The 108,102-nt window shown below is 47.4% G+C and overlaps 2 protein-coding genes across 3 annotated transcripts; both read left to right on the top strand.

The window, feature by feature from the left end:
- The first annotated feature begins 310 nt into the window (after positions 1–310).
- On the top strand, positions 311–58,955 carry PIP4K2C (phosphatidylinositol-5-phosphate 4-kinase type 2 gamma). 2 transcript variants are annotated; one of them, XM_048490936.1, is made up of 11 exons: positions 393–525; positions 8,081–8,174; positions 15,254–15,351; positions 18,536–18,632; positions 22,856–23,002; positions 25,459–25,605; positions 35,539–35,577; positions 39,732–39,845; positions 49,050–49,305; positions 55,476–55,579; positions 56,915–58,955. In XM_048490936.1, exons 2-11 carry the CDS (start codon positions 8,172–8,174, stop codon positions 56,993–56,995), a joined length of 1,086 nt encoding a protein of 361 aa, XP_048346893.1. In that variant the 5' UTR covers positions 393–525; positions 8,081–8,171; the 3' UTR covers positions 56,996–58,955. The 2 variants fall into 2 exon arrangements, with proteins under 2 accessions (XP_048346892.1, XP_048346893.1); XM_048490935.1 differs by lacking the exon at positions 8,081–8,174 and having other exon boundaries at positions 311–525.
- A 4,163-nt stretch (positions 58,956–63,118) lies between these two features.
- Positions 63,119–101,768, top strand: DTX3 (deltex E3 ubiquitin ligase 3). The gene is made up of 5 exons (XM_048490501.1): positions 63,119–63,646; positions 80,480–80,554; positions 87,577–88,310; positions 97,140–97,388; positions 99,778–101,768. Exons 2-4 carry the CDS (start codon positions 80,542–80,544, stop codon positions 97,254–97,256), a joined length of 864 nt encoding a protein of 287 aa, XP_048346458.1. The 5' UTR covers positions 63,119–63,646; positions 80,480–80,541; the 3' UTR covers positions 97,257–97,388; positions 99,778–101,768.
- The last annotated feature ends 6,334 nt before the right edge of the window (positions 101,769–108,102 follow it).

The following is a 108,102-nucleotide window of genomic DNA, read 5'->3' as shown; positions in this document are numbered from 1 at the left end:
AAAAAAGACCTTCCTTATAGCAAAGCGGGGAATAAATTACATCATCCTCCCAGAAGATAGTCCCAATTACACATCACGCTGTCATTTCCGACATAACTCTGTCCAATGTAAAGCTTCCAATGTAAAGTACAACGTTTCCTTTCAGGCGCACAGTGGTGCCACTCTGCTCCTGTCCACCAATGGGGACTAAGGAAGGGACGGCCCTCTGCGCCTGTAGACCAATAGCAACATTCCTTCGGGCTCGAGGGCGGGGTCGGAATATCAAGCGGCGCGTCTCTCCTGTTGTGGCTCACTTTGGCGTCACGTGGTGGCGGCGGCAGCGGCATCAGCTGATCGTCGCTTCCGTTGCCGGCGGCCAGGCTGAACGGCGGAGCGGGGCTTTCTGCGGCGGCCGCCATGGCAGCCTCGGCGGGGCCGGGGACGCGCACCAAGACCAAGAAGAAGCACTTCGTGCCGCAGAGGGTGAAAGTGCTGAGGTCGGCGGACCCGCTGCTGGGCGTGCTGGCCTGGGGCATCAACCATCAGGTGAGCTACACCCATCCTCGCGTGCTCACGTGCGTGTCAGACCTCTACGCGGGTCTGCCTTCTGCAGGAAATGGTCGGCGCGTCATCTCGTGGCGGCTCATCGTCTGGATCGAGCTCACTGGGAAGGAGTTTTGCCTGCCTTTCCTTGTTCCAAACTTATTCATTCACACCCCCGCCAGCCGAATCTACCTCAAAGGGTTGTGGTGAGGAGTATATGGGGGCATGATGAAGTAAGTTATATGTAAGACCGTTTTGCTGCCCTTCCTGGTTCAGGCTGGAGATGCTGTAGAGTGAAGTCTAAGAACAAATGAGATGTGCTTATATCCTGCCTATCTGCCTGGATTTCTGTTATCGTGTTCTTTTCCTTCATGCAGTTAAGAGTGGCAGATGCCGATCTTCCATTCATTCTTACAACAACAACCTTGTGAGATAAGTTTGAGAGAGAGAAGCTCACCTAAGGCCACCCAGTGAATTTTGAGGTGTGGGGGTTTGAACCTGAGTCTCCTGCATCCTGGTACAGCATCATAACACTTGCATGGCACTAGCTGTCAGTCAAAGCACTTTAGTCAGTTTACAATTCATATGGTGAATAATTGTTCCCTAGATTTTTTGGAGTGTTTGTGATCATCAAGTCCTTTGTTTATATTGCTGTTTGACTCAAGTCCTCTCGCATCTTAGAGACAGCAAGAGTTTCAGGGATTGCATTGGATATATTGTGTGGTTGGTTCTGTCATAAACTGCTTCTGGAGTCTTTGACAAATGCAGTGGGATAAAAAAACACTTCGAGTCTGCAATTATTAGACACCGAGCCAGTTCTGTTTGACACTATCTCTTTTCTTTGTCCCTGTTCTCCTCTTCCCCTTCCTAATGCTCTGACAACTGATGCAGGTGGCATAGGTCCTCTTCTCTCCCCTCAGACTTGAACTGCTCTTAAGCATTGTTCACCTGCTAAATCGATCACCTCCAGCCTGATACCAAATTCTACCTCCTTCTTTGTAGAGATTAATATTGGGATCTGGCAGAAGGAATCTTTGACAGGTGTCCGTACAGAGAGGTCAGTATGTGACTGTGTAGTCTCACACTTCTCATCTTTTCTTGTAACCACTTTCTTTCCCCTGAGGCTAATAATGGAATCAACCCTGGTTAGTACTTGGATGGGAGACCACTACTAGGGTTGCTATGCAGAGGAAGGCAATGGCAAACTATCCATCTATCATCTATCAATCTATCTATCATCAATCTAATCTATCTGACTTTTTATACCGCCCACCCCTGAAGGGCTCTGTGAATTCCTCTTGCCTTGAAAACCTTACTGGGTTGCCATAAATGACTGTGACTTGGCGGCAGTTTACATATAAATACGCAGAAGTTTCTCAAGGTTGGAATGAGGCATTACTGATTGTAAGGCTTAAGCTACATGTATCTTTCCTGTCCTAGAGCTTTCCTATGCAGTGTCCATAATTAGCCCCATATAGGACCAGAGAAGGGAGGAGAAAAGGACTCCAACCGTTGTACCTTGCTTTTCTCATTTTTTAGAAGAGGAAAAATAATATTATTTATTGGAGAGCCATTGGCAGAATGGGTCAGATACACTTAGAGAACTCGTTTCTTCAGATGCTCAGGAATACCTCATCAGCTCTACCAGCATGGCCAATTGGCCATGCTGACAGAGCAGGCCGGGATGGGTAATTGCGGTTCTCCAGATGTTCTGGAGAGCCGCAGGTTCTACAATTCCCATCAGCCCCTACCAGCATGGCCAATTGGCCATGCTGACAGAGGCTGATGGGAATTGTAGTTCCTGAACATCTGGAGAGCCGCAGGTTCCCTACCCCTGACTTAGAGGGATCAACTCCTCCTGATACTTCTCGGTCGCTATAGCTGATAATAATAAAACAACATCTCGTGCCAGCCCTGTGTGGGGCACAAAAGTGGCAAAACCAGGCCACTCACCCAAAAAGTGGAGGTCTTTACATACTTGAAGGACTCTGGGTTTTCAAAAAGTCTTTATAAATTAACCTGAAGAAAATCCTCAATGAAGAGACTTGATGAGGGTTGTGCATGCTCCAGGAGAGAGGATGAGAGCAGAGGAGTGTCAGTTCAAGGGAAATGGGGGCTGATAACTTGGGAAATTTTGGTGGCTGAGATTGTGAAGGCCTTGAGTGGGGATGTTTCCAACTCGTTTCTCCCCTCCTGTGATTTTTAAATTGTATCTTCTGCTTGCATCAATTTAATACTTGATGTTATCTGCCTTTTAAAAAAAATAGTGTGTCAGATTTCTGTTTTGGGAGGGTCATCCCCCAGCAGTACTCAGAAGTCACAGGATAAAGGTGAAATATTGAAATATTGCCCTTAACCTTTCGTTTAAACTGCCTGGAAATTTTGTCTGTGATTGCAGAGTCATGCAAGGAACGCTTTCACACACGTTGAATAATGCACTTCTAGTGCACTTTGTGATTGGATATTAACTGCATGAAATGGCAAAATCTGCTTGCAGATGATCACTGAAATACATTGAAAGCGAATTGAAAGTGCATTATTCAGCATGTGTGAAAGCACCTATGGTCTCTTCTGTGCGGGACCCTAATTTTTAGTTGAAAGACCTTTGCTGGCACATAGAGCTAATGAATCTCAAGTTGTTTCCTTCCCAGAATGTTTGCACTGAACTCACGTCAAATTTCGTTTGCTGTTTTCCCCCTTCCCACCAGTGTACTGTACTGAGCATTGCTCACCCAGTTTCCTAACACATTCTTGACAGGACTGAAAAGCAAGAGAGTCCTCACTGGATGTGGTAGTGGAGGGTGCTGTCTAGTCACAGCTACCTTAAGCTATCCCTCGTGAAGTTTCAAGACAAAAGCCTAACTGAGGTGGTCTGCCATTGCCTGGTTTTGTGTAGCACCCCTGGACCTCCTTGGCGGGCTCCCATCCAAACACTAGCCAAAGCCTAATCTGGAGGAACCGGGTTTGATTCCCTGCTCTGCCACTTGAGCTGTGGAGGCTTCTCTGGGGAATTCAGAGCACTCCAATACTCGCCAGCTGGGTGACCTTGGGCTAGTCATAGTTCTTCTGAGCTCTCTCAGCCCCACCTACCTCACAGGGTGTTTGTTGTGAGGCGGCAGGGAAAGGAGATTGTCAGCCCCTTTGAGTCTCCTACAGGAGAGAAAGGGGGGATATAAATCCAATCTCCTCCTCCTCCTCCAATCTCCTCCTCCTCCTCCTCCTCTTCTTCTTCTTCCTCCTCCTCCTCCTCCTCCTCCTCCTCCTCCTCCTCCCATGTTTACCTTTTGAGATCGGGCTAGCCTTCTGGATCAGGACCCTTGTTGGGTACGCATAATAAACAGTAATCACTGTCTTTGAATATCCTCTTTCCAACCCATAATCTTGCCTAGCATTTCTAAAAAAATGTTTTGCTGTTGACTAGAAACTGACCTCTTTGAGGATCTCCTGTTGAAATGTCATCTTTCTGTTATTAATATCCAGGTTTCTTACCCCTCAAGGGATTTTGAGCTGGGTGTTACTTGCCAGGTTTCATTTTGCAATACTTACCATAGAAATACTTTGGCTTTTCTTAGGAATTTATAGTTGGTTGAGGTCGACTGCCAGTTGTTATATTTATTTATTTCCTGGTTTCCTCTACAGCCCATTTTCAGGGGTTCACTGTAGTAAGAGCAAGCCATACTTTGGCAGCCACCTCACCCTATAAGTAACAGAAATTTTTTTAAGCTGCCTGACTCTCTCCGGGGAAGAAGAGGAGAAGAAGAAGAGTTTGGATTTATACCCCCTTTCTCTCCTGTAAGGAGACTCGAAGGGGCTTACAGTCTCCTTTCCCTTCCCCGCCCGCCAACAAACACCCTGTGTGGTGGATGGGGCTGAGAGAGCTCCGAAGAGCTGTGACTAGCCCAGGGGTCTGCAACCTGCGGCTCCGGAGCCACATGCGGCTCTGTCGTCCTTGCACTGCGGCTCTGCGTGGCTTGGGTCCTCTCAGCCTCCTTCGGAGAGTCGCCCTAAGGTTTAATGGGAAAGAGTCCCCGTTCCTAGAAAGGCACAGCCCGAGACTGCTATCCCAAGCCACTTCCAGCTTCCCTGTCCCAGCTGCCTGGTTGGCTGATGCCGGTGATGATGGTGCGGGGCGGGGGCGGAGCACTGCTAGCGTATCCTCTTGAACAGGTGAGCGGCGAAGGGTGGGAAATGGGAGGGAGTTGCAGGAGCGCAGATTTTCACCGCAATCCTAACCTCAGTCCGTCCCCCTTGAATGGGGGGTCAGGGGTCGACCCTGCTTTGGGTGGCCTTATTTCCCCCTCCCCGGGTCCTTCTTGGGGGATAGGACCACAGGGAGGACCGCAGCAGTGCCAACCTTGGGTTGCAGACCCCCCAGCAGCCCCACTGAGCTCCAGGGGCTTTCCTGGCTGATGGCAGTCTGGCTGAGTCCAGGTGAGAAATACGATGTCAGGTTTTAAAGGAGTTATTACCTGCAGCCCTGCAAGGTTGCACTCATTGGGGCTATTTGATGGGGAAGCGGGAGTGGGTGGGAATTGTTTGCTTCTGCATTGCCGAGGACGGCAGAAGCGCATGGGGAAAGCCTTGCACGTGGATCTTGGCAGGTTTACTTCAGAGTGCAGTGGAGGGTAAGCTTGTAAATCATGGAAGGGAGGAAGGCCAGGATCATCCTCAGCCATGGTTGTCGCGGGTTGCCAACTCCCGGCGGGCAAAGCCCAGGACATTTGGGGGTAGATTCTCAGAAGCTGTGGCTTTTGGGACCAGGGCAGGGGCCATGCTCAGTGAGGAGTATGGCTGTCGAGTCCACCCTCCATGGCAGACATTTTCTCGGGGGGGGGGGGAGTTCAGCCCCCCCACCCCTGGAAGTTGACAACCCCATTAAAGGCATCAATTTTGATCCACCATCCAAGTGGAATTTGAGGGGGTTCTTTTTGGGGGGGGGGCATAATCAGTGTCTTTCAACACAAGAAAAGAGAAATGTGTGAAACGGGGGTTCTATTGCTGGTCATTTGAATCATGTACAAAACAACAGGCTTTTTACCCCAACCCCCTTTTTTTCTTTGATGGGTAAAAATGGGCCCCAAAGAAGGGAACGTCTCCCTGCATGAGAATATATACAGTGTTATCTTCATTTTAGATGTCAAAAAGTATTTGCAGCTCCAAGTGTTTTCTTTTCCGTGGAAAATGGGTCCAAATGGCTCTTTGGGTGTTAAAGGTTGCCGACCCCTGGACTAGCCCAAGGTCACCCAGGCTGGCATGTGTTGGAGCGCACAGGCTAACCTAGTTCCCAAGGTAAGCCTCCACAGCTCAAGTTGCAGAGCAGGGAATCAAACCCGGTTCTTCAGATTAGAGTGCACCTGCTCTTAACCACTACACCACTGCTGCTCTCTATGGGGGACCCATATGTTTCTTATACCCTCATTCATTAAGCATCACTACTATCCTGATCAGCCACTAGTGATTATATAACAATCCATCCTATTGGGAAAAGGGCTTTGATTGTCCTCTGGCAATGGGCATTGGCCAACTGGGTTCTTATTTGGGTGTCTTCAAAGATGTCGTAATGATGAGAAGATGAGACTTAGTGGGAAAGACAGTAATACCAAGAAGAACTGAAGGCAGTAGGAAAAGAGCAAGACTCAACAAGAGATGGATTGACTCAATAAAGGAAGCCGTGGCGGCGTTCAGTGATCAAGGCTGTTAATGATAGGATGTTTTGGAGGTCATTAATTTAGGGTTTGCCGTGAGTCAGAAGTGACGCGATGGCGCATAACATGTGTAAAGATGCCTCCGTGGTTTTCCCATCAGTTGTGCTTCATTGACTCTTTGAGTTTGAAAATGTTTTGACAGTATGTTTCCCAGGGAACTCAAAGAGATGGAAACTGTTTTAGACTATGCAAGCTCACCTGGAAAAAGCCTGTACTGATTAAACAGAGTAAAGAGCCAGTGTAGTGCAGCAGTTAAGAGCGGTGCCCTGTAATCTGGAGAACTGGGCTCAATTCCTCACTCATTCAAATTAAGCCTCCTGGGTGGCCAGGCACAGTTCTCTCAGAACTCTCTCAGCCCACTCAGAGGCTGGGAATGGCAAACCACCTCTGAACGTCTCTTGCCTTGGAAACCTTGAGTCACCATGAGTCAGCTGTGACTTGATGGCCTTTTCCACCCGCAACAACTGGTGGTTCTGTAATTTCTTCTCTGGAGTTTTATTCCATGCTCCTTAAGGAAAGGGACGTAACCTTTCACTAGTGCCTTGAAACACGTTTCCCTGTACTTTGCTTTCTGTGGCTTGAAATCCTATGCGGAAGTGTCCTGTGAACCTGCAGTATTTGTTTCTCAGATATTTATGCTGCCGGGTAGTTCAAAGTAATTTTGACTATGCAATTAAGAGTAAAAATAATTTTCCTTTGTAATGGGAGGGAAAGGTATTTATCCTTGGGCGCAGAACGCAGATTTGAGTTGAGAGCTTCCAGTGTGAATTCTTGGCAGGGAGGGTTGCCAGTTCTGGGTGGGAGATTTGGGAGGGGAAACTGGGGAGGAGAGGAACCTCAGAAAGGTACAGTAGGTGGAGTCCACCTTCCAAAGGAGCCGTTTTCTCCATGGGAACTGATTTCATAGAATCATAGAGTTGGAAGACCCCAACCCAAGGGCCATCAAATCGAACTCCCTGCAATATAGGAACATATAATTCAGTGGTTCTCAACCTTCCTAATGCCGCGACCCTTTAATACAGTTCCTCATGTTGTGGTGACCCCCAACCCTAACATTGATCCATTTCACAGATGGAGAACACTGATGCAGAGAGTCTTAGGCGACCCCTGTGAAAGGGTCGTTCGACCCCCAGGTTGAGAACCACTGATATAATTAAAGCACTCCTGACAGATGGCCATCCAGCCTCTATTTAAAAACCTCCAAAGAAGGAGACTCTACCATGCTCCGAGGTAGTGTATTCCACTGTCGAACAGCTGTTACTGTCAGGAAGTTTTTTCTGATGTTTAGGTGGAATCTCTTCTCCTTTAACTGGAACCCATTACTCCTGGTCCTAGTCTCTGGAGCAGCAGAAAACAAGCTTGCTCCCTCACCAACATGACATCCCTTCAAATATCTAAATATGGCTATCATGATTTGGTTGTTGGGAGGTGAATTGTAACAGTGGGAAACCTCCAGGTGCTACCTGGAGTTTGGCAACCATAGATAGACTGATCAAGTTGGGCCCTAGTGTTGGGTTGCTGCCCTAGATTTGCTGAGAGGCTCCTTTCTGCTGGTCAGAAGGGCAAGGGTGGCTTAATTGGGACGCTGCAGGTGTATTAATAGCACAATGAATTAAAACATCTGAGCCGAAGCCGCAATCCCCGTAATATAACCGATTTTGTGGTGAGCGAGGTTTCATTTAAGCTGCGAAAGGAGGTCACCCCCCTGAGCCCTGGATGGAAAGAGAATTAACTGGTGTGTGGTGGACAGTAATTGCCTCTTTGCCTGAGATTTGTCTTGGTCTTAACTAGACAGTCTGCATTCCAGCCTTCGCCCTTCAACTTCGACTGACCCTTTCTCCCTCTGATTCCAGCTGCTTTATGACCCCGAGAGTGGGGAGGGGAGTTTTTGAGCTCCGGTGACTCAACACCAGAATATTTCGGATTCTGGAATGAAGGAGGCTGATGGTACGTGGGCCTGGTAGCATGCCCTTCTGTCTCGCAAACTGTCGTTGTCGCTGCAGGCGGAGTTGCTCGGTGCACAAAAGCCAGTTGCTTCCTTCCTTTTTATCCTTCGGTGCTTCCGATGCGCAGCTGCTAAAAATAATATGCCGTGTGATGTGTTTTCTTTGGGGGGGGGGGGGGGTGCTGAAAAAAAAAAGAACTGGCAAAGCTAAAATTGCCTTGGGCACCTTGGCATCTTTCACCGGTCTGGACGGACGCATGCTAACATAGCATGCATTGAATTGATTTCTCTGATTCTTAAAGTGCCTGATTTTGCCCTCGTAACACTATGTATGCATGGCTGTTCTCTGTCTGCTAATTGTTGGTCATCACTATTTTTGGTTAGATGGTTTCCATTTAGAACTGGCTTGTTAAACCACTAGCATCACTGCATCATTTTACTGTTCTGAAATCAGCATTGCTGTACACCGGGAGTAGCACCAAGGAAACAGAATAATTGTGGCTGTAGCACTTCTGATATACATGGTATCATACAGAAGAAGAAGAAGAAGAATAGTTTGGATTTATTTCCCACCTTTCTCTCCAGTAAGGAGACTCAGGCTTTCCCTTCTCTTTCTTGGAAGCACCCTTCAAAGCAGGTGGTGATTATTCTTAAATCAGAAAAGGGGCAGATCTTATCCTTGGGTCCCCTGGGCTGGTTGGCATTTTATCCTTCATTCACAAGCTTAGCAATTCTCCATCTGGAGGATTGCATGACCCTGTAGGGAATGTAAACTCCCAGGAAAGATCTTGCAGCAAGCAGAATTAAATACTTTTTATCACCTCTACCACCCTGGCAGCAGCTATCTGGTCTGGCAGCTTCTGGCCCTGTAGACCATAGGTGTCAACCTTGCACCCCTCCAGACGTTATGGACTACAGTTCCCATCATCCCCTGCCAGCATCATGCTGGCAGGGGATGATGGGAACTGTAGTCATAACATCTGGAGGGCCGTGAATTTGACACCTGTGCTGTAGACCATCTCTTCTCCCCCACTCCCACCCCTTCACGGAAGAGAGGTTGTCTGACTGTCTTACCTTGTCTCACATCTAACGCCTGTGTTGGCTTAATGCTCCATTGGAGAGATCCTTATGCTACAGCACTGAACTGTGAATGTGTGTGGCCTAGCACCATTGGGTTCAGGAGCTTGGAAAGTGGGGAACGGGGTCTGAATTTGAAGAGCTTGAGGCTCTTCTGTGGAACCTGATGGAATGTTTGTACTTCATCTTTTTTTAGTCAAAAGACTATTATGAAGATGAAGAGTTTGGATTTATACCCTACTTTTCTCTTCTGTAAGGAGACTCAAGGTGGCCCACAAGCTCCTTTCCCTTCCTCTCCCCACAACAGGCACCTTGTGAGATAGATGGGGCTGAGAGAGTTCCGAAGAACTTTGACTAGCCCAAGGTCACCCAGCAGGAATGCAGGAGTGTGGAAACACATCTGGCTCACCAGATAAGCCTCTGCCACTCAGGTGGAGGAGGGGGGAATCAAACCCAGTTCTCCAGATTAGAATCCCCCTGCTCTTAACCACTGCACCAGTGGTGGCGAACCTATGGCACTCCAGATGTTCATGGACTACCAGATTTCATGGGAATCGATAGTCGCAATGAACATCTGGAATATGCCATAAAATTATACCAACACCATGCTTAGCACCAATGCTTTACACGCAAGCTTAGATGCAACTTTTGGTCTCGTAAAAACTCAACTTTCAACCTTGCCGGATGCTAGTGAGGGATGTTTTACTCTAGCTTGCGGCTGTGTCTGCTACGTCAGTTTATGGACTTGACTTGGTAGGTCGGACCATCCGTTCGCCAGAAGGCTCAGCCAGTTTCTACTCTCTGAAGTGTTAGTTGAACATACTGTTATGTCTTAATCATCAGGTGAGCAGCAAGGTAAAAAGCAAGGTTTCTTTACACGGACGGCTTCCCCAGTAATACATCAGGCAGAGAGGGCGAAACTACGCATAAGCTCACTTAAATATCACGCTCTCGGCTGACGTCACCCCTACAACTACGAAAACCTCAATAGCTCAGTACACAACACATATACACCTTTCAACAGTGGGCCTTTCCCCACTTACCGTAAGCCAGCTATATGCGCCAGGAGAAGTGGCAGCAGGGTTCACCCTCCTCCCCGGCGAGGCTGACCCACAGCGCCTTATAGCCCGCCCGACGCTGCATCATCGCTATGGCGCGCGCAGCAGCATCCCAGAGCGCTCTTCCGAACGGTGCCACATTATTGATGACCAGCCCGCACAGAAGCTGGCGGAGTGCGTGGGGATACCTGGAATTAGCGTGCCTGGGATGCCGCGCGCTGAGAGCAGCGTGCGGCATAGGGGGGATGGAAGGGAGTGGGGAAAGGCCCAGTATCTGGTGGTTTTGCTGCTGATTCTCTTTTCTCTGCAATACACTGGTCCTGGCAGGTTACTGCCATGGAAAAGTTGTTGCAGGTGGCTCTATCTCTAGATCCAGCTGGTTTCTTTCCAAGAAAGCAGACATTTGTAAAAGCTATTAAACCCAGCAGGGACTCTTCAGTTCTCAACAAGGACTGGAGTATTGTTGGAGAGAGAATAGCCTGACTCTGGTGAAATGAAGACGGTCACCCTAAGGGTGTGAGAACTTTGGAAATTGTTAACACCTCTTTCAAAAGAATGTGGTAGAAGAGCAATAGGTTTTAAAAAATGCCATCTATGGAAGATGGCGTTTTTATATTCAAGAAGTGAATGTGGAATGCCTATCGCACTCTGTTAACTTTGGTAAAAATTGTGGATTTACAAGCTCTGCTTTGCTTACAGTGTACATGCTGCATTTCTTCAGGAGCAAAGAGAACCCGCAGAGCATGCATTGGGTTCAGAATTCAGCTTCCTGAGAATCCGGGATTTCATTGTTAACAGAGCACTTTTCCTGTCCATAGGATTGCAAAAAGCGTGCTTGAAAGCACATGGCTATTTATTGTTGGATGCCTTGGAAGCCAGAGAAGAAGCTCAACCAGATTTCCCGTATATTTTGCCTTGGGACTTCAGTCTCTTGCACCTTCCCACAATTAGCAAAGCAAGGGGGGAAATAATGCAAAATAGAAAATATGTACAGTGGAACCTCAGTTTTCATTGCCTTCAGTTTTCATCAGTTTCGGTTTTCATCGTTTTTTTTCAGTGAAAAATTAGTCTTGGTTTTCATCAATTTGCAATAAGGTGCAGGGGTTTGTGGAGAAAAATCACCCGGACAAAGCTGTTTGCGAGGCCATGTCTATACCAAACTTGTTTAATGTTTCCAATGTCTTGCCGAACCATTTCAGACAAATCTTAAAAGAGGCGTCAGAAACGAAGACCATCTTTGGACATCTTTGCAATGAGTGCGACATTGAATTCCACTGGCTCTGAAGCTGGTCCTAGTGTTATTGTTTGTTACTGTTTTCAGCATTAAACACTATGTTTATTCACCAAAAAATGTGTTTTTGGTATGTTTTTTTGAGTGCCTAGAACGGATTAATTGGATTTACATTGATTCCTATGGAAAAGTTTGCCTCTGTTTTCATCGGTTTCGGTTTTCATCGATTCTTTTCGGACAGATTACCAACGAAAACCGAGGTACCACTGTAATTGGGAAAGAACCAAGCCTTGTGGCAACAGAAAGTGCCTTCAAGTCACAGCTGACTTATGGGGGCCACAGTAAGGTTTTCAAGGCAGATGTTTGGAAGTGTATTGTCGAAGGCTTTCATGGCCGGAATCACCTGGGTGTTGTGTGTTTTCCGGGCTGTATGACCGTGTTCTAGTAGCATTTTCGCCTGACTTTTCGCCTGCATCTGTGCTTCAGAGAATCCTCTGAAGATGCCAGCCACAGATGCAGTTGGTTTATGCTTCTGCACCAATCCAAAAAGTTTATCTTTGCTAGAAATGAGGGAGCTTCAACTTTCGAAGTGGTGGTTCCGTATTGAAAAAAAAATCTCCTTGGGTTTCTCATGGGAGTCTCTACATATGCTTACCGCCACGGAAATTTATCATCATCTAAAGATCAGACTGTACGACCAGGAATACCAATCTCTCCTGAGTGCTGCACAAAGCTCCTGTTCTCCTCTATACTTTGGGATCACACCCCCGAAATCTAGCCCTGCTATATATTTAGAACAGCTTGTTAATTATAAGTACAGATGGAGTCCACAGAGGACCAAAGGAGCAAGGTGCAACTCCATTTCCCCTCTGTTTGTCGTCAAGGTCGTCTCCGTAACATCCCACGGCTGATTGTTGTGGAATACTGTCCCCAGCCTTATGGACTCAATCCCTCTCATATCCTGCTTTACTGTTCGAGGTATAATGATATTAGAACCGATCTGGGAGCTTTACTCCCTCTAGAAATTATGTTTCTCTCAGACAAACTAAAAATGTCTAAGCTATTGAACAGCCCTAATGTAGAAATTTCTGAAGCAGTTGCTACATTTTAAATCCATGTTCTACATGATATATAACAATGATCCTGTTTTTGTACTTGGAATGTATGGTACTTCTGGTTTATGCCTAATAAAGGTTTTTGGATTGGATTGATTGGAGATGCAGTTGAAACGTCAGGAGAAAATGCTACTCGAACATGGCCATACAGCCCGGAAACCACGCAACACCCCACTGTTTAGAGGTGATTTGCTATTGCCTTCCTCTGTGTGGGGAGAGAGTTCTGGGGGGAATTGTGACTGGCTCAAGGATGCCCAGCAGGCTTCATGTGGAGGAGTGGGGATTCAGACCCAGTTCTCTGGACCAGAGTCCGTGGCTCTTAACCCCTGCACCACACTGGCTCTAACTGAGCTTTAGTTGTATGAAATTTGGATGGGCCTTAGTGTAGAATTTGGCTGCTTGTGCAGAATTTCCATGTGTTTAGAAGTAGGATAGAAGCAAGGATATGCAAAAAAGGATGTGTTGAAAAGTCAGGGAGGGGGGGTCTCTACCTTTGAGCTTTTTAACCACCCTGATTTTGATGGCCCCAGGAGTAACTATGGATGTGAATTTGAAAGTGCCTTCATTGCCTTTCAATATGCTCTTTTGACATGCAGATTCTCCAGTGGACGTGGCAGGTCTCAGAGGGCATCTTACGCCTTATACTTTTTGTAATGTGCATGCATGGAGGGGTGGAATGTCCCTTAAGCAGGAGGAGTGTGGTTTACAAGTTAGATTTCTGATGGGACTTATGATCCTCTAACGTGTTTCGTTGTTAGGTGTGCTGCTTTGGCATTCTGTGAAATAAGATGTGATGATATCCTGGCAAGCTTAAACATCTCTTGTGAAGCAGCTCCAAGTTCTCACCACTTTAAACCATAGCTTGAAACCCATTCTTGTTAACTGCATTAAAATACATTTAAATGCGCAGCTTGGGGGTGTGTGTGTGTGTGTGTGTGTGTGTGTGTGTGAGAGAGAGAGAGAGAGAGAGAGAGAGATGAATATGTACCTTTCACCATTTTAAAAAAATGTGACTATATGATGAAAGCAGAGCAACCTTTTACATCTCTTGATAGTGGCTTGATTGTCAGGTAGTATTTAGAATGGGAATGAAAGCTTTAAAAATAACACATGACTTGGAATGTGCCATAGTCTTCTTCAAACACTGGAAGTGTTTAGTATAGCTGTGGTTATAAAGAAGGATTATCTGTACTAGAGAGAGAGAGCTGCTTGTGGATGTTAATAATAAAAGGGTTCCTTATCTTTTGGAAGTACGGCTTGTTCTCACATCTGTTTACATACAGAAGGGGGCTCAGCTACCAAGTGTGAATTCCCTTGGGCCTAGGGACAATCAGGTTTGAGCCCCTCCCCCTCCCCCACCCCTGGTAGATAACTGGGTTATCTTAGGCCCATTAACAGCCTGTCTGCCTAACCTACTTCTCAGGAGGGGTTGTTGCCACCTCCGGGTTGAGAAATACCTGGAGATGTTGGGGTGCCCGCTGAAGAGGAGTTGGTTGGTAAGAGTTTTTTTTTCTCAGTGGAATATAATACAATAGACCCATCTTTCACAGTGACTGATTTCTCTAGTGGACTGGTCTGGAGATCAATTGTAATTCCAGGAGATTCCCAAGCCACCACCTGGAGGTTGGCCACCCTTGTCTGAAGTAACAGATCAGAGGGCTTGGACCAGGAGAATGAGACAGCAGGCTGTGCGATTCTACCTTTTGGTGTACCTTTGTGTGAAAAAACCATCTCCCCGCTCATAATAGAGTGCAGCATGGAAAGGAGTTCTACCTTCCTTCCTGCTTGTTAGGCAGCTGTCTGTTTGTGGGGAGGTTTTAACCTAGGTCCGTGGTGGCGAACCTTTGGCACTCCAGATTTTGGATTACAATTCCCATCAGCCCCTGCCAGCATGGCCAATTGTGTGGATTGTGTGGCCAATTGGCCATGCTGGAAGGGGCTGATGGGAATTGTAGTCCATAACATCTGGAGTGCCAAAGTTTCACCACCACGGACCTAGGTAAATGTTCCCAGTAATGTGGGTTATTCTACCACCTATCTCAGTGGTGGTGAACCTTTGGCACTCCAGGTGTTATGGACTACAATTCCCATCAGCCCCTGAATTGGCCATGCTGGCAGGGGCTGATGGGAATCGTAGTCCATAACATCTGGAGTGCCAAAGGTTCGCCACCACGGACCTAGCTTCTTTGCCGCCTCATTCCTTTGCTGCTTGCTACTTGCTGAGTGATTTGTCTGTTGTATTTTTTTCTGAACCAAAAGCATCTCTTCCCAAACTTGTTGATGGGAGGATGTTTGACAGAATCTTTGCAATAGAGAGAGAGAGAGCAGAATACCGCCTGATCTTGACATTGGGGTGCTGCTGACCCTGTACAGCTGCTTCTCCAGGTGTTCAAACACAGACCCAAGAGTGAGAAATTTAAGTCAGTTTTTACCTCAGGGGTGTTGATTCTCTGGATAAATAAAGGCTTCCAAACCGTTTATTGGGATTTTGCCTTTGAGAGCTATAGTCGAGGGGGTCCCTGTAGGGGCACTGTGGTGGACTGTCATTATTTCCTGCCAACGGAGTCAACTGTGCTCTGCTTCTGCTTCTTCTGCTTCAGGTCAATGAGCTGAGCCAGGTCCCGCAACCGGTGATGCTGCTCCCTGATGACTTCAAAGCCAGCTCTAAAGTAAAAGTGAACAATCATCTCTTCAACAGGTGAGGAGCTGCTGAGGTCTGAGAATGTAAGGCTGGAGGGCCTCCAGAATCCTTGCTTTGCCTGAAGGTTCTGCCCCATCGTCATGGGCAGGACTCTGTCTCATTGAGGTCCTGGTGTTAGAAGAGTTGTGAATTGGATCTGCCACCGTTAGGCTTGCGTGTCATGTATTCCAGCCACAGGAATGTGGCTTCCTGAGGTGTACTGGTGGGGAATGGCGCCCGGGGCAACACCTGCTCCGGGCGTCCCCGCACCTCACTTGCCTTAGGCAGTGGTCCCCCGCACCTCACTTGCCTTAGGTGGTGGTCCCTGCCTGGCAATGCAGGCTGGAGCAGCCAGGCCAGGAGCCTGCATTGGGCTGCTCCTTGGCCCGGCCCCCGCCGGGCTGCTCCTTCAGGCGGGGCCGGGCTGAGGGGCGGCCCACAGCAGGCTCCCGTCCCAGCTGCTAGGAGCATGTGATTCAATGGGGGGGGGGCGCGCCCTGGGTCAATTGACAACCCCTCCACCCTGTCCCTCTGGCAGATACTCAACTGGTGGCTTCTCATGCATGTATGTGGCCTTGTCCTTTTACCCTGTCATCTCCTTTCTGTGTGTTTCCCAAGACCTGTTGGATGTGTCCCTTGGCTTCCATCAAGCATCCAGTGACTGACAACCCTGACTACATTTGTTTGTTTGTTTTTGTTTTAAAGTCCTGCCCTTCCATCCCAGTTTGATTATTCAGGGTAGTAAAGGGGAGCCTAGACAGTTGGAATACCATTTATCGAGATCCCCAACACAATGTCCATGGCATCTGTCAATATGTTAGCTGGTGCTCACTGACTTCTTCAACAATGCAAAGAACTGTTCCTGGCTTTCCCGCATTTCATTTGGAGTAGCCTAGGAGTTATCATCTTTATGTCTACAAGGAACACATCCCTTTGGAAACAGCTGCCTCCATCATAAGAACATTCTTGGCTGAGAACTTCTTGACATCTTGTAGAACCTTCCAGTGGTTTCCGATTGGATCCCTTCCCCCAGCGGCAACCATTTTGTTGTCGGGCCCACTTCAAATGGCCCTGTACGGCCATTTGAAATGTATGGCCATATGAAATGGATTTCATATGCTTGGGAGGCTTTATTGTGACCAACCACTGCATTTTATCTCTCCATCATGAGAGCTAGAAACTTTTTAATAGAATGGGAAAAATATGTACACTTGACAAATAGTTTCTTCACAGAGGTAAAACATGATAACAAGAAATAACGGAGTAGACCTGTCATTGCACAACTGTGATCCTGGGTTAAAAACACATGTTCTGTATACCTAATCAATGCACAGAAAGCAGTGAGCACTGAACTTCCTCAAGATCATGTCGTTCAAGATACTTTTTCTTCCTGGTCAATACTTTACTCATAAAACGTCAGGAAAATATCTGTCTGCGGGATCAGACCAGTGTTCTGCGTAGTCCATCATCACAAAGTGGCCAACCAGCTGTCTTGAAGAGCTGACATAGAGGCTTTCTCCTGATGTTCAGAGGGTTTTTTTGCCCCTGCTTGTGGAGGTTTTCTCTTCTCCTGGTAGCTTGTAGTCATTGCTGGATCTCTCTTCCATGATCCTGTCTTTTAGAGCCAAGTGTGCTCAGGGTGATCACTACTGAATTCCATAATTCAACTGTTAATTGAGTAAAGAAATATTTCCTTTTTCTCTGTTTGAAACCCATCACCTATCAACTGCATTGGGTGCCCTGAGTGAGGGAGAGAAAGTTCTCTATCCTCTTTCCTCATCCCATACATAATTTCACAAACTTTAATTATCTTTTTTCCTAAACTGAATAGTCTCAGACTCTTCAACCTTTCTACATAGCAAGGGTGCTCCAACATCTTAATTACTTGGTTGCCCTTTTCAAGATATGTTCCTGGCATCAGGGGGATTGCATCTGGGTGATTGAGATGCATTCCTAACAATTTATTATTTATTATTATTATTATTTTATTAGACTTTTATACCGCCCCATCCCCGAAGGGCTCTGGGCGGTGTACAACATATAAAATGCAATGTAAATTAAATAAACATTTAAAAGCAGCGATAAAATTTCCCAGTACGTATTCCAAATATAAAAGCTCAAAATTTAAATTTAGATTTAAGATTTAAGGTGGCGTCCAGCGTTCCAATAATATAAAATCCCTCCCTCCCCACGGTAAAGAGAGGCATAGCAAGTCTCATTAGGTGATTAGCGGCCCAAATGTTAGGGGCCAAGGAAGGGGCACCATTAGTGGCTGGTTCCTCCAAAGGAACATCTACATGCGACCCTGGTTTTCCTTCGAACCCCTAAACTCTAATAGTTAACAGTGAAGGAAGCCTTTTCTCCCTGACTAATAGTGGATCCAGTCACATACTGCTGGAGGATTATGCCATGTGGTACAGGAGGCTAATGGTGAGGAGATTATGGGCCATGAGCCACAGATTACTGAGATAATGCTTAGATTGACTGGGTAGCTATTACTTTGGTAAAGCCTTGTTCCCTTGTCAGCCTGGCTTTTTAATACAGAAACAAGCAGGGCCTGTGTGTGATAGTGAGTTCTGACAAAGGTGTTCTAAGGGTGAGCTTGTCTCCTAACCAGGAGAAAACAAAGCCGTGGGCACATGAAGCTGTGGGAAGAGAGTCCTGAGGTATATTTGTACTCTTGCTTTTCTCCACAGTGACACCCAAAGTGGTTTAGGACATGGGTCTCCCCTCCTCCAGTTTAACCTCCCAGTAATAACCCTGTAAGGGAGGCTAGACTGTGAGAAAGTCACTGGGCCTGTGGTCACCTAGTGAACTTCCATGTCAGAGTAGATACTGGAACCTTGGACTCCCAGATCCTAGTCAGTTACTCCACCCACTAGTACCTCACTGTGAGAGAGCTTGAATGGTTGTTCTGAACAATGGTGTCTGAATGGTTGTCCCATATTATTTTTAAAAGCTTCCTTCAAGTAGACAATATGGAGTGTGTAGGGTTAGAGATGCTTTGTCAGATCCACTAGTCTTGTTTTGCTTTTGTTTAGTTGTGGGGAACCTTTCATTATGTAGGAGCAGTCGAAAATATCATTTTCATCTCTGTCTGGTGTGGTACAGGCCTCCTTAACCGCTTTGAAATATGTAGCTCTTTTGCGCTTGTAGACGAGGTTCTTATTGTAGCAGCCACTTCTTTCTGTTTCTCCTGCAGGGAGACCTTGCCCAGCCATTTCAAGTTCAAGGAGTACTGCCCTCAGGTCTTCCGCAATCTCCGTGAGCGCTTCAACATTGATGACCTGGATTATCAGGTGAGCGGATCTCGTTCTCATTTTCAAACACTGAAGAATCTAGTATAACAGTCTAGATGCTCAACAAGGCAATTACCATCTATTTTTCCAACCAGTTCAGAGGTTTAAACGACAAGGCTGCAGGTCCCACCATTGTAGGACTTTTCCCAAGAGGTGCCAGCCAATCTAGTTCATGCCTTTCTTTTAGGAACAGTTACAGTGTTGTTGTTTTTTATTTAGGAAGGCCTTTTTCTGATATAAGAAGGATGGTAGGTAGGTGGTGCATTGTCTGATTTTGTGGCTTGTTATTGCTGAATTTGAAGGTTTGTGTTTGGGATTATTGTTTTTAATATTTTTTTGTTATTTATTTGCTGGTCCTATTGAAGTGTTTTGATTTTTGCAGGTCACAGAGAACCCCAGTTGGAAAGTAGAATAAACACTCCCTTAATACACATTTTCAGAGGAGTGAATTTGGCAAGTTATAAATTGCTCTACTTGACTCATAGTAGCTAGGTGACTGGATTACTGTTAAGCTCAGTGGATGAATGTTTCAGGAAAGCTGTCTTGAGAAAAGCTGGTATTGTAGGCAGTTTGAACTGGATTGCTTTCTTCCCTCAGGGTACTCGAAACAGCATATGTGTTTCGAGTACCCTGGCAATTTCCACTCAGGTATTGAATACCTGAAGTACCCACAGACTGACTGGCTTCAGCAAAGTTGTTGTGTCCGTGTGCAATATTCTGGCTCCTCAGTGGTTAAGAGACTAAACGCTGGAGCCCCTGGTTCAGGTATCACTTCTGGTGTAAAAGCAAGCCACAGGGTTGCAGCCTCAGTCCACTCTTCAAATGTGGGGTTTGATCCAATCAGCTTTTTCACTGGTAAAAAAGAGAGGGAGGGGCCACTTCAACTACCTAAAAAGGTATGCTGCAGATCATTGGACTTGCATGGATAAAAGCCAGGAGGGATTGGAGATTATTGTACAAGAAAAGTATTGGAGCAAGAGTGGAGGGTGGGTGGGAGCTGCATGGATCCAACCCATTAGCATAATAGTAACCTACCTAACAGAGTTGCTGTAAGGACAGCAACAAATTGAATCCTGAAGTATTTTTGGTGTTGTTCTCCATACCTGCAGTATAATACTAGAAGTGTGTAAACTGATACTACTGTGACTGAGGTGTAGAGCACCTGATTTGCATGCAGAAAGACCGCGGTTCAGTTTCTGGCATCTCCATTTTAAAAGGATCTTGGGCGCCAGGTGGAGGGGCTCCCCCTTGTCTGTCTCAGGCCTTGGAGAGTTGCAGCCCCTCCAGGTAGACCATAGACAGCCTGATTTATTGTTTCAGTTTCTATTTATTGTTTCAGTTTCTATACCGCCCGATCCCCGAAGGGCTCCAAATGGCCCAAGGGTCACATGTTTTGTCCTGTAAGATGTCAGAAGATAATCTTGGACATGATGTCATAGGCTTTCATAAGAAGGGTGGTTTCTGAGGCCCTTTGTACAGGTTGCATGCCAGACCTCACCTCTGTGAAGGCATCCGCCTTGGACCACTGTAGGTGCTTCTGTGTTAGTTTTTCCAGCTGGCATGGGGGATCATGTCCTGTGGCTGTGTAATGTGTGGAAATAGGCAGTTGGAGCTTTTCATGTCATGCTGCCCAGTAACATCCCATCCATAATAATAATGTGCCATCAAGTTGTGACCAGCATATGGTAAACCCTAAAGGGATTTTCAAGGCAGGAGGTGAGCAGAGTTGGGTTGCCATTGCCTGCCTCTGCGTAGCCACTCCAGACTTCCTTCGTGGTCTCACTTGCTCACCAGGGCTGACCCTGCTTAGATTAAAAGTTCTAAATCAGCTCAGGCAAATTTAGGCTATTCAGGCTGTTAACATGCAGTTAAACCTCTACGAAATGGACAGGGCAGGACACCTTTCTGCAGGTCTGTTCTGTATGGATCCTAAAGGGCTAAGGAAGAGGTGTCCAACGGTGGCACTTCACATGTTCATGGACTACCATTCCCATCAGCCCCTGCTGGCATGGCCAATTGGCTACACCAGCAGGGGACACCCGTGGGCTAAGGTATAGAAGGAAGTCTTGGTAAAGCAAAAGATTTGGAGACTTTGTTGGGGATTGGCCAAGCTGAATGTTGGGAGTGTGCTTGCTGCCTCATAACTGCCTGAAGCCAGTGGATAGTATAGCAGTGGAGACATTCAGGGAAGGAGGGCTCTGCTTGGCCATTTTCCTGGGGTCTTGTTTCTTAGGTGGCTACTTTAGCATTTGGGAAAGGGAGGAGTGATAAAATAAGAACATAAGAACATAAGAACAAGCCAGCTGGATCAGACCAGAGTCCATCTAGTCCAGCTCTCTGCTACTCGCAGTGGCCCATTAGGTGCCTTTGGGAGCTCACATGCATGATGTGAAAGCAATGGCCTTCTGCGGCTGTTGCTCCCGATCACCTGGTCTGTTAAGGCATTTGCAATCTCAGATCAAGGAGGATCAAGATTGGTAGCCATAAATCGACTTCTCCTCCATAAATCTGTCCAAGCCCCTTTTAAAGCTAAAAGTTGGAAAGGTGTAATGGAAAGGTGTAATGGAGGAAAGTTGGAAAGGTGTAATGGAGGAGGTTATTTTGGATAATATGATGGTCAGAAACATTTGGCACTTGAGGGGCTTTTTGTGAATACAAACATTTGGCACTTGAGGGGCTTTTTGTGAATACAGCTTCAAATAGTTTTGTCTCTTTTTGTGGGATTTAAAAGTCAGCAATTTTTCATAATAGGTAACGAAGATTGTAACAGGATAGCAGAACTGAGAAGATTGAGATGGTTAAGTTCAAGTGATACTTCCAAATGTTTCAAGGTGTTTCATATGCAAGGGTTTGAATCATTATTTTCTAGTGAGAAGGCTTCCTTTTGGCGGTCTTTTTTTTGTTTTTTAAACTTTTTTAAACGGCCGTTTCCGCCGTCAGGCGGCGAATTAACGTTTCGATGCCGACCGGCAGCGCTAAGGACGTCGCCTGCGGGCTGATCCTGGAAAAAACTGGGCAGCGGCGCTGAGCACCAGTGCCCGGCCGACCCGGCATGTCCCGGGCCTCGGCGTCGCTGAGAACCTGGATGCGCTGGCCTCGCAGCGCTTCTCAGGGCGAAACGTTTTAAACTTTAGCGTATGGCGGGAGATTAAAATAGATATGCCGGATGGGGAGCCATCTTCGAAGCTTCTGCCCGTTAAGCTCAGCGGCCGGTGGCGTTCCCCAGCGGCGCTTCCTGAAAGCTCTGAAATGCGGCCAGCGGCCTTGGCAGTGCGGCTTTCGCGATACGCTTCGCCCTATGCCCGAATGGCGGCCTGAGGCGGCGTTTTTGCCGTCTCAGGCGCTCGATGCATCACCTGTCGAGGAAGCCCCAGTTTTTTAAACTTAAGTTTCTGGTACACATTTTTTTTTTACTTGTAAGAGTTAGGAATACGCTTTCCAGGTTTGTCTGTTAAACTGGCCTGGAATCAGTCATTTCGCCAGAGGTTTCTCCCTGTTAGAAATCACTCCATAAACCTTAGAGCCATTTTCCTTATATAACTGGGTATGGATTCCAACCTGATCCCAACCCCCCCGCCCCCCAATGTGTTTCTTTTGACTCCTGAAGAGAAATCCTCCACAGACAGATTATACATTGTGCAATTGTTTCCAAACTCTGTGTCAGAGATTGCACTTAGTTGATTGAGATAACAACAACAGCGAGCCTTTATTGGCATACAAAACAAGACAAGATTTCAAAGCAACTATATAGTTGATTGAGATGCATTCCTAACTCAATGTAGTGTTACAAAATATATTGCCAGTGATTGTATCTAGTTGGTTGAGATGCATTCCTACCTCAGTGTAATCACTACAAGATATATGTAACCAGTCTGCTATATGTTACCACTGATGAAATGGGACATTCTTTCCTTTATCTTTTCTTTTATGGCTTCACACGCTGAGTAGAAAACTAGGCTTTCCCCTGACATTTCTGGTCTCATGGGAAATCCCAGTTTCTTCTTCAAGCCCCAGTAGATGGTCTTATCTTTCAGGAGTAGCTGGTGAGAAGGAGCCTTCCAAAATCTGCCTGTGCCTTTGGCCTTCTTTCCATATTGTTTAATGTTCCACTGCATATTCCCTGCTCTTAGCCTGGCTTCCTACATTCCTAATTAAACAATCCTCCAGGGTTGCAGGGACAGACCCTGGCTTTCACTGCTTCATTTTCCTTTTGACTCTTCCAGGTTTCACTGACACGTAGCTCCCCCACCTACGAGAGCGAGGGAGGCGGGGGGCGGGTCCTCATGTCTTACGATAAGACACTGGTGATAAAGGTGATCTCCAGTGAAGACGTGGCCGACATTCACAGTCTCCTCTCGCATTACCACCAGGTAACGTCAGCTGGCAGGCATGGTTCCTTTTGTGCGCGGGTATTGTGTTTCTGTGCTGGGAAGAGAATTCAGATTCTGCCGCAGGAACAGCCTCGTTCTACAAGTTGAATAAAACATGCAGGATGAGAAAAGTTTCGGTAAAATATTTTTTAAAAAACTTGGTTCCGCTCTTGTCTTTTTTGCTAGCCATGAGTTGGGAAATGGAAATTGTGCTCCACAGTCCGTAGGAATTGTCCACTGGCGTAATGCCCATTGGGCAAGGTGGGCAGCTGCCCAGGGCATCACCTTGTGGGGGGCATCAAAATGCTGGGTTTGTTTTTGGGTATTTTAGTGGTTTTCCATTTTTGGCCTGCAGGTGGCGCTGTTTTTAGGCTAGCGGCACCAAAATTTCAGCGTATCATCAGGAGACTGATACCTTCATAGCTACCCCCCATATTTGGCATTGAGGGTTTTCGGTTCAGGGAGTACAAAGATATGGACTCCCAAAGGGGGTCACCCTATCCCCATTGTTTCCAATGGGAGCTAATAGGAGATGGGGGCTACAGTTTGAGGGTCCATAACTTTGGTCCCCCTGAACCAAACTGCACCAAACTTGGGGGGTATCATTAGGGCAATCTCTTGATGAGACCCTGAAAGTTTTGAGACTGTGCCTTCAGAAATGTGCCTCCCACAGCCTGCAACCCCCATTGACAGCAATGCAGAAAACTCAATGCAGAACAAAGATTCTTGGGCAAATTTCTAGGATGTTCCTGCAGGGGGTGCATTTTTTAGCGGATGCAATATCGGCTGCCATATTCAAGGGTATCATCTGGAGATGATGGCACCCCCCAAGGTTTGGTGCAGTTTGGTTCAGGGGGGCCAAAGTTATGGACCCTCAAAACTGTAGCCCCCATCTCCTATTAGCTCCCATTGGAAATAATGGGGGATGGGGCACCCCCTTTGGGAGTCCATAACTTTGGACTCCTTGAACCAAACCTCACCAAACTTGGGGAGTAGCATAAGGACAGTCTCCTGATGATATGCTGACATTTTGGTGCTGATATGTCTTAAAATGCACCCCCTGCAGGCAGGCGCCAATGTCCTGGTGCAAAAAAAAAAAAAGTTTGGTGCGTAGGTGGAGTTGGGTGGCCCAGGAGACATCCAACTCAGGTTTTGCCCAGGGCTACAGTTTGCCCCGGGCACCACTGCCTCGATTCCCTCCCCCTAGGAATTGAAGTCTCTTTCATTTCCCTCTTGCTGAGAGCCGAGGAGCAGGTGCCTGTTTTTTTTCCTAGACTTCTTCCACTAACTCCTGATGACAGGGACTAGGAAATTTTGGAAAAGTGAAATTGAAACTGATAGCCTTGTTGGTCCATGCTAGAAAAGCTGGATTTGAGTCCAGTAGCACCTTGGAAACCAACAAGATTTTGGGGGGGCATGAGTTTTTGAGAGTCGAAGCTCTTTTCTTCCGATGGGCACCACGCCGGGGACCTGTGCTCTACAGTATGTCCTTTTCTTCAAAGTTTCCAGTTAACCAAGGACTACAGGGTAGTTTTTTGCTTTTCTGAGGGCTGAGGCCAAGCTTGGAGATGAACGACTGGGAACCTGAATGATGGCAACACGGGGAGTATGTGGGAAAGCATTGCGATTAACAGATGGGTTACAGCATTGAAAATTTCGAGAGCCAGCGTGATGTGGTGGTTAAGAGCAGGTAGATTCTAATCTGGAGAACCGGGTTTGATTCCCCACTCCTCCACCTGAGTGGCAGAGGCTTCTCTGGTGAACCAGGTGTGTTTCCGCACTCCTACATTCCTGCTGGGTGACGTTGGGCTAGCCAGTTTTTCAGAACTCTCTCAGCCCCACCTACCTCACAGGGTGTTTGTTGTGAGGGGGGAAGGGCAAGGAGATTGTAAGCCCCTTTGAGTCTCCTTACAGGAGAGAAAGGTACGATATAAATCCAAACTCCTCCTCTTCCTTTAATCCTGGGTGCCACAAGCAGATTGTCCTCGCTGTTCTTCTGGAATACCCGCAAAGGTGCCATCCGCACACTTTGCTCTTTTCTTTAGATCTTGGAAGTTGGCTTCAGGTGATTCTGAAATTCTCAAGAGTGCCGCTTTTGGTACCCAACTCCCCTACCACCACCACCCCACCAAGGGCTCATGAGATCCTTCCAGACCCTGTCTGTAACTACTTCCCATTCAAGTTAAAAGCAGGAGAGCTTGTACTCTGAAAACTGGACTCTCCCCTAAAACATGGCTCCTGTTTCCAGATCTACCTTCTCCATACTGAGGTCATCCCATTAACTTCTGTGGCCTTTGGCCGTAATAAATTATTCTGTTCTGTTCACTGCCATCATCCCCCGGTCTTGGGCAACCTGTTATCCATTTTAAGCTGTGAACAAGTGACATTATTACATGTTATTCGTTTCAAGCTGTATGTACAGTTAGCAAATGGTGCTCTGTGTCTTCTCGTTCCAGTATATTGTGAAATGTCACGGGACCACCCTGCTGCCCCAGTTTCTGGGGATGTACCGGGTCAGCGTGGACAATGAGGAGAGTTACATCCTGATCATGAGGAACATGTTCAGCCATAGGCTCACTGTGCACCGAAAGTACGATCTGAAGGTACGGGGCTATCAGTTCTAAGGCGTTGGTTCATGCCCCTTTGGGTGCTTATTTAAGGTTTTATCTCCCTCACTGCTGGGTTTTTGAACTATTCGCTCATCTCTTTCTATAACCTTCAGCCTATTCTCTCTAGTACTAGGTGAACTCCTTCCCACTTGAATATTGTCTCCCTCCCCCACTTCACTCAGTTTAGAGCCCTCCTGATAAGGTTTGTCAATCTCCTCGCAAAAATGCTCTTCCCTACAGCCGTATTGTAGGAGTTCAGTTTCTGGAGAGGATAGAGTAAATATAGTTTCCCAGTCTATTCTAATTAACTAGGATGGAGGGAGATACAGGATCTGCATCCTGACCTCATAGTTGCAAGATGGAGAAGAGTCATGCAATTGAATGGAGGTATGAAAAGGAGGTTGGAAAGAAGTTTCCCTGAGAGTATCAGCCTGCACATCAATGAGATAGAGGCTCATTCCGCACATGCAGAATAATGCACTTTCAAACTGCTTTCAATGCTCTTTGAAGCTGTGCGGAATGGCAGAATCCACTTGCAAACAGTTGTGAAAGTGGTTTGAAAACGCATTATTTTGCCTGTGCGGAAGGGGCCAGAGTCAGAGCAGTCTGAAGTTAAAAGACAGTGCATCAGCCTGATGGGGGGTCCTGTTTGTCAAGCTGTTGCCTGAATGCAAGTGGCCTGACTTTGGAAATCCCTGCCTTAAGTTTGTTGGTGCTCACAGTGAACTGTGGTGTTAAGAACTTATATGGGTGTCAAAGGTCTTGTCAAGGGACAATGTTAAATTTTTACCTGCTTTAAGGCTTGGGTTGCAATAGAATCAGGGCCGAGACCCTTGACTCACTGCCTATAGTCCTCTTACTGAGGATTATAGTTCAAGAGAAGCAGTGGTGGGATTCAAATAATTTAACAACTGGTTCCGCTGGTGGGATTCAACTAATTTAACAACTGGTTGCATACAAGCACCATGTTAACAACCTGGACTGAGCCTTGCAGCAAGCAGGTGTGTGTGTGTGTGGGGGGGGGGGTATTTGCTGTGTGAAGCTATCTGTAGCTTTGGGGAGTTGCCTGAAATGTCATGAAGGATTTCCACTGGTTGCACCCAGCTCTTTCCTCGATCCAGGCCGCCCAAGGGGCTCCTCTAGGGCATAGGTGTCAAACTCGCGCCCCTTCAGATGTTATGGACTACAGTTCCCACCATCCCCTGCCAGCATGATGCTGGCAGGGGATGATGGGGCAGGCTGTAGTCCATAACATCTGGAGGGCCGCGAGTTTGACACCTGTGCTCTAGGGAATCTACAAGAGTTCTTTAGCTGGAATGGCCAGAGCCTGAAGCTGGACTTGCCAAACTGGACCTCCTCTGGAGTTGCTACCTACAGTCCTGGGCCAGGCCTCCCGAGGGCCATCCCCACCAAGGGGTGCCATGTATGGGAGGGAAGGGGAGGCGGTCCGGCATCTGGACATGGCCCACCCGCCCTAGCAGAGGGGAGGAAGGAGGAGGGGTGGCATGCAAAGGATGGGGAGTGGAGGAGGGAAGAGAGGGAGGGGTGGCATGCATGGGAGGGGAGGGGGCCTGGCATCTGGACAGGGCCCGCCCACCCTAGCAGAGGGAGGGGAGGGAGGGGTGGCATGCAAGGGAGGGGAGGGGGCCCGGCATCTGGACAGGGCCCATCCACCCTAGCAGAGGGAGGGGAGGGAGGGGTGGCATGCAAGGGAGGGGAGGGGGCCTGGCATCTGGACAGGGCCCACCCACCCTAGCAGAGGGAGGGGAGGGAGGGGTGGCATGCAAGGGAAGGGAGGGGGCCCAGCATCTGGACAGGGCCCGCCCACCCAAGCAGAGGGAGGGGAGGGAGGGGTGGCATGCAAGGGAGGGGAGGGGTGAAGTGGTTCGAACCGGCTGAATCCTGCCACTGAACAAAAGTATCAGAAGGATGAGAAATATCCTTCCTCTAACTGTCCCAAAGGACTGCACAAGTGTCATGTTTTAATAATACCTTCTATTTTAACAACTGGGGCCCTACTGTTCCCTCTTAGGGGAGTTTAATTATGGGACGCCATCTACTGTTGCTGTAGTTGTTTGACATATTTTATGATTGGACGCTGTATTTTAATGTACACCATCACCATTGTATGATGTGTGCTTTTATTTTTCTGTTGTAAACCGCCCTGAGCCCTCTAGGGAGGACGATATATAAGTTCAATAATAAATAAATAAATAAATAAATGAATAAATGAATAAATGAATAAATGAATGAATGAATAAATAAATGTATGTATGTATGTATGTATGTATGTATGTATGTATGTATGTATGTATGTATGTGAGGGTTGCATAAAGCAGCAGTGGGATCTTGTGTACAAGTAAATCAAAATTACTGTCCTGGAGGAATTCTGCAGTTAGTATACATTATCATTATTTTGTAGAACGTATTCTATGAAGGGGAGTTGGGAACTATGTTGCACCACTGGAAATCCTGCTCTCCTGTACGCATCTTGTGAGATTTTATTCCACATCTTCAGACTTGTTTATCTTTATAGCCATAGAGACCAAAAACTTGTTGAGTTTTCAAGAAAAGCCAAGATTATTCTCTGGGCCCCAGATCCTGCATTTGCATGAAACCGTGCAAGCTGGACAGCCCCGGAAAATAAGTAGCGTTCCTGATGAACTTGACTTTGCCCATCTTTGCTTGAGGCTTGTGGTGTCATACTCTCAACATGCAAAAAGAGCAGTGAGAGGTTGGATATGGGAGAGTCCGGGCTTAGCTCTGATGCATTTGAACATGAGTGGGAGCATGCTGTGCAAAGGAAGCAGGGTAGCACAGATTCACGGCACATGTTGCCTATGGTGAAAACACACAGAACAGAAAAATGCTTGGTTCTGTCGCAGAAACTGCCTCGCTTTGAGCTTAATGGGGGACTGCTCCTGGTATACTGATCTTGCGTTCTGGTCTGTTTAGGTATTTTTGTATATCAGTGTACTTTTGGGCTACAACCACTTTGAAAGCAAGATCAAAAAGTGGTATAAAGAATGCTTTCATTCCTGCAGATCATCACCCTGAACTGCCTGAAGGTTCTGCTGTTCTCTTTAAAGGCTTTCTCCACCCCCCCTCCTTTCCAGACATGGACTTGAAGCTCTCCTGTTCAGTGAAGCCCTTAGATCTAAGCCTTTACACTACGGCCCTGGCTAAAGCGAAGCCCAAGGCTGTGAACCTCTGTTTATTTTTGTTCGTTCCTTGTTCAGTTATGCCTTTCCCTCCCTACGTCTTCTCCCCACTCCTTTCTGGAATCTAAATTTAGATGTAGGCTCCTTGGGGCAAGTATGTCTCTTGCTTCTGTTGTTCTCGAAAGCTCCATAGACTTGGGAGGCATTTTATAAATAATGAAACAATCGGCTCAGTCTTTCAAGGCAGGTATCTTCTATCCTAGTCCCCTTATGCATTGCTTCTGGAGTGAGATGTGACTCTTTGGCATTGCATTCCTTTTGAGCTTCTTCTGACCCTTCTGTATTGAATGCATTGTTAGCCCCTCTTTCCCTATCAGAAGCATATAGCTGCTTGAAAACAAAGCTATTAGAACAAGAGTATCGGGATATGATAACGGCTGCGAGGAAAACGTATTCCCCCCTGACCCTGCTTATTCCAATTGAACAAGGACACATGGCCAATTATTTACATTGGATCACCAACCCTAAATTAAGAAGAGCCTTAATGCTGGCCAGATTCAATCTAATGCCTTCTATGCTGCTCTATGGCAGATATCAACAAATTGATAAACAGAGGAGGCTATGTCCATGCAACATGGGTCAGGTGGAGACATTCGATCATACCCTCTTTCATTTGTGTAAAGGAGGTTTTGCCAAAAAAAATCAGAATGTCGCAATCTGCACTTATCCCATTTCTGTACAATAATCTAACCGATGCTCTTAAGATACCTATGCTTTTGAACAACATGGATCCCACAGTGTGTGAGAATGTAGCAAAATTTCTGCTAACGATAATAGACGTAAGTCTAGATGAATACCAATCAATGTCTATGTATTACTGACCACATATAGCCAGCAGTAATTTTTCTAGCTTTTATCAGTATCCAATGACATTTAAGTGAGTCAACTTAGCTGAAAGAATGTTTTATAGTTACAGAAGGACCATGTATATATTTTAGTACCAGTGTCTATGACTGTGAGCAATGGTGGGCAGGTTTTGTATGCTTGTTTTGTATGTTTATTTTATGCCAATAAAGGCTTGTTACGTTACGTTACGAGAATGCATTAAAATGTATTGGCTCTACTGACTCTTCCAAGACAGGCATCCAGTTCTGCTTTGAGCACTGTATGTGGCTGAGGATACATCACTCTCTGACGGTCTGGGCACTTTTACCAGACTGCTGAATGTTTGCTGTGGCTCACCGAGATGTAGGGTTGCCAGTCCCCCATAGTACCTGGGGCGGGTGGTGGGGACTTCCCAGCTGCAGACGGAGACTGTCATCAAGATGGTGTCATTTTCAGAATGATGCCATCACGTTGCTGAAGTCATGGGAGACTCTCTAACTTTTGGATAACTCTTGTGGTAAAAACTGTTTTATCAGTGTTACCTGAAATGGATGGGAAATTAGTGGAGGAGACTCTTGGCTTAGCACAGCGGTTCTCAACCTGATGGTGGAGTCGGTTGCCCCCTTACAGGTCCAATGAAGCAGCTGGCTTTCACTATAAGTCACCTAACGCAGACTCTCTGCATCAGTGTTCTCCATCTGTAAAATGGATAAATGTTAGGGTTGGGGGTCACCACAACATGAGGAACTGTATTAAAGGGTCGCGGCATTAGGAAGGTTCAGAACCACGCCTTAGCAAAAGGTTGGGCAGGCTTTGTTGCCTATATATACCAAAACCAGCTTTTGCAAGAAAATCCACAGATGAGCAAAATAATGTTTAACAGATTTATTCAGGGATAATCGGGGTACACAAGCACACAATAATCAAAGCAGCAGAACACACACACATACACAGTCCTAGGATATAAGCAGTGTTGAGGGAATAGGTTGGGAATAGTGGAGGAATTGGGGAGTGGTTCTTAGGGGTAATACCGTATCAGATTCTGAAGTGGCTTTGAGTCTGTGAAGCAGAGTCTAGCGACCTTGGCTCCAAGGAAATGGGGTAGGTGGTACACAGCAGCAGCTGGACCCCAGAGTCAGGCTCAGGAGTACTGGGCACTAGGAGAGGGGCTTCTTATAGGGGAAAAAGGAAACCTCAGGTTTATGCAAAATGGCCCTTAATCTCCCAGGTCAAAGGGGAATCCTGCCTTTCTGAGGAAAGACAAGAGACAGACATCAGCCTTTCTTTTAATATGTAGATTTTTTTATTTTCTCAACATACAAACAAGAAAAAACACATACACTTTCACACTACTATTACATTAATACAAACCAAAAATATGAAATACAAAAGAAAAAAATACACAAAAACATTAAAACATAACTCTTACAATAACTAGACTCAATCTATTATAACCAAGAGATAGACATCAACCTTAATGGTTTGACTGCTTAGCCCATCAGGCTAAGCACTCAACCCATTAAGGTTAATGTCTATCTCTTGGTTATAATAGGTTGAGTGCCTGAAGGTGGACAGAGTGCTGAGTTGATCATAAATATAAAACAATGGCAATGAAAATAAGGTGATCATTAGAAAGAGATTAGTCAGAGGAAGTTTTTTTGATTAATACAATACTGGCAGGAACACTTGGTATCCTTTGTCTCCTCAGAGTGGATAGCCCAGGGATGGAGATGGAGTCCTTTGTCTCCTCAGAGTGGATAGTCCAGGGATGGAGATGGAGTCCTTTGTCTCCTCAGAGTGGATAGTCCAGGGATGGAGATGGAGTCCTTTGTCTCCTCAGAGTGGATAGTCCAGGGATGGAGATGGAGTCCTTTGTCTCCTCAGAGTGGATAGTCCAGGGATGGAGATGGAGTCCTTTGTCTCCTCAGAGTGGATAGTCCAGGGATGATGGAGTCCTTTGTCTCCTCAGAGTGGATAGTCCAGGGATGGAGATGGAAACACTCTCCAGGGCAGGGGTATTGTGTTTTCTTAATTCCTTCAGGATGAGTGTGTGACAGGTATTTTGCAAGACAGATATGGGTGAGGGCAAGTCCAGGCAAGTTTGTAGTGTGTCATTGTAGGTACACTAGCCAATGCAGAGAATGGGCTCCCCATTTTGGTTTGGCATTGCTAGGCACCCCAAGGGTTGGCAGGATGGGTAGAGGCACAGACACAGCCTAAATAAGGTTAAAAAGGCATCCTGGTATGGCATTCCACACAGCTTTCTTCCCAAGACGTTCTCAAGACACCTTATTTTAGCTCAAGGCATCTTTTTTTGGAGAATACTTCCAAATTCTCCTTTTCCCCTAAGCCACCTGCAAGACATCTCCTGCCTGGCTGCGTGGGATGCAGAGCTCAGCAGGCATCTTATTTTTCCCATCCAACTGGGCAGTTTCACCTTCAGCTTGCCCCTGACATTTTGTGTGCATCTGGAGGGATACTAGCTGCCGCCATTTGCTGCAGACGTCCTGGGGCAACCTTCAGCAAATGGCAGCCTTTCAGGTGCACACAAAATGTCGGGCGCAGGCTGAGGGTGAAACTGACCCGAGAGCAAAATTGTCGGGTGAGAAAAAAAACCTCTTTTCCCCTCTGACGCTTTCACTGTCTGGAAAGCACACCAGAAGCCTCCTCTTTTTAAGATGGAGATGGAGATGGAGTCCTTTGTCTCCTCAGAGTGGATAGTCCAGGGATGGAGATGGAGTCCTTTGTCTCCTCAGAGTGGATAGTCCAGGGATGGAGATGGAGTCCTTTGTCTCCTCAGAGTGGATAGTCCAGGGATGGAGATGGAGTCCTTTGTCTCCTCAGAGTGGATAGTCCAGGGATGGTGTGTGGTGTGTTTTGGGTGTGTGGAGTGAAAAAACATAGTTGCCTCTTTTACAGACATTCCATAGATGTCTTTTTATGCAGAACGGACCGTTGTTCGTAAAACAGAGCCCCCACCATGGGTCAATCTGGTAACAGTAGAGTTTTGCAGAAATACCATGGTATCATCACGATGATCAGGCCAAGGCCTAAATTTACCACTGGTAAGTCCCCCACTGGCCAGCTGAACAGTGCAGAGGAGAGGGCCCTCAAAGTGGGGGATTCCTGCCCACAGTGGGGATCTGGCCACTCCACCGAGAGAATAGGCCTCCATAGGTAGTTGCCTTCTGAAAACTTTGCAGAAATCTGTACCATAGACTGTGTTGAATTAAGATGTCTTCTCTCACTATAACAGTGACTGTTTTAACACATCCTATGACTCTCCACCCCAGACAGGCATTAACTAGCTTACCATAACCAGTCAAAAATTCCTTGTGGTTCTTAATGTTTATGGGGTAGAAAATGTTGACAGAGAGAAATTTTTCTCTTTCTCACAGTACTAGAACCAGGGGGCATTCATTGAAAATGCTGGGGGGAAGAATTAGGACTAATAAAAGGAAACACTTCTTCACGCAACGTGTGATTGGTGTTTGGAATATGCTGCCACAGGAGGTGGTGATGGCCACTAACCTGGATTATTAGCATTTTACCCAAAAGGGCTTGGACAGATTTATGGAGGAAGGAAGTCGGATCCACATGGACTACTCAATCTTGATCCTCCTTGATCTCAGATTGCAAATGCCTTAGCAGACCAGGTGCTCAGGAGCAGCAGCAGCAGAAGGCCATTGCTTTCACCTCCTGCATGTGGGTTCCCAAAGGCACCTGGTGGGCCACTGCGAGTAGCAGAGTGCTGGACTAGATGGACTCTGGTCTGATCCAGCAGGCTAGTTCTTACGTTCTTATGTTCTTATACTGGAGTTTTACATGATTACACTACTTCCTGCGTTTCCTGCTGATCATTTATTTCTAAATCTTTTATATAAAATAACTTGTGGTTCCCTCCCCGAACAGGTATTAACTAGCTTAGCATAACTAGCGAAAAGGTTCCTTGTAGTTCTTCCTGGTTGTGCTTGAGTTTTGCATATGGATTTACACCCTCTAATGGTTGGGCCAGCTGAGGAGCCAGTAAGCCCAGTGAGAAGCTTCTTTGCTTTGCATAGACGAGAGATCGAGGTTTCAATTCCTGACATCTCCAGTTAAAAAGACCAGGCGGCAGCTGATCAACGAGACTTCTGGCTGAGACCTTGGAGAGCCACTTTCTGTCTCAGTGGACAACATTGGCCTTGCTGGACTGATGAGCTGATCCAGCTTCACATGTGAGGAATCACTGATGGAGTCTCTTAAAAACAGGAGTCCTGGGACTCCTTACAGTTTGTAATTTACCCAGTCTCTGACGGACTGTATTTCTCTGCCCCGGCAACGGCCAGGAAATGAATGATGCATATATTCTTCCCCTTTCTTCCTCCTGTTGCAATGAAATGGTTCCACTGTCTTCCAGGAATGGGTTCAATACACGACCGATTTCAAATGCAAGGTCAGCTACTGGTTGTGTGCTGAAAACTTCCAGCCTCTTGCAGATACAAAAGGGGGATGGATCACATCCGCCAGCTCTGCCTGCCACCCCGTCGCTACACCTCATTAAAGCTGACCCCAAAGCAAATTCTCCTGTGGCAAGGTTATATAGTTCTTTTTATAGTTAACTAGGGCCTTGTTCAGAATTGCCAGCAATTTTTGAGAGGGGTGTGGGTGGACATCAGGCCACGGGAGAAATGCAGTTTTGTCTGGAGGAAGACAGGTGATGTACCTATTATAAAGGGATGCATTTCACTTGTAATTGCAGTTAGATCTGCAGGCAGTGGACACCCGGTGCTTATTGTGTCTGCAGTAGTACATACTCTGAAGTGGTTACTGTTCAATGAAAAGGCACAGTTGAGGTTCCATATGGTGGGGGCGCGGAGCAGATAGCGCACTATACTTGGGAAACCATGCGTCTGGGCTTCTCTCATCCACCCATCTCACAAGGTTATGAGGGAATTATGAGGGAGGAAAAGGAAAGGCAAGTGTAAGCCACTTTGAAACTCCTTAAAGGTGGAGAAAAGTAGGGCATGGAACCCAGCTCTTCACCTCCAAGTGTGGTTTTTCATCTGGAAATGGCAGTAAGCTTGCTGACAAAAACCACTGTATTTGAATTGTTTCTGGTTTTTGTCTGACCAAGGCAAGTTTTATAATGTTTAAAATGGCATCGTTTTGCTTTACATAAGAACATAAGAACTAGCCTGCTGGATCAGACCAGAGTCCATCTAGTCCAGCTCTCTGCTACTCGCAGCAGCCCACCAGGTGCCTTTGGGAGCTCACATGCAGGATGTGAATGCAATGGCCTTCTGAGGCTGTTGCTCCCGATCACCTGGTCTGTTAAGGCCTTTGCAATCTCAGATCAAGGAGGATCAAGATGGGTAGCCATAAATCGACTTCTCCTCCATAAATCTGTCCAAGCCCCTTTTAAAGCTATCCAGGTGAGTGGCCATCACCACCTCCTGTGGCAGCATATTCCAAACACCAATCACCCGTGGCGTGAAGAAGCGTTTCCTTTTATTAGTCCTCATTCTTCCCCCCAGCATTTTCAACGGATGCCCCCTGGTTCTAGTATGGTGAGAAAGAGAGAAGAATGTCTCTCTGTCCACATTTTCTACCCCGCGCATCATTTTGCTTTGGTGGCATTTTTTTTTTTAAAAAAACCCCACCAATTAAGCATGAGCAGCGGAATGGGATATCGCTAGTTTGATATATTTTTAAATGATCTCTTACGTATCCCTTTCCCCCTTTTTTTTGGTGGTGACCTTTGATTTTAGACAAACTGAACAGATGTGACACGAATGCTACGGTTGTCCGGTTTTCCCTGACAGGGCCTTCTGCTTCAGTTTGTGCGTTCAGTCCCCGCCCCTCCTTGCACTTAATCTCGGTGTTTCTTCTTTTATTTTAGGGGTCCTTGGTATCCCGTGAAGCGAGTGATAAAGAGAAGGTAATGGTACAACATGGCTGAGGGGCATGGGGGGCATGGGGGGCATGGGGGGCATGGGGGGTCCAGTATTACTACTGTTGCTGTTGTGTGTTGGCCCTGTTGCTGTTGTGTGTTGGCCCTGTGAGACGGAACCCACAAAATTCCAGCCAAACAGCTTCAACCCAAACACATAAAGAAGAATAGGTCAAGGGAGTCCCCTGTGCGAGCACCAAATTATTATTGGCCGTGAGGTGACATCACATCATAACATTGACCAGGCAGGGTGGTTTTCCCTTGCCTCCCTCAGTTGTCTACCTTTTACCCCCCGTAGTAATCAAGGCAGGTGTACAACAGGTACAGACCAAAAAAGTTTCACCAATGCATACTTGAAACTCACAACGTGAGTAATATCTAAACCAATGATGCATAAAATGTGATGGTGTCTTTGTTTCCTGGTGACAACTCCAAATGTTCTCAAAGAGGCAGCAGACCGCTGAACAACCAGTGCTAGGAACGTTAGGAAAGACCTTCCCTGCTCGTTGGCCCTACAAGACAGCTGTGCAGAGGACATGTGGGGTCACATGTCCCTGGGCGCACATCAGCCAGTCACGTGGGGGTGATTCTCCCACACCCCTCCCCTTGACCCCGCCCTGCCAGGCAGCTCCTGAAGGGCCGAGGGGCGCCTGGTGGCGGCCCAGACAGGTAAGTGGGGCAGTGGTGGTGGCGGCTGGAGCAGGTTTTGCCCCGGGCGCCATCCCCCCCCCCCCATGCCTCTGCAGCTGTGTAATCACTGTGAAAGAATGGGTGCTGGGCTTAGTGGTGGACCACTGGTTTGCTCCAGCAAATCTGCTCCCATGTTCCTCTTTTATTTATTTATTTATTTATTAGATTTTTATACCGCCCCATCCCCGAGGGGCTCCGGGCGGTGCACAACAACAAACATAACATAACATAAAATGGCTAAATCTTTAAAAGCAGCGATAAAACAGTAAAAGCTAAATCTTATAAATACAATACAATAAAATACAATAAAAATACAATAATAAATATAAATGGCGTCCAGCAGCTCCATATTCAAAATCCTCTCCCCAAGAGGGAGGAATGGCAGGTCCCAGATGTAGAGGGCCATGGGGTAGAGGGCCATGAAAGGGGGGGGAGGGGGCACCATCAGCGGCCGGTTCCTCCAAAGGCCCGGTGGAACAGCTCCGTCTTACAGGCCCTGCGGAACTCACCAAGGTCCCGCAGGGCCCGGACAGTTGGAGGAAGAGCGTTCCACCAGCCCCGGGCCAGGCGTGAGAAGGCCCTGGCCCGTGTGGAGGCCAGCCGCATCACCGAGGGGCCAGGGACCACTAGTAGGTTGTCCTCAACTGATCGAAGAGGCCGTACAGGGACATATGGGGTGATGCGGTCTCGAAGATACTTTTCCTTTCCACCCTTTGTCTTCTCCTCATTCTTCATGGCGGACCTCATAGTTCTTGGAATTCTTTCAAAAGATACTGACAGCGTGCTTCCTTTCCCATACACCCCCAAAATTTTTTTTTTGCATATCAGAATGATTTCTACGAAGCCTTCTTTCAAAATCTCCCCTCACCCTGCTTGACATAATACCATAATAACTACATTTTAACACTAAGCGCTTTTACTATCCATTGTATGTCACCCTCCTTTTTTCCCTCTTTGCTTTCATCTCATTCATCATAATTTAACAAGCAGCTTTTCAGTGCGCAGCTCCTCCGAATAGGATCTCTCTCCCCTGTAGTGCTCTGTCAGCAGGAGTGCAGGTTTTAACTAGAAAGCTCTTTTTCCATTAGAATCAACCATACTCCTAGATTTACAATGTACACTTAAAATAATGTCAGTTTTTTGAACAGTGTATGTTGCTTTTTTACTTTAGAGCAGCAGTGGCATAGTGGTTAAGAGCAGTACACTCTAATCTGGAGAACCAGGTTGGATTCCGTGCTCTGCCACTTGAGCTGTGGAGGCTTATCTGGGGAACTAGATTAGCCTGTGCACTCCAGCACACGCCAGCTGGGTGACCTTGGGCTAGTCACAGTTCTTTGGAGCTCTCTCAGCCCCACCTATCTCACAGGGTGTTTGTTGTGAAGGGAGAAGGGAAAGGGAGATTGTAAGCCCCTTTGAGTCTCCTTACAGGAGAGAAAGGGGGGGTATAAATCCAAACTCCTCCTCTTCTTCTAATTACTGGATAATAGAATTCCCTCCCACCTTTGGACTTTTTGAGGTTGGGGGGGGGGCACTTCAGGTTGTGAAAGTGTAGGAATTTTAGGCCAGGTCTTTTGTGTGTTCTGCAATTCCATGAAATCGCACAAGAGCTACTTTGGAGTGATACCCTGTTTCCCCTAATATAAGACATCCCCGAAAAATAAGACATAGTAGAGGTTTTGCTGAAGTGCGAAATATAAGGCATCCCCCGAAAGTAAGACATAGCAAAGTTTTTGTTTGGAAGCATGCCCGACGAACAGAACACAGAAAAATAAGACATCTCCTGAAAATAAGACATAACATATCTTTGGGAGCAAAAATTAATATAAGACACTGTCTTATATTCGGGGAAACATGGTAGCTGGTTGCTTAGAGGGATGGAAAGGGGATGAAATCGTACTGCCTGCCTCTTCCATTGATTGAACTCTGCTGATGGGAGAAGGGGGTGGTTTTATTCCTTCTTCCTCTTCACTGCGATCCATTTCCCCACCTGGCTCCACTCAGGCACCGTGACCAAGGGAATCAACTTTCCCAGGTTCAGGAATGGCGGCTGAAAGGAACGGGAAAATGGAGATCAGCAGTTCTTGCGTGAACAGATTGCTGGATCCAACCCACTGCATCTGATCTGTGACTTCACTGGGAGATGCCTCTCTCCTTACTTTTGCGTGTGTCCATCTGGCCTGGCCCTTGGTCTTTCTCTGTCATTGGACAGGATAAAAGTAAAGCTGCTTTTGTTTAGCTGGAGCAAATAGCGTATTCCTGTTCCATATGGTACATGCTGTATCCAAAGGTGTGTATTCCCTGAGAATATGCCCTCTCTCACAAGGAACATCCGTGAAATTATTTCAGAGTGCTCTACTATTGTTAAAGAGGAAGCATTTCCTTTTCTGTGTTAGTGAATGGTAGTGTTAGGTGGAAATTAGATGGTACACTTTTACACAGTGTACTGTCAGAGGTATACCTAAACAGCCATAAAGTTTTCGGAAGTTTTTTCGGCCCTTTTTTTAGGCTGAAAAAATGTCCCCCTCGACTTATACACGAGTCAGTGGCAGGGCTACAGGGGGGGAGTGTGCGCTACGCACCAGGCGCACAGCTTTGGGCAACGTGGGGGACAGAAAATTCCCCCCTCCCCCTTCCCCCCTATGGCGCCCCCCCCCACACTTCCTTTAGCAAATGGAGCAGGCTTGAGAAGAGGCCTGCCTGTGTTCCCTTCCAGGCTACAAATGACCTGGTGGGAACTACATTTCCCAGGCTGCTGCATTTCCCACCCTCGACTTATATACGAGTCAATAAGTTTTCCCAGTTTTTTTGTGGTAAAATTAGGTGCCTCGACTTATACTTTGGTCGACTTATACACAAGCATATACGGTATGTGTAAAGTGCTGTCAAGTTGCAGCCAACATACTGTGATCCCAAAGGGTTTTCAGGAGCAAAAGACAGAGGTGGTTTGCCTGCCTCTGCATAGCAATCCTGGACTTCCTTGGTGGTCTCCCATCCAATTACTAACCGTGGCTCACCCAGCTTAGCTTCTGAGATCTGATTAGATCAGGCTAGCCTGGGCCATCCAGGTCAGAGCAAAATCTGCTTCATTCTATTTATTTATTTATTTATTTATTTATATTTATTTTTCAGTCTTATAGACCGCCCAACCCTCGAAGGGTTCTACACAGTTTTCTTTCCCAGGAAAGTGGTTTGAATTGGGCAATAGTTCTTGAGGGCGCTCAAAATAACCAGCAGGTTGCAGAGTGAATGATGGCAGAGGGGAGCCTTATTTTGATGGGGTCTTCTGGAAGTGGGAGCAGGGGTGTTATTAGGAGCTAGCCATCCATGTGAACCTCGCCTGGGTGATTAGACCACCTTGCTGCCTTTAGTTTGACCTGCAGATTTGCAAGGGTCTGCATTTGACTCACGATCCATTCCCACCTTCATCTGAGATGTTTTGATGGTTCTTCTAGGGCAAAGATCTACCCACGCTGAAAGACATTGACTTTCTAAACATGAACCAGAAGGTGTACATCAGTGAAGAAGCCAAGAAGGACTTCATGGAGAAACTGAAGCGAGATGTGGAGGTAGGGGGGGTTGCCTAGACCCAACATAGCCCAGAGAAGAGAGTCACATTTGACCAGCAAAGATCATTTATTTATTTATTTTGTTGGATTTATATCCCACACCGTCCCTGAAGGGCTCTGGGCTGCCCATCTTGTCACCTTTTCTGGGGTCTTCCCTAATGGTGGTTGCACAAGAGAAACTATCAGTCCTCCTGAGCTGGGGTGGGGGAGCCAAAACCCATGCTTCAATTCCTCCACATGCCAGCAGCACCCTTATGAGGCTGAGATTAAGCTTGGGAGAGCCACTCTTATCCCACCTTGGTCTCGGGTCCTTTTTCCCTCCTAATGACTCCAGACCAGCTGATTGTTCAAGGATTTATTGTAAAAGTTCAAAACAAAGAAAAAAAACAAAATGCATTTAGAGATTGCTCAACTGGTTACATTCCTTTTGGTTCTTTGTCCCCATTCCGGGAACCCATGGCCCAGAGATGCTTCTCTGACCACGTCTCAAGATGGAATTCAAAAACCTTTGTTTTCCCCCTCTCAGGAAAACTCTGTTCAGGCCACGAGATAACTTAGGCCTTTGAAGTTTCATCCTAGCACCTCTGCATAGTTTCCTGTCCTCCCTTCAGGAGATCAAAAGGCAAAGATACTTTTCACAGTCATATATGACTTCCCTTTACTGTAGCGATGGCATCATCCATGACAGTAATATTGCACTGGGGAGAAACCACAGCATGCCCTTTCATTTTTCCTGAATGGCACAGGATGGAACAGCTGCCACAGCTGCTTCATACCACCAGCATAATGTGAGATCCCTCCACGTGGTGCCCACTGATTCTTCCCCAAAGCAAAGAACCATCCTGGCCTTCCTTCTCCTCTCTGAAGCAGGAGGAGTTTCAGAATGCCAGAATGCTTACAAACTTTTGGGTTTGTAGAGAGCACCCTTCTGGAAAGAGCTGCTCCATGATAGAAGCATGCTTTAAGAACAGTGGACCAAGAGCAATTGTTCTTAAACAAGCTCAGTCAGTCCTTGCGCTCCTGACCCACTTTGACCGGTTTGAAAACAGATTCGCGTTGTGGGATTTTCAGGGCTGGCTCCAGTGAGCGTGGGAGTCTTCCCAGCCCTCGAGGCAGGCAAAAGGCCCAGCTCCTAAGCAGTGCCGTCGCGCTCATTCACACCCCAGAAGGTCAGAAGGGGAGTGGGAGAAATCCAGGCATGCCTCGCTCTGGGCACTGTACTCAAGGATCAGCAATGCCTTCGAGCAAGCACTGTTGACAGAGCAAAAGAGAAATTGATTCCAAAGGTCCTTTTGAATTGATGCAGGGGCCTAGTGGCATAGTGGTTAAGGAGCAGGTGCATTCTAATCTGGAGGAACTGGGTTTGATTTCCTGCTCTGCCACTTGAGCTGTGGAGGCTTCTCTGGGGAACCAGATTAGCTTGTGCACTCCAACACATGCCAGCTGGGTGGCCTTGGGCTAGTCACAGCTTCTCGGAGCTCTCTCAGCCCCACCCACCTCACAGGGTGTTTGTTGTGAGGGGGGAAGGGCAAGGAGATTTTAAGCCCCTTTGAGTCTCCTACAGGAGAGAAAGGGGGGATATAAATCCAAACTCTTCTTTTTCTTCTTGTCTGTAGGGGCATTGTGGAGGAGCAATGGCTACACTTTGGTTAAAATTGTTAGGAATTAAGACTTTTAGCAATTGAATCTTCCAGACTTTTGGGAGGCGGCATTATCTATTACCTCTGTTTTCCATTCTTACAACATGTTGCTCCAAATTTATTTTCCACTCATCTTCCATAAAGCTAAGGGCAGCATACATGGTTCTCTCTTCCTCCAGTCTATCCTCACAGCAGCCTTGGTAGATTAGGCACAGAAAGACGACCAGCCCCAGGTCACTCAGCGAGTTCTATGGTGGAGTAGGGATTTGAACCCAGATCCCCTAGGTCAGTGGTGGCAAACTTATAGCACTCCAGATGTTCATGGGCTACAACTCCCATCAGCCCCTGCCAGCATGGCCAATTGGCTCCACTGTTCACCACCACTGCCCTAGGTCCTAATCCAACATTCTGATACCCTGCACTACCCTGTTTCCCCTAATATAAGACATCCCCGAAAAATAAGACATAGTAGAGGTTTTGCTGAAGTGCGAAATATAAGGCATCCCCCGAAAGTAAGACATAGCAAAGTTTTTGTTTGGAAGCACGCCCAGCGAACAGAACACAGAAAAAAAAGACATCCCCTGAAAATAAGACATAGCGCATCTTTGGGAGCAAAAATTAATATAAGACACTATCTTATATTCGGGGAAACACGGTAGCTATTTTTAGACTACCCTGTCGTGGTGATTGCCGTGCACGTGATTTTTAAACCTATAACGGATGTATATAGGACAGGTATACACAATTTTGGTGCTGGAAATTCTATGGAAAATGCACCTTGCCCAGAAATAGACTGTCTTCAGTTCAAGATCAGATCTGGAGGAGACCTGTTCAGTTAGTTTGCCGGGGGAGTCAGTTCTGCATAGTCGTTTGGTGCTTGCAACATCACTAATCCAACTTCTAGCCCAGGGGTGTCCAACTCCGGTGCCCCAGATGTTCATGGACCACGATTCCCATCAGTCCCTGCCAGCATGGCCAATTGGCTGACCTGGCCCAATTAGCCATGCTGGCAGGGACTGATGGGAATCGTAGTCCATGAACATCTGGGGCACCAGAGTTGGACACTCCTGGCCTAGACTTTTTAAAAATTGCATGCTTCAAAACAACAACAACACTGAATCGATGCAAGGGATATGTTTTTCAAAAAAAGAAAAAGACTGTTCACCTGAAGTGTGGGTTAAGGGCAAAAGTGGACATTGATGCGTATTAGAATTGCTGGCAAGTATGCTGTAAGTTGTGGCGCAGATGGAAAAAGAGGCTGGGCTCACCCAGTTAGGGAGGAAACCGTGCCAACTCCTGGTTTATCTGTACGTATGCTAAGGATGCGCTCAGGAGTGAAAGCCAAGTGTGTGCATTCTACTTTCGGTCTCCAGACCAGACTGTTGGGGAAGCTGTAAAACGTCCATTCTTCATAGTCTTGAGGACTAGGAGTTTAAAGAAAATTGAGCTTTAGATGCTTGCCTGAAGATGGAGGTTTGAGGGATTGCAGACATCCCTCCACTTTGCAGTCATGGGACCAGAGGCTAACTGGGAAGGGAGTATGGAAAAAGTCCCTGCTTATCCACCTGCTCTGGTCCTGCCGCCCAGAGGAAGGAGTGAAGGAAGAGGAAACTTGCCTGCTCAGCCAGCTAGATGCATCTTTGCATGTGCTGGGCAGGACTGGACACCACATTCCTTGAGCTGTTTGGGACTGGTGGCGTAGTGGTGAAGTGCTTGCACTGCCACTCACACGGTCAGGAGTTTGAGCCCCCAGTGGGTCAGATATCCTGGCAGCTGGCTCATGGTCAACTCAGCCATCCATCCATTTCTTGGTCGGTAAATGAGTACCTAGCGCATAGCTAGGGGGTAAAAATAGCTGGGGAAAGCAATGGCAGACTTCCCCACAAAACCAGCTTGCCTATGAAATCACTGCTCGCAGTGGTACCCCAGGGTTGGACACGACTGAAGGGGAAACTTTACCTTTTTACAGGACCAGGAATTGCCCATCTCCTCCTGGGCTGGCCTGGCCAAGGTGATAGGGAGGCCATCAGGCCACTTGGAGGGGTGCAGCTGGCTTTGATGGCTAGGAGTCCGCTCCTGAATGGGATGAGAACTGAGGCTAACTTCCAGTACTAGAAAAAAAATATGCTTGCATCTGATACCACATCAGCTATTACATTTCCTTGGGGACAGAATCTGCAGAACTGAAAATGCCTCTGCAGTGCAAGATCCGCCCTATTAGACTTAATGACTGTTAATAGCATATGATGGGGGGGGAGGGGGTTGCAGATGCTCAAAGTCTTCATTGCTAACCCTCACCAATACTCTATGCGTCCTTCCCGCCTAGCCTGCGCCAAATATTCTGATTATCGCACAAATCTAGACAATCATGTCAGCGGCAGTCGGGAAATTACCTCAAGTGGATTACCTGCTTACAGAACCTAGTGCTTCCGAATGTAGGAAGGACACGTCGCTGAGTGATAGCCCGCAGGAAAATTCTGCCTTCTCCTAACTTCATGGGAACATTTCCCACAAATTGCCTGTTCTGAAATGTCTGCTCAGGCTGTGATTGCCGGTAAAATTTTCTGTAAGGAAGGGGAAACTTATGAGGGCCTTTTTTGTGGAGTATCTGTGCTTGCTTCCTCTTTCTCTATTGAAGAAGAGTTGGATTTACATCCCCCTTTTCCCTCCTATAAGGAGACTCAAAGGGGCTTACAATCTCCTTTCCCTTCCTCCCTCACAGCAAACACCCTGTGATGTAGGTGGGGCTGAGAGAGCGCCAAAGAACTGTGACTAGCCCAAGGTCACCCAACTGGCGTGTGTTGGAGTGCACAGGCTAATCTGAAATCCCCAGATAAGCCTCCACAGCTCAAGTGGCAGAGCGGGGAATCAAACCCGGTTCTCCAGATTAGAGTGTACCTACTCTTAACCACTACTGGCTCTCTTGGTGATTCCTTCACCTGAGAATTAGAAAGCGAGGTGAGCTTGTGATTCTCCACATTTTGGAGACAAGATCAGGTCTCCCTATATGCCTCTGTGTGTTTACTTCAAATCTTGCCTCAGCCATTGACTCATTACGTAGCACTCACAACCCAAAGTGTCTTGTCTGCAAAATGGGGATAATCCTGTTGGCCTACTATACAGGGCTGATGTAAGGATTATTGAAGGCAAAGTACTTCGCCTAACTAAAATGTGCAGTAATATGCATTCATTCTTACCAGGTGATGTGTTTCCATGAATAAACAGTTCCTGAGCAGAACAGTTGCTGAGATTCATGAATGTTTGAGTCAGGAATCCTCCACTTTCAAGTTCCTTCTCCAATCCTAATTCACAAGGGGGCTTTTGGAGGAGCCTGCCGTCTCTCAACTGTGGCACCTCGCCTATAGCTTATTCTTTACGAGAGCCAGCGTTGTGTAGTGGCTAAGAGCAGGTGCACTCTCATCTGGAGAACTGGGTTTGATTTCCTGCTCTGCCACTTGAACTGTGGAGGCTTATCTAGGGAACTAGATTAGCTGGTGCACTCCAACACATACCAGCTGGGTGACCTTGGGCTAGTCGCAGTTCTTCGGAGCTCCCTCTGCCCCGCCTACCTCACAGGGTGTTTGTTGTGAGTGGGGAAGGGAAAGGAGTTTGCAAGCCCCTTTAAGTCTCCTTACAGGAGAGAAAGGAGGTATATAAATCCAACTCTTCTTCTTCCTCTTCCTCTAATTTGACATATATTCACTTATTTCCTCTCCCTACCAGGCAATTGACTTGGAGAATAAATGCAAACGTATAGCTTAAAGAGATACATATACAATATGGTCCTCGGCTGGTGCTGGTTTCAGCAGTCTCTCTTGCTCCAGTACCCAGAGGGACTAAGTACCTAGCAGCACTTATGCTCTTGTCCTCAGGCTCAGACCTCTGGCCACACCTGGGCAACATACCTGCAAGCAGAGGAGAAACAGATGCTCTGCTCCTCCTCTAGCCAGCAAAAAGATGTTCCCCAACCTTTTCTCCTGTATCAGTGCGATTCTGATTGGCCTTACGGGATGGATCATGATAAAGTGTTCTGAACCCTCTGATGCTCTGTGTGATATAAATGCTATGTATTAATATAAATGCGTAGGAGGAGAACAAATAAACATCTTCCCTCCTTGGTTCTCTCACGGTGGAAGGGAACAGCAGCTTTAAGCGTTTCTTAAACGGCCGGATGAACAGGGCCTTAGATCATAGAACAAAATTGGCTAGGGACCTCAGCCTCACTTTTGGCGGGGGGAAAGCTTGTTAGCCGCCTCCCACCCCAATGGCGGTTGTGTCCCCGTGGCATGACTCTCGCCACTTCCCTGCGGTGCCAAACCCCGGTTTTGTGCGATGCCAGAGTCGTTGGGGTGCATCGCCAGATTTCCACAGCCCGTGAAAGAAACACTGATTAATAACAGTTCTTCAAATCTAGGGAGCGGGAGCAGAACAAGGGCCCCAGTCTGGGATTTGAAATTGGCCTTGTTCCTGAAATGAGGTACACAGCTTTGAACAGCCAAGGCAATTAATCATAGGGACAAGCTTGCCAAGAGAAGGGGGTAAGTTCCCCCTCCAAATAAAACACACATATGCCGCCTTCAGATCAAAATTGGACTCCTTCTTAAAGACAAGCCAGCTGCCTTTATTGTTCTTGACTAATCTAGAACAAACACTGCTCTCTGGCTTTTCTGCCGTCACAATCACTGGCTAAATTCCTGTGCAAAATGCTAGCCTTTAGCATGCCTTCACTTGAGGGGAGCTGGCCGAATCAATCCTTTAATTGTATGTTAATTGATTAGCTCTTCCATGCTGAGTCTATAAAGGACTGAAGGCACAAGTCAATGGACTTTAAGAGGGTGTAACTCGGTTTAGTATGGCACTGAGACACTTCCTGTTTGTGGTTAAGCTTGCGCACCGAAGATGCTGTTTCTAATAAAAGTAATTAAAATAATTAAGAGCACGATTTCTTCCTTAGCGCAGAGGACAGGAAAGGGACTTGTCATTCTCATTCTAAATGCTATTCCTCACACTACCCAGCATAAGGTGGTAGTTTCTGGACTGTACCATTGCACAGGGCAAGGGAGTTGTATTTTTGAACAGGCCATTGTGTATAGCATCCTCCCACCCTCATAAACAAGACTATCTGGGGAAAGGCCGTGCAAAACCTTTGCTGCTGACATGCTGATTTATTAAACGCAGAGGCTTTTTAGTTTAAAAACATGAAAATATTCAAAATACTCCCCTGGTTTTCTGAAGTGGTGTAGTCCCTTCTTCTTACGCTTTCAACATTCTATACAAGGTTATAGATCAGCTGTTAGTTGAGGCAGGTCAGTGCTCTTAGAAGAGCAGAATTATTTTGCAATCTGGTATAGCCTGGAAAGTGCTTAACTGCAAGGCCAGGCAGCAGAAGACCTGGCCATGTCCTGGACAAGGGATTGGTCCAGATATGTCTCATTGTGCTTAGCCTAGACCAGGGGTCTGCAACCTGTGGCTCTCCAGATGTTCATGGACTACAATTCCCATCAGCCCCTGCCGATTGGCCATGCTGGCAGGGGCTGGTGGGATTTGTAGTCCATGAACATCTGGAGAGCTACAGGTTGCAGACCCCTGGCCTAGACCAGTTATGGTGAACCTTTTGTGCTCTGCGTGACAAAAATTCCAAAAATGCCAAATGTGACTCTGCTGCCATGTCATCTCCTCCCACCCCAATAGAAGAAAAAAAATTCTTTGCCTACTTATTTTTTAAAATGCAGTCCAATTGTGTGTGGTGCTATGTATAATGAAAAGAAATGTCATGTAATTACAAAAATTACAGGGAGAACAGTTGTCACGTATTGGTGAACAGGTGTGTCACCCAAAACGTTGTGGCGTGTCACCTTTGACATGTCACAGGTTTGCCATTGCTTGTTTAGAACCTCACCAGGGTACTTTTGGGTAGTCATGAATGCACTTGGATCTGCGTCCAAGTTTATTTTGAGAATGAACTGAAATGTGGTATTTTAAAAGGGCATCATTTGAAAAAAGGCTCCTTGGAGCTGACTCCTGGATGCTGTAAATTGGCAATGAGGGCATTAAGTGGTAGAACCTGGCTGCAAAACCTAATAGAAGGTTTGGTCACATAACCTATCCTTAGCAGAGTTGAATAATAAACGCAGCAGAGTTGTTACGAAAGTTACTTCTTAACTTTAAAGGTTAAAGTTTAAAAAGATAAAGCTTAAAAAGATAAGGCAGGCTACAAAACATATATACAAATGAAAGCAGTAAAAAAACTTGAGTGCATAAGCACTGGCATAAAAATACTCAGCAATATCACGAGGAAAAATCATACACATTAACGTGTATGAATAGAGAGAGAGGTAGCAATAGTATCATGGCGGCGAACCTATGGCACTCCAGATGTTCATGGACTACAATTCCCATCAGCCCCTGCCGGCATGGTCAATTGGCAGGGGCTGGTGGGAATTGTCGTCCATGAACATCTGGAGTGCCATAGGTTTGCCACCACGGCAATAGTAGCAGTAGTAGTAAGTATGTGGAAGCCAAGCCCCAATTAAGCAGCTGGTAAAAGTCACTCCAATTAGGCAACTACTCAGCATTATCCCAAGGACGCAAGTGGTATTGCTCCCACAAAACTTAAACATACATAGATGCCAAATACTCTAACATTAAGCATGTACGTCAACTGCTGTCAGCCCCCCCTCGCCCCCCCTTTTCCAATTCTAGGTATTTTCAAGTAAGGGGCGTAACTTTAAAACTTTTGTTTCAAATTAACCACTCTCCACTTAAACAGCAAAAATGATTGCAATTCCTCTTTCCAAAACTGGGCATTTCTTCCCAGGTGCTATTTCAAATGTTTATCAAGACCGCATCAAGATGAAATGTGATGTTCACTTGAAGCACAGAACAGGCAGGCGTTCAAAAACGTAGTTCACCAACTGCCATTACTGGTTGAAATTTGGAGGTAAAACAGTGACTGGTTATCTCTTTCCAGTTCAAGCAAGCCCTGGCTATTGGTGGAGAAACTGTTACGTCAAAGATGGCTAGAAGTCTCTAGCCAGACTCTTATGGAAACCAGCCCATTCCTGCCCCAGCCGTTTCCTGAGTTGCTGCTATGTTCACGAGAAGAAGAGTTTGGATTTATATTCCCTCCTTTCTCTCCTGCAAGGAGACTCAAAGGGGCTTACAATCTCCTTTCCCTCCCCCCCAAAAAACAAGCACCCTGTGAGGTGGGTGGGGCTGAGAGATCTCCGAAGAACTGTGACTAACCCAAGGCCACCCAGCTGGCATGTGTTGGACTGCACAAGCTAATCTGGTTCCCCAGAAAAGCCTCCACAGCTCAAGTGGCAGAGTGGGGAATCAAACCCGATTCTCCAGGTTAGAGTGCACCTGCTCTTAACCACTACACCATTGCTGGCTACACTAGCGTTCTAACTGTGCTGAAGGTAGTGCAGAGGGTAGACGAATTTGTTTGCCATTTGTGCAAAGGTACAGAGGTGAGAGTTTGGATTTTGGAATGCATTAACAATGAGGAAGCAATACAATCATTAGCTTCCCAGCCACCTGACCATTGTGATCATACATTCAGTTCCTAGTGCAGCTGAAGATTATGGACTACAGCCTGCTCTTGGGAATCCATGACGTGCAACGAGCAGAGCAGGAAGAAGACGAGGAAGTGAAAGAGGAAGAGGAGGATGGCGAGGGAGAGCCTGGGGGTGTGGCGTCCGTGGGATCCTACGGGACTTCTCCAGAGGGCATCGGCAGCTATCTCAACTCCCACAAGCCTCTCGGGCCTGGCGACTTTGACCCCTACATTGACGTTTACGCCATCAAGTGTGCCGAAAGTAAGTTGGGGCACGAGGGAGTCTTGACCCAGAGAACTGTGATTTTGAGGCAGGACTGCCAGTTGGCTGATTACGACAATGCACAAGTTAGTCTTAACCCCTTAGCCCTTCTTTTTTAATACCCGTTGCCATATTCTCCCAAAGGCCTTCATTTGCGTCCACTGTCTGTTGCAGAGGAATCTGTCATTGGGGAGAGTTAGCTTGGAAAGAAAATTAGGCCAAGAAAATTATCTTGACATCGGAAGCCAGGTTTATCCAACTTGGGTAGCTAAAAACTAGCCTTAGCTAAAAACTAGGGTATGTCTGTTCATTGAACACACATGAAGCCACCTTATGCTGAACTAGCCCTAAAGCCCATTTTAAATTAAAATGAAATGGGTTCAAGACAGGGAGGGGGGAAGGATGGGCCCCTCTTCTTCCTCCTCCTCCTCCCTTCCAGGAGAGCAGCCCATATTGTTTGTGACGGGAGAGGCTCCTGGGTTGAAGGAAGGTGGGCGAAGATGGGATGGAATGCCCTGAGTCCCGCACACCCATTGGCTGGAGGCTTGTCGTTGGACATTCCATCCCTCAGGCAATCTATCTATCTATATAAAAAGCTAACAGTGTTTTTGTTGATGACAGTATACCTCAGTAACTGCTGGGCCAATTCCTTTGAAAATTCCCAGCCACTATAGTCAGCCAGGCGAGAGTGTTTTTAGATGTTCACATTCCTGAAATTTCACACCTGGCCCAGGTAAAACACCTTTTTCCTGGTGCTCCATGGTGAAGGACATTCAGCTGCCTGTGTGTAACTGTCACCCTTAGAATGTTCGTGCTGCTTAGAATGTTCACTCAGATGGCCAAATATGAGCAGTGAAAACAGTACATAGGCAGTAACTCGAGTGGAAGTGAAACACATACACACACATACACATGAGGGAAGGGAGGGAGAAGAAGAAGAGGAAGAAGAAGAGGAGGAGGAGTCTGGATTTATATCCCCCCCTTTCTCTCCTGCAGGAGACTCAAAGGGGCTTACAATCTCTTTGCCCTTCCCCCCTCACAACAAACACCCTGTGAGGTAGGTGGGGCTGAGAGAGCTCCGAGAAGCTGTGACTAGCCCAAGGTCACCCAGCTGGCGTGTGTGGGAATGTACAGGCTAATCTGAATTCCCCAGATAAGCCTCCGCAGCTCAGGCAGCAGAGCTGGGAATCAAACCCGGTTCCTCCAGATTAGATACACGAGCTCTTAATCTCCTACGCCACTGCCACTGAGATGGAGGGGTGGCATCAGAGATGGGATCCAGCAGGTTCTCACAGGTTCCCAAGAGTAGGTTACTAATTATTTGTGTGTGCCGAGAGGGGGTTACTAATTGGTGATTTTGCCACGTGATTTTTGCCTTAGTTACGCCCCTCCTCTCAGCAGTAGCACGCAGAACTTGAATCAGTCTAGCAGGAGGTGCACCGGTGTGCGTGGCAGCCTGTGCCTGCATGCATTCGTTTCCCGCCCACGGACTGGCGCAGCGGCTGCCTCCTTGCCACAGCCCTGCCTAGGAATGCCCCGCCCCTGGAATTCCCAGCCACGCCCCCGTTGTGCCCCGCCCAGCCCCATTGGAGCTACGCCACAGTTTGAATCCCACCACCATGGGAACCTGTTACTAAAATTTTTGGATCCCACCACTGAGTAGAATGCAAGGGAAGAGAGGGAGGGAGAAGAAAGGGACAGAGGGGGAGGCAAGCAAGGGAAGAGAAGTGAGAGAGGGGAGACAGTGAGGGGTGGCATGCAAGGGAGGGGAGGCAGGGGGCCCAGCATCTTGATATGACCCACCCACCCTAGCGGAGGGAAAGGGAAGGGAGGGGGAGGGGTGGCATACAAGGGAAGAGAAGTGAGGGAGGGAAGAGAGTGAGGGGCGACATGCAAGGGACGAAAGGGAGTGGCCAGGCACCCTAGATTCCCTGAAAACTGCGGTTACAGTTAAGAAAACCAGGCACGCATAACTCAGGAGTAAGCTCAGTACAGCAACTGTGACATACTTTGAATGGCTGCGTCACGCCCCTCAGAGGGTTTCCTCAGAAGTGACACCCAGAACTGCCCCCCGGCGTATCCGGACACCTCCTTGCCTGTCCGGACACCCTCCTGCGTGTCTGGACGCCCTCCTGCGTATCCGGACGCCTCCCATGCGTGTCCGGACTACCCCCTTGCCTGTCCGGACACCCTCCTGCGTGTCTGGACACCCTCCTGCATTTCCGGACGACCCCCTTGCCTGTCCAGACACCCTTCTGTGTGTCTGGATGACCCACCAGCGTGTCTGGACGCCCCCCATGCGTGTCCGGACGCCCCCCTTCATGACCAGATGCCTCCTGTGTGTAATAGGATTGTAATCGATTACTGAAACCTGTTATTATTACAGATTTTTACCAACTACTGTAACCAATTATTACATACTTTGAATGGCTGCGTCACGCCCCTCAGAGGGTTTCCTCAGAAGTGACACCCAGAACTGCCCCCCGGCGTATCCGGACACCCCCCTGCGTGTCCGGATGGCCCCCCTGCGTGTCCGGACAGCCTTCCTGCATGTCCGGATGCCCCCCTGCGTGTCCGGACGCCCCCCATGTGTGTCTGGACGGCCCCCTTGCCTGTATGGACACCCTCCTGCGTGTCCAGAAGCCCCCCATGCATGTCCGGACAGCACCCTTGCCTGTCCGGACACCCTCCTGCATGTCTGGACGGCCCCCCTGTGTGTCCGGACACCCCCCATGCGTGTCCGGACGGCCCCCTTGCCTGTCCGGACACCCTCCTGCGTGTCCGGACGCCCCCATGTGTGTCCGGACGGCCCCCTTGCCTGTCTGGACACCCTTCTGCATGCCCGGACGGCCCCCATGCGTGCCCGGACGCCCCCATGCGTGTCCGGACGGTCCCCTTGCCTGTCCGGACACCCTCCTGCGTGTCCGGACGCCCCCCATGCATGTCCGGACGGCCCCCTTGCCTGTCCGGACACCCTCCTGCATGTCTGGACGGCCCCCCGCGTGTCCGGACGCCCCCCATGCGTGTCTGCACGCCCCCCTTCATGACCAGATGCCTCCTGCGTGTAATAGGATTGTAACCGATTACTGAAACCTGTTATTATTACAGATTTTTACCAACTACTGAAACCGATTATTACCGATTACTGAAACCTACTATTACCAATTATTATCAATTACTGGAACGGATTATTACCGATTACTGAAACCGATTACTACACGCCCACATGCGTGTCAGGTCACCCTCCTGCGTGTCCGGATGCCCCCCTGCGTGTCCGGACGCCCCCCATGCGTGTACGGACACCCCCTGCATGTCCGCACGGCCCCCTTGCCTGTCCAGACACCCTCCTGTGTGTCCGGAAAGCCCCCCTGTGTGCCTTTCAATTCCCCCCAAGGGCACACACATCACTGACATCGCACAGTATCAGGCTGCGTGTTTGCATGAGCACGTACTGCTGGCCTCTGCAATTGATTTGCTGCTACTGTTCCTTTCCCATTTCATCACAATAAGCCACAGCAACGCGTGGCCGGGCCACGCTAGTTATGTATAAGGATTGGACCACGGTTCCATCAAGCTCAGTCTGACCAGCAGTGCCTCTACAGGATCTCAGACAGATGTTTTTCACATCACCTACTGCATGGTCCTTTCAACTGTGTGTTGAATCTGGGACCTTTTGTGTGTCCGGTGGCTGAAATGCCAGACGGGATTCTCTGGGTGTCTGGAAAGGTCACATAGAAGCCTGTGACATTCAGTGGAAGATTGGCAAAATGTACGAGGGGTTTGTAGGCTTTAATGCCCATGACACATTACTGTGCCATCTGCGGGTCCTGTAATAACCCGCATTGGACAAACAAGCGCCGTAGCGCAGACTCTGGCTGCTACAAGCTAGGCACTTAAAATTCCCAAAGATGCCCACTGAATCGAAGGTTGGTATTCTTTCAGGGCACAACTCCTTCCTTCCTGAAACCTGGTTTCTAGATGCTGATTAAATTGCAAAACAAGGGATATGCATGTGCTCAGTTTGCATCTTTTACGATGGCAGAATGTGGGGTTACTTGGATTTTGGCAGAGGGGTGGTTCCAGTGGTGGGATTCAACTAATTTAACAGCAGGTTCCGGTGGTGGGATTCAACTAATTTAACAACTGGTTGTTGAATGTATTGTCGAAGGCTTTCACGGCCAGAATCACTGTGGTGATTCTGTGGTGAGAACCACAAAGGATTGCGAGGAGCTCCAAGCGGACCTTGATAAATTAGGTGAGTGGGCTCAGAAATGGCAAATGCAATTCAATGTAGCAAAATGTAAAGTGATGCACATAGGGGCAAAAAATCCAAACTTCACATACACGCTACAGGGGTCAGTGCTATCAGTCACAGACCAGGAAAGGGATTTAGGCGTCTTAGTTGATAGTTCCATGGGAATGTCAACTCAATGCATGGCAGCTGTAAAAAAGGCAAACTCTATGCTGGGGATAATCAGGAAAGGAATTGATAATAAAACTGCAAAGATTGTCATGCCCTTATATAAAGCACAAGTGAATGCGACCACACTTGGAGTACTGTGTTCAGTTCTGGTCACCACATCTCAAAAAGGATATTGAAGAGATAGAAAAAGTGCAGAGAAGGGCAACGAGGATGATTGAGGGACTGGAGCACCTTCCTTATGAGGAAAGGCTGCAGCGTTTGGGACTCTTTAGTTTGGAGAGGAGACGTCTTAGGGGGGATATGATTGAAGTCTATAAAATTATGCATGGGGTAGAAAATGTTGTCAGAGAGAAATTTTTCTCTCTTTCTCACAATACTAGAACCAGGGGGCATTCATTGAAAATGCTGGGGGGAAGAATTAGAACTAATAAAAGGAAACACTTCTTCACGCAACGTGTGATTGGTGTTTGGAATATGCTGCCACAGGAGGTGGTGATGGCCACTAACTTGGATAGCTTTAAAAGGGGCTTGGACAGATTTATGGAGGAGAAGTCAATCTATGGCTACCAATCTTGATCCTCTTTGATCTGAGATTGCAAATGCCTTAACAGTCCAGGTGCTCGGGAGCAACAGCCGCAGAAGGCCATTGCTTTCACATCCTACATGTGAACTCCCAAAGGCACCTGGTGGGCCACTGCGAGTAGCAGAGAGCTGGACTAGATGGACTCTGGTCTGATCCAGCTGGCTTGTTCTTATGTTCTTATGTTCTTACTGGGGTGCTGTGTGGTTTCTGGGCTGTATGGCTGTGTTCTAGCAGCATTCTCTCCTGACGTTTCGCCTGCATCTGTGGCTGGCATCTCCAGAGGATCTGATAGTAGGAAAGCAAGTGGAGTATATATACCTGTGAGTAACAATGAAGATAGCAAGGTCAATAGGTGAGAGCATCTGAATAGAAGTAGCCTGGCATGTGAGTAACAATGAAGTATGTAGCATGTGAGTAACAGTGAAGATAGCAAGATCAGTAGGTGAGGGCATCTGAATAGAAGTAGCCTGGCCTTTGATTCCCTTTGATTAACAACTGGTTGTTTACAAGCACCATTTTAACAATCGATTCTGCCGAAGTGTTGCGAACCTGCTGAATCCCACCACTGGGTGGTTCCTGTAACCCTGGTTCTAGTTTCATAGGCAGTTGTTGGCTTCTGGGAGAGGTGCTAGATTTGTTTGATTGCAGCAGAGGTTCGGCAGCCAGGACTCTTGTCCCACTTCCTTACTTCCTGTATTATTGTTTGGTGTGGTGCCTCTGGCTACCTAATCTGTAACATGGGAATAAGTGTGCATGGTTGAATGTGATTAGTCCTGACTGGTTTGGGGGACAGGGACACAAAAGGATTTTAGGTCAGATTATGTAAAGAACTCTGATGGGGTTTTGTTCTTTGTTTAGAGCAGGTAACCTGGTTGATGATTGTGTGGAGTCACTTGGCATGTATCAACTTCATCAACTGCCTCTTGATTTTGGGGTAGCCATTTTATCCCTTCTTGTGACTTTGTGTGGCCTGGGGTATGTGATTGGGAAGCGATGGAAGCTTTTGACTGCTGGCAATTTGGTTTTTATGAGCCTTGAGGGCTCTGTAATCAAACTAGAATAATTTCCTTGAGCATGGACGAAGGACAAAAGCTGTCAGTGAACTGCAAGCACATGAAAACAGGCACCCCAAGCCCCTTTTCAATCCGCTCTTTCCTTTCCCAGACAGCCCACAGAAGGAGGTTTATTTCATGGGGCTGATCGATATCCTCACGCAGTATGATGCCAAGAAGAAGGCTGCCCACGCAGCTAAGACAGTCAAGCACGGGGTGAGTCTGGCCGGTGCTTTCTCTCTAAACGGGCATCTTTCATGCTAGGAAGAAACTCTGGTCCTCATTGGGCAGGGAAGGTTGACTGAAGAAGATTTTGGATTTATATCCCACCTTTCTCTCCTGTAAGGAGGCTCAAGGGGGCTTATAAACTCCTCCCCACAACAGGTAGGTGGGGCTGAGAGAGTTCCGAAAAACTGTGACTAGCCCAAGGTCACCCAGCAGGAGTGTAGGAGTGCGGAAACACATCTGGTTTACCAGATAAGCCTCTGCCACTCAGGTGGAGGAGTGGGGAATCAAACCCGGTTCTCCAGATTAGAATTCACCTGCTCTTAACCACTTCACCACGCTGGCTCTCTGAGGGTTTTCTTGTATCTTGCACTTCCTTAAACTTGGAGTTGTAAGCCACCTTGAGCCCTAAGAAAAAGGAAGGGGTATAAAAATTAAAATCAGGTGACATCCACAGCCCCTGTACCATTTTCCTGTTGATAGGAGTGGCAAGTAATTGCTTGGTGATTTCCACCCTATCTCCTTGTGCCTGCCTGCCAAGGAATCATGACAGCTGGGGTGGGGATACTGGCAGCCCATATGAGCAACAGCTGCATGGTTCATGGACAGTAAGTGATTGTGGGGGGAGGCATGTCCCACCTGACAGTAGGTGAATCATCATATTGGAATGCTAAAACGATAACTAGGCAGCCCCGTGGCGCAGAGTCGTATCTGCCGTACTGCAGTCTCTGCTCATGACCTGAGTTTGATCCCAATAGAAGTCAGTTTGAGATAGCCAGCCTTCTATCCTCCCAAGACTGGCAAACCCAGCTTGTTGGGGGTAAAGTGTAGACAATTGGGGAAACCACCCTGCAAACGTTGTGATATGGTGTCACCCCATGGGTCAGTAATGACCCAGTGCTTACGCAAGGGACTGCTTTTACCTTTCAAATAGTTACTGCAGAAAACCCAAATACATATTGGAATTACAGCTAATATTTATTTCACTGTTGACTCCATCCCCCTTGTAACCGGTAGGCACAGGCTAGCCACTGGTGCAGCATTTCGTGGCCCATAAGGTGGCAAGGGCTGTTTACAGTGAGGGAGGAGAAATGGGATCACACAGCATCAAAAAGAGATCTTCTTCCATGTCACGTGGGTACTGGGGAAAGTTTTCAGTTTTAGGAAAAGTGGTTGATTATAGCCACTTATACCGCCAGGATTAGATGCTTTCTTTTCTCAGTATCTTCAGATACCTTCAGTATCTTTGGCCCACCAACCTCTGCTTGCCTTACAGAGAGCTGGGGGGAAATTCTGGTACTTAACTCTTGTTGCTTTTCCTTACAGGCTGGTGCAGAGATCTCCACGGTGCATCCCGACCAGTACGCCAAGCGATTTCTGGACTTTGTCACCAATGTGTTTGCTTAATGAGTCGTGCTGTGGCTGCCACCAAAGATAAAAGGCTTTTCTGCCCCCTTCCTGTAGTTCTTCCCTGCCACCCTGACCCTCCCCCCACCCTAATTCTCAGTAAGAGGGATGGTTTCTCCCCCTGCTGTTTGGGTGAGCAGGAGAACTCTCAGACGAGCCCTGTTGCGGCTGGCCTGGGGGGATGGCTGCCAAATCAAGTGCCTTAACTTTGATCTTTCCTTGGGAACAGTCAATCAGGAGCTCCTTGCTAGCTCTTTGCAGGCAGCTTCTTCCATTCCCTGGTGGGAAACACGAGGCTGGCCATTATCTGCCCCCTGGAACGGACCGGTGACAAACGTGAGTCAGTGACTCCGATCAGGGCAGTAAGATCTAAACTCGAGCACAGGGTCAGCCGGTATCAAATCCTGGAACAGAATAATATGCAATAAGAATTTAAGTCGTGTGCCTTCAGAAGAAGGGCATTCAGTGCAATCTTCTCCGTCTACATAATCAGTTTCCAGCAGGGTGCTTGGCCGAATATTCTTTTGTCCTGTGATAGCCAGCAGCACTACCTACTGATGTCAAAGCCACTGTGCAAATTCTTTACCAGTTCTCCTCACTCCACGATGAGAGTCCTTACAGTGTCTCCCCTTCCTTATAGAAGGTTTAGGTCCTTTCTGAGCACCCTTGTTGATAATAAAATTTCCCTTCTATTGAACATCTGAAAGGCTTGACACTGCACTTCAGTTCCCAGGGGGTTCTTTTTCCCCCTGTTGCACTGTGACTATGGCTTTTTAAAAAACCTCACTCAAATTCTGCCCTCCAGGTGGGTCCAGTATCAGAGAAGCAGAGAGAGCCTCTGTTCGGACCAGCTGTGCAACTAGTATTCCCCCCTCCCTGCCCCATCTATCAGGATGAGGCTGTGCACTAATTCAGGGCTGCTAACCCAGCGGGGGCGGGATGTAGTTTCTGGGTGGTTCTTTAATCTCGGATGTAGCGAGGACCTTGCTGGGATCTTCTTTGGCAGAGGGGGATGGGGAGGGAAAGAGGATTACTTGGACTCTTAACGTCATGTCACTTCTGTAACTCAACCGTACACCTGGATGGGTGGAATAGCTCTGCTCCACAGCAAGGGGTCCAAGCCTCCCCAGAGCAGCACATAATAGGCTCGGCAGTCCCAGCCTCCTACCCCGCCCCCAATAGCAATCCTATTCCAAATTTTGGGTGGAGGCTGAAAGTAAAAGCCCCAGACTAGGTTATAAATTAAGTTTTCTTTTGCTGGGAGAGAGAAAGGCCCCCGTTGGGATAGAGTGCCCATTTTTCAGGCACGTGAAACACACTCCTGTGGCTCGCCTGCTGTGAGAAAAATGCAAAACAGAGCTAGCATTTCCTGTCTCTTTCATCAAGCAGGAAGCTTGCTAAGGCGTGAGAGATCTCAGTAGCTTTCAGAGGGGCTCTCTGGTCCCCTAGTTGCAAGCCGGGGAACTGAGCAATATTAGGGGGGCAGAGCTCAGTAGTCCAGCATCTGGCAAAGCAGGCCTCCTCTGAGACCCCACCCACTGAGCACGCTGAAGGTGCATGCAAGGAAAAGCAATCACATTCCAATCACTCCTGCCTACCTGGTACGTTGATCTGATGTGCAATGGTAGCTGTTATCCTATTCTTGTAAGGGGAAGAGCTCTGGCAGCACCCTTGGGTGACTCCCTCTCCCTGTGTTGCTGCCTGATGGGGCTGTTGTGGTCCTGGCACCAGGGGTCCCACCAGTACCACTCACAGTCCCCTGTTCCACTTGTGGTTCTTTTTTTTTTTGAGACAGGTGCCATTCCTCTTGATGCAATAAAGCCAGTGCCATGGAAACATGCATGCGCTCCAGGAGCTACACTGCACTGGGGCCCTTTTTTCTCTCTCTAGTGTTTCTTATTGTACAAGATGTGTATTTCTAGTTTGCTCTGTATCAATAGAAATAAATTATTGAATCAGAGGTGTTGTCTGTGTGCAAAACGCCCGGGCTCTTGTCAGATTCTCCTGAGCCAGGCCCGCAAAAAGAACGTTGTGTTTAAAGTGGAGCAGTGAGAGAATCTTCTTGCCTTTTCGTATCTCTTGAGGAATAAAAGCAGTGCCCTACAAGAAAAGAGGAAACACAGGTGGAGCCTTCCACCTAAAACTAATCCTGGTTTAACCTTAAAAAATAAATTCCCAGCGCGAAGGTGCCAGACCTTGGGCATGAAAATTCCTGTGCCGTCTGGAGAAGGCAGTGCTTAATTTTGTAATGAAATGCTGGCCCCCAAACAGCTGGGTTTCCCTCTGTCCACTATTGCGGTGGATGAAGCCCATGCCCAAACCAAGATGGGTGGCGGCTGGTTCTGATTATTCAGTTGGACATAAGGCTACCCAACCGGGCTGGAGAAGAACAATAAAGAACAAACGATGAAGAAGTCCCTTTCAATAAAGACTTGATGTGTGGAAACAGGCAAGTGAATCATTTTATGGTGTGAAGGTAAATGATATTCTATTTACTTCATTTATATCCTGATGCCTTCCTTAATGGCAGCCCGAAGTGGCAAACCTCTGCATTTCCTTACAACGACCTTGTGAAGTAGGCGAGGCTGAATGCATGTAATTGGCCCAAGGTCATCCAGCAAACTTCCCTGGGAAAATGGGGATTTGGACCTGGGACTCCCATAGTCAATAACATCCTGTTAAGCCTCTTATTAGAGGGACTGTTTTTTTTTTCCTGCAGGTATGTGGCAACCTTCACATAGAGAAAAAAAAAAGAAAGCTGCTGAGTATTCATTATTTACTTTGTCCCTGGCCAGATAAAAATAAGATTCAGTGCCTGTATCCCACCAGGCAGATAAGAAAGCTTAAGTATTCCTTTCTCAAAGTGGGAGGGGGAACAGTGATTGCCACTGATTCTTTCCTCCTGCTGCAACCACATCCAGCCCTCTGAAATTTGGGCCTGGGGTCAGTGGATAGAAAGAGCTGGGAAATCAGCCACCTCTTCAGATGTTCATGAACTACAATTCCCATCAGCCGCTTCTGGCATGGCCAATTTGAAGTGTCCAAATCTGTTGCTTCAGATGTTCATGGACTATTAATTCCCATCAGCCCCTGCTGGCATGTCCAATTTCCAGAATGTGGTTGGATGCCGTCTTGTATCCTGAATATCCAGCTCCATTCAGTCTTCTAAATGCAGGCCTGTTCTAAATGCAGACCTGTAGTATTTTGTCTTAATCATAAAATGCACACCCACATCACAATAATTGTTGTTAACTCACATTAACAACTCTTGAATTAAAATCTTCCATTTATGGCTTTACTGGAGGGTACTTTGAATGGGTGGTCTGACTGACTGATGCTTTGGGAATGCAGTCGCTTTGCAGAACAAGCAGAGAAATGGGGGCCGGGAAACTTCGCAGTGCTAACTCAAAATGACTTGGGAGCTTTTGTGAAACTCTGTAAATTCCACTTCCCTGGAATGTTAAGGACTCCCCCTGTCAGATCTTACAGCTGACGTGTATTGGATGTGTGTCAACCAGTTGATATCGCTCCTGCTTTCAGTGTATTGTTTCTGAAATTTTACTTGGGTTTATGTAAATGTTCCTCCTTTCGAATATTTTATTCCGAATATTAGGAAATTGAGGCTGCCATGCTGAACACAGTTGTGTGTGTGTCAAGTGCCATCAGATCATTTCTGACTTATGGCAGCCCTATGAATTGGTATCCTCCAAAACACTCTATTCTTAACAGCCTACAAAACACCCTACTCTTATTGTTACAATGAGACCAAAGTATGATAGCCTCAGTATCGTCATTTTAGCTTCTAGGGCCGTGGTGGCGAACCTATGGCACTCCAGATGTTCACGAACTACAATTCCCATCAGGCCAATTCCCAATTGGCCATGCTGGCAGGGGCTGATGGGAATTGTAGTCCATGAACATCTGGAGTGCCATAGGTTCGGCACCACTGTAGGGAGAGGACAGGCTTGATTAGCTTTTGAACCCACTGATTTGTCTTTTGTGGTTCACAGTATCCGTACAACTTTTCTCCAACACATTTCAAAGGGATCAACTTTCTTCCTTGGAAGCTTTTTTCATTGTCCAACTTTCACACCCATACATAGTAGGGGGAATACCATGTCATTCATTAACTTAATCTTGGTTGCTAATGACACATCCTTACACCCGAGAATCTTTTCCAGCTCCTTCACAATTGCACATCCCAGTTGATGATGGAACCAACGAATAGAAAGCCTTCAGCAATTTCAGTTTCCTCATGTCAGCTTGAAAGTTGAGCAATTCCCCAGTAATCGTTGCTTTTGTCTTCATCCTGCTTTGACACTTTCTGATGTAACTTTCACCATTAGTCCTTTAGAGTCTGCTGGTTTTTTTGCCAATAATGTGGTAAACTAAATGTTCCTTCTACCACCACTCCACCAAGAACAGCTATCATGAAACAAATCCCATTGAATTCAGTGGACCTTCTGGGTGTAACTATTGAAGATTTTGCAAACAACGCCATAGCTATGAGAATCCCGTATCTTGTGGTACCCAAGGCTTCCAAGTGTGTTTTTAACTAGCATAACGTTTTATGCATCTGAGCCTATTTTGGCCTTTAGTCCAAGATGGTTTTCAGTCTCTGTCTGATGTTTGTTTATCTTTCCCAACTAGAGTTGCCAAGTCCCACCCACCTCGGTCACCTGTGGGGAGATGAGGGGCCCCCATCATAGTGCTCCTTTCTGGAATTATGCGATGGTGGTGTTACCTCTGTCCAAGGCAGCAGTCACGAACAGGACAAGGTCAAACAGCAATTGGACGATTATTTTTGATCAGGAGTCTATTTTATTCAGGCCTGATAACAGCAACAGAGAGCCATCTGGGTACCTGAGAGTTCAGGACCCAGATCAAAGGCGTGCATAAACTTTTTATAGAGATTACCAGTGGGCACAGTTAGCTCAGTTAACCTATCAATCTCTATGTCACCAGCGCTACTTTATATGGCAAGCAGTTCCGTCTTACAAAAGCTAATTTAGCAAGGTTAATACTTATTCTGCATAGAAACTCATGTTGGACAAGAGGTGGGGGCGATCCAGAATGTGACAGAACAAAGAACTTTTCTTAGTATTGCAAAGAACCGGGGAGGCAGACATCTTCTTGGAAACTGTCATAGGATGTGGCTAGCTAACACAAGCTAAAGGTCACAGTGATTTCATAGGCAAGCCGTTTTTGTGGGGTAGTTTGCCATCGCTTTCCCCGAGTTAGCTTGCGGTTAGGCTCAAGCACCTGTCAGCTAACAAACAGGATACTTGGTTCTGTAAGTTAAATCAAGCCGAGAATCTTTTTGCTCTGACCCCTTTTTGGGTTTCTGTGTCCAGATCATGACAACAGTGTAACTTGCCATTGTGTTCTTCTGCATGGCACCCCTAGTATTCCTTCTTGGTGGTCTCTCATTCAAATACTAGCCAGCTGGCACAACCACTAAACAAAGAAGGTAGAAGTGGTTTTGGTGCGAGTTCTCAGCAGAAAGTCTGTTTTTATGGAAAGGATCGTGCAAAACAAATTCACCTTTCCCAGTGAGGCAGTCTGTTTTGTTAGGTCTCCAGTAGCTCAGATAAATTAGACCATACTATCAGTTTTCGCCAGCATGGCCATCACATGCTGACAGGGGCTGATGGGAATTGTAGTTCCTGAACATCTGGAGAGCCGCAGGTTCCCTACCCCTAATCTGGAACGATCCTAAACTAGGCCTTCAACACCGATGGGGCGCTAGTTGCTTCCCGCCTCTTAGGCCTCTGCGCGGCCCTTTACCCGGCCGAACGTCCGCTTCTGCAGGAGATTCCTGGCATCCCTGAGGGCTGCGTGCGCCTATCATTGGATCCCGCGCTGCCCTTGCGCGCTAGCCCTCCTTCGCCACCGGATGGCTTTCCACGCCAGGAAACCTGGTCAAGCGAGAAGGCCGCCTCCCGAAAACCGGCGCCAGAGCGCAATTCGGTCGTCTTTTAGAGTTCCCCCTCCCCGTGCAATTTTGCAAGCAAACGCCGTTGCATGCATGAGACGAACTGTCGTGCGCTGCGCAAAAAGCAGTGGGTGCAGGTGCAGGCACGACCTCCACCTCGTTCCCCTTGCAGTCGGGAGGGGGGGGGGGGGAGAACAGCAAGGCGCCCTCTCTGCCTCCTCCTCCTCCTGGCGAGGAGAGAGAGAGACCCCGCAGCTCTTTCCCCCTCCCCCTCCCCCTGCGCGGTCGCCCCCAACCTTCCGCGAGCGCGCAAAAATCAAAAGCGGGAGGAGGGGGGGGAGAGACGGGGAGAGGCTCCTTAGCTCTCACGTCAAGTTGTTGCTATGGCTCTGGCCATCTTTCCAGCAACAAGCGGGCGCCACGTGACGCGCCCGGCGATGGCTGCGCGGCGGGGAGGGAGAAGAAGGTGAGCCGCGCCAGCCCCGCAGCAGACGCCGCTTCCCCGCGCGGCCACCTCGGGCGTGCCAAACGCTGCCTCGCTCGGCGCTCCCCCCCACCCCCGCCCCCGCCGGCATTGTTCTGCCGCTGCCCCCTTCCCGCTCGCCCGTCGACAACACCCTCCCTCCCCTTTATTTTTGCAGCGTCGCCTTTGCACGCAGCAGCGACCCAGCTCGGATGGATGGAGCGTTCCCACGAGCCACGGATGTTCCGCTATGGTGGGTTCCAGTGGAGGGGAGGCGGGATCCGGTTGCAAAAATGATATGGGCAGGGGGAGGGAGGGGGTCTTTCCTGGGCACTCGGGGCCCAAGTGGGCATTGCAAAAACTCGAGCTTGTGCATGCATGAGCCAGGCCGGGGTTGTTGGCTAATGCTTCTGCTGCTCCGCCGTCTGGGTTTGGATGCCAGGAGAGAGAGAAATGTGTGTGTGTGTGTGTTTTCCCTTTTCCACAATAATGTGGCGCATTGATCGGGGCCCATCTGCATATCCCGGCAGCCGCTCTCCCTTCGCAGCTGCAGTCTCCCCCCGCCCCCCTCCAATGGTGTGTGTATGTGTGCCAGCTGGCCTCGCAGCAGAAGCGTTGCCCACAAAGAGGGAAGACGGTGTGTTTGCACAGAAAGCGTGGGTCTGTGTGAGTGTATGAGTGAGGGGGTGGAGTAGGATCTCTGGAAAGGGTGGGGGGGGAAGTTGACTGGTATCCCCCCGCCGCCAACAACCGAGAGATCTCGCACACACAAAAAACCCTGGGTGTGGTGTTGAAGCCACTAGGCATTCCGGCTCCCCTCCGCTCCCCCTCCCCCGTGCCTGTCAGAGCCGCGGGGGTGGTCCGGGAAAAGATTTGGGTGAGGGGTGCATGCCTGTGGTGAAGTTTCGGTCTGGGCTGCAACTGGGTCAAGTGAGGATGAACTGAAGCTGCCCACCTGCACTGTGGTGTGGGGGAGGTGAATGAAAGGGAGAGGAGGTATTATCATCATCATCATCATCATCATCATCATCATCCTCCGACGTTTGGGCTCATGGTTTGGGGTGGTGGCCCTCACCTGTTTTCAAGGATCCTGGCTTTTGCAGTGTGGGGTCGTGGCGTGGTTCCGATTGGGAGCAAATCGTGCAGATGGAGGCTATTTGCTCCGATTTCTCCCTCCTCCCCCTTCCTCAGCACCCCCCTCTCCTCTTTGTTCCCTGTCCCCATTACTTCAGAGGGAGAAGAGGCGCTTGGCCTCCTCTTTGATAAACAACCCCAGCTGCTAAATGAGGTTGCTTCTTGTCATCAAAACAGACAAGGAGAAAGGGGTGGGAGTGTAAAAACCCGAACTGTTTTATATCAGCGTTTCCTAAGTTCCCCGTGAGATCTGTGGGCTATTTCTTCCCACCCCACCATGATTGCCGTATCTGCCTTCTCTTCTTCCCACTTGGTATTCTCCAACCTGGTAATGCTGGATTGGGACCCACCTGCAGTGTGAAAAGGCCTAGCCTGGCCTTCCCCAAGGTCACGTTAACCAGGTGCCCAGATTGCATAGAGGGCAGAGCTCCCGGGAGAGAAAGGTCAGCCTGTGCAGACTGTAGTCTTTCGTTTGAAGGCTGCTGTTTTGAAGAGGCAGCCTCTGCCAAAATATAAACAGCCAGCTGAGATCTTGGGTGCCTGGGCCAGCCTTGTCCGTAGCGCCAGGGAGGCTGAGGCAGAGCACTACGGGCTACCTGTGATGAAGCCACCCGGTGGGGACACACACACACACACACACAAACACATGAATGCCACATCCCAGGCTCCATCTCAGTAGACTTGAGAAAACATACACTGAACATCTATCCCAATATAAGTCCCCCTTCTGGACTTAGAGGACATTTATCCCCAGATTGGGGAGGGATCCTTAGCAAGGGTCAAGTGTGTGTTATCCTTGACTACAGCTTCTGGAGGGCTTTCCCTGGCATCTGTTGTGGTGCACAAGGTGGTTGTTGGAAGTTTGGATTCTCTGCTTCTGTTGCTGTAGAATTGAATTGAGCTAGGATGGTTGGGGTTTGTGAGCCGGGTCTGTTAGCTGCAGGATCCTGCCTGTTCGCACTGGCTGCATGCGAACGTTTTGTTTTGGTGAATCTCCTGGACCTGGAGTGAGGAGGGAGGGCATTTATCCAGAAGTGGAAGGTTCTGGTGTATTCGCGAAGCAGCAGATGCGAGCAAGGGGATCACCAAGAGCTCACTCATATACAACATATACACAGACCAAGATCTCTGTACCTGATTGGTTCAGAGCTGAGCCTTACCTAAAGTAGGAAAACATTCCAGCTGAATTAGTCAAGGGTTTTGATGTAGATAGTGTGGTGTAGTGGTTGGACTAGGTCTAGAAGACTTAGATCTGAATTCTCCCGTGTGGCACAGAAACTTTCTAGGTGACCTTCAGCCAGTGGCTCTCTCAGACTAACCTACCTCGCAGGACTGTTGTCATGAGAATAAAATGCCAGAGAAGACAACAATGTTAGGAACTGATCTGGGTTCCACACTGGGGACAAAGGGATATAAATATCTAAATAGTTGTCATATATATTGAAGGCTTCACAGTTCAGGAATGCTAGTGTTTTTCTTCATGAACCAAATTCTGTTATGTGGGATATTACCTTTCCTACTTGGGTCTTCTATGGTAAGATTCACTTCTAGGTTGACCAGGCAGGGACACTGAGGAGAGATTACCTGGGAGAGGGTTCTTTCTCATTTATACATTCCAGCTATCCATGTGCCCAGAATAATGTAAGCATTTGTAGATTGGCAGCTGCTACTCCCAGGGTAGGAGCAACCTTTGGCACTCAGATAGAGGGACTATACTCCTACTTTCCATCGGCCAGCTACATATTAAGGCCAATTGGCCATGCTGGTAAGGGCTGATGGGAATTGTAGTCCATAACATCTGGAGTGCCAAAGGTTCGCCACCACTGTGCTAAACACTGTTGTGGGCTAGTAACTCATTTGTAGGTCTGTGAAGGAGTATGCCAGCTTTTGAATGAAAACTGAACTCGTTGGAATGGTAAGGTGTTGAAACCCACCAGGTTGCCCGGAGGGCTTCCCATCAAGACACTGGCATGCATCCTACTGGTTCACTGGGCAAAGCCTCCCTCCAATCTAGGGAGGTTTCATCTAAGTTAAGTGATTCTTTCTCCAAGGCAAAAGCCCCTTGAGTGGAAATACTGTCCTCTGGCCTAAGATAGAGTACACATACATGAAGATACACATGATGTTTCCTTACATTGCATCAGTCCTTCAAGGTCAGTATGTCCACTCAGCCTGGTCGCTGCCCTCCAGGGTCTTTCACCTCATCCGCTGCCTGGTCTGTTTGACTGGAGATGCCTAGGATTGAACCCAGAACCTTTTGTGTGCAAAGCAGAGGCTCTTCTCTTGCGCCACGACTCCTCTGCAAGAAACGTGTTACTGATCAGAACCAGACCTGCAGGGTATCACGTGCCTTCAATCCATTCTTCAGAAACGAACTCCATTGAACAAAGTCGGATTTAATTTTGAGTAAAGGTGAATGGAGTTAAGCTGTAAGACTGAGGCCTACTCACATTAACCCAGGAAACAAATCCTGCCAAATCTGTAGGTGCTTATTTCTTTCCATCCTTTTATAATTTTGCTTGCTATCACAACTGTTATTCTGAAACATATCAGTTATATTCTATTTGTTTATCACTGTGTGCCATACATGGGACTAGTCATCTGTTACTTTGGACAGATGTTACAGTGGCGATATGCTTGTCTCATAATTATATCAACAGTGGCATTAGATTAGAAATGTGGTTAAAAACATCTAAATATCTGAGTCATGTGTGACCAGCCTTAACTCTTTGCATACCTGAGATTCTACCATTTTACCATTCTGCTCACAGAATCAGTTCTTTGCCATGCCTCTCCCAGTAGGTCCCCCAAAGAGCCCTATGTTCGGTGAATGATAACCTACTGGTGATCCCTGCCCTGAAGATTGGTTGTCCTCAACCAGAGCCAGGACCTTTTCAGCCCTGCCCCCAACCTGGTGGAACGCTCCGTCAAGTGAGATCCAGAGCTTATTACAGTGCCACGGGGCCTGTAAAATGAAGCTGTTCTGCCTATGGTTGAAGACAGCAATGGGTTCTAAGTAATCTGGCCTCCCTTCCACCCCTGTTTCCTTTTTCCTTCAACGTTCCCCATTGTTTGTCCTTTAGTCTGTCCTTCCCCTTCTGAATGCTTGAGTGATAGATCTGAGAGTGTGAGTGGTATTTTATTTGAAATGTTAGAGAATGTGGTGCTGGAGATCATATTATGTTACATATATGGTATTATTGCTTTAACACTTTTTTATTGTAAGCTGCCCTGATCCTATTGCGGAAGGGTGGCCTAAAAATAGAATAAATCCAATCAAAAAGCCAATATTCTCTTCCATTGGTGGCTTTCAAACTTCATGTTTTCAGGGAATCCTTTTTGTATAGACTCATCCGTGGAGAAATCCAAGTATTTCTGCCGTAGATACCAAGCATTTTGCAGAAGACTGTGAGGTATATTGTAGGGAATATAACTGGAGACTGGAACCTCATGCTGATCACAAGAACTGGGACCTAGAACATACTTGGTGGGTCTTGTTAGGGCAGAAAGGATACAGGATACAAATTTTGTAAACAGCTATAAAATGAATAGTACCGTGACTGCTTACTGCAGTGAAAATTTAGTCCTGGTGTAGGCCTGGTGTAGACATGCGGCAGAATCAAGGTGACAGAGTGCTGAGGTGGTAGGATGGTCTAGGGCACTTGAGATTGGAGGAGAGGGATTGTATTCCTTTCGATTAATAATGCTTTATAAGTAGAAAACCTGCAAAGCATGGGAAAGGTTAGACTAGGGCCTGATGCGCTCATTTTTTTTACTGCAGGTAGTTTTTTTTTACTTGGAGGAGCATTAAAAATGTGATGTCCCTTGCCTGAAGTCTTAAGTGGTATGGCCTGTTTTACCACCTCTTCCTGTTGCATGTGTAGAACTAGACTGTAAACAGCGTCTATTCCGGAGAGATCAATTATCTCATTGAGGAGTCTCTGGTTAACTTCTGAGGAACACCGAGGTTCCCTGGAACACAATTTGAAAGCCACTGTCTTGGACCAACAGAAATTGCTCCAAGGAAAGCCCTTTAATCAGCAGGGAGTAGGTTTCCTTGTAGCCAGGCTTAGAAGATGTGTGAATGTATTGCTGTGACAGTGATGGAAAGAGGTTTGTTTGTGTGTGTAAAGTGCCATCAAGTTGCAACCAACCCCGTAGAGTTTTCAAGGCAAGAGACTGCAAACGGTTGTTTGCCATTGCCTTCCTCTGCATAGAGACCCTGTTATTCCTTGGTGGTCTCCCATCTAAATACTTATCAGCACCAAATTGGTTGAGCTGCTGAGATTTGATGACATTAAGCTAGCCTGGGCCATCCAGGTCAGGATGGAAACAGGTTTGCTGCTTTGTAAACAAACACACTGATGATGTTCCAAATCAAGCTCTTTGGAAGCGTGGGTGTGTAAATTTTCCACACAGTGCTGCTTAAAATGCGGAGATCTCCCATGGCAGGTTCCTATGGGCTAGTACCAATGAACTCATGGACTCTTTTCCCTCTCTCACTTGCTCTCACCCTCCAAAGAAGCAACTATTTGGTCTTGCCCTCCAAAGAAGCAACTATTTTTAAAAAGTTTACCTTTATACAATAAAAGGAAAGGATTAATGAATGAATGTGCATGGAAGCATGGGTGGGAAGCTGAGCCAATATTTAAATATGTAGATTTTGAAGCCAAAGAGGAAAGAGGGCTTATGTATCTCTTTTGATCATCCCTATCTTTCCCTTTAAGGGCAAGAATCTTGCTTTTAAAAAGAAATAAATTAATTCTGTGTCCAAAATAAAATGGTGCGTTGATCAGTATAGTCACAGAATTCAAAATAGCTTTTACTCTTTTGTTAACTCCAGTTGTTGCTGGTGTGTTGCTTTTTTATGTAGATCCATTCACTCACTTTTAATGGAATAGCAGCACAATCCTATACGAAGTCCTACACTTCTAGGTCCATCAAAGTCAGTGGGCTTTGTACTGTGCAATTCTGCTTTGGATGGCACTGTGAAACTGTCAGAACTGTTTTATCTGAAGATGCCACTGAAAGGATTTCTCGGACTCCGGCTAAGCCATGCTGTGCGGAGGGGTGTCACATGAGAGCCACAGTTAGAAGGATTTAAATCCAGGAATCATCCAGGCTTGGTCATCATTCCCTCTAGGCTATGCTGGTGCTTCCACAGTTTGAGGACAACTCTGTGCAACTATGACTCCTGTCACCTTTGTGATCAAACCCTAGGCTAGTGCTGTGTCGAGGGAGCCAAGGAGGCTTTGCATCTGCTGTTTGTGCACGAATTCTGTTTGTTGCTCACGAATCTGTTTGTTGTGCACGAATTCTGTTTGTTGTTGGTTACTTGTGTAGAAGATTAAGATAGACAGGGCAGAGGACACTGGGATGGCAAGACCTGCTAAGGAGCCCCTGAGGGCTAACTCTTCCTAGGAGAGGTTAGCCTTGCTCCAGAATTAATTTCTCCCATAAGCTCTCTCATATAGTGCAATCCTAAATGGAATTGGTGTTGCTGGAAATTGCCATTAAGTTGCAGTCAACTTGTGATGATCCTGTAGGGTTTTTAAGACAAGAGACAAACAGAGGTGGGTTGCCATGGCCTGCCTCTGCGTACCAAGACTGGACTTCCTTGGTGGTCTTCCATCCAAATACTAATCAGAGTTGACCCTGCTTAGCTTCTGAAATCTGTCAAGATTGGGCCATCCTGAGCTACTCATTTCTAAAGGTATCAACACCAAAGGGCTTAGGAAAGAATAACACTTACAAGGGTGGACACTTCTGGATTGCCAACAACCTTGGGGGGGAAGTCTTGCCTCTTGAGCAGAGACTTTATTTGTGAAAATGGGCAATTGAAGCTTTTCCTAACATAGACAAAGTAACATCACTTGGTAAATAATATCTCATGAAGCATCTGTCAAAGGGGCAGGGCATGTTTTCACCAGGTTGTTGGCAACCCAAGTTCCAGCAGATGTTTTTCGTATCAAAGCAGCACTTCTGCAGACCTGGGGTGGTGATGGTGGTGGTAAGATTCTTAACAACATTTATAGACCTATCTTGGATGTATAGCGAAGATTACATTGCAAAAAGAAGCAGCATAAATTAAAGAATGCCCCCCCTCCCATCAGTAACTGTATCCTATCATAGTATAGCACCAGCATGGTTTAGTAGTTAGAGCATGGCTTCCTAACGTTGTCAGGCCGCCACCCCCCCACCCCCGGTTCCATAAATTCATCCCCAGTGCTCCCTACCCTATAAAAAGCATTATTCAAAATAGCGGGTTGCATGACTCACTGGGGAAGATAATAACAGTAAAATTGAAAACAGCAACACCTTTCTCTAGACTGCAGCAAAGGTTTGTTCAGGCTATCCTTGCCACACTTTTAAGAATACATCTACACATGTCCGCCTCTCACAAGAAGATACACAGGTCCACCAACTGTGTTTGAAGGAACAAAATCAAAGGATTAATGAAGAATTTGCTGTTCTTGAAAGAGGAATTTCCTTCCCCTCAGAGTCTTTCTCTCCTTCTACCTCAGCTTTTGTTGACTTGGAAAATTCTTCCATCCAAACCTTGTTTCAAGAAGTAAATCCCTTCACCCTGGGTGTCTAGACTCTGGGCATGGTGATGCTGAGGAAACGCAGCACCCACATCCTTTTGTGCGGTAATGACAAAAGAAGCGAGAATTCCTCAGCTTGACGTGACGTGGCATATAAGGCCCAACTTTAGCTGCCAGTAGGGGGGCACAGATCTTGTGTGCGGTTGGGTTGGTTTTATTTAGCACACGAGTTATCTAAGCAAGTAGGCCAGGCTTTCCAGGAGGACTAGGAGAAGGAAAGAGGCCAGGGTTTAAAGGGACTAAATGTGAGAAAATGCATGCAGAGCAAACCAAATTCCAGGGGCAATGTCTCCTGGGTTGGTTTCCTTTGGAGGCGAGAGAACAAGTCTTGTCGTTTTTCCCTTCAGGGAGAAGGTGTTCCGTTCCTTGAATGTTGAAGGATACTTAAACAGAGACATTGCTTAACAATTCATTCCCAGTCAAGATTAGGAAATCACATCTGTGTCTCTCTGTCCCCAAAATGCCCTTAGCTGAAAAAGGTCAGCTTCTACAACCACTGATGGTGTTTGAGAAGAGTCACTGGGGAATTATCTCCTTATAATTATACCTCAAGGAAGAAATATTGAACAACATTAACATTTTTTGTCTCATGGTCTGGTTCCTATTAGCTGGGCCATGCTAGGCCAAGCCTACAGTATAGAAATGTTCACAGCAACCAGGTACCCTGTTTCCCCGAATATAAGGCTCATTCCGCACATGCAGAATAATGCACTTTCAAACTGCTTTCAGTGCTCTTTGAAACTGTGCGGAATGGCAAAATCCACTTGCAAACAGTTGTGAAAGTGGCTTGAAAACGCATTATTTTGCATGTGCGGAAGGGGCCTAAGACATCCCCTGAAAATAAGACGTAGCAGAGGATTTGCTGAAGTGCGAAATATAAGGCATCCCCCAAAAGTAAGACGTAGCAAAGTTTTTGTTTGGAAGCATGCCTGACGAACAGAATACAGAAATATAAGACATCCCCTGAAAATAAGACATAGCGCATCTTTGGGAGCAAAAATTAATATAAGACCCTGTCTTATATTCGGGGAAACACGGTATCAAAGGTAAAAGTATTCATTCTGTTAGAAACAAGTAATTAAGGCCTATGGTTTTCTCAAAGAGGTGGATTCTGAAGAAAAATAAGCATACCTTGTTTTTTGTACTTGTTTGGAAGGGCTTACAGTGGCCTTGTGACAACAACCCTGCAAGTTAACTGATGCCACAAAGACAAGAGTGTCTGGAAAAGATAATAATGTTAGGAAAAGTTGAAAGGAGCAGAAAAAGAGGAGGACCCAGCATGAGATGGATTGACTCTATAAAGGAAGCCATGGCCCTCAGGTTCAAGGTCAGAGCAAGGCTGTTAATGATAGGACATTTTGGAGAACATTGATTCATAGGGTTACCACAGTTCGTAAACAACTTGACAGCTGTTAGCACACACACAGAAACACTTATGTTAAAATCTCCCTGCAAGCAGAAAGCCAGCATAGCAAGCAAAGGGAGAGGGAGAATTTATCTCTTTGCTGTGCTGATTTTCCATTTGAAATGACTAGGATCTGGGGACCCAGGTTCAAATCCGCATTCATGCCATGGAAACTCACTGGGTGGCCTGGGGCTCTCAGCCTAACCTACCTCATAGGGTTGCTATGAGTATAAAATGGTGGAGAGGAGAATGATATAAGCCACATTGGACCCCCATTGGAGAGAAAGGTATGAATGAAAATTTAAAAATTAATGTAAAAGTGTGTTGAAAACTGGAATCCAGTGGCATCCCAGCCCCTGTTGAACTCCCCCACCCTGCCCCCGCTGAACTCCTCTGTTGCTCCTGTGCCACCACAACCCCCCCAACCCCAAGCATTTTCTGTCTGAGTGGCACAGCCAGCAACACACTGGGGGTAGGGCCTTGGAGTAGCAGTGGCGTAGGAGGTTAAGAGCTCATGTATCTAATCTGGAGGAACCGGGTTTCATTCCCAGCTCTGCCACCTGAGCTGCGGAGGCTTATCTGGGGAATTCAGATTAGCCTGTGCACTCCCACACACGCCAGCTGGGTGACCTTGGGCTAGTCACAGCTTCTCGGGGCTCTCTCAGCCCCACCTACCTCACAGGGTGTTTGTTGTGAGGGGGGGAAGGGCAAGGAGATTGTGAGCCCCTTTGAGTCTCCTGCAGGAGAGGAAGGGGGGATATAAATCCAAACTCTTCTTCTTATCCACATTCCTGGAGAGGGTCAGGCATGCTAAACCAAGCCCCTCTGCCCGTCCAAGCTGGCTACAGCTAGGCACTTTTGCAGGTGGGGGAGCCACCTAATTTGTCAAGGAGAATGGTTAGCTCCAATCCTTGGAAAGGGGGAGAAGCTGAGCTTTGTGACACCCCGCTCTTCTCCCTAGGGAGGAATTGCCACAGCTATGAAGTACAGGGGAAGATTCTGCTGTTGCGAGGTCAAGTTTGCAAAGCAGACCAAAACGTCGAAGGCAGCTAGTGGCAGGAGGCGGCAACAGGGGAGTTCAGATGCGGGCTGGGCAGGGGGCAAAGTGGTTAGGTGGATCATAGTGCATCCCCATGTGATCCTGGTGCCTGGGTTAAATGACCCTTGTCCCTCCATAGATACGCCACTGCTGGAAAAAAAAAACCAGCACCACCAGACTGAAGTGCTTCCTATCCCTTCTGTGTTCTACCACCTCATTCCCCTGCATGTGTGAATTAGGCCCTGGGGTGACAGAGAGCTTTGCTGCTGAGTGGGAATTTGAACCTGGGCGACTCCCATCTGGGCCCAACACTCTTCACTGTATCATACTGGCTTCTTATAAGGAAGTGTGTAGGCTGTCCCTTGTTCTTAATGCACCCACAGCCTCTGAGTGTACATGTGGCAGGAAGCCGTAACTGGGGAGGTGCTTTCACACTACACTGGGACCAGAGGTGGGATGCAGCCCATTCGCACCTATTCGGTAGAACCGGTTATTAAAATTTTCTCAGTTCGGAGAACCGGTTGTTAATGATTAACTCCACTAGGGACAAGGGAGTAATCTCTATTCCTGGGTACAACAAATCTCGTCAAGTGGGAAATGCAAAATTGCCCCCTAGGGCTCCCTGCGGCCCCCCTTCCGCCATGGCACCCCACCCCTACCCCCCAACCCTCAGCGCCCACCCCCCACACTTACCTTCAATTCAGAGCGAGATGGAAATTGACAGACAATCCCTAACTTGTCTCTTTTCTGCAGCCCATAGCTTTTGCCCTTAACAAAAATGGCTACAGTAATAGCCAAGTAAAAGGGAACAGCCCCGCCCAGGAATGCCCCTCCCCTAGAATGCTCGGCCACACACCCGTCACGCCCCGCCCAGCCCCATTGGCGCTATGTCACTGTTTGAATCCCACCCCCATCAGAACCTGTTATTAAAATTTTTGGATCCCACCACTGACTGGGACATGATGAAATAGACAGGGGTGCACGCTCAGCACCTGCAGCAACCTGCATGGGGGAGTCACCTAGGTGCCCACATGGAATCAACTTCTGTATAGCAATGCTCATCTTTTTTAAAGCTTGGAAATCAGCATCTGGCCTGATGTTCTGATCTCTGTGGCTCAGTGGCAGAGCCTCCTTTTGGCACACAGAAAGTCCCAGTTTCAAGCCCCAGCATCTCCAGCTAAAAGGAGCAGATAGCAGGTGATATAAAGGTCCTCCACCTGAGACCCTGGAGAGCTGCTACCAGTTTGAGTAGACAAGGCTTGCCTTGATGGACCAATGGTCTGACTCCATATAAGGCAGCTTCATGTGATGTGTCAGGGAATTTGTGACCAACCAGTGTTGAGACCACCACAGACAACTCTGCAGAGGACCACAACAGCAAAGAAGAAGAAGAGTTTGGATTTATACCACATCTTTCTCTCATGCAAGGAGGCTCAAGGGGGCTCCTTCCTCTTCCCACAACAGACACCTTGTAAGGCAGGTGGGGCCGAAAGAGTTCCCAAGAAATGTGACTAGCTCAAGGTCACCCAGCAGGAATGTAGGAGTGCAGAAACACATGTGGTTTACCAGATAAGCCTCTGCCACTCAGGTCGAGGAGTGGTGGATCAAACCCAGTTCTCCAGATTAGAATGCACCCTCTCTTAACCAATACACCCCGCTGGCTTTCAAAGAACCTCTGCTTCTCACTTACCTTGAAAGCTCTTGCTGAGGTTGCCATTGTCAGTTGTCACTTGAGCACATGCACATTCATAATGGTGGGGAAAGGGGAATCAGATAGGACACGGCCAATATGGACACGGTGTTGTTTTGGTGCCTCCTCTTTACTGTGGGAGCTTCTTGCAGTCCATGTGGAAAAAGATGTCCATGTTGTGGATCATGGCTTACTATAAGGCTGATTCCGCACGGGCCAAAAACAGCAGTGTGAAAACGGTGTGAAAATGGTGTAAATGGGTTTAAAATGGTGTAAAAGGGTTTATACTGTTTTCACACCGTTTTCACACCACTGTTTTTGGCCCGTGCGGAATCAGCCTAACATTGTCAAGAATACACATACTTGGCCATTCTTGTTATCCCAGCCCTAGGTTATTAGAGCATGTAGGGGTTTGGCTTGAGAAATTTCTGATGATTTGGAGGTGGAGCTTGGAAGTAGAAACAACACCTGTGGTGTGTTTTGAAAAACAAGAGTTGGGGAGCTCAAGAGAGATTATTTAATTGGGTTGACTAATTTTAAATGCAGTGGGCCAATTGGAAATTCTCAAAAAGTCAACCAAGCCAGAGGCTGATTTGCCTGCAAATAACTACCTTGTGTCTTTAATTGAGGTGCTCATGACTTCGTTGCCATGAAGTTAAGTCTGGTTCTTTGGAAATATATTAGATGTTTGGTTTGAATAGCATGTTGCTGTGCGTTGGCAGAGAGGTGAAACCTTTTTTGTTTGAATTGTGATAATAGAATTTGCTGATAAGTGTACTGATGTTGTGCCACATGTAAAGAGTTGAAAAATTATGGCATTATGATGATGTTTTAGTTGATGTTTAAATATTTATTGATGTACAAAGCTTAAGAATATATGTGGTACATTAGTACTGAGAGCACTATTGGTGCAGAGTGGATTTATTACATAACTTACAGATGCACCTACCCCCAGAGTAGCTATGGTGGAACCATTTGCAGTTTTGATGAGGGCCAGATGAAGTGTAAACTGTTGGACTAGGCTGACCCAGGTTCAAATTCCTCCTCGCCTAGAAACTTACCTTGGGACAGTCATTCTCTCTCTCAAATCCAAGGCTGCTCAAGACAGCTCCATAAACGACGGCTCCAGCGGTAAAACTTGCCACTTCAGGCCGCTGTTCAGGCCCGCTGCTGCAACGCGAAAGCAGCCGGGCGACCTTGAATCGGGCTTCCCACTCCCCAGGGCGGCGTCAGGTCAGCTCTAAACAACAACTTTACCCTTTAAAGGGTTGTTGTTGAGGAAGCCGCCTTCCGCTGCATCGGGTGCGCAACTGCCGGTAAGATAGCTGCCGCCTCTCTTCCTCGCTTTAATTCACGACAAGAAGAATTGTTGTTGCCGAGTTCTCACACTGTCCCTCCGACCTCCAGGGTCGGAGGTGGCAGGGCCTGGAGGCCAGCAGGTGGACACGAGGACATTGTGGGGAGTAGGACGGAGAGGCTTTAAGAGATGTCTGAGGCGGGAGTCAGCTTCATGGGCTGCCTCCGGCTATTCTGCCTGCACGCTATATGAAGTGGGAGCTGCACCCCCACGGCCAGCACCTTGGCTTAATTTAAGCGCATGAGTACGTGTATGGAACGGCCTAAGGCGTTTCCTTTAGCCATGCTTGAGCCTGGTGATAAAAGCGCGTAGCCCCCCCAGGCGCTGTTCGCCTGGCTGCTGCAGCGCCCGGCAGCGGAACCTGAGCCTTCCCTCCCCAGAAATCAGGCGCTAAACAACTTTAAAGGGTTGTTGTTGGGGAGGAAGCGTCTTTGCTTCAGCGACGCGGTCGCGAACCCGGCGCCGCCCGGGAGAAGATGCGTCGCCCTCCTCCGTTCTACTCCCGGTGTCCTTGTTATTCGCCGCAACAGCGTGCGGAGCCCGCCCACGCATCATCCAGGCCTCCCAGAAGTCGGAGGGCAGCGTGAACGAATCGAGCCAACGGGCAACAACATTAATGAGAAAACAAGACGGAAATCGTCGCGGAGCATGCCTCTTCAGCGGCCTCCGCTTAGCCTGCCTGCAACTGCGTCGCGAAGCGGGCACTACGCCGCCAACACTCTTAGCGACTTGGGGGCGCAAAGAACGTCTTGAAGCGGCCTTTCACTTCACAGGGGTGTTGTGTAATAAAATGGAGGAGTTACCCTTTGTTTTCATATGAAGTTCGGCATAAACACGCGTTAAAGTAGACTCTTATTATAAGCACTCTAAATTTAATGGTTCACTACATAGAGCACTTACTGTCCATCTGTACTTTGCAGCTAAGAAAACTATTGTTGCAAAATGTTAAGAGTCACAGATACATCAGTAAGAAACTCTTGTTTCAATTACATCTGGCAAACTTTAGCAGTGAGAAAGCAGATGTGGTTACTTCAGGCGAAACAGAACAAAACTCCCAATAGTTACGGAATCCTAAATCAATGTAAAGTTTTATTGTATTAAGAAAGATTTTCCCCTTGGTTACAGTCAAGGAATTTGTACTGTCGGTTTGATGTTTAAGTTACCTGTACTTTCTTGCCATGGTGTTATTCTCCAACTTTAGCTGTGTTAAATTTTTTCCTCATTTATTACATATTCTGCATTGTTGACATAATTCTTGTTGGTCATGATGTATGTTTAAAACAATGCTGTAAATGAGAGTTTATTTGTAAAAAAGAAAAAGTGACAAGAATATGGCAACTTTTTAAAAAAGCCAACAACCAGCACAGTGTAGAACTTTCCTCTCAGGGCTGTTGTGAAGATAAAATGAAAGAAGAAGAGTTGGATTTATATCCCCCCTTTCTCTCCTGTAAGGAGACCCAAAGGAGCTTACAATCTCCTTTCCCTTCCCCTCCCCAACAAACACCCTGTGAGGTGGGTGGAGCTGAAAGAGCTCCAGAGAGCTGTGACTAGCCCAAGGTCACCCAACTGGCATGTGTTGGAGTGCACAAACTAATCTGGTTCACCAGATAAACTTTTACAGCTCAAGCAGCAGAGCAGGGAATCAAACCCGGTTCTCCAGATTAGAGTGCACCTGCTCTTAACCACTACGCCACTGCTGCTCCTGGGGAGGAGAAGAGGAGAACCACTTTGGGGTCTACATTGGGAGGAAGGCAGGGTATAAATGATATCAGCAGTTAAATGGAAACAAATATTACTTTCTCAGCCCCAGTACTGAAAACTGGAAGTATGGGTTACAAATTGTTTCTTTCTCTTCTGAATTCTGGTAAACTGCATGAGTTCTCAAAAGAAGAGAATAAGAAGAAGAGTTTGGATTTATACCCTGCCTTTCTCTCCTGTAAGGAGACTCAAGGTGACCTACAAACTCCATCCTTTCCTGTTCCCACAACAGACACCTTGTGAGATATGTGGGGCTGAGAGAGTTCTGAGAGAACTGGGCCTGGCCCAAGGCCACTCAGCGGGAATATAGGAGTGGGAAAACAAATCTGGTTCACCAGATAAGAGTCTGCTGCTCATGTGAAGGAGTGGGGAGTCAAACCTGGTTCTCCAGATTAGAGTCCTCCTGCTCTTAACCACTGCACTACACTGGGTCTCAAAAACAGACTTATTCTTAGCATCAGATTGTGGACTAAATGCGTATAAATCAAATATCCTGCTCAAGCTAAGCCAGCTAGTGTTCACAAGGAGAGACATCTTGCGTATTCTAAAGACCCCACAAGTTCATGGAAGAAAGATGGGGAAAGAAAGTAATTCCTGCAAGGAGGAAGGCATTGTCGAGCACTTGCTTGGCATGTAGATTTCAGGTTTGATCCCTGGCATCTCCAGGTAAAAAGATCAGGCAGTAGTTGATATGAAAGACTTTTGCTCTAGGGCAGGGGTAGGGAACCTGCGGCTCGAGAGCCGCATGCTGCTCTTCTGCCCTTGCACTGCGGCTCCACGAGCCGAGCCGCTGGCCCCATCCTTGCCCGCTCTGCAGGCAGCAGGGTGGGTGCACCAACTGCCCGCGGCCGGCTGGGCCACGCCGCGGGCTTCCCCTCTCGCCTGCCCTGTTGGAGCGGAGCGGGCGCTTTCCCAGCGGCCGGTGAGGCCGAGCCGCTGGCCCCATCCTTGCCCACCCTACAGGCAGCAGGGCGGACGCATCCACGCGCTTCTCAGAATGAGCGGAGTAAAAGGCTAAAAAACCCAATATATACAGTGTTATCTTTATTTTAAATGTCAAAAATTATTTGCGGCTCCAAGTGTTTTCTTTTCCCATAGAAAACGGGTCCAAATGGCTCTTTGAGTGTTAAAGGTTCCCTACCCCTGCTCTAGGCCTTACGGGACCACTGCCAGTCCAAAGAGACAATACAGACCTTGATAGACCAAGGGTCTGATTCAGTCATTCCTGTTCACGCATCCTTAATTAATGCATTTGTAAGAAAAAGCCAGTGCACGCTCATTTTGAAACCAACCATGGGTACATGGGGTGCTTATATTGAAGAAGAAGAGTTGGATTTACACCCCACCTTTCTCTCCTGTAAGGAGGCTCAAAGGGGCTTACAATCTCCTTCCCCCTCCCCTCAAAACAACCACCCTGTGAGAGCTCTGAAATGGCAGAGCGGGGAATCAAACCTGCTCTTAACCACGACACCACGCTGGCGACACCATTGCCTGCTCAGCAGTGCATCTGATGGTCCTACTGTAAGAATTGTTCACCATGCCTGCAAAACAAAAATTGTGTGTGGATTGACTCAGTATAATACATTTTGTGGGCTCAGTAACGAGGCTGGATCCCCTGGATATGGGGGCAGGGGTGCAGAGCCCGGCCTTGTTCTGGACGGACTCCAGCTTTAAACCATGAGCTGCATTGTGCACAAACGGGTCTAATCATCTTACAGCGCCATCCTGAGCTGAGTTGCTCCTGCCCGAGCCCATTGCAATGAACAGGTGACAGACTGGAGTCACTCTCTTTAGGATTGCACTGTTAAAGTCTGATAGGCTGTAAAAGCTGTAAGCCATGACATCATTTTTAGATCTTTGATAACAAAGACCCACCTCCAGCCAACGAAGGCAGGGAAGCCAAGCGTGGGGAAGGGTGGGGGGAATTGGGGGGGGAACTGGGGGGGGATCTCTGTCCGGGGACCCCGTGCCCATCTTTCGTGTAAAAGGAAGGTGTGTGTGGGTGGGGGGGAGGACTGGAGGGATCCAGCGAGAGAAAGCGGGGAGGGGACTAATTCGCTCTCATTCTTTCCTCCCTTCCTCTTTCTCTTCGGTGCAGTTTCTGATGCGCAGCTCCGCTGAACTCCGACAATCGGCCGCTGCTCGCCTTCAGCCTCTCCCATGGGCTCGCCAGGTACGTCCCCAAAGAGCTTGGTGGGCCCTCGTCTATTCCCAGGGCTTCATTTCGTCTTCTTTGGGCGGTTTTTTCCATTCCGGAGGAGGGGGCAACTAGAGATCGACTGCTGAAGCCCTTCAGCGCTGAAGATCCGAGTTGCCCGGGTCTGGATGTAAAGAATGTATCCCTTTTGCTTTTGGGAAGGAAGCAGCTTGAACTAGAGGTGTGGGGGAGGTTGCCAATTCCTGGGGATGGAGGGGGGGAGATTCCATGGAGGGGGGATTTCAGAAGGGGAGGGAGCGCTGATTATGGTAATCTGAAAAGGGTTGTAATTCCAGGAGATCTCCAGAACCCACCTGGAGGCTGGCAACCCAAGGTGGAGAGGAACTGGTTTTTTTTGGGGGGGGGGAAGACTGCAAGGAAACACTGAGCCCTTCCCCTATCTCCTTTTTTTTTAAAAATGATGATCTATCCCTCCCTCGGATTTCTAGAGCTAAGTTTGTTTCAAATCAATTTAAGTCGAAACTAGGAGTGTGAATGAATTCTTCAGTATGTGGCATTTGTCTTCGAGCTGAAGACATCGCTAGGTTTGCCCCCTTCTGGAGTAGACCCTGCGCACCTTCTCTGTATCTGTTTTGATGTGACTTGTTTAATTTTACTTTTTAATTATAAATATCCATTATGTGTGGGTTTTGTTTTGCTGTCAAATCACAACTGACTTATGGCAATCCCGTAGGGCTGGGGGTGTCCAACTCTGGTACCCCAGATGTTCATGAACTACGATTCCCATCCGAGGGACTGTTGGGAATCGTAGTCCATGAACATCTGGGGCACCAAAGTTGGACACCCCTGCCTTACGGTTTTTAAGGGAAGAGATGTTCAGAGGTAGCTTGTCATTTCCTGTCTCCTTGCTATTCCTTGGGAGGTCTCCCATCCAAATACTAGCCAGGGCCCACCCTCCTTATTTTCTGAGATCTGAGGAGATCAGACTAGCCTGAGGCTATCCAGGTCAGGGCATGTGTGGGACAGCAATATCTTCCTTTTGTACAAACTCGGTGATGTAGTGTACTGGTTAAGAGCAGTGGGCTGTAATCTGGAGAACCGGTTTTGATTACCCACTCCTGCACGTGAGTGGTGGACTCTGATCTGGTGAACTGGGTGTGTTTCCCCCTCCTCTGCGCAAGAAGCCTGCTGGGTAACCTTGGGCTAGTCACAGTTCTCTCAGAACTCTCTCAGCCCTACCTACCTCACAATGGTGTATGTTATGTGGAAGGGAGAAGAAGGCAATTTTAAGCTGCTTTGAGACTCCTTCGAGGTAGAGAAAAGCTGCGTATAAAAACCTACTGTTGGTTCAGAGCAGCTTCCAACAAATGTTATACATCTGAATGAGTTGGACTGAGGTTACAGTCGATTAAGAAAGTCATTGCATATTGCCTTTGACATGACATTCCTCCTATTCCCAGCTTGTATGTAGTTCTTTGGCAGATCTGCTGGATTTGTAACATACCCACATATTTATATCGTTGCTTGTTACCACTGCTAATGTTTTAAAGCAGTTTTTTAAAAAAATTGTTTTCAAGGGGATTTCTCCCCCCCCCAATAAATTTATTTCCAACAAAAGATCACTGTCATGTACATCAAGCTGCTATACAACATAAATAGATGACAATTTAGCAATCCTTACAAAATATAGATTATTACGTTACAATATTAAAACCTTTTATGCCAAACAAAGGCTAAAGAAAAATTTAAAAAAATATTAAAGCCTTCAATATTGTTTTTAATCGCACAAATGTTTACAAAAAATTCCTATTTACTATATCCACTACTATTCACTTTTTATAACAATTCGTAAACCTTCTGTAACACACCAGCAAGACCATTATCAGCAGACTAAGACAATTTCATTATCTCCCTTATTACATTTAATGAGTTATATTCCCCCTCCCTTGTCTTCTCCTGTAACATTGGTCATCCAGATAATCATTTTTAGCTATTTATCGCTAAATATGAGAGCAATTGAAGCCATTCGTTCACCCATTTCATCCTGTATATGATTTTATGCTTGATATAAAATTCAGCATGCAATGTGATGATGTTTAATATCATTAGTTTCCTTAAGGTAGACAAACCGAGGTTCCCATCTTTCTTTTTATGCAGCTTTAGGTATCTTTATTGGTCTTCATCCTAGTCCTCTTGAGGGAGGCTCCTGAAGTAGACTATCAGCTTTTCCACCATTTTCTAAAGAAGAGTTTGGATTTATACCCCCTCCACCCCTTTCCCTTCCCTCCCCCACACACAACAAACACCCTGTGAGGTGCGTGGGGCTGAGAGAGCTCCGAAACTGTGACTAGCCCAAGGTCACCCAGCTGGCTTGTGTCGGAGTGCACAAGCTAATCTGGTTCACCAGATTAGCCTCCACAGCTCAAATGGCAGAGCGGGGAATCCAACCCAGTTCTCTAGATTAGAGTGCACCTGCTCTTAACCACTATACCACACTGTGGGGAAATGTGGAGTGAAAGAGATTGCCAAGGGCTCAGCGGTCAAGGAGATTTGGATTTCTGGGTTCAAGTAGTCCACTTTGATCCTCTTGGTTCTGAAAGGGTAGGAGGAGCTGTGGGAAATCAGGAAGTGGATATAAATTTTATCAAGAGCATTGAGTAAATGCTCGGTCCTCTTGAATGTGTTGGTTCCAGCCTTTATAAGGTTCATTCATAGTTGACAATGTTTATATTCTGTCCTGGAAATAGAAATCACAATGCCCTTCTCTTGGTTTTCTCTCTATCTGGACTCTGGGGAATGGGAGATACCTGTAATAAAATGGATTCTGGTTGCCTACCTTTGAAACACCTTCATTGGGATTTGCTGTTGCCTAATTTTTGGCCCAGGCTAGCCTGATTTCATTGGATCTTGGAAGCTAAATGGGGTTAGTTCTGGTTTGTACTTAGTTGGGAGACTACAGAAGAAGTTCAGCATTGCTACACATAGTCAGGCCATGACAAACCACGAGGTTGTCTTTTCCCTTGAAAGTCCTATGGGGTTGCCATAAGTCGCCTGTGACTTGGCAGCTTTTTCCACAGCTAGTTTTAATTTGGAAGTTGTATTGTGGGCTCGCTTCAGTTTTTTTATACTTGTTAAATTTTAGTTGTTATCACCAAATCTATCACAAGGGAAGTAATGTTCCAAGTGTGTGCCATTACTCACACCTGTAAGCACAGCTAGAATGCTATGAAAAATAAAATCAAAGATGTAGTTGAGGCCAAAGTATTAAGTCAGGGGTGGCCAACCTATGGTGCTCCAGATGTTCATGGATGACAATTACCATCAGCCCCTGCCAGCATGGCCAAATGGGAATTGTTGTCCATGAACATCTGGATCACCTAAGGTTGGCCATCCCTGTAAGTCATAGAAGAGCCTGCCTGTTGCATCTCAGCATGTTACGTGGCCTGCTTTAATTCATGTGTCATCTGGAGTGTGGGTAATCCTGCCATGTCTCTGACTCAGATTTGATTGATTTATCTAGTCACAGTGTAGAAATGCAACAGAATTACCCTGTCCTTGGTGAAGGCAGCATTTGGTGTCTGTTTGCCAAGAACAGTGTTTCATGCAGAGATAGTTCTGAAATATTTTTAAAGTGATTTTTTTTTAAGGTAGGTGTTAGGGAAGCCCCTCAAATTCGTGAAATTCTGTATGAGAGGCCTTTGTGACTGAAAACTTGTTTTCATTTGCAAAGTACATTGACAATGAACAAATTGTGTGAATCATACCCATACTAGCCAGTTAATTTTCCATCTGCAAGTTTTCTAGTCTCTTCCTCTGCAAACCTCCCCCGCTCCCAGTGGCTTTTCGACTTCCTCTGTTTAAAAGAAAAGACCCGCTGCCTCAAGCCCAGACACAAGAGACCAAGGAAGAAAGATACTGATATGAAAAATGTTCTAAGAAAGTAATGCTAGACCCTAGATAGCATGTCTCCCCACCACCTCCAACCCCCCCCCCCCCCCAAGCAGCAGGCAACCTCCACAGACGGCACAGAGAGAACGAGGAAGCAGTGGGCGGGCAAAGTGGTGGATCAGCTCAGCAAGGGACACTTTACAGCACGAGAATCCCAGGTGTAAACACAAAAAGAAACCAGAGAAAAACCCACTGCGAAACAAACAGCCCAACGGTAAATCATGCATGTATAAAGGGTCTGAGAATCATGGGCTTTTAAGTGTCCTTTTTGGTTTACCTCACGACGTCATATACATGGTGACTCAACACTTCACACCTCATGAAACTGGCCCTAGCTTTTGCTGCAATACAGTAGCTTGCTTAAGGTTGCCAACTCTAATTTGGGAAATGGCTGGATTTTGGGGGTGGGGCCAGGGAAAGGCAGGGTTTGATGAAGGGGGGCTTCATAATGCCCTATTGGTGGCGAACCTATGGCACTCCAGATGTTCATGGACTACAATTCCCATCAGCCCCTGCCCGCATGGCCAATTGGCCGTGAACATCTGGAGTGCCATAGGTTCACCACCACGGCCCTAGAAGTACCCTGCAAGCAGAGGTGGGATGCAGACGGCTCACAATGGTTGCTAGAACCGGTAGCTAATTTTTTTCACCGAACGGGTTGTTACCAGCCAGGCCTCTCTGCCTCTCCCTTAAACCCAGGCTCTTAAAGAGAAAGCACCTTAACTTTTAAGAGGACTTTTCCCCTTTAGAGGACCTTTCCCTTTAAAACCCTTAAGGGAGGGATCGAGGCCAGCCTGGAAAGTGGAGTTTACCAGGCAGGAGTGGGAGGAAGACTTCCAGGTCTTGCCAGCTGCCTGAAACTGAAACAGAGCCTCCAAAAGTGAGGGGGAGGGTGGCACCACCTGTAGTCGACCCACGCGGTCAGCGTAAGAACGAGACGAGACGCGGAGATAACATCTGGTGGAGATCGCCAGCAGCGGGAGACCGGAGGTCCGTGTTCCTAGCGAGTCCCCCGTCTGCCGGTTCCTGGCACCTTGTGCCACTTCCATCGGGGGGCGTGTAGGGGGGAGGACTGGGGGGAGTTCCGGGAGAGCGGGAGGTCGGGAGATCATTATGTGATGCATGATCTCATCTACTACAGGCGGAGGCAGAGCCGCATCGCGTCTGAGCCTAATCCTCACCTGGGAGCAAGACCATTGTCCCTGCGCTCGGTGAATGAGAGCCAGACAGTTCATGCCCCGTGCTTCATGGGGGGATGCGGAGTGGGGGTGAGATGCGACCTGCAAGGCCGTGCAGGTCCTGCTGTTGGAAGGCCCCAACGTTTCTGCATCACTCACGGCACTGCTGGGTCGGCAGTGCACTACTACAACCACCGGGCAGAAGCCTTCCCCCTCCCCCCACCCCACCCCAAAGGCTAGTGGGATCCTTGGGGGGCTGGCAGAAGCCTCCCCTCTCCTCCCACTGCCCCCAAAAGGCCAGTGGGACCTTTGGGGTCCCAGCAGAAGCCTTCTCTTTACCCGACACTCCATTTTCCCCACTCCTAACCTCCCCTTGCCTGCCTCCCCCACCCCCACCCCCCCACTAGCTCAACTGGCATTGTTCTGAGAGGTGGTGATTTTGGGGTGAATTAGTGCAAAAATAATGAGGATCTTTGTGGATCTGTGTTTTCCAAGCAGGTTTTTTCATTAATGTTTGAAAACTCTTTCTCATAACATAATCTAGTTTTGTGCATCTCTCTTTTTGGTTCTTATTTAAGTATTAACGGTATGAAATAATAAACTACCTTTCGGTATATCTTTTTTTATACTTGAAACGGTCATTAGGGCAGAAAACTGGCCATTAAATTATTTGAATCCCACCGCTGGAAGTTCGGAACCAGTTGTTAAATTATTTGAATCCCACCACTGCCTGCAAGTACCTGCAGGGTGACAACCCTGGTTGACTTCCTGACAAGCACTATATCAGTGATAGCGAACCTTTTTTGAGACCGAGGGCCCAAACGGCAACCCAAAACCCACTTATTTATCACAAAGTGCCAACACAGCAATTTAACCTGAATACTGAGGTTTTAGTTTAGAAAAAAATGGTTGGCTCCGCTCTGCACCTCTTTAGCATCTCTGGCTCCTTCCACACATGCAGAATAATGCACTTTCAAACTGCTTTCAGTGCTCTTTGAAGCTGTGCGGAATAGCAAAATCCACTGGCAAATAGTTGTGAAAGTGGTTTGAAAACACATTATTCTGTGTGTGCGGAAGGGACCTCTGCCTCCTCTGCCTCTGCCCCCACTTCGGGCAGCAGCCACCCAGAGCACAGGCACCAGGCCCGCCAGTCTAGTCCTCCCTGCTCGCCATGGTGCGCACACGTCATGCCCAGTGGCCCAGACAAGCCTAATTGTGTGTGTGTGTGTGGGGGGGTGTTTCTCCCCCCTCACATGATGAACTCTGTGCGTTCATGCCCACAGAGAGGGCTCTGAGTGCCACCTCTGGCACGTGTGCCATAGGTTCACCACCACTGCACTATATGCTTGGGCCGACTGGTTTTCTTTGGTAAAGGTTGTGCTACTTCATGGGCCTGCAGAAATGAGAAAGAAACTTAAGGGGCCTTCACAGTATTCTGCAGGAGATAGCCCTTAAATAGGCGGGAAGGGGCTGGAGTGAGAATAGCCAAAAGAACGGAAGTATCTCCTCTTCCCAGTTTTTCAAACGTAGCTCCGCTGAGAGGAAAGAGTGATTTTTGTCCTTACTTATGGGGAAGAATGGGAACGATGCTTCCAGGGGTCGGAAGAATGGAGTGGAATGTTGGAAAACTGTGCTTTTCATATGCAGATCGTCAGATAGGAATTAGCTGGATAAGAGTCAGGAATTAGCTGTATTTTGCATGTCTGCTAATAGCAGGGTTTTTGGGGGGCGGGGTGGGGAGGGTTCCATATGCTCAGCAAAAACAAAATTGCAAAAGGACCGACAACATCCCCAAATCCTAATTAATAGTGCTGTTATGGGGTGGGTTGTGTGTGTATGTGTTTGTGCACATAGTTCTGTCTGAAGCCGCTTGTTTGCAGCTTGGGTGACTCTCTGTCCTTCTCCCGCCAGTATCGTTTGTTTTATCCAGGATGGCCGCTTGTGGAGGCACCACCAAAAACAGGCTCACAGTAAATAAACACGTTTGGGACTTCCTGACCAAGGAGAGCTCTGCCAAGCTGGTCAAGCTGAAGGAAGAGAACAAGGTCAGCATCTTGATTGATGGGGAAACCTCCGAGATCTACGTCCTGCAGATTACTCTGCCTGCCCATGGGCCCAGCAATGGCCTCTACCTGGCCCGCAAGGCCCTTAAGGCCCTGCTCAAGGAGACAGAGAAAGAGCTGAAGAAGGCCCAACGCCAGAGCGAGCTGATGGGCTGCATGGCCTTGATGGAGAAGAACCGAGAGCACGGGACGGTGGAGCTTCACCGCCGAGGCACCGCCTTGATCTCCAGAGGGCAGCAGACCTCCGGGCCAAGAGTGGTCGGTAGTGGCGGAGGGGTAGCCGGCTGCTCACGGGGAGGGGAGGAGGAACAGGACAGCCAGTGCCCCATCTGTTTGGGGGAAATCCAAAACATTAAGACACTCGAGAAGTGCAAGCACTCCTTCTGTGAGGACTGCATCACTCGAGCGCTGCAAGTCAAGAAAGCCTGCCCTATGTGCGGGCGCTTCTACGGGCAACTGGTGGGCAACCAGCCTGAGAACGGGCGCATGCTGGTCTCCAAGGACTCGAGTCTGCTGCTCCCGGGTTATGAGAAATATGGCACCATCATCATCCAATATGTCTTCCCACCCGGGATACAAGGAGTAAGTAGGGTTAATTGCCTCATGTCTTGGGGGTGTGTTTGTTTAGCGAGTGGGTTACCCTAGACTTCCATGCGAGCACTAAAACAGACACAATATACTCCTATTTAATAGACTGTGAATCTATAACACTTTCCTTTAAAGGCATTGGGGTTCCCCTGAAGTTGAAGAGACTAGCAAAATGGCTGCCATTAAGCTGGGCAGAGAGAGCAAGTGGTCATATATCCATATATGAAAAGAGAGATGTGTTGCATCCCCATTCTTCACTCACTACGCAGGGTGCATACTTTTCAATGGATTGGAGGCCACCTAGTGTCTCTGGGGAGGGAGGGAGTGGGGCAGGTATTGTTTGAACCACAATAATAGCTTGCACTCCATTTTCTCAAAGGAGGGAAAGGCAGCCATTTACCGTGTTTCCCTGAAAATAAGACCTACCCCGAAAATAAGCCGTATCATGATTTTTTCAGGATTTTTGGAGGGTGCTTGAAATATAAGCCCTACTCCAAAAATAAGCCCTACCGGTAGTTACAGATCAGGATGGTGTGATCCAGCAGGGGTGTCTCCTGCCAATGAGGGGATGGGCTTACATCACACGCAGGTGAGGGGGGCTAACCGCCTTAATGACTAGTAAAGGGCCTCAAAATAGCCCTAAGCAGTGGGTTCTCAACCTGTGGGTCAGCACTTTAATGTTTAAACCCTTTCTACAGGGGTCACCTAAGACTCTCTGCATCAGTGTTCTCCATCTGTAAAATGGATAAATGTTAGGGTTGGGGGTCACCACAACACGAGGAACTGTATTGAAGGGTTGTGGCGTTAGGTAGGTTGAGAACCACTGCCCTAATGCATCTTTTGGTGCAAAAATTAATATAAGACCCTGACTTATTTTCAGGGAAACACTATATGTGCACATTAAAGGAGCAGCAGTGGCGTAGGAGGTTAAGAGCTCGTGTATCTAATCTGGAGGAACTGGCTCATCCCCAGCTCTAAGCCATTTGAGCTGTGTGGAGGCTTCTATCTGGGGAATCTAGATTAGCCTGTACACTTCCAACACATGCCAGTTGCACCTTCAGCTAGTCAAGGCTTCTCAGAGCCTCTCTCAGCCCCAGCTACCCCAGGGTGTGTCAGAGCCAGAGGGGGGGAAGGGCAAGGAGATTGTAAGCCCCTTTGAGTCTCCTGCAGGAGAGAAAGGGGGGATATAAATCCAAACTATTCTTCTTCTTCTTAAAGGGATGTATTTATGAACACAGCTGGTTAGGGGCTAAACCTGTTGAACCCCCTTCCCTTGCATCAGATGTGCCCTCTTGTTTATGGGAAGGGACTGTGAAATGAGATGCTAAAGGAGAAAAATAGACTATAAGGAACTCTTGTTTAGTCCTTGTGATAAGAATGATACACTGGGCTGTGGGAGCAGGGATATTCAGCCTGTTTAGATGTGGCTTAATAGTTCTGGGTGTGGGGCTTTGTTGCGAAGGAAGCAGACTTGCTGGGTGTGTGTTGAGGAAATAGTACATTTATTGTTCAGAAAACAAGTTGATTTAGAATCATAGAGTTGGAAGAGACCACAAGGGCTATCAAGTCCAACCCCCTGCTATGCAGGAACACACGATCGAAGCACTCCCGACATATGCTGATCCAGCCTTTCTTTAAAAACCTTCAAAGAAGGAGACTCCACCACTCTCCGAGGCAGTGAATTCCACTGTCGAACAGCCCTGATGGTCAGGAAGTTCTTCCTAATGTTTAGGAGGAATCTCTTTTCCTTCACCTTGAATCCATTAATATCTAGGTTCTATTAGGACCATCTGATGTTGGACTATAATTTATCATTTCTGCCAGCATGGCCAATTGGCCATGCTGGAAGGGGCTGATGGGAATTGTAGTCCATAACATCTGGAGTGCCAAAGGTTCGCCACCACAGTCCTAGTCTCTGAGGCAGCAGAAAACAAGCTTGCTCGCTCTTTGACATGACATCCCTTCAAATATTTCAACATGGCTATCATGTCACCCCTTAACCCATGCTTCTCCAAACTAAACATCCCCAGCTCCCTAAGCCTCTCTTCGTAGGGCATGGACTCCAGACCCTTTACCTTTTTGTTTGTTCTTTGTTTGTTCTTATTTATTCACTGTATAGACCACCTTTATGCAAACCTATTCGAAATGAAAACAGGAGTTAAAGATTATCACATTTCATTTGCTTTGTGGACTTCTAGCCCATGTCTTCAGTGTATTGAGTGGATCCTACCTAGGTCCTAGGCAGTTCTTTTATGGCTGGAGATGTGGGGAGGGGAATGGCAGATTCTAGACTATGAAAGTTTATGGCAGAATAAAACTTGTTAGCTTGTAAAGTGTCCCGAGTGGCCTGCTTTTCCTTCAACAGATCAGCTCAATCATAGTCCAAGCGGCTAAGGATAAATGTAAAAGAATCTGTCTTCTATTAATTATCAACAATCAAACAATTTAGAGCAGCTGTTCCAAAATTGCCTTGTGCAGCTATCAGTTCAAACAAGGTTAAGAGCCATCTGGTAAAACCATGACATACACTGGCAGAGTTAAAATTCATTTCAGGCCAGGGCCTCTAAAAACCCTAAGAGGGACTTTGAAAGCCTGGTGGTGAGAGGCAGCATGGTGTAGTGCTTAGAGTGTGGGACTAGGATTTGGGAAACCCAGTTTGAAATCCCTTCGTCTCTGCCATGGAAACTGGTTGGGTGGCCTTCGCCCAGTCACTCGATCTTAGGCCCCTTCCGCACATGCAGAAGAACGCACTTTCAGTCCACTTCCAGAATTGTTTGCAAGTGGATTTTGCTATTCTGCACAGCTGCGAAGTGCATTGAAAGTGCATTATTCTGCATGTGCGGAGGGGGCCTTAGGCTAACCTATCTGATAGTTGTCGTGAAAATAAAATGGAAGAGAATAATGTAAGCCACTTCTAGTCTCCACTTGGGAGAAAGGTGGGGAGTAAACATGCCAATTGGTGGCTTATTTCTGAAAGGAGAAAGTGAACTGGCCATTTGGACCTTCAAGAGAAGGGAATCCTTGAAAAGTGCCCAGTCTCACTACCCTTTCATCTTATCTAGCTCCAGGGTCTGGGCTGGTGGACTACTCACTTTCTCCATTTAGCTCTGTATTCTGCGGCTCTCCAGATGTTCATGGACTACAATTCCCATCAGCCCCTGCCAGCATGGCCAATTGTAGTCCATTGTAGTCCATGAACATCTGGAGAGCCACAGGTTGCAGTCCCCTGATCTAGCCCTTGGGTCAGAGTGAGTTTGCCTGGTGATCCTAGGTTCCCATTGAGTAGAGGGGTGTCTTTAGGGGGATGTTCTCCTCTCACCTCTTTCGCAGATAGACAAATCAAAACGAAAGCCCTCGTGAAAGAGTATGGAACTTTCTTTTTGCAAGAGTGGTGTTTGGAACAGTATTGGCCAGGGTGTAAAAAGCTATATCAGGCATAGCCAAGGCTTGAATTAGCCTACTAGGACTTCAGACGTTCCCCTCAGACTCCAAGCCATATTGCAAATTGCTTTTTGAAAGTTCCTCTGGGTAACAGTTTTGTAACTAATGTGGCATAGTAAGCCACTGTTCAGGAAAGACATTTCCAAAAACCCCTTGGGCATGCAGAACTAATTGTGCTAGTGATTTGGGGGTTTTTTTGGATCTGGGCCATTGTTTCTCTTGACATTTTTGCTTTCCAAAATGTGCCTCTTGCTTATACTAATAGCTTGGATCTAGTCCCAGCCTACCTGCAGGCCCTGGCACCCACCCTGAAGCGGCAGCCCATAAAGCGGCAAGGGATGAAATGTGGTGCGACGGTCACACTTGGGCTACGTGCGCACACCTAGGCGCAAGCAGGCCTCTGCATGCGCAACGCCAGAGAGTCCAAGTGAGACTTTATTAATTGCAATTATTGTACTTTCATTTGAAACTGGCAGTTCACAATACAATAAAAGATCAAGTAGTACTGTCATATTTACGGAACTTTTATTTGCATCTCTACAATATTCTTAAAAGAAAGATTTTGATACAGCAAAATAAAAACACTGGGTATGGTCCAGTAGAAGCTGTAACACTTCTTCCTGGTGTGGACTGGAGAGAGAGCCAGCGTGGTATAGTGGTTAAGAGCAAGTGCACTCTAATCTGGAAACCAGTTTTGATTCCCTGCTGTGCCACTTGAGCTGTGGAGGCTTATCTGGTGAACTAGATCAGCTTATGCACTCCAGCACATGCCAGCCAAGGACCTAGGAGAGAGAACTCACCATCCACATTCCCATCAGCCTCTTACCAGCATGGCCAATTGGCCATACCACAGAGGCTGATGGGAATTGTAGTTCCTGAACATCTGGAGAGTCATGCAGGTGACCTACCCCTTTACAGGATCCCACACTCCCATCAGTTCTACCAGCATGGCCAATTGGCCATGCTCACAGAGGCTGATGGGAATTGTAGTTCCTGAACATCTGGAGAGCCGCAGGTTCCCTACCCCTGGGCTAGTACCAGTTCTTTGAAGCTCTCTCAGCTCACCTGCCTCATAGGGTGTTTGTTGTGAGGAAGGAAGGGAAAGGAGATTGTAAGTCTCCTTACAGGAGAAAAGGGGGATATAAATACAAACTCTTATTATTTTAAGCAGGGGATTAACCAGGGTTGCCAACCTCCAGGTGGTGACTGGGAATCTCCTGGGTTTACAACTGATCTCCGGGTAACCAATAGTTCATCAGGGGAAAAATGGCTGCTTTGGGAGGTGGACACAATGGCATTGTACCCCACTGAAGTCCCCTCCCAAACCTCATCCTCCTGAGGCCTCACCTCCAAATTCTCCAGATATTTCCCAACCTGGAGCTGGCAACCCTACTCTTTACCTTTCTTCATTCACTAAAATGGGTGGGCTGAATTGTGCTCGTAAAAGAGGCCCAGCTCACAGACTGCTGGACAGTGCCTTCGAATGACAGCTGCTTGATAGCAACCCAGAAGAGTATTCAAGTCAAGAGACATTCAAAGGTGATTTGCTGTTGCCTGTGTCTGCATAGCAACCCTGGACTTCCTTGATGGTATCCCATCCCAGTACAATTTAGGATTGAGCCTGCTTAGTTTCTGAGGGTCGACAAGCCTGAGCCATCCAGGTCAGGGCACTCAGTGACCAGCAAAGGGAGAAAAAGAGAAAAGGGCCGTGATTCAGTGGAAGAGCATCTGTTTTGCATGTAGGTCCAGCCTCTCCTGGCATCTCCACTTGAAAAAATCCAGGGATGGCAAAGACCAACATCCCCACCCAAGAGTAGCCACCAGTTGAAGTAGGCAATACTAAGCTGGCTAGGCCAGTGGTCTGATTCTGTATAAGATATGCTCATGGATATCAAAAGGAAGAGGAGTTCAGGAGGAAAAAGCCTTTGAACAATAGTCGAAAGAAAGAAAGAAGAGTTGGATTTATATCCCCCTTTCTCTCCTGTAAGGAGACTCAAAGGGGCCTACAAACTCCTTTCCCTTCCCCCCTCACAACTGCTCCGAAGAACTGGTACTAGCCCAAGGTCACCCAGCTGGCAAGTGTTGGAGTGCACAAGCTAATCTGGTTTATCAGATAAGCCTCCACAGATCAAGTGGCAGAGCAGGGAATCAAACCCGGTTCTCCAGATTAGAGTGCACCTGCTCTTAACCACTACACCACGCTGGCTCTTGACAAGAGGAAAATAGGGCCCAAGCACGGTGGTGATGGGCTGTGAGTGAACCTTATCAAGGCCCAGTCCAGACAGTAAGTCTTGTTAACGTTATGACATGGTCTGGGTAGGAGCCTGTTTTACAGGTTTGTGCCTGTTCCAGAGAAGTAATTCTAGGGCCTTGAGGAGGTCTGGGCAACTGACTAGTGGATATCAGTGGCAGAGCTATGAGGGGGCGGGGACGCGTGCGGAAAATCGCCCCCAGGCCCCGCCCCTTTCCCCCCTCCCCCCTGCAGCGCCCCCCACTTCCCCCACTTACCTTAGTTCCTTTCCTTTTCACTTTTTCAGGCTGCAAAAAGGCCTGTTCACAGTAAAAATGGGCTGAGGAACTACAGTTCCCAGGAGACCTTGGGGCTCACAAGGTCTCCTGGGAAGTATAGTTCCCGTCAGGCCATTTTTAAGCCTGAACTGTGAATAGGCCTTTTTTTTTCAGCTTCCTGAAAAAGGAAGGTTCTAGGCTGAAAGGAAAGCGGAACTAAGGTAAGATGATGGGAAGAGAGCGCCGATAGGGCTGCGTAAGTGAAAATATAGTCTCGGCAATAACCAGTTTGGCCCAGCTATGCCTGGGTGATATGCACCCCAGAAGAAAGGCAAGACAGAGGCACTAACTTATCTGAATTACACAAAAGAAATTCTGCGGATATGCTTAAGTGTATCAATGAACTGTTTTAGATGATACAGCATTGGCTGTTGGGCAGCTCAGGCTCATGATGTGGAGATGCAACTTTGTACCACACGTTAAAATTGGGCTATGGCTATCCAAACACACTCTGTGCACATATTTCAGTACATTTTTCCTGTCCTTTCTCCAAAGATCTCAGGGTGGCTGGCATACATTGTATGTCCTCTCCTTTTTCATGACACTTCACTATGCTCTTGCAACACCCCTGTGAGGTAGGTTGGGATGAAAGCAAGCGACTGACCCAAACTCACCTAGAGATGGGTGGAGATTAGAATTTAAATCTCCAAAATCCTAGTCCAACACTACACTAAGTTTAACTCAGTGCAACCTAATGAGGATGGTAGGATTGGCATGTTAAAGAAAAACATTCCTTTCTGGATAGGATAGGGAGAAACTGAAGGGAAACAGGTATGTTTGGTATTTACATGCATGGCTAATGGTTTGTTACAGTTTGGTTGCGTTACAATATCTTTTAGTCTAGTCAGAACACTTTCTATATCATTTGGTCTACAACAGTATACAGAGCACAGAGTACATCTTTTCTCTTAGTCAGTCAGTCAGGCAGTCTCAGAGAGTGTGTGTGAGGGAACAGAACACCACCAACGGATTTTAACTGTCACCTTTAGAATGTTCGTGCAGCTTCCCAGAATTCCCTGCTGGTTTTGCTGCTGCTGCATGCAAAGCAAGGCTGGAAATTCCAACAAAAACTCCAGTTTTTCTCCTAAGAGTTGGCATGGAGTAGCCACATGTTAACCCCGGAGACCTTGGTCCAAGTCATTGCTCCCCCGTGAAACTCGCTAGGTATCTTTTGACCGGTGGTTTTCTCTCAGGGTAACGTAAAACGTGTAGGGGACCATGTATGCCATCAGTGGTCTTATTTGAAAATGCGTGGGCTCAAAGTGAATGAATTAAATCGAATCCGTCCCGTAGCTCAGTGGTAGAGCATCTGCTTGGTGTGTAAAAGGTCCCAGGTTCAGTCCCCAGTTAAGAGGACCAGGTGGCAGGTGATGTGAAATGAGAGGCTGAAGAGCAATTGCCAGTTTGAGTGGGCATTGCTGACCACAATGGACCAAAGGTCTGCTTCAGTGTAAGGCCGCTTCTTTTGTCCACGTGTATATTGAGTGGATTCGTTTGTGGCTAGAATGAAAGCATGTATTTGTTTGAACTTCACCAGAGCACTAAATGTTGTGCTGCTGTGTTGAAAAAGCTATAGTCCACCACATCTCAGAGGCATAGCTCCAAAGGGGTGGGGTGGGGGGGACGCACCGGGCGTGCACCCCTGCGGAGGTGTGGTGGGGGTATACCTGGGCGGGGCAGGGGCGCAGGACGCACCAGTGCACTGGGCGCCTTCCCCCCTTTCTACACCTCTACTACATCTGTATCCTGACTTTCCTTGATGGTGCTTGGGGTAGAATTCAGAGACTAGGCAGGAATACGATGCTTTATCTTCATACGGCTTGTGAGATAGGGACTGGCCCGAGGTCAGCCTGTGAGCTGAACGGGAGAGCAGGGATTCAGGCACGGGCCAGGGAGGATTTCACACCTTTTCCATTTTGCTACCATGGTGATCACTGGTGTATTTGAGCACAGTTGGTCAGAAATGCTTTCAGTGCTCCAAGCCCACGCCAATGAGCCCTCCGGGGGAGGGCGGTTTATAAACCCAATAAATAAATAAATAAATAAATAAATAAATAAATAAATATGAATGAGAAAAGAATACAATTCAGCTTTGAAAGCATGCGACTACTGATGTGGTCTGTCTAAGCCATAGGTGTCAAACTTGCGGCCCTCCAGATGCTATGGACTACAGTTCCCATCATCCCCTGCCAGCATCATGCTGGCAGGGGCTGATGGGAACTGTAGTCCATAATCTGGAGGGCCACGAGTTCGACACCCTGGTCTAAGCTATGACTGGTTGTGCATGGTCCAGCATTCTCAGAAGTCTTACCTTTCTGCCTCCTTTGAAGCAGTATGGGCCAACCAGCGTTTGAGTGTCTCCATCTTGGGGCCTGGAGGAAGAACTCCACTGTAGCCCACAGCTACAGTGTTGCGATGTTTTGATCCAGCTGCCTTATGGGTTTTGTGTATATAGTCTGCCTTTCTTGTGGATTACAGGATATAAAGCAGTGCACTTGGGATACGACAGCTAATGAATAATGCAATAAGGATTTCAGAACAGTGCGAACAAGGTGTCTGAGGCAAGGCTTACTATAAACAAGAGAGAAAGAGGATGACAAGGTATAAGTCAGTGCAGTGAACGCAGGTGATGCCCATGATAATCACTGCAGTTAACTACAATCCTGTTCCATTGCAAAGGTTCCCTCCTGAATTGCTCCGTTCTACCAGAGTTCTAATGTTTTCTCAAAATGCTTTTTTGAACATTAAATCCGTGCACATTCTGCAGGCCATTGGCTGGTTCTTGTTGACAACTCACCCAGTTCCCTCTTACAGGTGGAGCATCCCAACCCTGGAGTCCGCTACCCCGGCACCACCCGCGTTGCTTACCTGCCCGATTGCCCAGAAGGCAACAAGGTGCTGGCTCCTTGGTTCCCGTTAGGAGCTCTTTGACCAACGCCTCACCTTTCACTCATCGTAGTACCTTCCACATTTGATCCACCGGCCAGCATGACCAATGTCATCACTTCCACCTTTGGAAATCGACATCCACCACAAAACCAACTGCACCGGAGGACCACAGCTGTATGGGACTAAGTTGCTCTGGGATAGGGAGGAAAGACTGGGAAGATGTAGGCAGGGGTTTGGGAATCCCAAGAAGATGATGATGATTGTGATTATTATTATTGATACAAAAACAGTAATTATTATTATTATTGATACAAAAACAGTAGTAGTAGTAGTAGTTGTTGTTGTTGTTATTATTATGGCAGATTTCACAGCTGCCAGATCTTTAGCAGGTTGTTGGCCTTCATTACAATTCGAGCCTCACTCAGGCCTAGGAAGTTGTAATGTATTCGTGCAGATATTATTATTATTATTAGTATTAGTATTATTATTGATGATGATGATGATAATAATAATTCGATTTCTTAACTGCTCTACCCCCAAAGGGCTCAGAGCAGTGTATATGTAAACAAAAGAATAAAACAATAAAACCCAGTGCACAAGACAATCAAACAATCATTAAAATCCATGGAATGCATTAATTAAAATAGCAGCAGTATGACCCATCTACCACTTGGTAGACGGCACCCAGTCCCAACCCTGGGAGGGGATTAGCAGATAGTACATGGGCATCGAGAAGGGCAGCTACTCAGCGGCCAGCTCCCCCAAAAGCCTGGTGGAACAGCTCAGTTTTGCAGGCCCTGCAGAACTCACCAAGGTCCCGCAGGGCCCTAACAGCTGGAGGCAGAGCGTTCCACCAGGCCGGGGCCAGGGCCATAAAAGCCCTGGCCAAGGTAGAAATCAGCCACATCATGGAGAGGTGGGGGACCACCAGTAAGTTTGCCTCGGCCGAACGGAGAGGCCGGGTCAGGACACATTATTTACTTATTTGTTGATTTGATAATCGCCCCTCCCATATTTGGCTTGGGGCGATGTACAATCAACAGTGTAATACATAAAAACTGTTTCGACTAGAACCCATGATTTACAAACAAAACAGTACCCAAATAATAAGATAAAATAGCCTACATAGTCCATAAAATCAGAAGTTAATAAACGGGGCTACATTAAAAGCTGTAATACTTCTAATAAGACTCCCATTTTTCTTTAAATTCATTTTCTCATCATCTATCAACAAGGTTAGTCAATGTAGCCATGGTAATTTATTCTGTTCAGAACTGGCTCTCCCTTCTCAACCTGAAACACGAGTCTGCAGTTTGCATTTTATAGATAGATCTAGACACAATCTTCTCCTCTGCTCTGTGTGAGTGATTTTGGCAGAGCCAAGATTCTGGGGAAATCAGTGCTGTTGGTGTTGACAAAGATGCAAAGATCAAGAGTTCCCTTAGGGAGCAGTGATCATAGCTGGTAGAGGCCACCTACCCACTGCTGGTCCAATTTGCAGTACCTTACTAGCACAGCAAGGGGTCGTACAGGGAGTGGTCTCTTTTACTATTTAAAGTTCCAGGGCAGTTACACAAATATATCTCTTATTATATAACTGCATTATTAATCAGATTGGATTTTGTGTTTGTGTTTGTACAGGGGCGGTAGATAAGGCCTCTTTTTCGTCTATATCTTTGCAAAAGAAGGATGATTTTAGATTCAGTGATGCTCAAGTCGCACTTTATATCAAAATGCACTTCTGGGGGAAAAAGGAGCAGTGGTGACCTCCCTTTGAAACTATCCGAAGTTGATTAAATACCTCTTTAGTGCCAGATGGAAGGTGCAGAGCTCTAGGGGGGAGACTCTCCCTAGGATAGTGGTGGTGAACCTATGGCACTCCAGGTGTTCATGGACTACAATTCCCAGCAACCCCTGCCAGCTGATGGCAATTGTAGTCCATGAACATCTGGAGTGCCATAGGTTCACCACCACTGCGCCTAGGACAGTGATGGCGAACCTATGGCATGGGTGCCAGAGGTGGCACTTTGAGCCCTCTCTGTGGGCATGCACACACAGAGTTCGTCATGTGGGGGGCAGAAAATCACCCCCCCACACATCTAGGCTGGTTTGGGCCACTGAACACGATATGCGCGCACCGTGGTGAGTAGGGAGGACTCGGCTGGCAGGCCTGGTGCCTGTGCTCTGGGTGGCTTCTGCCCAAGGGGGGTGGGGTGGGCAGAGGAGGCAGAGATGCTAGAGAGGCACAGAGCGGTGCACGCAGGACTTGCTGGAGGCTAGAGCAGGCTGGCCCCTGTTCAAGCGGGTGGGGAGGAGGAAGAGGGAGCCAACCGTTTTTTCCCTAAACAAAAACCTCAGCATTCAGGTTAAATTGCCGGGTTGGCACTTTGCGATAAATAAGTGGGGTTTGGGTGGCAATTTGGGCACTTTGGGCAATTTGGGTTCACCATCACTGGCCTAGGACTTCATTCTAAGAAACCCTGCAGTTCAAAATGGGAGCATCCTTGGTGGTTAAATCCACTAGTTGGCTAAAAGGTGTGACTCCTCTGTTCTCTCTCCCCAGGTTTGGCTATCCTGATCCCACGTATCTTGCTCGGGTGCAAGAGGAGCTGCGAGCCAAGGGTATCACCAATGACTGAGCTTGTTCCTCGCTGCCCTGCGTCTGCCAACGGCACCTTTGTTTCTGCCAGGCTGCAGTGGGAGCCACAGCCATCCATCCAAGCCACAAGTCTCATAGCTGGTTCTTGATCCTGGGTGGGGTGAGGGGGCAGAGCCTGGGCATTCTGGCTGAGAAGACATTTTGAATGGAAGTTTGCTTGAAACAGGGGGAATGGAGGCGTGTTTGTGTGTATGTGGAACCCTTCTTCCTGCCATGCATTGTGGGAGGCTTAAGTGGGCTTTGATTAAGGTCCACGTAGTGCCCAGCAGGCTCGGAATGGATGGGTCAGATAAAAAAAGCTGGAACCTTTCTGATGGAATATAGTGCTGGGATGCTGGATTGTACCACTTCAGACGGTCTGCTGGGGGGTGTAGGTGTGTGTGTGTGTGTTAAATTTTGGAGTCTACCTTTTTTAAAAAATCAACCCTCCCTGGGTGTAGTGTCAAAGCATATCAGTTAGAAGGTGTTGCTTAATGACTTTCTGTGCTATGTTTGCTGGAAGCTTAGGGAGGGCGTTAATAATTTTCTCCACCTGTAGTCTGAAGTCATATAACCCAGCTTGCCTGGGGATACTTTGCTTGTGGAAAGCCAGGAAGATGTATTTTTGGGGTTGTTTTTTTTAACTTCCCACAAAAATGTCTGGGTATTGTTTTGTCAGAGATGATTATCTGTGTGTGAGAGAAAGAAAAAAAAAGAATTAAGAAAGTGACATTTCTATGCGTCTTTTTAATCTCAGTGCAGTCCTTTGGAGGTAGGTCAGCAGTATCCCCACTATGTAGATGGAGGGCTAAACAGTGGCTTGTCCTAGGGTTTTTTGGCACATGGTGCTCACTTGATGAACATGGTTCTTACTGGGTGATGTTAGGTCAGTCACTCTTGGCCTGGCACCCCTTTCCCCCTCATTAGAGAGTTACGAAGAAAAAGTAAATGTAGGGGGGACTTCATATGTCACCCTGAGACCTTCGGTCGAAAAAGAACGGGAAAAAACACTTTCGTCCTATCTGGCCTTCCAAACCTGTTCCTTTTCTTCCTTCTGTTCTTGCTCTTCTGTTCCTTTATTTCAAACTTCCAGCATTCCAGACTTTTGGGGAATAAAGATCAGCATAAAAATGGAGCAAACTGAATTGACAAAACATTTCTTTGGGCAGTCAAACATGGGTTTTCTCCATGACTAATGACTGTGTTGCAGGAAGGCCTGGTTCCTGGAGTTTGACATTAAGGTGGGTGGGAGACAGGAAATGGGACTGCATACTATGCAGGGAGCAGCGGTGAGTGTGTGTGTGAGAGAGACACATATAATTGTTCTTAAGCCTATATAGCCAGCCTCTGAGCTCACTGCCCCCTTGCTGATCGCTGGGATTGCCTGGGCATCTTGCTGTCCACCCAGTGCTTCTTGTCTGTAGGATCAGCATCAAGCCCAACTCTTGAACTCTCCGGGGACATTTGATTATACCCTTCGTGTCAGCCAGGAGGACAATGGCTTCTCAGCTCCAGGCACAGGCAGCAAGACCCGACCATCTCCGGCGAGGGCGATCACTCACCTTGCCCCATGGACCATGCCTTGTGTACATACCTTCTGCGCTGGCATCTCAGCTCTTCTGTAATTATTCCAGCCAAGTCCTGTTTGGGGTAGAACTTGTGTCACCCGGAACTTAACCAAACCCGCTTGAACTCTATGGCTGGTCTGTATACTCTTGGACTCTGGCACCTACCTGTTGTTGAGTGTTTGGGGGGAGGGAAGGGGGGGGCGGTTTCCTGGCTAATTGTAAGCTGTTGCCTCTGGCAGAGATGGATTCTCCTGTTCAGTCTATCTTGCAGCGACGAGAGCTCCCCTTGGATGCACAGAATGGACAGTGGGGCTTTCTTTGCTGTTTTAAAAAGAGTTACCGAAAATACCACTTTGGTTTTCCTCATCTTTTCTCCTCGATAACCTTGGGGTTTCTTGGTTTATAAATTCACTGTGCTAACAGGTAAGGAACGCCTTAGAGAGTTTCGTACCAGTCTTACAAAGCTGCCTTCACAAGCAGATATTTCTAACACATTTAACCAGCATGTACCCATTGAAAAGTTATGGACCAGGGGGCATATTGATAGCTGCCTCCAAAAAAGAAATGAAAAGAACAAATACCTTTCAGTCAGTGGTGGGATCCAAAAATTTTAGTAACAGGTTCCCATGGTGGTGGGATTCAAACGGTGGCATAGCGCCAATGGGGCTGGGTGGGGCACAATGGGGGCGTGGCCGGGTATTCCGGGGCAGGGCATTCCTGGGCTGGACTGTGGCAAGGACGTGGGAAACAAATGCACGCCGGTGCACCTCCTGCTAGACTGCTTGGGTGGGAAACAAATGCACGCCGGTGCACCTCCTGCTAGACTGCTTCAAGTTCTGCGCGCTACTGCTGAGAGGAGGGGCGTAACTAAGGCAAAAATCACGCAGCAAAATCACCAATTAGTAACCCCCTCTCGGCACACACAAATAATTAGTAACCTACTCTTGGGAACCTGTAAGAACCTCCTGGATCCCACCTCTGCTTTCAATTTCCAAAAACAGAAGACAACTGGTTATTCGGGGCTGTGTTTTTATATGTGCTAGTCCAGGGGTCTGCAACCTGCAGCTCTCCAGATGTTCATGGACTAGTTACAATTGGCCATGCTGGCAGGGGCTGATGGAATTTGTAGTCCATGTACATCTGGAGAGCCGCAGGTTTCAGACCCCTGTGCTAGTCAGTCTTTAGAAAATGTGGGTGTGGGCTTTCACCTGGCCCTCACCCCAGCAGCAGCCACAGATCTGCTTACTTGGTCCAGTGCAGAGAAGAGCTTTTGGAGCAGGAGTTAGGGACAGAGTTGTGTCTAAACTCCATCTCGCTACAGGGTCCCATATAGGACTTTCAGGACCCTCCTGGCCAGTGGCAGGGAAGGGGGGGGGGCGCAGGTAGGGTTGCCAGATCCAGGTTGGGAGACTCCTGGAGATTTGGGGATGGAGCCTAGGAAGAACAAGATACCTCAGTGGAATACAATGCCATAGAATCCACCCTGCAAAGCGGCCATTTTCTTCAGGAGAACAGATCTTTACTCTAGAGATGAACTGTGATTCCAGGGGACCTCCAGGTCTACTTGGAGGCTGTCATCATAACATAAGAACTAGCCTGCTGGATCAGACCAGAGTCCATCTAGTCCAGCTCTCTGCTACTCGCAGTGGCCCACCAGGTGCCTTTGGGAGCTCACGTGCAGGATGTGAAAGCAATGGCCTGCTGCTGCTGCTGCTCCTGAGCACCTGATCTGCTAAGGCATTTGCAATCTCAGATCAAGGAGGATCAAGATTGGTAGCCATAAATCGACTTCTCCTCCATAAATCTGTCCAAGCCCCTTTTAAAGCTATCCAGGTTAGTGTCCATCACCACCTCCTGTGTCAGCATATTCCAAACACCAATCACACGTGGCGTGAAGAAGCGTTTCCTTTTATTAGTCCTAATTCTTCCCCCCAGCATTTTCAATGAATGCCCCCTGGTTCTAGTATTGTGAGAAAGAGAGAAACATTTCTCTGTCAACATTTTCTACCCCATGCATAATTTTATAGACTTCATAATTTTATAGACTAGGCATCCCTAGTCATAGATGTTCAGGAAGCCCAGAAAGCAGTCCTTGCGACAGCCAGCTCTGGTAATGACTGCTAGTCTCTGGCTGATGACATCACTGGCCAGCAAGAAAGAGCCAGTCGCTTGCTCACATTGCAACAGGTAATTTCAGGCATTGAAGACGACTGACAGGCACCTGGATAAGGGGAAAGGTGACATAGGCAGGATGAAGGCCAGGGAAAGTTGGGGCAGGATTTGCATTTATTTATTTTTTTAATTGCACAGTAAGAGAAGTTCCTGGTGAGAGCTATGGTTATATAATGATGAGAAATGCAAGAAAAGGAGAGGGGTCATTTGAGCTGGTGAGGGCTGAATAAAGGACTTCACGGTATACCGAGGTGGTGAAACAACTGTAGGGGAAACTGCTTGTTTTGAAACTGGAAATCTGAAGAGGCAACTTCAGTGTTTTCATCTGTAGGATGATGTAAGACTGCAGACTTGTAAATATTTTTGAAAGTCGCCCATTTAAAACTTCACGACTGGTTCCTATGTAAACAAGAATTGGGAGATGGCAAAACTAATATCACATTACAGAAAAGTATGCAACGCTGATGGGCCAGCTGTAAAACAGTTTGACTACAGGAAAAAAAAGTTGAAAAATGTATGTACTTCCAACATATAGAGTCATTCAGGAAGATAGACCCTCCCTTTTCATTTCATCCACAGCCCTGAATGGGGGGAAGAAGATGTCCAGATCAGCCATCAATCATGCCCATGCCTACAAGAGTTTTATTTATCTTATTAAATTTATATCCCGCCCTCCCCGACCAAAGTGGGGCTCGGAGTAGCATACAAGCAATGACACGCTCTCGCTAATACATTGATGTGCTACACCTCTCAATTAAAACACATTAAAACAAAATGGTGACAAACCTGAGCCTATGAAAACCATCTGGCCAGCTCAGATGTAACTCTCCTTAAGCATGGGCGGAATCAAGAAGGGGCAACGCAAAATAACCACTCGATCGGTGTAGGGAGGCTGGCTGATGACATTTGGACACGATATCAGGACACAAGCGACATTCTGTCTCCAGCGGGGATCGTGGCACACTCGGCAAGAAGGGTAGTCAATGCCACAGTCTTCTACCATGAAGCCTCAATGGAGGAAATACATAAGGCAGCCACCTGGTCTTCAATTTTGACATCTGTTGGCCACTATAAACTTGATTCCCCCTGCTTGGATAATGCTGTGTTTGAGCATTGCTGTAGCAAGTGGTAGATGATAATTACATTCCCACCCATTTCTTGGGTCGCTGCTATTGGAGGTTGCAAAGTTCCAGATGCCCTTTTACTCAGAGTGGGAACGGAACCTTAGATACTCGCTGTGAGGGTTCCTTTTGTTCTGAGGTTAAGAGAGCATCTTGCCCCATCCAAAAGAGAGAGACACTGTAAGATAGAAAAAGAAGCGACATGGATCAAAAGCAGAATCCTGTCTGATCAATGCTACGTGCTCAAGCAACAGAAAGAAGATACTTACTCTAACCCTCCATACCCCACTCATTGTCCCTCAGGTTATCGATTGTTTTACATCTGTGTTTTTTACCTGTTCTGGTGGGGTTTTTAAAATCTCTGTTCTTGGTTCATTAGCTTGTGAAGTAACCAAACTAAGCCAGGTGACTCCCAATTGGGAGACAGGAAGTTGTTAAAATTAGTCCTGCCTCCCTGGAATCACCCAAATCTCGATGCCCTCCTAACCTCAGAGCAGAAGGAACCCTCATAGTGAGTATCCAAAGTTCCATTTACAATTGAGTGGTGGGGGCTACAAATAAGGCTACCACAGAAAAGGCCCTGTACTCTCCCTTATCTTGGTAAAAGGAGGCAAAAGCTTCAGATAACAACCTCCAGCAATTTCATGAGACAGTGGCCCCACAGATACCTTGTGGATATTTAGAGCTATAAGAGTAAGCACATCTGCTTCAAGCAGAGGTGTAGCTGAGCCATACTGCGCCCAGTGCACACTCTGCATTTTCCGCCCCCCACTCCCCTTACCTTAGTTCAATCTGCAAGTGCAGGCTAGAAAAAGTGGTCTGTTCACTTGAGGCTGAAAACGGCCTGATGGGAACTGCACTTCCCACCTTGGGGCTTGCAAGGTCTGCTGGGAAGTGTAGTTCCCACTAGGCCGTTTTCAGCCTCAAGTGAACAGGCTGCTTTTCCAGCCTGCACTTTCAGGCTGAACTAAGGTAAGTGCGGGGGCGGGGGGGGTGTGTGCCTTGGGAGGGGATTTTCTGCACACACACCCAGGTGTGCACGGGGCACCCAGTGCAATGCGCACCCCCTAGCCCAGTGGTGGCAAACCTTTGGCACTCCAGATGTTATGGACTGCAATTCCCATCAACCCCTGCCAGCATGGCCAATTGGCCAGGCTAGCAGGGGCTGATGGGAATTGTAGTCCATAACATCTGGAGTGCCAAAGATTCGCCACCACGGCCCTAGCCCCATAGTAGCTAGGCCTCTGGTTTCAAGTACATTTCAGACTCATTGGCAGCTACTAGTAGTGGTGAGATAAGTTTTTATCCAGATGAACCCATTGTCTATTTTGCTGTACTTTCTGTGATTGAAGCTTCTGAACAATCTTCAAGGGCAGACCATATAGTGCACAAAGCAGTGATCAAATCTGAATGTGAGTGGAGCATGGGCAGATATAGCCTGATGTTGGCTTTTCTTGGAAGAGACATGGTTATTTGAACCAGACAACGTTGGTTACAGGTACTGTGGGAAACAGGATGTCTAAAAGCAACCCCAAGTTGAGAACCCCATGCTGAGTTACTGTTCTGGGCTTCAGGGTTAACTTGCCACTGGCAAGACTGCTGTACTTCATAGCATTATTGTAGCTGCTCCCAAATGGTACAAAATTTCTGTCTCTCACCAGGTCTTGAGCCCCACTCAGAATCAAGTCCAAGATCCCTACCCCTCTGGCTGGCTCTGTGACTAATTGTTCCAGTGCAAAGTCATTTACTATGTCCAAGAACCACATTTCTGCAGCATAATTTGAGCACGCATTTACCCAGTCAATATGAAAGTAACTTAAGTCATCCAGTATCACAGCAACTGCTTTAGGCACCTCACTTATTTATTTCTCTAAGTTTTGGCTGCATGTTTCTACTGAGAATTGCATCGGCATCGAAATCACTAAACTGCAAAGAGGTTCTGAGGTCTTTGCACAAATAATTCTTAGGTCTTTGCACAAATAAACCTTGGTTGGAAGCCACCCTTAGCACAACTTTGGCTAGGAACTGGGCAGTGCATAAATTTAATAATAATAAAAAGGTGGGGCAAATTTGTTTCTTTTCCAATGTGGTTTGCACTGATTGCCATTACTATTTGCAAGAGAACACTGGATTACCCCAACATTTCATTCTCCGCACAAACTGGGAAGGAACAAACTGGGAAGGAACGCCATTCATATATTTGTTGCTAGAACGCTGCATTTTAATGGGGTTGGTTTTAATAATATAGAGCCATCATTTAATGTTTATCTAAATTTGGTATTATCGATTTTATTGTGCTCTATCTATTTACCTGTACACCGCCCTGAGCCCTTCGGGGGAGGGCGGTTTATAAATATAACAATAAATAAATACAATAAAACAACAGGATACAACAGGAACTCTCTTAGGTTTACTAAAAGTAGTGTTAATATTAGCAAGGAATTAAAAAAATATGTACTAATACAGTCAAGTAGACTTTTAGTGTGGGAAAAAGTGGCTCATGTATCAAATACAATTTTAGACTCTTCCAGCACATGATGGATTGTGCTTTTCTTCATTTCTGAGCAGGATGCTCTTGGGACACAGGGGCTTCTGGCTTCCTGCTGCCCCAAGCATGAGAATAATGTCCAGAGTCCTAGATTCCCACCCCACCCATTCATTCCTAAATGAAGTAAGGGAAACTTATTTTTCTTTTCACATGGGGTCAGAGATCACGCAACCTGGCTCCAAAATCACCCTTCTCATCCCTGCATTTGAAAATTGCAGAGAACAGTGGGGTAGGGGGTCACCCATCCAAAAGGAGATCCCTTCCTCCGGGAACAAGCTGGCTTCCAAGATGTCTCTGATATTAGGTGGTCGTAGCTGCCAAGCACTTTCTATGCAGTGCCTGTCAAAGGTTTCCAGTAGTGCTTTGCATTCAACACTTCTCGGAATACCTATGCTTGCTTTACAAGGCGGTGGCTTGAAATTCAATGGATCGTCCTCTTAATTTTGCACCAAGGTTGCCAAAAACCTATAAGCTCTACTCTCACCATTCTTTTTCCCCCCTCTTGGGTTGCTAGAAGCTGCATGCTGTGTAGGGGAGTTTAGTTGATCAGCTGTGACACTTTTCAACCAGCAGGTGGAACCATTGAGTCACATAGTCCCTGTCTCCTGTGGACTATTACAGGTCTGGTAGAGTGAACTTGTGGCCTGGCAGAAGCATTGACTTTTTCCAATCCCCCCCCCCCCCCCCCCCAAGTTTTATAAAAAGTGGAAGCAATTACATGTCTGGAAGCGGGAGGTTTGCAGCAGGGAGAAATGCTGAAGTTCCAAGAACTGGGGATATGGAGCACATGGTTAAAATTAAAAACTGCTCCTCTCTCCAAACACCTTCCAAAGCTGCTATG

The sequence above is a fragment of the Sphaerodactylus townsendi genome, linkage group LG03 (assembly GCF_021028975.2).
Source record: "Sphaerodactylus townsendi isolate TG3544 linkage group LG03, MPM_Stown_v2.3, whole genome shotgun sequence".
Classification (NCBI taxonomy): domain Eukaryota; kingdom Metazoa; phylum Chordata; class Lepidosauria; order Squamata; family Sphaerodactylidae; genus Sphaerodactylus; species Sphaerodactylus townsendi.
This window is presented reverse-complemented; position numbering and strand designations above follow the sequence as displayed.

What these genes read in the sequence shown, in the direction of transcription:
- PIP4K2C (XM_048490935.1), top strand. Translation starts at nt 397, where the DNA reads ATGGCAGCCTCGGCGGGGCCGGGGACGCGCACCAAGACCAAGAAGAAG. An exon ending in AACAATCATCTCTTCAACAG is followed by an intron (nt 15,352 to 18,535) that starts GTGAGGAGCTGC and finishes TTTCTCCTGCAG; the next exon opens with GGAGACCTTGCCCAGCCATT. An exon ending in TTGATGACCTGGATTATCAG is followed by an intron (nt 18,633 to 22,855) that starts GTGAGCGGATCT and finishes TGACTCTTCCAG; the next exon opens with GTTTCACTGACACGTAGCTC.
- DTX3 (XM_048490501.1), top strand. An exon ending in TCCCACCCGGGATACAAGGA is followed by an intron (nt 88,311 to 97,139) that starts GTAAGTAGGGTT and finishes TCCCTCTTACAG; the next exon opens with GTGGAGCATCCCAACCCTGG.